The sequence below is a fragment of the Malaya genurostris genome, chromosome 2 (genome assembly GCF_030247185.1).
Source record: "Malaya genurostris strain Urasoe2022 chromosome 2, Malgen_1.1, whole genome shotgun sequence".
NCBI lineage: Eukaryota > Metazoa > Arthropoda > Insecta > Diptera > Culicidae > Malaya > Malaya genurostris.
Window position 1 is genome coordinate 64,582,552 of NC_080571.1, and position 144,179 is coordinate 64,726,730.

The window sequence follows — 144,179 nt, forward strand, 5'->3', positions numbered from 1 at the left end:
CCCCTCAATCCTCGCAGGAGGAAAATGGAAGCTCCCTTCCCCCTAGAAAAAGGGTGACAACGAGATCCAATACAAAAAAAAACTCAGCTAAATCGGCCACGTAAAGCTTGTACGCAAATAGGCCTGAATAAAATATCTTTTAAATAAAAAAAAAATAAAAACTAAACTTGTCATTTTAACCAATAGCAAAACAAAAATCTAGCGTGAAGTGAATGTTGCACCCAAAATCGTGGCTCGGTGAAAGCGGCAAGTGTTCGCCACGCTGATTGATTTTACACACAGTTCATATGTATGTCTGTATATCTGTTATCTGTGACTAAAGAGAATAACACGTGAGAGTTACATGCATGACTACCTTCCGTCACCATTATTTCTCATAGTTACGAACAAATACTCGTTGATTGCATTGAAAATACATGAAATATCTTATTTTTCAAAATCCTTTAAAATTGTCCATTGTAATATAAGCGGGACATGACGCCCGACTGTGGAAAACATGAAAAATATACATTTTTAATTACGCGAAGTCACGGTTATCTGAACGTAGAGGCAAGCAGGACTTGCAAATCGAAGCAAATAATATTAACAAAAGAGTTTCACCCTCTGTGCTATTCACACACATTCGTATGTTAAGTAGAATTCACTGCGCTTCCCAATCAAAGAGAACTGCTTCGTTCGTTCATTAGTTCATGAAGATGTGCGCCAACTGATGAGTGTGCTTCATGAGGTTAGCATTTGATGAACGGTTCTCATATTGAAGATGCCTATGAGAAAACTAGATTCATACACGGAACGACCGAAATTAGCTCTGCGCCTAATTCGTATTACTGTTTTTGAATTAGTTGATTTTAACAACAAAATTTCCAAAATAACTATAAAATTAGATAAAATTGAGAATTTATTTGCTGAAAAAAACTCTTATTTTTAGAGAATGTGTTTAGTTGGCGAATATTCTGGACACAAACCAGCAATATTTCAATCCAACACGAAATTCTCATTGACAACTAATTTTGTTTTTAAAAACAGAAAATTTGTTTCTATTTATCTATCACCAGTTTATTAGCCAAAAATTCATGAGAAGTGTCAAAACAAAACAATCCATTAAAAAGCTAAAAGGGACAGTCTTGTTGAAACTGCTTGCAAATTGTTTAGATGTTTTACGCATGTGTTACGATATATCCAGATATAAATTTCTAAACCGGTTTGTAAAAATGACGTAAACTGCTAGTGGAAAGTGTATTTATTCAGAATTTGTGCGCATTTGAAGCGATTGTGCGTAATAATGTTTTTACGCGGAACAGTGAATTGAGTTTCAAATGTTGCACTCTAATTGTACATGTCAAATGATGTTTTTTGTATCTTCCAACCTTCCGAGCCACGCCGTTCGATGTACTACTTGTATTCGGTTCTTATTTTCCGAGTGCTCAAAGTTTTCAGTGAGAGAGTCGATTTCGCGAAGTCGAATGATGAAAACAGCGATTTAGAAGAAAAATGTTCAAAAAGAAGTTTATGTTTCGCTTATGTCTTTTTCTCCAATACAACATCGTATATACCTGCCAATATAGAAAAGACAACCGCGACTGAATTTTTTTTCGGTAGTAGTGTGCCATCTAGTGGCTAGTAGTCATTACGGTGTTAGCGTTATTTCGGCAATTTGCAGCGCCATATAGCTGCAAATTGCAGAAACAAATTCAACCATTTATGTTGGTTGAAAACAACGTTTTATTTCTCTAATTCAACTAAAAAATTAGTTGAATGGATATGAAGTGTGCCTTAGCTAAGAAATGACAATTGGTGAATTCGACTAAAAAAATAGCCATTTCAATAAATATTTTATTATTATCAAGGAAAATAGAATTAAAAACTCTAAATTAGCAAAAGTAAGATTTTTTTAGTTGTCTCAAAAAATAACTAACTAAAATCAGAAAATCAACTAATTTTTTCGCCAAAATGCTGATATCGGTCTTTCCGTGTAGGATCTAGTTCCGATCAATATTAATTGAGTAAACATTTGCTTTTTGTGTTTCTAGGATATATACACAGTATAAACTTACAAGAAACAAATTGATCGTTTTGAAAACGGGCCCAAATGCAAAATTTATGCTATACAAATATTTTTGAAATGTTATCAAATTGGGTATTGGAGTACAAACTTTATGTTCAAAAATGATTTCTGTAAACCAACACTAAAAAACACCGTAAATATTGCCTGTGTGACCTTGCTTCGCATCTTGTAGCACGCCATAAAGCAAAGTTCTTCATTTTCGTACAGTTCTAACGAAAATGAACCCTTCATTTGATTGCATTGCCATGGATTGCTTAGTTCATGTGTTAACTGAGACTGACAGCACAGGCAATTTACCAAGCAAGCAAAGTTTTCACAGCGGGTGTTTTTTTGGATGTTACGTTCGTTTGAGATCCACAATCAGTGCGGTAAAATTTAATTTTCATTCGAGTGATATCAGATGAAAATGAAATTTATGGACACTGACCGTCAGCATATCGATACAAATTTATATGACTTTTGCTGCCATTTTCAAGTGAAGCTTCTAGAGTTCATCGTCAGTTGAATAATCGTACCAAGTCATTGGAAGTTTTGCTTGCACAGTTTCTAGTGCCAAGTAATCTAACTGCTTCATTGTCTTCGCTGTTGGTAGTGAACAAGTTCGAAGTTTGAAAACTGAATGAGGAAACTATTAATTTATGTGTACTCTGCACGGAACCACCCGCGATCTCATTTCAACCAAAATATTAGTTGATTTTCTGAATTCGATTGGTTAAAATTTGGTACAACTAATCGATTATTGTTTTAACTAAACTGTCATTTTTGTTTTTCGATTAGCAGAAACCATGGTTGAAATAACTAATTTAACTGTTTGAAAAAAAAAATGCTGTCAATTAGTGAAGACACATACCTTTCAATTTTAACAAATATTTTAGTTGAAATAACTGGTGTTGTTATTGCAACAAAATTCTGTTAGTTGAAAAATAAATTGGTTTTATTTGTTTTAGACATTGCAAATAGTTGAATCAACTCGAACAATGTTATTGATTTGCGAAAATAATCAAAATATACTTACTGATACACGTCATGATCTATTTGAAATAAGTTCGGTATGGTGAGATTCATGAAATAAATATCGTTGTTAAAATATAAACAGTATTTTATATTGACATGCAATATCATTAGGGCTGGGAAAACCACCGATCACTGTTGATTTCAAGTGATCTTAACCAAGGAATAAGTTATCATTACGAAATCAGAACTGATCTGATCTTTAAGTGATTTTGATTTTTGTATGATCATGATCATGTCAAGTCGAGATCAGTAAAGATCTAAATTCTAAAAAATACTTCTGATTCGATCGGAAATGATTGATGTAGAAAAACGTTTTTAATCAGCAAAAATGCCCGGAGGTTCGAGTAAATTAGCGAAATTATTAAATTTACCTAAAATGAGTATTGAAAGATGATGCCTTCAAACGGTTGAACTATAGTTATGCACTGATAATGTTAGTCAATTTTTATGAGCTTGGGTGCATCAACCGCTGGGAATTGGAATTTTGCGATGGCAATTCAAACGCGCCATTCAATCGAAGCGCGTTCTGTGTGTTTGAAACCCTTCGCTCCTGTTACTTTTATAAATTAAATTCATGTCAAAAAGCGTTTTATTGTTAATGCATGAACATCATCATCGCCCATCGGTATCAAACAGCTAGAAGTAAAACAGTCTGCTGGAAGTAAATGAATGATCGAATTTGAAGCATAAAATTTTTGCGTATACCTGAAAGATTACGAGATGATCATTCATTAACATTTTCTAACTTGTCACCAAATCTTTTTCGTCTTAAACAAGGTTAACTTTATCACAACACCGCTGTTAGATAAACACTTGTTATGGAATCATAAATTTCTCAAATCGAATGAACACAATTTCACCAAACGCTTTAACCATCGATGTTATTTTCATTGACATTTTGAAGCGACGCGAACAGATTTCAACTAAAAAAGTTGTTGATTTTGCATTGCGATTTTTGTTTTGCTTTAAACTGTCTCCGGCATTTGACAGCATTCAAAACAACATATTTTTCAACTACTTCAATAGCAAATCAAAAACCATATTGGTTGAATCGAAAAGAAATTAGTTAAATCAACTATCGCAAAAATCAAAAACAGCGATATCGCAATTTTATGATCGAAGGGTTCTCCGTGTGTAATTGATAATTCAGCCACCTGGTTTGTCTTTCATCTATTATCTTGAACCAATTCGAATGTTTACATAATTCTCATTTGAAGGCTGCTCCTACACTATTAAAAGAGATATTTTGTTACTTCAAGAGATCAACTGACGGTGGTTAAACTGAGTTTTGATTTGAAAAGAATCGATTGAAGAACTGAATGCTGCCGGTTTGGTACGTCAGCAACCGTTGTGTGTGTCAGAGTGCGAAGTTTACTGCAGTAGAGAGATCGTCAGTGCGTTGAACATTCGATTTCAATTGAATTGAATGAAGTTTTATTGCACTGTTCACAATACAAGCCCTGAAGGCAGGACGATCTTAAACAACGGGTGAACATCCATCAAAACAACGGAGCAAAAAGCACCCTCAGTAATGTATTGTCATCACGGACTCTCAGTTTCATTTAAATTTCAATGGAAAAAATGGTACCTTCTGAGAAAAGCAAGAGATGCATTTTGTCTCGAGGGTACGTTTCACCCCATCTTCCCCTACATATCATTATTCCGTTAACTACTGAACGCAAAACATTTTGCTAGTGCGAAAACATAATTTTTATAAACTGAATGCAAATGAAATGTCTTATGATCCTATCAGGTGGTGTTAAATTTTATCCGAATATGTGAATTATACAAAAGACGAAATATCATTATTCCGATAACTACTGAACACAAAAGTACTTAGTTTGTGAGGGAGAAACCATAAAATAGAGCTTAAAATCAACTTCGAAATTATCAATCTAATCTTCAATCAAACTATCCTAGTTTAAAATAATTTCTAAACATTGATTTTAGTAGCTTAAAGTTCTAAACCTTAGATGCTTTGATTATATAATCTCATTACCTAAAACAATCCGTAGTTCCAAAGAAATGTTCTGATGAGAATACCGTGCATCGAAATAGGTACCAACGAAATTCGGAAGGATATGATTTATATCTGATAAACATGCCAAAGTAAACACCCCTACAGTGCACTTATGAGAAGCGTGACGATAAAAATAGGCAAATCGACGATAGCATGGAGCAGTATGAACCGTAACTCCATGTATTGGTTACTATACTGTAAACATCCGAACGCGCGACAACACGCGCACAGTAGCCGCAAGCCCGTACCGTGTGGGGCTACGGCCACCGCAGTATCAAACCACTAGAGTCGATGATCTCACGCGGTACAGCCGTCAAGTGCGCGGATTTGGAGAAACGAGCTGCTGCTCTATTCGCCGCGAGGTACTGCTATTTCGCTGCCGCCGACGCGTTCACCTCGCTTATGTTGCGTGCTGGTGCGAGTGCCCATCGGAACGATGCTTAGTTTTTTTGCAAACGTTGTTTGGGTGTGTATCGCGTGGTAAGAATTGAACCCCCCCAAACTGTTTACGCAAACAGAACTGTATCAACCCAGTTTGCCGTCGACAATGGTGTAATGTTCTCGCGAGTTTTCGATCGAACCTAGGTGAAAATTGGGTTCTTTCCGCGGGATCGACTGGCATAATCAGCAGTGCAATCAGTGTCGGTGTTTGTGGAGTGATTTTCTCACTGATAAGGTGTAAATTGAGATAGCACTCAATTAGAGCGAAGTGATTGAATATGTGTTCGGTACACATTCAATGAAGCTTTCAGAAATGGTGGAACTGACTCATGCCAAACGGTTCAATTACACGGTCGTTCGGATGTCGGATGTTGTATAGGGCTTGTACTGACTCAGTAATAAATTTAAACTGCTGTGTGCGGAACATAGTGAAATAGGTACGTAAATGTTCGAAAAAATGAAGAACTTATTACGACTTAAAACTTTCACGACGCAGCGTTCATTAATTTGCAAGTCATGAAAACCCTCAGCTGAAACAGTCGATACTAGAACAGGTGCTTCACGGAAGATTGCAACCGCAGATGCTACTGCTCTCGTGAAAAAATAATCGTCTAACGTTATGTGATATATTTCACATCTTGTCGAACGGTGTGAGTTCAAATTTATATACCGGAATAATTATACGCTAACAAGCCGAAAATCGAAACGACACGAGCAACAACGAAACATGTAGGTAATGTTCCGAATGAGGGTCAAATGTTGACGTGATGAGGCGTGATTTGGGTTCGTTAATCATTGACAATTCCTTTTAACGAGTACAATTCCGTTATCTGCATTGGATAACTGCTGGAGACCGTATTTTAGAACAGGCTATTTCACTATGGAATGTTGTAAAAAAAAGTTGAAAAAATCTTATAAATCTGCTTATGTGAACTGATGAGTCACAGTTGTTTACCCAGTTATTAAGTGCTTCAATTAACATAAATTAGCCTTGTTTGCAGCGGAGTCTCCAAAAAAATTGATTTCTGTGCAAAATGTCAAAATTGTGAAACAAAGCCATCGCGTGTTCCGTCAAAGCTAGCTCGTTCGAAAATAATTCATTCTTCAGGGAGCGAAGATGAGTAGTACTGTGAAGTTATGTCGTTTTCGCTTGAGAAAACTGACTTGGGTTAGCACTTAGCAACGGAGGTGTGAGCAAACCCGATATAAGAATCAGGTTCGAAATTGACTTGATTTTCTGTTCAATTAGGGGTAGATGGGGTAAAACGCACCCCCTAGGGAAATGTAGCTATATCTTAACTTTAGAGAACAACACGGAAGAGTTGCATGACTATCTTCCGTAATCATTATTTCTCAAAATTTCGTACATATACTCGCTGAATGCGGGGGCAGCCATGGCCACCAGACGGCTACCAAAATTGATTCAGTGACTGTTGTCAAATCCAATTTGACTAAACAAAGTCGCCTGTATCTAAGTTAGCCGGGCGTTTTCATCTTCTCACCTTCGCTGAAAATGTCAAAGATTTCAATGTGGAAAAATCCTGGTCACCAGAATGTCTGCCAGCCATATTTTTCCAGCTGGCAGCGTTTAGTCAGCCACCTGGCAGCCATACGTACGCGGGGATATGCACCCTCATAAAGCTTCTTCTTCTTATTTAAAGAAAGCTTTAGACTTTTCGTTGACGAAATATTTGCCAGGTGGAAGATTGTTCACTATAATTCATTAAATTGATAACTTATGGATAATTTTTGTAAGCGAATTCTTGAGCATTTTGCCTCACACAATTCGGGTCGTTTTGTCCCCAAAAATATGAGACGATAAATTTGACGACTTTTATATGAAATTGCAAATACATCGTCTATATAAGAACTAATTTTAGAAACCCAAATGGTTGGCGAAGAAGTTCATTGGTTACATAATTAAAATCGTCTTCCTCACCCTAGAAAATTACTGTGGAACGAACATAAAACATTACTTATAACAGAGACATAATTGGTTTTTTTTTTAATTTTTCCAATGATTGAACCACCGCTACCAAAATTTTATAGTAATCTGTTGTTATGGCGAACTTTCAGTTTCATCCAAATTTCAGTGAAAAAAATGGGTAACTTTTGAGAAAAGCAAAAGGTGTATTACGCCTCGGGGGTGCGTTTTACCCCATCTTCCCCTATGTTGAAACTAGCCTCAAACAAACGGTTTGACAGCAGTTAGGGTGGAAACTAGTTCATTTAATTTAGTATTTGAAAGCACAGCTAAATTTTTACAAGACTCTGATTCTGGGTACATTTTGACAGCAGATTGTTTGAAAAACTTTACTTTTTTGAGGGTAAAATTTTGCCTGAGTAACTGGGATTTCAAAAAGTTGTGATAGATGGAAGTCAAAAGAAGGAAATTAAGCGTTTCCGACAGCGGACAACTAACGTTAGCAACGATCACAGTAAACGGTATACTGGAACTTACGATCGGTAACTACTTCGGGAGGTATTCAGGGTATTTACAGCAAACCCATGACTCTCAGACGGCCACACAATATAGTTCCGCCCGAAACACCGTCTGCTCACGTAAAGCGATTTGTTGCAGTTAGCAAAAAAAAAACATGTGTTTGTTTCAAATGAATCTACTTGTTCAATGTTCCAGAAAAGTGAAAATATGAAAAAAAAAAAATGTTCTAATCCACCTACTGGTGTAATTATGCCGTCCTCATATCGCACATATTCTAATGAATAAATGTGTGGTATAATAATTTTCTTTGATTCTTGAAAAACAAAAAGGTTTATCCATAAACTAGTATAATCTACAGAGTGAAACAGTACTCAGGTCGGTATGCCATCTCTGATGGAACGAAAAAAAGGTACTTCTGAAACTGGAATCTGGGAACCGGTATAAGCGAAGTTGGTTCGAGAAAAGCGACTGGGATCCATTTTGGAGTCTATGGCTACAATCTTCGGTCGTTCATCAAAAACTCAAGGGCAAGGAAAGCCAAATTAATGTTTGGCCGTCTACTGACAATGACTGGAAAAGTTGTGAGGCAAGTTTGAAAATTATTTTACTTTTTATTTCCGGTGCTTCCGGAATCCGAAAACGAGAACCAGCATAGCCGGAATCGAGTTGTTTGGTTGTCTATTGACAATTGCTGCCGATTGGAATAGTTTCGAGGCAAGTTAAGAATTTTTTTACGTATTTTATTTCGCCGCTTCAAGTAACGGTATCCAATTTTTAATACACGTCACCATATAATTCCGGAACTGGAAGTCGGATCCGGATGAAATTTGGAAGTTTTATATGGGACAATAAGACCTTCCATTTCAATCTAAGTTGAAATCGGTCGCGCCATCTATGAGAAAAGGGAGGAAGTAAATTGAAATAAGAATTTTTTCACTAATCACCCGTAACTCAGGAACCAAAAGTCGGATCAAAATAAAATTCAGGAACTTTGTATCGGACAATTCTACCTTTCATTTCAATCTAAGTTTGTGAGAATTGGTTTGGCCATCCCTGAGAAAAGTAAGTGCACTTATTTTCATTTTTTTGCGCATATCACCCAGTAATTCCGGAACCACAAGACCTTTCATTTGAATCGTAGTTCATAAAAATCGGTTCAGCCATCTCTGAGAATAGTGAGTGCAAAAAATGTTACATACATACATACACACACATACATACACACACATACATACATACATACAGACATTTTGCGTACTCGACGAACTGAGTCGAATGATATATGACACTCGGCCCTCCGGGCCTCGGTTAAAAAGTTAATCACAGTGATTGCATAGCCTTTCTATATGAGAAAGGCAAAACTTGTTTCAATCCACCTTGTGGTTTTACCACAAGAAATGAATAGATTTTCCGTGAACGCAACAAATTTATTAGAATGTGTTAAAATCTCCTAAAAGGATTTCAGATGTAATTAGTTATACCATAAGGAACTGAAACCAACTTACGTTTAGTATTTCTAATCAATTCACACGAGTCTCTTTACCGGGAAATATATTCTTGAGCTGAGCCCTATTAATTAATTCAATCATAATACATAACTCATTTTAATCTTCATTCATGTTCTTCACTTACCAATTCAATTCGTATAAACTAAACTTAACCATCAGCGTGGTTAATTACTATTTGCTATCTGCCAAGCTTAACTGGTCTCAGCCATACAGCCTGAAGGCTTATACTATCTATCCGTTTGATCGGCACTGGATACGGAAACAAATTTCTGTTCTAAACTATGCAACCGACATTTGACACTTTTACTACCAAGATTAATTTACAACATTTGTTATGTTAGCGTTGTCGAGGGGTCTTCCGAAGGATTACAATACTCCCCCTTAGTATGACGTGAATCAGTGCACGGATTGCTATCATTTGTCCCGATATCAAGAACTGCTAACTTAACCGCAGGCCGCTCGTATATTCCTTTTAAGGTATGCACCGTCGCTGATCTCACTTGCCCGTCCGTTGCAAGTTTAGTATCGATCACTCTTCCCATTGGCCAACAATTTCTTGGTAAATCTGGGTCCACAACTATCGCGACATCTCCAACCGCAATGGGTTTAACTTTCGTAAACCATTTTGACCTCCGGGTAATTTCTGGAAGGTACGACCGCACCCAATGTTTCCAGAATTCGTTGGCGCAGATCTGAGACATTTTCCAATTGCGAATTAAAACAGATGGGGTATCATCAAACATTGTTAGTGGTTTGCATCCATTAGATGAACCCAAAAGCAAGTGGTTTGGTGTCAGTACTACGCCGTCTTCCAGTGCTGGTACATGTGTCAAAGGACGACTATTAATGATATTCTCAATTTCGATTAAGGCATTTCGCAGTACTTCGTCGGTAAGCCTTTTCGATCCCAAAACTTGTTTAAGATTTTTTTTTACTGATTGCACTAGTCGCTCCCAGCATCCACCCATATGAGGGGAAGCAGGAGGAAGGAACGACCAACGACTATTGGTGGTAATGAACTCTTTCATAATACGCTTCTGATCCACGTTCTGAAAGGCAATTCTTAATTCCTTGTCCGCTCCCTTAAAATTGGTTCCTTGGTCACTGTATATCTCCAACGGTACGCCACGTCTTGCCATGAAGTTACGTAGTGCAAGTATACACGAGTCAGTTGTTAATGTGTGAGCAGTCTCTAAATGAATTGCGCGCAGTGTTAGGCAGGTTATCAATACCCCCCAACGTTTTTCACTCCTGCGTCCTATGGACACCGTGAACGGGTCGAAATAGTCCACCCCTACGTAGGAGAATGGACGGGAGAATGCCGCCAGTCTAGCTGAAGGGAGATCTGCCATAAGCGGTGGTTTAGGTTGAGCATTTCGAATTTTACATACGATGCAATTGCGTTTGACTTTTCCATATTCGATTCTAATTTTTGGTATATAAAAATACTGTTGAACTTCATTAATTGTAGTCTCGTGGTTTTGATGATGGAAGCGCTCATGAAAATCGCGTAGAATTAATACGGTCAGTCGATGAGCCCTTGGTAGCAAAATAGGGTTCTTTGCATGTGCAGAGACAAATTTACAGTTTCCTATTCTACCACGAACTCGCATTAGCCCGTGCACGTCTAGAATTGGGGACAGCTTGAACAGTGAACTACTCTTTGGCATAGTTACCAGTGATAAAGGTTCCGCCGCTGCCATCAGTGAAAACTCAGCTGGGAATACTTGACGTTGAGCTATACAAATCAGATAATTCTGCGCCTTGTTTAGGATATCTTGATTTACTGGTCCTACAGCAAAGGGCAAATGTTTTATTTTTGAGGCCAGAATATTGATATATTGGAAGATCCACCCTACAACTCTCAATAGCCTCTTCCAGCTAGAATACTTATTCGGGTCCACGATTTCAGTTATTGCAACTCGATGAGATAAAAGAAACGACGCTCTTAATTCTTCCTGTGTGTCGTATGGAACAAGTTTATTTGACTGCCATGAGTTTTCTCGTGACCAAATAACATTTGGACCAGAAAACCAGCGACTGGAAGGGGACAGATCAGGTACACCATGCCATTTGGTACCATCATCCGCAACGTTGTCCTTTGTAGAGATCCACAGCCATTCATTAAGCTCCGACAACTCCAAAATTTCGCCCACTCGATAGGCAACATACTGAGAGTAACGTCGATGGTCGGAACTCAGCCATCCCAATACGTTTTTAGAGTCTGTCCAGTAAGTACGTCTGCTAATTCGAAGAGTAAGAGATGATTCAATTGCTCTGGCGAATCGTACACCGATGAGTGCTGCCTGTAATTCTAGCCGAGGAATGGAAACAAATCTAATCGGAGCTACCCTAGTTTTAGAGCCGACGAGTGAGCATTCAATTTTTCCTTGTTCTTCAAACCTAAGGTATACTGCAGCTGCATATCCGGACTCACTAGCATCTACGAAAGTGTGAATTTGTATGTTACAAGTAGGGCTTAATGAAATGTGCAATCGGTAGCATCGGGGTATCTGCACCTTCTCTAAGTTCGGTAAAACACGTAACCAACGCAGCCATTTTTCTTGCTGTGCTTCTAAAATCGGTTCATCCCAATCGATGTTTGTTCTCCAAACCTCCTGAAGGAGGACTTTCAAAAACATAAGAAAATGTCCAATCAGTCCGAGAGGGTCAAAAATCATCATGAGAATTCTCAACAACTCGCGTTTTGTAGGTGGTCGCATGCCACTTAATATATCTTGATCGAAGCGGGCTGACATTTTGTACGTTATGGTATCTGTGGATGTGTTCCACCACATGCCCAGTACCTTTTCAGTCGTATTTTCTAAACCAATGTTCAGGTCTTTCTGTGTAGGTGACACATTTTGTAACGCAGTGACGACTTCATTCGAATTAGAAATCCACTGGTGCATGTCAAATCCAGCATGGCCGTGTATGATCTGAACTTCTTTCGCCAAACGAATTGCATCTTCCTGCGTCTCGATGCTTACGAGAAGATCGTCAACATAGTGGCCTTTTATAATGGCAGCTGCGGCATCAGGAAAACGTCCTGCGAATTGAAGTGCGTTGTGATTTTTTACATATTGCGCACAGCTTGGTGAGCAACTGGCACCGAAAGTCATAACCCTCATGACATAAACGTCCGGTTCACTGTTTGTCCCATCACGCCACAGGAAACGTTGACTGCATTGATCCTCTTCCTTAATTAAAACTTGATGGAACATTTCACGCAAGTCGCCACCGATTGCCACTCGATGTTCCCGAAATCGAAAGAGAACAGATGTTAAAGAGGCTAGCTGATCGGGTCCCGTCATTAGCACCGAGTTTAGAGACACACCCTGGACGGATGCGGCCGCGTCCCAAACTATTCGTAGTTTTCCCGGTTTATTGGGATTAAAAACGGGGAAGATTGGTAAGTACCATGTGCGTGGGTGTTTTAATGAGCATTCTTCTAGAGATAATTTGCGTATGTAACCTTTTTTCGTATAGTCTCGAATTTTATTTTGCATTGCTTCAGCTAGTACAGAGTTTTGACGCATTCTTTTTTCTAAGCACATTAAACGTCGTATAGCAGCTGGTTTGCTATTTGGAAGACGAATGTCGTCATACCGCCAAAGAAGACCAGTTTCATACCGATCGCCTTTACGGTGAGTATTTTTCCGTAACAAGGTCATTGCCCGCTGGTCAACTGACGATAGCAGCGGAGTTTTCGGTAGAGTAATCCCTATACCTTCAAGAGAAAAATACTCTTTCACCAAACGATTGAGCTCCGTAGCATCCGGTTGTTCACAACGCGAAATATGCATACTGTGATGGAGTGACTCGCTATCCTCAGCAAAGGCGCTATCGGAACAATTTCCAAAGACAACCCAGCCAAGACGTGTTTTCGATGCAACTGGACCCTTAACGCCTTCCTTGCTAATCAAAGGATGCCCTAGGCGACAGTTGTTCATCCCGATCAACAGTCGGGGACGAGCGTTGTGAAAGGAATCGGCAGGAATACCTTGTAAATGTTTGTATTTTGATACCAAATTCTCCATGTTCAACGTTTGACTAGGTAAGTTTAATGTTTTTACTGTGTGAACGTTAGATAAACGGTAACGTTTCGCTGCGGTCCCGATACCAGAAATTTCAAAGGATACTCGGGCTGAGTTATCTTCATGCCTACATGTGTCTCCTGTCCATTTCAACCATAATGGGTGTGGTTCCCCGGTTAGTTGCAACGTATCAGCTAATTCCTCGTCTAATAACGTGAGTGACGATCCATCGTCGAATAAGGCATAGGTTTTTACCGTAGTGCTTGAGCTATGAAGGACGACAGGCACTATTCGAAACAAGATCGAGTCGATGGACCCGCTATGAGGGTTGCACGGTTCGGCACGGTCAGGGTTACTACCGCCATTTTTATTTTTTTCAGTATTATGCAGCATGCTATGATGCTTGTAACTGCAGCCATTCACCCCGCACTCTTTCCTAGAGCGACATAGTCCCTTATGATTACGCAAGCACCTTCGACACAAACCGCGCTCACGTATTATTGCCCATTTCGCATCGATATTTAGACTGGTAAACTTTGGACAGAAATCTGCTGAAGGGCATTTTCCGTTACAGACGAGACATGCTTTGAAACCAGTAGCAGGCAAAGTTTCGCATTCATCAGCTTGATCAGTATCTTCAGAGTGTGTGTTAATAAATCCATCGTTTTTTCGATTCTTACGTTGAAGAGTAACATCATAATTTATACCGGTGATGGGAGACGTTACCGAACAGGCTGCTTCGACTAGAGTGTAAAGCCAAGAGCTAAATGCACTCAAATTGACATTGTTCAAGCTTCGTTTGTGTGTAGCCCAGTTAAGTTTAACCATTGGGGGAAGTTTTTCAACTAACTCGTGCAGGAATGAAATATTGCAGAGATATTCATTCAGTTCACACACCTGAGAGTAGCTGTCAAGAGTGCAACAAACCCGACAACGACGAAATGGTGCAATGCGATTTATGTCAAAAATGGTCACACTTTGCGTGTGCCGCTGTTACTGGTGCTGTCGAAGATATCGACTGGTGTTGTAAACGGTGCACTAAAATGATGTTGGATAAGGTGAAACAAAATGACAAGAAGAAACTTTCGTCTCCCGAAGAATCCAAACATTCAACTCCGTCACGCCGCTCAAATGCGTCAATCTATCTAAATCTATTCATTTCTTGTGGTAAAACCACAAATTAAACGAGATTTTAATTTGTGGTTTTACCACAAGAAATGAATAGATTTTCCGTGATCGCAACAAATTTATTAGAATGTGTTAAAATCTCCTAAAAGGATTTCAGATGTAATTAGTTATACCATAAGGAACTGAAACCAACTTACGTTTAGTATTTCTAATCAATTCACACGAGTCTCTTTACCGGGAAATATATTCTTGAGCTGAGCCCTATTAATTAATTCAATCATAATACATAACTCATTTTAATCTTCATTAATGTTCTTCACTTACCAATTCAATTCGTATAAACTAAACTTAACCATCAGCGTGGTTAATTACTATTTGCTATCTGCCAAGCTTAACTGGTCTCAGCCATACAGCCTGAAGGCTTATACTATCTATCCGTTTGATCGGCACTGGATACGGAAACAAATTTCTGTTCTAAACTATGCAACCGACATTTGACACTTTTACTACCAAGATTAATTTACAACATTTGTTATGTTAGCGTTGTCGAGGGGTCTTCCGAAGGATTACAATACACCTAGTGATGTAATGATATTTTACGCGAAAGCATAAGTATCTTTTCTGAATTTTCGATCGCTATTTCCGGAACCGAAGACCGAAACGAGTATAGCCGAAGCCAGTTTGTATGGCCGCCAACTCACTAGACCAAAAAATAAATACATATTTTTTTACGTATTTTGCATCGCGGACGGTTTGAAATTTATAGTATTACCCTAAAATTCAGGAATTGGAAGTCGGATCCAGATTGAATTGAACAATAGCTTATGAGATTGCAAAACCTTTTTAGCATTTAGCATTTAGATTTACTCTTCACTAATACGATAATATTTCAGTCATTTGTTGAAGGATTTATGTAATATCAATCGATTCGGAAACATTTAACTTAAAAGTGTATGGCAACGTCGTTTTAGTATTTCAATAGCATACCATTGAAAAATTGGTTAGAATCGACCTATGTTTTCAAGAACCATTCACAGCAGGCCATAATGACGTCATCCGTTTTCAGCAGTACGAAGTCAAGTCCTGGCATTACGGGACTTGAACATACGACCGCTGACACTTTTTTTTGCATAAATCTGTTTATCAATCTTATTTTAGTGTATTACATCAACGATTTACAGTACAAGTGTTTTGACCCTTTGGCCTTTCATCTTTATTGTTCATACGATTCGTTATTAATAACAAGTGTTTTAGCTACTCTTGTTTTACATACTAATGTTGAATCATAATATTTATGTTAATTATTAATAAAATAACTACCTACTTATAACAATCCCTAACCTAATACGTACAAATTTCGAATTATTTGTATCAAAGATATTGAGCACCTCTCTTCAAATTTCGTGCAGTATTGTTAGAATTTTTGTTCTAGTATTTCCAGGGAGGCCATCTCATGTACTTCACTAGTCCTTGTCCAAGGGCGCAGATTTAGAATCATCTTTAAGATCTTACTTTGGATGCGCTGAAGCTTTAGTTTGTGCATTCGTGCACAGCCCCACCAAACAAGGACCGCGTATTCAATTGCGGGGTAGATGATTTGTTTATAGACAGCCATCTGATTCTTCAGGCACAGTTTAGATGTTCTACAAATCAGCGGATATGGAGACCTAATGAGTATGGTGCATTTTTGAACGATTTTGTCAACATGTGACCTGAATATCAGATGTCTGTCAAAAGTGAGTCCTGATAGATAACTACGTCGGACCATTGGATGACCTTATCACCGAATTGTATTCGGGATTCGTCTGATGGAACAAGTTTTGGAGATATTGATTGTGGAAACAAGATGACCTGAGTTTTTGCTACATTGACCACAATTTTCCAGCTTGTAAAATATTCAGTCAAAGCGTCCAGACCCGTCTGTGTTTATTTTGCAGAGCATTAATGACACAACCTTTGTAAAGAATGGCAGTATCATCAGCAAATTGTGACAGAACACCACCACCCGGACGAGATGGGATATCTGATGAAAAAAGGTTGTATAGGATGGGACCTAGGATACTATGCATTGAACTGCCAATCCGGACTTTTAAGCAGTACGAACTATCGCACAAAACGAAAAGTGAAAATATATGCTCCCGCACATTTTTCACTAAATTATTACCTGGTTGTGAGCAAGGCAGGGTGTTTGACTAACGAGAGGATGACAAAACTGAAAGTTACGTATTTTTTGCTTTATGCCAACGGAAATATGATCAGCAATTTTTCATATATTGTTTTTTTTTTATTATTAGATAGCCACAAATAACTAAAAATTCGAGTTTGATAAAACGAGCATACAAAAGGAAAATTCATGACGCCTGTGTTTGAGTTTTTTTTCACAATTTTGAGCACGTACAACCGAGTTATTTATTGCTGGATTTTTTTTTTAATTTAACTACCAATCAATTCGAAAACATTCAACTTAAACTCATACTGCAAGGTCGTTTTAGTATTTCAATAGTTCACACTTGAAAAATCTGTTCAAATCGACCCATGTTTTCACGAACCAATTACAGCATGCCGAAATGATGTCATCCTCTTGAAATCTTTAACACGGCCGACGGTTTTGATCGTTGCTTTACACCTCAAATTTCGTTCGGTAGCAGTTCTGCTTCGGTCAGCATAGGGAGGCTTTGCGTCATACATAAAAATACCGTATCGTTTTGCGTAGCATGAAGTTTCTAACAAAGAGGAATCTATAAATATATGCTGTGTAACATTTTTACCTTTATCATATAGAAAGATTATGCAACCTCTGTGAAAATTAACTTTACACATTTGTTTACACTCACTTTTCTTTAAGATAGCTGAACCGATTTTTATAAACTTAGATTCAAATGAAAGGTCTTTGAGTCCCATATAAAGTTCCTTAATTTTATTCGAATCTGACTACCGGTTCCAAATTCACAGGGTGATATATACAAAAAAATTAAAATAAGTGCACTAATTTTTCTCAGAGAGGGCTGAACCGATTTCTACAAACTTAGATTCAAATGAAAGGTATGATTGTTTCACACAAATTTCCTGAATTTTATTTCGATCCGACTTCTTATTCCGGTGTGTAAAAATTCAAATTTCAAATTACTTCCTCACTTTTCTCAGAAATGGATATTTTAACAACTTCAAGTTCAACTGAAAGGTCTTATGGTCTTATACAAAACTTACGAATTTTATCCGGATCCGACCTCCGGTTCCGGAATTCTAGGGTAAAGTGTGTTAAAAATTTTCTACCGTCACTTTAAGCGGCGAAACAAAAACCGTAAAAATTTTCTACTGGCCTCAAAACTACACCAAACGATAACTATTTTCAGTAAGCAATCAAACAATCCAATTCTGGTAATTCTGGTTCCCGTTTCCGGTTCCGAAAGCACCGGAATTAGTGGTCAAATAATTTATAATGGATCTAACTTACTTTTCTCAGCGATGGTTTGACCGATTTGCACAAACTTAGATTTGAATGAAAGGTCTCGTGATTGCGTTTGCCTTTGATAACGGCGAAATTTCCTCCCTTCAAATTTTAGAAATCATCCAATGAAGCGCTCTAGCAAGTGCCCCTTTTACACATTTGAGCAACTTACCTGGCAATTGGTTGTTGCCAGCGGCTTTATTGATCCTCAGCTTACCGATCTCGTCACTTATTTCTGATAGGTGCAGGGAATCTGTTGACGACTATACTTGCACCCAGAACGATCTCTTTATCGTTCTCTGTATCTGGTGTTTCGCCATTCAAATACATACCGTAGCACTGCTTTCACTTGTCGATCACCTCACGTTCGTTCGTGAGAAAGTTACCGCTGATATCACTGCACATTTCAGCCAGTGATGTGGCTTCTACTTGAGAGGTTTCCCTAAAACCGAATTCTGTCTGTTGCGTACCTGTCCGTATCGTTCCTCGTTCGTTGCTGCATCATCCTCACCCTTGTTACATTCCTCTCTGCTGGTAAACCAGTCGTTTCCTCGATGCAATGCCCTAATATTTAGTATGGTTGTTATCGTAGGTCCACTCCAGCATCGCGTATAATACTTCCGTTTCTTCACCGAGTCTCGTTTCATGTAGCCAATGCACATTGATAATGCTGTAATTGAAGTAGCGACCTTTGATCTTCAATACGTACTTGCTGACACTGATTGGTTGCCACGCAATCACGTTCAAAACGCATGAAAAGCTTTACGCTGAGCTCATTCCTTCTACGCTAGAGGTCTTATTCAGAACTTATTCGGACTTTGGCACATCCTGCTTTCAAAATAATCCCTCACCAACCAATCTGTAAAATTTTTGTGTAGATCAACGCCAGATTTGGAACTTATAATTATCTTATCTATCAAAACTCTTAAGCCCTACGAGATTATTTTCTAAAATCAAAAAAAGATTAGACCCGGTGTTGGTATAATCAAATTCAAAATCAGTTTTCCTCTTCTTTCAGACCAAAGCACCACAATGGAGACAACGTTGTCAACGGATGAAGAGAACGCCCTAACGCTGTTCGAAGAACTGGAAAGAACAGACATCAATACGCTTAACCTGAACGTGGACTGTTGCTGTGGTTTGATGCGGACATCACCGTTTCACCAGACCAAAGCTAAGTCAAGTTCCCGAGAACGGATACGGAAAGATTCCGGAGTGTCCAGTGACGACGAGAAACACGTCGATAATTGTTTCCATACCTCAGAGCACAACATAGACTGCCATAGAAAAATACACGAGCCCCTCGAGCCCAGTGATACGGAAGGACACTGCAGTGTCGCTGGAGTGAGCCATCCGTCCAGATCTCACCGACGAAAAGATCGGTATCGACGATTCGGTTTGGTGGAATCAAACATCCTGAACAGTTTCCAGCTGCAAAACTGCAAACGGAAAGCTGGTCACGCTTACGATTCTGCCAATTCATCGGGACAAACCAGCTTCAGTTCGACGGCGTCCAGTATGATTGAGGATATCTCGGATAAAATTGAGGATATAGGAAAACTGGACACAAATATTCACTCTCTTATGTTCAAATCCGTCGAGCTGCATAATGACATTTTGGTAAGATGAAATTTTTTAACCTGATTAAATCTGACATTTGACATTTTACTTCTCTACAGTCTCTTGAAGCAACAACGAACCGACTCATAGCGGACAACCGTAGGTTCTGTGATGAACTGGATGACGTCCGTTATTTGGACGATCTAATTACGACCCTGAACGGAGACATCGGTCCCGTGATACACCGGGAATGGCCATACGAAATTCTGTTCGACACACCGATAGAAGAGGGAACGGCAGTTACGTGATTGTTTTTCCCGTTTGGACAACCGAAGTGCAAAACATGCTGGCAGAACGGTGATTGCTGGCGAAACATGGAAGCAATGTAGTGTTACCAATTTACCATTACTAATTACCAGTGGCAATCTGCAGGTGCCAAAGAATGTTGTGACTACAATAAAAAATAATAATATGAAGGTAAAACTAACCGTGACTGTTTCTAATTGGATTATATCGGACAAGTCGCAACTTTTTTTTTTCTCCCTCGTTCTCCTTCTAACTACAAGGAAGGCATGGAAATCGACGGCTTTGCGTAGAGCTACCTCTATAACACAAGCTCGTTAAAATCTTGAATGATAAGCAGTGCGATTATTGCTTTCTTTAAGATATTAGCTTTCTCGTAGATAAGCTACACTTGATAACCGATAAAACTGATGGTGACTATCTGCGTTTTGCATCGTCCTTCGCCTTCCAACTGACGACCGTCTGGATGACATCAGCTTTCATTGACATAGGATGCCCATATGTGATGACAATTTTTTCTTGAATTTTGAAATTCTTTCGTAAAAATCAAAAACAAAATGCTAAGAAACAGTTCACAAGAAAGACAACAATTGTTGAGACATCCTATTTTTCGTCAACAATTGTTGAGAAGAGTGTACAATTTTTTTCGGAACTGTAAAGTGGTTAAGTGAATCTTCATAAAAAAAACAACTTCATCTTATCTACAACAACGTACAGTCTCTGGCCATATTGTTAGACCCGTGTTAAAAAAATCTCTGAAATATTGTTGCTACTTCCAACGATGCAAAAAAGGCTTAAAAATCACGGGGCACCCTGTCACTGTTTTTTGAAACGATTTTCAACGTATTCAGAAAAGTAAAGTCACCTTTCTTGGCTGACCGGAAGATACGACGGACATGAATGAATGTTTGAGACTTTATGAAATGCGAAGTTACTAAGCATGCTCTTACAATCAAACAGAATCTGATTCATATTTACAATAAAACCAGAGAAAAGAAGAGTTAAGGAAAAATCTATTTCAATCCACCTAGTGGTGCGATGAAACCTGTCTCATGTGATGTGTGTTCTCAGCAATATTACTGTGGTATTCTTGAAAAATCTTCTGGTAGAATAGAAACACGGAAGTTTGTTCGGGTGCAAACTAGCAAAGCCTAAAAATCGAAATATGTTCGAGCAAACATTATAAAAGTTTTTTTTTTGTATTCTGCAGCTTCGGTCCAAGTGACGGTTTGTAATTTTAAACACACTTCTCCCTGTAATTTCGAATTACCTTTTATTTGGGCTTTTTGTTTGTGAAAATCGGTTGAGCCGTCGCGAAGAAAAGTGAGTGAGTTCCATTTTGTAGATTTTTACCACTGTTTGCGGTACTTCCGGCAACGGATAGCGGGAACCGGTACATCCGATGTGAGTTTTTGTGGTCTTCAACTTATAAGACCTGTAAACTAGAGGAAATAATTTAATATTTTTGAAAAATCAGATCATCTTTTTAGATCTAATTCTATGAAAGTATCAGGTGTACAACTTTGCTTCAGCCGTTTTCCGATAGGTGGCTGTACCGGCTGAGGCAGGTCAAAATCCATCGATGATGATGCCTTTAAAGTGAATGTGTACAGTGCCTAACGAATTGTCATCGCCGTTTCAGTGACAGTTGTTCTTGTTTTCGTAGAGCGACATGACAAAGTCATTCTCCAACACGTCGCAAAAGTGGTCAAAAAGTATCTGGAAACGCTGAAATGGGAAGTCTTGCCCCACCCACCGTATTCCCCAGATGTCGTTCCTTCTGACTTCCACTTATTCCGTTCGATGGCACACGGCCTGGCAGATCAACATTTTCAATCCTTTGAAGTGTTGGAAAAATGGATTTCTTCATGGATAGCGTCAAAATAGGACTGCTTTTTTCGAGCCGGGATCCGAAAATTGCCGGAAAGATGGAAGAAAGTTGTCGATAGCGACGGACAATACTTTGAATTATACATCTGTAAGCACTTTTTCGCAATAAAGCTTTTATTTTTGGAAAAAATGGCGGAAGCAAAGTTGAACACCTGATAAATTTTTTAATTTGCAATTTTTTTACTCATCGCCCTGTAAGTCAGATCTATACCAAATTTAAATTTTTTTTTATGGGACCATTGTACCTTTCATTTGAGCTTAAGTTTGCTAAAAGTTAAGCCACTATGGAGAAAAGTGAGGGCATATTATGTTCGCACATTTATCATTGTAATTCCTGAATCGAAGTCAGATCTATACCAAATCTACAAATTTCTTTAGAACATTAATACCTTTTTGTTTGTAAATATCAACTCAGCCATCTCGGAGAAAAATGAATGCATATTTTTCTCAAACACACATATATGTTACACACAGACATTTTGCGCACTCGATGAACTGAGTTATATAGTATACGACACTCTGCTCTCAGGGCCTAGACTCAAAAGTCGTTTTTCACAAAGAAATTTATAGCCTTTCTATATGAGAAAGGCAAAAGTTTGAGAATTGTATTGGCTGCTAAAGATGGCCAAGAAAAGAGCTAATGTGGGCTTTCTCATCATTTAATTAACACCTACTATAATGAGCATTATATATTTAAGCTGGCAAACAGGTTATTTTCCAGCATAGGTCTAATAATATGGCCAGGGGCTGTAAGTTCAGAATTTTTGTTGGTCACTGCTATACGACGAGGCATATTGTCAATGCAATTCTCAAACTTTTTACTTACCAAGCGGGATCTGATTCGAATACACAATAAAACCTGAAAAAACTAGCGAAGAGAACTTTTTCAGGGTTTATTGTGTATTCGAATCAGATCCTGCTTGGTTGTACGAGCATGCTTAGAAACTTTACAATTCTTAGAGTCCCAAAAATTCTCTATAGGATTCATCTTCCGACCAGTCAATAACGGGGCCTTTTTTCTTTTGATTAAACTATTTTCTCATCGTTGGAAGAAACAACATTATTTCAAAGAAATATTCGCTTTTCCGCATGAGTCTAACGACGAATACTTGCAGATGTTACCGTAATCAAAACTATTTTGGGCGCAGTACTTACTATCTTGATCAAAAAGTTCCCGGAATTTATTCAGAAAATTTAAAATAAAAGATTTTTGAGACCTTTTGTGCACGAGGACTTCGAACGAGTAAAGTTGTGAATGTGCAGTTGAGATGACCGGGTTTCGGGTATCTGTACCCGAAACACGACCTGATCCCGAACCCGACAGGTACGGATAAAGATTTCAATTTTTAACGGGTACGAGTCAGGTTCGGGTTTAAGAAATTGCATACCCGACTCAGTCGAAACAGAAAAAGACGGTGCTTCGGTGATCGGATCGGTAGAATCGCCCCAACTTGTTTTCTTAAATGTATTATTTATTGCAATATGAGTTAAATTATTGTTAAGATTTAAGATAGATTTTCAGTCACAAGTAGTGACTTTTCAGTTCTATTATATATATGATTTGGTTATTAAGATTAGGGTTATGTGATTTTTTATAGGTAAAATTGTAAACCTACTTGTAATGTGTAATGGGGAAAAGGAACGTATATACTACTATATGGAATGAGCGGACCCGGGCCTAACAAAGAAAAAGGTTGATTTTTACCGTGAAAATTTTTTTATTCTTCAGTATGAGATGGAGGGCGATACACTTGACCCATCGGTCCTCAAACATTTTGATGCCAATAGGCATCCGTTTCTGCAAAGATCTCAGCATACGACGAAAATTTTCTTCTCTGGAGAAAGTTTTTCAGGTTTCGCAATAGATAATAGTCGCTGGGAGCCAGGTCTGTAGAATACGGGTGGATCAATCTGTACAGCAAATCATTTAATTACACCGTTGCTTTTATGCATGAATGCGCTTTTTCCATAGCTCGTCTGACACGATCAGCTGCTATACAAACACTATACACTATACAAAGTGTTAGAACACATCGACTGAAAAGTCCCGGGCCTAACAAAGAGAACACTTTTTTTGTTCAAAATTAACTTTATTCATCAACGTAACCTCCATAAAGAACAACGCATTCATTCTAGTGTCGCTCTAATATTTCAATACCACTTCTGTATAACGATTAATCTTTTGCCTCAAAATAGGCCTTAGTTTCAGCGATAACCTCTTCATTCGTGCGAAATTTCTTTACGACGAGTAGTTTTATCAGGTCTGCGCACAGCCAGTAGTCGCTGGGAGCCAATTCTGGTGAATACGGTGGATGTGGGACCAATTGGAAGTTCAATTCATGTAGTTTTGCCATTGTTTTAATTTTGATTGTGACACGTTGCGTTGTCTTGATGAAACCAAATTTATTTCTTTGCCTTTGCGGTCGTTTCTTTGCAATTTCAGCCTTCAGCGCTCCAATAACGCTATATAATATTCACAATTTATGGTATTGCCTTTCTCAAGATAGTCGATAAAGATTACACCATGCACATACCAAAATACCGAGGCCATAACCTTTCCAGCGATTGTTGTGCTTTCGGGCGCTTTGGACGAGATTCACCAATTGCTGTCCACTCAGATGACGATCGTTTTGATTCCGGAGTGAAATGATGAATCCATGTTTCATCCATTGTCACATATCGACGCAAAAAGTTCGGGTTTGTTACGTTTAAACATGGTCACTACTCAGAATCATCAACACGTGCTCGGTTTTGGTCAACAGTGAGCAAACGCGGCACCCACTTTGAACAGAGCTTTCTCATAGTCAAAAGTTCATACAATATAAATCCAACACGTTCTTTTGATATCTTTACAATGTGAGCTAACTCACTCAACTTCACTTTTCGATCATTCAAAACGATTTTGTGGATTTTTTTATGTTTTCTGGTGTTATCGCCTTATTTGGACGTCCACTGCGTTCTGCATCATCGGTGCCTCTACGACCACGTTTGAAGGCAGCAAACCAACGTTTTATTGTTGTTTCTAATGGAGCGGAGTCTTCGCGACACTTTCAAAGCCATTGCTTTGCTTGAACGGTATTTTTTCCCATCAAGAAGCAATGTGGAATTAAAACACGAAATTGATTTCTTTTTTCTAAAAATAACAAAGCTAGCGTCACTCTTAGAAAAATAACTCACAAACTAATGAATAGAATATCATGAAATTTTAACAGCTACCTTTTACAGGTTAGTATCAACTGAAAAAAGGTGACTACAATAAAAAATATAAAAAAATACAGAAAACGAGATATTATTTGCATTAGAAATTATTGGCATAATCAACTAATTTTAATCGGGGAGCAAGATTTTCGATCCTCCCAATGCTACATTCAAAGACGGCTTTTATCGTATCAAAGAACGCTCTCTAGCAACTCTTCACACGATTTAATCAGTGCCAGCAAAGATAGACGGATATCATTTCAGCAAAAAAAACAGGTATGGTTCATGCAACATAGAATGAACACCAGTGCAAGAGCGAATGTCTCTCGATAACCTGTCTGAGCATCACAGGTTAACATGCTGCTATGGGGATTCGCTCTGAAGCATTAAACGGTCGCTCATTCTCGTTTCGCGATCCGATTCTATACGGGCAGTGGATAATTACGATAGAATCAATGTGATAGGTTGCCGCTTATTCTAACTATGTGCATATAACCTTTGTATAAGTTGTGACTACGAAAATGTCTGTGAATGCTCCACACAAGAGTTTTGAAATATTGCAACCTAGTATGAGAACCACCAAGTCGAATCATCGATTCGATCTTCTGCGATAATTGTCAACTTGCGATTCTGTCTTGGTAAACTCCACACTACGCCGATCGTAGAAATCCTGTATCTATTTTGTTAAGGGCCGTGAAATACAAAAAGTATGAGGTGGAAAGAAGAATTGTAGAAAAATTCTCTCACGGTTCATGCATTAAGAGGCAACGACTTCTTGTAGCACCATTTATTAGTTTGACGATGTTGTATACAATGTAGAGAAATATCGAGCTGCTCTCTGGCAAATTATCGGCAATCACCAACTTTTTCTACATTTTAATTTAATAATCATTATAAATCTTTAAAATGATTATCATTTTCAGTCTCGTTAAAACGTAGAGCCGCCTTGAGCTAGTTTTAAATTTGATCAATATTTAACGAGAAAAATCGAATAGAAAATATAATGCGCATACAACTCTGCAATGAAAACCGCGTTAAGGTTACCGCAGAGACGGCACTGGAACCCGTAGCTACACACCAATAAATTCTGAAATTTACCGGTGACGTAACCACATATACCTCAAATCATAAGAACATTGTTCGGGTAAACAAGAGGATTCTTTTTCTGTTAGCAGACAAGTTTATTTTGTCAGCTCAAGCTGAAAAATGGTATACATTATTTCCAGGTTATAATGCAACTTCAATGCTTACAATTTAGTGTTCTTCTCTCAATATTCATACAAAGGCTATAGCAGGATAAGCATGTGAAATCTGCCCCCAAAGGGAATTCATATTGTTATATCACATTCGAAAGGTTATAGACTTGAAACAATTTTCTCAAAGTTTCAACCCTTTAACTGCCATATTGACGGAGCTAGGGTGGTTCCATTGATTTTTATTTTATTTGATTTTTGAAGAAACTACTCCTCCGAAAAATTTGAAAAAAATCAGGCATATTTAAGACATTATGGGGATGCTTTACAATTTTTTTCAAAATTTTTGAAGATGTATTTCTTTCATTAAAAAATACTGGAAAATTTTGAAACATATTTTTTCCCTCTTCCAGTTTTTGCACCACCCTGGATTTTTTAGTGATAAATAAAGAATTTTTGGACATGTTAAAATGGTATGTTTTCATATTTTTTTAAAAATGTGGACGACCAAAATATTTGATTTTTTCTAAAAAATCAATAACAGTCGACCATGCGTTCCCATCAAATTCTGAGAGAAGGAAACGCATGGTGCTTTATCTTAGCAGTTTCTAGTAGTAGTCGACCATGCGTTCCCATAAAGTTCTCTTAAAAGGGAAACGCATGGTGCTTTGTTCTAGTAGTTTATGATGCAACTCAAGCGCAGGGCTTAGAAATCAAACTAACGAAAAGAAGGAAATGAGTATCAACCTTTGCATAATACATACACGATCATACTTCGGGTACAACCTAGAAAGCTACAAAGCAAGAACTTACTGGTATGTGGTTTATATATGAATGGTAGTAATATATGAACGTTGCGAGTATCACACATATGCAGTTCGTTTACGGTAGTCAAGAACTAGAGCGGGTGACTGTATATAATTCGATGATTCGATAATGTTTCATGAAATGGTCAAATCGTTTTGCACTGTTGGGTCTCGTACAACGCGGTTTTCTTTTTGCCAGCTCTGTACATTTCACTAAATATATAGCGAGTTGAAACAGCAGTGAATTTAATTTTTTCTTTTTTTATATTGGTGTCAAACAAAAGTGGCCACTGATGAAGGTTGGAATCGATTTCTTATAATTATTTTTCCATAAATACGTTTATTTCTTAAGGCAATTTACATAAGTTGTTCTTCGCCGTAGCATCACTTTTACATAGAATTCTTATCCTAATATAATACTAATATAGTCACAACAATTTGAGTTTAATAAAGCATATTCCTCTTATTTTTTAAATATCATATTATTTGAACCAAACGATGAACTGCTATAAATTATAAAATAAGCTGAAATTTTTATACATTTTGTTGTTGATTGTTGTTGGAGTTTTTTATCAGCACATCATTTTTAATAAAATTTTGCTATTGGATGAACTAATGGGCGCAGTAGGAGTCAGAACTAAGACTCAAAAGGGTCAATTATTAAATTGAAACTTCAATTGTCTTTATGAAATGATTAAGAAGTTCCATGTAAGAAAGGTCACGAAAAAATTTCTGAAAATTATTGACTGTATTATTCATTTAAATAGGAAATGGGATAAAAATGTTATAAAAATACATTGCTGTTTCAATGCACACATTTTCTCTCTGATTCTTTTCGTTTATTCTATAGAATTATCATCGTCACTTGGTAGCTGTTCTGATTTAAGCATTTCTGACAATATTTTCGCCGGTCTCACAATTCTGGATAAAAACCGAGCATAAGGAAAGGTAGTGAATAATGGTGACCTCATGTGAACAGCAACCAACAGTTCTATTGCCAATAACGCATTCACAGCAACGGCGCTGGATTCCCAAATATCCAGTCGAATTTGTAGTGTACTCGATATAGTACTTGTAAGCTTTTAAAAATGAGACTGCGTTCCCTTCTCTCAGAATTTGATGGGAACGCATGGTCGACTGTTATTTATTTTTTTGAAAAAAATTAAATATTTTGATTTTTAAAAAATATGAAAATATACCATTTTAACATGTCCAAAAATTCTTTATTTATCACTAAAAAATCCAGGGTGGTGCAAAAATTGGAAGAGGGAAAAAATATGCTTCAAAATTTTCTAGTATTTTTTAATGAAAGAAATACATCTTCAAAAATTTTGAAAAAAATTGTAAAGCATCCCCATAATGCCTTAAATATGCCTGATTTTTTACAAATTTTTCGGAGGAGTAGTTTCTTCAAAAATCAAATAAAACAAAAATCAATAGAACCACCCTTGCTCCGTCAATATGTCAGTTAAAGGGTTGAAACTTTGAGAAATTTGTTTACAGTCTATGACCTTTCGAATGTGGTATAACGATATGAATTCCCTTTGGGGGCAGATTTTACATGCTTATCCTGCTATAGCCTTTGGTTATCAACTCGGAGTGTATCAAATATCTGAAATATCAGGTTTTATAATCAACGCGGTACAACTATTGTGATATCACTCACGCAAATGAAAGGTATTGTCCTAAACGGCAATCGGCTCCTGATCAGAAGCAGTACAATGTGGTTTCACCTACCAAATTCAACAACGGTTAATTAACCACTTAATGTATAAATAATTCAATCACTTACTATTTCAGAAGAGCTATTAAACTTCAATTGAATGCTATATAGGTTAAGTTTTAGTTCACTATGCTTAATTATAATAATATTGCTTTAAATAAGTTCCCGTGCTAGTTCACCTGCGGTTTTAGATTTAATTGGTTGACATTAGGCATGACACATCGACTATTTATCAATACACCATCAGTGACAAACAAACGCGTAGATTCGTAAAGGGCTAGAGTGCTGGTATTTCACGTGTAATAACAAACATAATTCGTAAAATGACTGAATTTTATAATTACATGCTTCAATACTTAAAAATATGTCAGTATGCATTCAATATGTGTTAGATCTACTGTAAAAATAAGTCATTTGTGACGCTCGTATATGTCGGTGTCAGAAGACGTAAATTTACACGATTATTTCTAGGTATGTAGCTCCTATCTGGGGAAATTTTTTTTTCCCAATTAAACTACCCTGAATATGAAAACCCATGGAGAGACAGCCCAATTGACTAGAAGAACTGAGCATGCTTCACTGTTCTCGGACGCCACAGCATTCATTTATAGTCCTATTTTTATTGAAGGACAAATCAAACATTTATTAACTTTCAATGATTTGTTTTAGTTTGGTTAAGACGTAGAGCCGCCTTGAACTATTTTTCAATTTGATCAGTATCTAACGAGGAAAACACTGTACTCGGGTGTCAACCAAGAGTGCGAAAATTTGACATTTTTTTAAACTGTCGCCAAATATATGACAGTCACTGCCAACGATACGCGCGACTGCTACATTCAACAGTAGCCAACACGCAATCACACGAGAGTTTGATGCAATCATAAGAGCCACGACATACGACAGCAATATTGAGAGCAGTTAATTTTGTCGCACTCTCTCACCTTAGTCAAAGCCACAGCGTTCGTTTTGTGGTAGTGTACGTTCATGCTGGATAGGTAGCTGATGTATTCATTTTCAGTCATGGTTTTCGAGAATTTTTCATAACTGAACTGTCCTATCCGCTGTGACCGCTCGGTGGCAATAAATTAAGTGTGAGCGACAGTGTTTCCATTACCGATTCAATTTCGGTTTTGAGCAGCGTTAAGTAATCCTCATGCGTAAATATATTATCATGATATTTATAACTGCTTTGAAAATTGAGATAAAAATTGGTATGGTAAAAATTCAATCCCAAAATTATTACAACTATTTACTTAAATTTCATACACGAAGAAGCAGGAGCACAGTCTTTCTGGTATTACGCAAATACTAGAAATCTTACCGCAGAGACTGCGCTCCTGTTACTTCTACAATTCTAGTTCGTTAAATTGTTTGATCGAAAAAGTGCATTGGAGTAAATCAACCAGCTGGAAATTATACCAAAATTACACGAACTGCAAAAACAAACCCAACATCAAAATTCTAAAAGTTAAAGCATGCTGTCATTTGTACGGTTTGACTGTCTGCTGTTTCGTGTCATTCTCCAGTACCGTTTGCAATCCTGGTCACAACATTCAATTATAGTCATATTTCTATGGCAACCCCTTCATAAGTAATCAACTATTAGTCGCATCACCATGCTTGCTCGGTTCTACTCGTTAATTGAAGCTTGCTTCATTTAGAATTGGAACAAACTTTTGCTCATATTGTGGCGCTCCTGGTGAACGGATTTGAAAGTTCTTTGCGCCCACGTGTCGGGAATTTGGTCAGCTTCACGTATGATTTTTGACATTCCGCAAATCGACTGTACTTTGTAAACAATCAACATGGAAGCCGAAAGAAGGGAAAAAAAATTTACACAGTTATTTGGAAAATCCTTTGTGGTCTGCATCTAGGCTAGCTAAACAGCTGAAACTGCCCAAAAATACCGGTATAAGGAACCATTGACGACGATTCGGAAGCCTTAAGCCAATCGTCGAAGTGGAACTGTCGACCGGAAACTGCGTGGTAAGATTTTGAAGACTATTAAGAGGAATCCTAATCTGTCGGACCGTGATTTGACCAGAAAATTCCAAAAAATTCCAATTCCATTTGACCATAGTACCGTGAGGAGAACTCGACTCCGGGAAGGAATCAAGTCGTATCGAGCTAGCAAACAGCCAAATCGGACCATAAAAAAGAATAGTGTGGTCAAAATTCGTGCTCGGAAACTATATGACCAGGCTGACCAAGTTCGACGGGTGTCTTCTCATGGACGATGAAACCTATGTCAAGGCTGACTTCGGGCAAATTCCAGGTCAAAATTTTACTTGGCAACGACTCGGGGGGATGTTCCAGCCAAATTTAAATTTGTTTTTGTCTACAAATTTGCAAGAAAATTTATGATTTGGCAGGGCATTTGCAGCTGTGGCAAAAAAACGAAAGTTTTCGTTACAAATAAGACAATGACATCGGAACTATACCAAAAGGAGTGTTTCCAAAAACGAATTTTGCCGTTTATTCGATCCCACGACCATCCCGTATTGTTTTGGCCAGATTTAGCAAGCTGTCATTACAGCAAAGGCGTTCAAGAATGGTATGCAGAGAAAGGGGTCTAGTTTGTTCCGAAAAACCTTAACCCACCCAACTGCCCCCAGTTCTGCCCTATTGAGAAATACTGGGCAATCGTGAAGAGGAGACTCAAGGCAAAAGGAAAGGTTGTCAAAGACATCAATCAGATGATTACCTGTTGGAATAAGATAGCTAAAACGATGGACGCAGAAGGTGTGCGCCGCCTAATGAGCCGTGTTACAGGAAAAATTTGAGAATTCCTTCGAAACCGTGACGAATAATTTTATCTGTATTTTTTCTTAAAAGTATGAAGAAGACGCTACATTTGTATAAAAAATATCTTGAATTCAATAATAAATAACTGAAATACAGGCAATTGTCTTTGTTCCAATTCTATCTGAAGCAATCTTTAGACTGTTTTTTCATGTGTTTTTTGACATGCAGGGTAGTTTAATTGGTAAAACAATTTCCCAAAATAGAAGCTAGCTACAGATTCGAGTCCCGTCTCTGTGGTCATGTGCATGCCATTTTTCTAACCTATTTTCCTCTTTAGATCAGAAAAAAATCTATAAAATATTATTTTAAATCGAAGCATACTGCTGAATCGATGGTGGGGAATAATGTCCGAACAGATACATTATATATAAAATATATAAAATATATGGCTTTGTTTCAGCGCATGTTTAAACCATAAATAGAGATATTAACACTGCCAATAGTTAGTTGCTTATCGGCAACCGTTTACTAGGTGTTTTAGATGGATAAAACGTTTATTTAGTCGACGCAAAATCTTACATCGAAAAGCTTCCTAATAATATTTTCAGTTTATTCATATTTTCCAGCAAACGACAACCTTCTAACTTGCATAGCAGAAAGATCCTACGAAAAGATAGTGTTAGTGATAAAACTATTGTTTGGGAAAGTCTTGGATACTTAAAAAAGGAATAGGGGCATTTTAGCCAGCAGAAGTGCTTTATGATACTTTCCCCTAGATGACATATTGTTCTCATCCTACGCTGAAAAAGTAATACCAATCAAACTAGCAGTCACAAAGCGGCCAGCTCAAACAAGTCCAATGCAATAAATTAACCTAGAAAGACAGTCACGAAACTTTGATACAACTGCGGGCACCGTGTCAAAAGTAACTTATTATGTCATTACAACAGGAAGACTTCAGACTGCATCAACCTAATGAATCACTTCCGACCGGAAGAAAACAACTTAAAGTGAAATAATGAAAAGTAGTTAAAAGCTAACGTATTCGTAATAGACTTGTTCTCTTCTGCGCACACACACGATAGAGTAAGTTTTTTTTTTCCTGAAAAGGTTAACGCCATAGTGGCCCACCAGACAGCAGGCACCAATGTCACGCTATTATTATTCCATGCCCCAAACAGTTTGGGATTTTTGAGTCGCCCCGAAATAGCGCTACATAAAATTTGTTGAACTCATATACACAAACAGTGTTTTATCCTGGGCATCCATTGTGCTAGGCTTCGATGCACTGTGGAGGTCCTTCAACTCACCCATGTAGGGTGTGAGTCCTAGAACAATTGGGACAGTTTCAATGGCAACTTTCCAAATGCAAATTCCCTCGGTTACTGATCGAATGTTACTCTGAAGTAAAACTCACCTGGGAATGTATTATGCCATCACGAAGCCCAAATCGACCCTCGGTATAACTAGCGTGACAAATATCAAATGGGTTTCCACTATCGACATACACCGAATAATTGTTGTTGTGAAGCAAAACCGATAGCAACTTTTCTGTAATGACAAATGCGTGTTTTGCAGCGGAGTTATAGTTCAGTTTCAGGATTAAGTATGCGAACTTTCAATTTCGAATGAAATCGACAACATTTTGTGCGTTGATTGCACAGCTTACTAAGATTTTTTTCCCCACCAATGAGCTATCGTTAGTTGTGTCTGTTTGTCTGTGATTACAAGTCGCGAAAAATTGTTACTTTTAATACTAACTTTTGAGAAACGATTCCCCCGAGACATGGAAGATTGAAAGGTACCACCTACACACATAGATAGCTTGTGTTCGAAGGTCTTACAAGGGGCCAAATACTACTACTATTACGAGGTATTTTTTTTTCACAAGAACGGAATAGAAAGTTAGTGAATAAAATCAGTTGTCTAAAATTTTAGAATCTTAAAACGAATCATAATTTGAATTCGAAGACCCCCCGAAAACCAATGCCAAAAAAGATATTATGGATTCAATAGCACATTTTCAACCATCATTATGCCAGCGAGTATGTTTCCGAATGGTTCCGTCGTCGTCGTCCATAAGAGCAATGGAAAGTTACGATCTAATCATAACATCACCTAGCAGATATTTGCACTGAAAGTAGAGACAAACAGCACCGATACCAATACCTTTTCCAAACAACAGAACGGCGTTGCCTGGTGCACGCGAACGGACATAAACATCGCGGAACAATTTACCTTAACAACATACACCAAATTGCTAGGGTATTTTGTTTATATCTAACCTCAATAAGCCGCACATACTCGTGCTCGTTCAGGACCACGAGACTCACACATTCACTCACGCCCCGCAGGATCCAGAATAGAACGGGTCACCGGAGCCAACCGCCGTAGCAGCATGAGCATAACTCAGTTCGTGGCACGACAACACCAACAGCACACGCGAATCGCTGACGTTCCTTCGCCAATTTCTTCAGAGTGTAATACATGAAGTTTTGCTCAAGACAAGTAAAAGTTCCGGAAAGTAGGCAAAGTGCACAGCGAAGCTTTAATGTGTCACACGTAAAGCCCAAAAGGCAAAGGCGGTATCCGACGGAAAAGAAAACTGTGTGTTCAAAAGATGTGACTAACAATGTTGCTCAAGTGCATGTAGATTAAAATGTCGATTAATTCCAGTTGCATATCGCCAGTTAGTAATGGGTTCATGAACATTGGCAGCACTTTGTTATTGGACCAAAGAAAAACACGAAACTAGGTAGGCGTGTGAGCGCAATGAAATAAACGAAACACGACTACCAGTGCAGTTTCGAGAATGAGTGCAAAGTACTAAAATCAACTGAATTGGCCAAAAATTACTAGAAGTAACGGTGCAAGTGCAATAAATTCAAATGAGTACATCCAAACTTCGGGGAAAATCGGCAATACATATTAACGATAGTGTAATTAGTACCAATTCCAATAACTCACATAACACTTTGCTCAAAATTGAATCTGTTGTGCCAAAGCTAACCAATCGCATCAATAACACTACAAACTCGAACCATTCGAGTAGGCTAAAAACGTTTCATCGATCACACAGTACACTAAGCTCAAGCTATCTGAAAAAAGTCAACGAAAAACGACCTGTCGCACCGCGTGAAACAGTAGGCGATAAAACAGGTGAATCAGTGAGGGACCAACCACTTTGCAACCACAACGAACCACAACCGGACGGATCGATCGTGATACACAATGGAATTACGACGATTAAGCGTTCCGAAAAAGATCGCGAAAAGCATCCCGATCGTGTTAATCTGGATCGAAAGGGCCTCGGTTCGATTCCTATCATCGATGACGAGCCAAATCTACGGTTACTTTCGCTACAGCACAACCTCATCAACACATTCCACTTACCTGCCGAAACGGACTCGAACAACAACGAATCAAAACAGTCACTTCAATGCCACGCGTCGAGTACTCAAAATTCGACCAAACCCTCACCTACACGGCCTCCGAACAATTCAACCAATGTCACCCATACGGCGGCGAAAGATGGTTCCACAGCTGCACCCACTGCTGTCTCCGCTGTCGTCAATAACTCCTACGCAATAGGCCGGAATGCCAAACAGTTCCTGCGTCAGAAATCCATTTCCCGGAATCAGTTGTTCTTGAACAACAACCATATCAACTATCTAGCAAATAAAGTTACCTTAGGCGCCAAGCCACTCAATGGCCTGGCCAACGTCAGTATCGGTCAATCTCCAACAAGTGCCACAAGTCCGACCAGCACGTTCCTCCAAAAGCCTCCAGCGTCAATCCTTCTGAGTGCTAAAAACCGACACATACTGAAAAAATCCAACAGCTTTATCAGTAATGCAGCTTTGTTCCCTGCCACACCAGCACACCAACAGCCGACCAACAACAACACCCTCAAACTGAAAAATAAACTACTACGAACTCCTTCGTTCAGCATCGACAACCTTTGCAACGTAGGCGAAACACACACAGTTACACACGAAAGTAACAGCACCGGAAACAGCGGCAAATCAACTCCAACAAACACGGTGGCCAACTTGATCAATCCTTTCGTCAACCCCCAAAACCACATCTCTCCGATACTGTCGGCTGCCGAGCCCCGCTACAATCTGCAAAATCTCGTATTCCTAGATCTGTACGATAACCAAATTGAAAAAATCTCCTGCCTTGATGGTTTGAAGTGTCTAACGGTACTGCTGTTGGGTAAAAACCGCATTACTGACATCACGGGATTAGTCTCACTGCGTCAGACGTTGCGGGTTCTCGATCTCCATGGTAACAAAATATCCAACATTACGTCCAAGGTCAACCAGCTGCAGGAGCTCAAATCGCTGAATTTGGCCGGGAATCAGTTGCGACAGATCTACGCTCAGGATTTTAGCGGTTTGGTCAATTTGAAGGAACTAAATTTGAAACGAAATCGAATCAAGAAAATGCACGGATTTGACGATTTGCGAAATCTGGAACGACTGTGGTTGTGTCACAATGACCTACAGTGCGTCGAGGACATGTCTGCGATCGCCAAAGCTATCAACTTGAAAGAGGTTACCATTGAGAATAATCCCGTATCGCTGGCAGGCGACTGCGTTTCGTTTCTGGTCAGTTATCTGCCCGGACTGGTGTCGCTCAGTCAAATGCAGATCACCGAACAAGTCCGCCGAGCTGCTTCCGCTTGGCGCAAGAACAAGGAACTGTCCGATCTGAACTACACCAACCTCACCACCGACGTCTGCCAGAGCATACGACGAGAGGAGATAATTTCCAACGCTAGAACAAACTGGGAATTGCTGAGGTCACAACAGACAATCGCATGCCGAAATGTTCAGCGCACAACGAACAATAGCAGTGTTCAAATCAACAAAACCATTACTGTCGAATCGAATGGTAAACCGGTAGATGCAGTTAAAACTAAAGGTAAACATAAGAAAACTTCTAGCCATGTGAATGGCATTGGTGCCACGAACAACCAACGACCATCTCGACCGGTTAAAAAACCTCCAAACCGGAAACTCGTACGATCATCATCCCAAGATAACTCCGGATCACAAATTTCAGAACAGGGCGGCGAAGACTACTTTAGACTTCCACCCATTCTGGCACCATTTATCGATCAGAACCCGAACACTGCTGCCTCGGATAACAAAATAGAGTCATCCGAGTCCAGTACATGTCAACAGCTAGACTCCAGTGTTTCCAGTGCCTTCAGTTCCGACAACGAAGAGTTGAACGTAAATGAACTCGAAAACGATGCGGAGAAAGAAATCCTGCTAACGTCAACACCAGTGAAATTATTCCCTTCTCCACTGATGAAAATTCCCATCGGTGATGATATAAAAATTGACGATAATCCTTCGGAAGTGACCAACTCTGGACATCCTACGAACGCCATTCATCCTGATGAACCAAACAACGACAAACACTCTACACTTTCCACCATTTCTATCAAAACAGCATCCGATTCAAATGTTACCACATCTTCAAACTCGAATGATGATCGAATAGCTTCGACACAGAAAATGAGGACCACCGTACCTGTCAAAAGATACGGCATCGGTACCTTAGTACGAACAAATACAGCACGCAGTTCAATCATGAATAATACCAACAGTTTGGCGAACTCATCCAACCTAGCGAACCCGAGCATCCCAACGCCAATCTCTTCCACTGCCGGGCCGAGTGTTTCCGGGAATGCCATCACTAACAGTACCTACGTGCCACCCGCCAAATCCAAAGTGACGGAGCGAGAAAGAGAGCAAGGTGGGGACTATCTCATCGAAATCTGTGGACGCTACTTGAACGTCTACGGGATGGGTGCTTTGCGGTTCATCGATAAACAATGGAACATGTCCAAGGCCAGCGATGTCCACACGGTCAAGTTCAGTTACATCAACTTCAATAACATCACTGCGGTTCTCTGCCGAATCAAAATACGCTTCGTGAATGCAGAGAACTTCATCTTTCGTGAGACGAACATTACTTGTCTGGGTCAGATCAACGCACTTGCCGAAAGTCAAGGGATCGCTTCGTTGACCATCGACCCAGAGGGTAATCCGATAGCGACCAAGAACTGGCATAGCTATGCAATCTACCGACTCTCGCACTGGGGTCTCAAACAAATCAACGGAACGGAGATAACCGAAGAAGAAGTTCGTAGCGCTGAAAACATGTATTCCGGTCTCTCCGATCTAGTTCTTTGGTCACTACCGGAGGGACTGTTGCAGCCACTTCTACAGCGGCTGCGATTGGAGGAAACTGCTCATGCTACCAAAATGACCGCCAAGGAATGGTTGATGCAAGCTGATTCATCCTTGAAGAACATCGTCGGCAAGGAAGCACTTCAATGGAAGAAACACCACAGCACCGGCCAGGATGATACGGTAATGCGTTCCAAAGGCAAAGCCTACTTTGCGCGGATGCTCGACAACACCTGCAATGCCGTCGACAAACTGCAGCAACTGGAAAGCATGTGGCCAACCCTGCTGGTGGAAATGATACGTGGCACTTTGATTGACTATTCACAGATCGACGTCTACGTACGAAGCATGCTACAGGATTTACTTAAATGACTCGCTTTGATTATACCTAACTTATTTGAATTGCCGTAAACGAGTTCTGTTAAACCCAGCATCGAGCATTTTGTTAGGAAATGAAAATTTCATCGCTCAAATGTGTTCAAATATATTCAATTTAAGAAAGTGCGTATAAGTTCTACTCTACATTGACAATAACTGTGGCTCTTTTGTATACGGAAACTATAACATCGAGCATCTAAACGAGCAGATCTCTGTTAGTCTGAAAGTAATTAAAATGATCAAACAAAACCGACAGCCTTGTTAACAGTCAATGCAAAAACATACATAGAAAAACTGATTAAATCAATTATTTTGTTTTGTTGTAAGTTATATTGCAAATATTTCTAACTTAACATAAACTAATTCAAGAACTGTTTATTCGTTTGTACAAAAATAACGAAATACAGATTTAAGTCACATAACAAATAGAATTCCAATCCATTTTATTTTTTATGTGAAAGAAAGTTCTATTAACATATAATCCGAACTCATATTTCATTTGAATGTGCGAATTTGTTCATCCATCTTTTCACTAATATTTCCGATACTTGCGAAACCTTAGACCAGAAATGCGGAAGTCGGTTCGGTTGACCATCAACTAACATAATCTACATACAGAACGAAATAGTTTTATTCAAAATTAAGAGGATTCTTCATAGTCTTATCAAATCGCGCTCATCACCCTGTAATTCTGAAACCGGTAATGGGATCCAGATGAAATTCAAAAAAATAATATCCAAAATCAAATGTTTTGTCCATCATCTAAGAAGATTCGAAGCTCGAAAACATTCGTTCGTTTTCACTTCGTCGTTTAAAAACAGAAGAGAGAGACATTTTAAGATTTTCTTCTCTTCAACAAAATTGTGACAAATTAAATTTGTTACCTGAATTTTCGAACTGATTTCTGAGCCAGAACTTAATTCCTAAGTTCAGTTTCAGAATTCAATTTCCAGAATTCATAAACTGCAAGATGGAGCTAAGTTCAGAACTTGAGTTCAGTGTCAGATCCTGAACCCTGATTCAAAATGTCGTTCATAAATTTCGCTTGTTTATACCCGGTTTTAACCTTTTCGGTCGTTCGCCGTACCTAATTCAGAAATTTTTGGTTCTGGTGTAAAGCGATTCCGTACGAAATCGAAGGTTGATTTTTTTTGTATTATTTCAATTTGGTTCAAACATTGCATTTGCGTTCTTTATGATATAAAGAGAAAATTTGCAACATAAGTTTGCTATTTTTACTCTTGCCTTACTTTTGAGAAGGGACTAAGAAAAAATCGCTTATTCAATAATAATAAAAATTCAATAATATATATACCAGAAACGGTGGGTCTCAAGGCGCTGGTCTTACAAGCCAATTGTCGTATGTTCGAGTCCTGGAAGGATTCCTAACGTCAATAGGATCGTAGTACTAGCCATGCAGTGACTCTGTACTCTGAGAATCGGCTGCGAAGTTTGTTGAAACAGAAAGGCCAAATTGCACAAAAGGAATGTAATGCCAGGACTTTGCTTTGGGTCCGATCGATTTGGCATCTTCGGCAATATTTTAGGATTAGGACTATGTAAAAAAATCAGTGTTGCTGGAAAAAATATTTATATAACTCAAATAACACTTAAAACTCAAATATCTCGGAATACGTATTTTTGATTATTCTATTTTTTTTATATGTTGTAGCTGAAGTTCAAAATAAAATACCGTCAAATTTTTAGAATGGAAAATTATATTTGAAAAAGTTACATATTTTCATAATAACGTAAATGTTTATGGTATATATTTTTCTTTCAACAAAATTTTATGAAAGAACGATAAATTTCCAACAAATAAAAAATGTTAATCAAAATTTTGCTATTTTTTCCATAAATACGTTCATTTCTTAAGGCAATTTACATAAGTTTTTCTTCGCCGTAGCATCACTTTTACATAGAATTCTTATCCTAATATAATACTAATATAGTCCCAACGATTTGAGTTTAATAAAACATATTCTTCTTATTTTTTAAATGTCATAATAGGTATTTCGTTATTTATTATTAAATCTACTTAAGAACATTATTTGAACCAACTGATTAACTGCCTTTAAATTAAAAAAAAAAGCTGAGCTTTTTATACATTTTGTTGTTAATTTCGTAACTTATTCTGGGTTTGTTTTTATCAGCACATCATTTTTATTAAAATTTTGCTATTGGATGAACTAATGGACGCAGTAGGAGTCGGAACTAACCCTCAAAAGGGTCAATTATTAAATTGAGACTTCAATTGTCTTTATGAAATGAACAAGAAGTTTCATGTAAGAAAGGTCACGACAAGCAAGAATGTCTAGAACTGGGACATTGGATAATCTACCTTGGGTACGCAAGGAATTTAATAGTTGAGATCTGACATCACGATACTCCACGCATGTCCAAACGACATGATCAATATTGCGATAACCTTCGCCACAAGCACAATGATTAGTCTCGGAAAGTCCAATTCGAAGGAGATGTGCATCTAACGTGTAGTGATTGGACATGAGTCTGGACACCACACGAATGAAATCCCTACTCACATCCAGTCCCCTGAACCATGCCTTTGTCGATATTTTAGGAATAATTGAGTGCATCCACCGTCCCAGATCGTCTCTATCCCAAGAAGCTTGCCAGCTGGCAAGTGTTCTTTGGTGAGTCGCGCTATAGAATTCGTTGAAAGCAATCGGTCGCTCATAAATTTCACCCTCAATAGCACCACATTTGGCTAATATATCGGCTCTTTCATTGTCTGGAATGGAACAATGAGCCGGAACCCAAACTATTGTGATTTGATAATTATTGTTCAATATATCGTTCAGGCACTGTTTTATTTTGCCTAAGAAAAACGGTTCATTTTTGCCAGCAGTGTTTGAGCGAATGGCTTGAATTGCGCTCAGACTATCTGTGAAGAGAAAATAATGGCTGGGATATAATGTGACGATTACACTCAAACTATAATGAACTGCTGCTAACTCTGCTATATAAACAGATGCAGATTCTTGAAGCCTAAATCAATCCGAAACATTATTGTTGAATATACCAAACCCAGTAGCCTCTTCAATTCGTGATCCGTCCGTGAAAAACATTTTCTCAGAGTCAATATGCCTGAACTTACTTGAAAATATTTTTGGGATTTCCATCGAGCGTAGGTGTTTCGGGATTCCACGCACTTCGCGCTGCATGGATGTGTCGAAAAATAACGTTGAGTCAGGAACATATAGGAGGCTGACACTGATAGGAATATATCTTAAAGGGTTGATTTCCTGTGACATATGGTTAGAATATACTGTCATGAATCTTGTTTGAGATTAAAGCTCAACTAGCCTATCGAAGTTATTTATTACTAGGGGATTCAATACCTCACATCTAATCAGCAGTCGCGACGAAAGCTCCCAAAAACGATCCTTCAAAGGAAGAACTCCCGCCAGAACTTCAAGACTCATTGTATGTGTCGAGTGCATGCAGCCTAAAGCAATTCGCAAACAACGATACTGAATTCGCTCCAGTTTGAAAATATGAGAGTTTGCAGCGGAACGAAAGCAAACGCATCCATATTCCATCACTGAAAGTATCGTTGTCTGATACAGTTTTATTAGATCTTCCGGATGAGCACCCCACCAAGATCCTGTTATTGTTCGAAGAAAATTTACTCTTTGTTGGCATTTTGTTATCAGATACCTAATGTGTCCTCCCCACGTGCATTTGGAATCAAACCACACCCCGAGGTATTTGAAAGTCAAAACCTGCGCGATCATTCTTCCCATCATATGGAGCTGGAGTTGAGCAGGATCATGCTTCCTTGAAAAGACGACCTGCTCTGTTTTCTCCGCAGAGAATTCGATACCAAGATGAACAGCCCAAACGGACAATTTATCTAAGGTATCTTGCAATGGTTTTTGCAGATCAATATCTTTGGGTCCAGTAACTGAAACCACGCCATCATCTGCCAATTGTCTTAGTGTACATGGGGTTACGAGACAGCTGTCAATGTCGTTTACATAGAAATTATACAGGAGCGAACTGAGGCATGAGCCTTGCGGGAGACCCATGTAGCTAATTCTGATTGTTGCCAAATCGCCTTGTGAAAAATACATGCACTTCTCTGACAAAAGGTTGTGCAAATAATTATTTATTATCGCTGGAAGTCCATATTGATGGAGCTTGTCTGAAAGAACATCAATGGAAACTGAATCAAATGCTCCTTTAATGTCTAAAAATACAGAGGCCATTTGTTGTTTTTGAGCGAAGGCAATTTGGATGTCAGACGAAAGTAATGCAAGGCAATCATTCGTTCCTTTATTTCTTCGGAAACCAAACTGAGTATCTGATAACAAACCGTTCGTCTCGACCCAAGTGTCGAGACGTCGTAGAATAATTTTTTCGAACAATTTTCTGATGCAGGACAACATTGCAATGGGTCTATATGAGTTGTGATTGGAAGCTGGTTTCCCCGGCTTTTGAATGGCGATAACTTTCACTTGCCTCCAGTCAGGTGGAACAATATTTTGCTCAAGAAACTTGTTGAACAATTCCAACAAGCGTCTTTTTGCGAGGTCGGGCAGATTCTTCACCAAGTTCAATTTAATTCTGTCCAACCCAGGAGCGTTATTGTTACAAGACATGAGTGCTATGGAAAATTCCATCATTGAAAAGGAGCTATCAATGATACCATTGTTTGGAGAAGACTCCCTAATAATGCTATGCGTAGGAACAGAATCTGGACAAACTTTCCTCGCAAAATTAAATATCCACCGATTCGAGTATTCCTCACTCTCATTTCCTACGTTACGATTTCTCATTCGTCTGGCCGTATTCCAAAGAGTGCTCATTGAGGTTTCTCTTGACAAAATGTCTCCAATAGCTGCATTTATTGACCCGAAGTAAGTTCTTGTACTTGGTTTCTAAAACCAAGAATTTTTCAAAATTCTAAAACCAAGAATTTTTCAGAGTTCCTCCTCCTCGTTTTATAAACGTTTTGAAAGCATTTTGTTTCGCGTGTTTAGCATCTGAGCACTCTTTGTCCCACCAAGGGTTTGGAAGCCCTCTGTTAGACGATGGACCTAGAAATCGTTTGGTTTGTGTGGGGGGGGGGGTTGTTCTCTCTTTCGCTTTTGAACTCAATTGAATAATTCTTTTGTATGTTTAATGGGATATTCAGGTTCCTTAGCCAGACTTGCCCTTGTAGCCAACGTTGAATTGTCCCCTCCTTAGGCATCACATGGTCCCGTACCATGCGATGTTCTATATCATACACTGAGGATACTGCACTTAAGAATATCATAAGTCAAATCTTATGATTGTGTCAATTTTCAATTTTTGACCATTTCATTGCTGTCATATGGGATTCATTACAATGAAATAGATTTCTTTTAACAGCTTTATGATCTGTATACGATACACGTGTACATTTCATACGTCAGCGCAATGAAATTCATAGTTGCATCTTGTGTGAAAAAAATCATTGTTGGCGCGTATGATACTCGATCAAATATAGTGCAAACATGGCTTCCGCTGATGATTTACTTCAGGATCTTCCGATTCCGGCTAGTGCGTTGCAAGTATTTACGGGTAATTTTAACAAGTCTATTTAATGCTCTGTGACTTGATTGATCTTTTTATGTTCAGAGTGCGGAGTGGATATAACCGCCCTAATAAAGCGGAAATTATTGATGCTATTTCTTCTGCCCAAGTAAATTGGAATAATAATTTGATTCGGAAATGGATTTCAAGCTGGCGGAGCCGTAATGTAAACCATTGTATTTTGTTTCGCACTAAGCCTAATTTTCTTGCGTTTTTATTCTAGAATCTGGATGGAGCGATTATTGTAAGTGAAAGTTAGAATCTCCAATCTAACGAACGATCAAAAAGTGAAGAGAAACTTGAAGTTTACTCCGACTTTAAAGGAGCCATAATTTCCGATCACAAGACAAGTGAGCATCCAGAAGAAGGTATTCATTTAAGAAAATTAGATAGTAAGTAAATGTAAATGAATTTATTATAAAAACGTGCTTAATCCACCTAGCAGTGAGATGATACCTTTTTTTATCAATCCGCATGTGTTTTTTGCATGAATATTCTTCGGTGCTTTAGTTCTCATGACTTTTTTTAATGACCGCCGTTTCAAGCCGCAATTTAAAGTTCTATTCACTTATTACTCTGCAATGTCGAAACTGCAAATCGAATCGAATTTAAAATCTAAACGTGTAACAATCGATTGAATATTCCATGAGATGTCGAAATAAGTTCCACTTTAGAGTTTACGGTTGTTTACGGTACTACCAGAACCGGTATTCAGGAACCAGCAAAACCGAAAATGGCCATAAAATAATCACCCTTATTTTGAATAACGACGTATTGATTTTGGGATTGAATGTGTTTCGGTCGAATCCTAGCTACTTTTGATTTCGCTAGCGTTATTGGGAATACAAATGTAATACGATCGAAAAATCAATACGTCGTTATTCGGAATAAGGGTGAATATGACCAATGAATTGCCATAATTTTGAGTTCAACTTTGAAGCTTTTTTGGATTGTCATCTTCTATATCGGTATGAATATCACCCTGTGATTCCAGAATCGGATAAAATTCATTAATTTTGTATTGGCAATTTGAATTTTTGTTTTTGAAATTTGATTTGGCCTTTTTTGAGAAATCGATTGAGCTTTGAGAAACGATTCGATACTGGAACTGGAATTCGAAAATCGGTGTAGCAAATGTAGTTTATTTGGTTATCGACTATCCAAATCTACAAACCCGATATACCTGTGAAATGAACATTTCTATACTAATCATCCTGCATCCCCTAAACCGGAAGTTGAATCTGACTAAAAAGCAAGATGTTAAGACCTTTCATTTGAATCTTAAGACCTTTCATTTGAATCTTAGATCGGTTTAGCCATCTACGAGAAAAATGAGTAACACTATTTTAATTTCGTTTCACATATCATCCTGTAGTTCCGGAACCAGAAGTCGGATCCAAACGTAATTCAGAAACCTTGTTAGGGCGCATACGACTTTTCATATGATTCTGAATTTGTAGAACACGGTTGAGCCGTCTCCGAGAAAATATTTTGTCGCACACGCATTTGTTGAACTCTACGAACTGTTTCAAATGGTATTTGGGTGTTATGTTCTTCCAGCAGTAAGCTGTAAGTAGTTTAAATCGGTATAATTATGGAATTGCTTTCAACTCGAAAATTCTGTCATAATCTGGTTTAAATGTGTCATATTCGAACAATTATGTTGCCAAAAACGAACCGTGCTAAAATCGGTCCGAAGCAAAATTTCACGAAAAAGTATGCTGTATACAGTCTTTTTGGTACTTCGAAGCAATTGTATAAAAATCCTACTACTGGAATAAGGCAAAAAGTCACTTACACAAAAATATCGATATCTCCGTTAAAAATGGATGGATTCTAACAATCTATGGATGGATTCTTGTTGGATAGCTATTACCTTGCGGAATCTAAGTCTAAAAACATATTCCGTGTTCAAGGTCAATTGTGACAGATATTGTCAAAAAACTGAAATTGCATTCTTATTACTATATTATTTATGTCATACACAATACTTATGAATTTTCTAAGAAAACTTCTATGACTTTCACTGTAAAATAGTATGATGTTCATACGAGGCACGTTTGATTATTATATGTCACTAGAAATTTTCATACATGAATCGTTATGAAATTCGTAGATTTGTGGGTTGATATTCATAGCTTGCTCTTTAATAGAAAAAATTCCATACATAGTTCAAAACTATGATATTCAATAGAAAAACTTATGACGAAAAATCAAAATACATTCGTATGATTTTCAGTGTAGTTATTCTTATATTGGCAAAGACTAGAAAAGTTCTTTCTATGTTGATATTGTGGTGCAGCTACATCGGACATGAAATGAATTTTGTTCACATGTAACTGTTTTTATTTTGTCGCATAAAATCAATTAGTTTTGAGATAAAAACGTTTACGGATATAGAATCGCGACGAAAATCTTCAGAAACAACAACAAAACTTGAACGACATCGCTTAAGATAAATCGCATATCGAATTTCAGGGGTGACTTTGAACTTCATTTTGCAGTACAAAAGTGTAGTTTTCTGAAAATTATAAACAACTAAAAATTCTCCTTGCTGCAATTTTTTTGTATTTTTCTAAAAAGTATATGCTCTCTTCTAACTTATATGCAATTTTTCTAACTTTCAATTAAAATAGGAAACAAACTCTTCCTTCTGTTTATGAACGCAAATTGTGACGCATTGTTCAAAAATAATTTCATCAAATTATTGTTCATACATTTCATCAAATAAACTTTTTTTCAAATGAAGCTTAATCTATGCATTTTTCGCATTGCCGTTAAAAACATTCAACTGTTACATTTTCACATGTCAAACTAGTTTGCAGTTCTTAGGCCGAAATTGAGCAAAGAATGAAAATTCGGTTTGTATTTCAGTGTTCACTTCTTTAAATCAGTTGTAGGCTTCTTTTGGTCATTGGCCTTTTTTAACAGTTGGCGTTTCCCGACCTTCCTAATTGTTACACAATCACGTTGACCAGGCATTGGTCGGTTGGTTTCATCATCCTCGTTAAATTTCATAACGGTGTCCTTGATGTTTTTATCTAGTCCACTGGCTGCCATCGATCCAATAGTATAATGCACACCGCTCTCATTCAGTAATCTTTTTGGTAACGTTGCCGTACATATTATCGTATTAATTGTTATCTTTATTTTCTCGGCTGTCCATGACTTAGGCAGTTCAGTTCAGAGTTGAAATTGTTCAGTCCAGGTCGTCACACAATGCCATCGTTACCCGTGAACATTTAGCTAAAAACAAAACAAATGCCATTCAGTAACCACCGAATTCACCTGATTTGGCTCCCTGTGACATTTTCTTATTCGGTCGACTCAAGAAACCGCTCCTTGGAACGCGTTTTAGGACTCGATTAACGAGTTTATGGAAAAATCGCAGATGGCTCTGATGGCCATACCGAAAACTGAATATAAAAAATGTTTCAAGGATTAGATCAAACGCTGGCTTAACTGTGTTGCAGTCGATGGGGGATACTTTCAACACTCAAACATTCATATTTCAGTGACTTTCCCTGGTATGTTTGATTTATAATTGTGGAGAAATCGTAAAATAATTCGAAGATGTGAGGTTGGGTGCTGTTTTCAAATCAGGGAAAACTGATTTTATCACCAGTATCAAATTTGTACATGAACTGATAATCACTCTCATTCTGGTTTACGGCCGTATGCGATACGTTCGACAGTATGTCAGATTCGTATTACTGTTTACGTTCGAATCAATCGTACTTCCATACATCGTACATAACATAAGAACAACGCCAATCTAACTTTAAGTTGTAATGAAAAATGTTTTATCTCATTTGTTATTTGGCTTGTTTTTTCGCTGATTTGGTATCATCATTCTTGTTTACGTCCGTATCAACCGACAAACACATACTTTCGAATACGAACAAACCATTCTTGTTTTTACCAGAATGTGCAGCATTTGTTCAAACTCAAGTGAATTGAAAAATCGTTCAAATGTTTACAAAATACATGGGATATATCAACGAAACAGCATCACTCAAAGTGCAAGGAGGAAGTATAGTGACCAAGACAATAAATGAAGTCGATTTAAGTGTGCATTCACCGGATTTCAAAGGGAATAGCAACAATTATATAAACAAAAATTTACTGACATCACTTTTATTGAAAATCACTTTGGCCCTTATTACCGGTGTCACTTCACGGTGAAAACCAAGTGAAGTGACTGGGACCCTTATTATGGGTATCACTTCATGGTGGAAATCAAGTGAAGTGAATGTAGGTCCTTATTACGGCAGTCGCTTGAGAGACAAAAGTTATTACTTGGATGAACTTGCTGCCATCATGAACATCACGCCACCAACATTTTGTTAAAAAAAATAGTTTTTTTCACCACAGTGATCACTTCACTATGCGTGATACCGGTAATAGGAAAAATCAAGTGAAGTATGTAAGTGAAGTGAACGTGAAAGTGGAAGTGAGAACGGTAATAAGGGCATTTATATTTTCAAGCACTACTGTTCAGCTGCTCGTTTCAATTTTTTCTTTTTCTTTTTATCTTTTTTGCCATTCTTCAGAACTGGACCCTCCTGCGGTTCTTCGTCCTTTGCCTTTGTTCCCTGTTCTAAATTAATGCTAAGAATTGCATCACAACTGGGATACAGTACGAACTCAGTACCGGAAACCTTCCGCTGACCAATGTATTTCAGAACCGCCTGTTGCTGAAATGCGAGATCTAACGATTGCTGATGAGATAGCAAATTAAGTTCTTTGGTCGGTATCTTTAGAATACAACACTCGTATCCGTTAACCTGCAATTATTTATAAAAAAAATCAGATCTCAGTGCGACTTCTATCCCCCATTTCAGGAACTTACTTTGAACGTCAGATCCAGTGCATAATCTTCGTCGACAACAGGCCAATTCTGCTCAAACAACCCACCCTCCCAGTTGATTTCGTCCGAGCTAGGATTCAAACGATGAGGCAACGCCAAAAACTGTTCCCACAATTCGGAAGCAAAATGCGGTGCCATCGGAGCGAGCATAATGATCTGTGCTGCTATTGCTCGCTCATATTGCCGACTAAATGCAACCACCTCCGGTGAAGATCGCCGAATAGCATTCGTTAGACCTTGCATTTTGGAAATGCCTACACTTAACTGATGCGAATGCTTATAATTGAATGTAGCACCGGCTACAAAGTAGTTTCGTGAGTCCCACAGTTTGGAGTCCTGTTCGTGAAACTCGTCTGAGAATGAAGCGCTGTGATCTAACGGGATATCCGTTCGATGTAATCGGTAGTCGTACATTGTCATCCATATGCGCCTCAGCCAGTTCAGGATTCCCGGGAAAGCTGAAAACGGTCGCGAAAGATTAAATTATATTATTAATTCAGATAAAGCCATCAAAGTCGTATTCCACTCACTCGCTTCTGACCAATTTCTGTGCGAAGTGGGAGCAACATCACCTAGCAAAATTAGTCTCAAAGTATCACATCCATGCTCTTTCAGCACATCCAAAGGATCAACTCCGTTCAGTTTAGATTTGGACATTTTCTCCCAGAGCGTAACAACGGGTAGACCAGTAGACGTTTCAATTGCTTTGTTCTTTTTTTCATCCACAATGGTAACCTGGTCAACGGGTAGATATTTTCCGCTTTCTTTTAACCGAAACGAACGACCCATAACCATGCCCTGAATCAGCAGACGCTTGAATGGTTCCGGAGATGGTACTAACCCTTTGCTGTACAAATAATGGTTCATGAACCGGGCATAATACATGTGCAGAACAGCGTGTTCTTTCCCACCAACATACAAATCAACTGGCATAAATTGGTGGGAATAGTTCTCATTGAAGGGACTCTGCTGATTTTTTGGATCCAAGAAACGCAAAAAATACCATGAACTATCAACGAAGGTGTCCATTGTGTCCGTTTCACGTGTTGCTTCTTCCGATTGACAATTGGGGCAGGTCGTTTTCATCCAGCCAGTGTTCTGAGAAAGTGGGATCCCTACAGAATCCAATGGCAGTTCAACCGGTAACTGCGATTCAGGTACTGGTACGGTTCCACAGCTTGGACAATGTATTATTGGGATTGGTGTTCCCCAGAAACGTTGGCGAGAAATCAACCAGTCGCGAAGTTTTGAACTTGACGAATAACACTGCGATTCTATCCGGGAAGCGTTTTCGGAATCAATATCCGTTATGTGTTCAACTGGGCATTGATGTATTGAAGCTAGTTGGCGGTCTCCATCAACCGATGCCACTCCCAAATAAAAGTCATTACCCTCAGGATAAATAACTTGTTCCGTAACAATAACAGGGATCGGTTTTCCCGTAACTGGATGTTCAAGCTTTATGTTCATTTTTTGTTCTTTTGCATTACTTCTATTGAGTAAATTGGTCGGATTTACTGCAACAAACAGTGCTTCTCTTAGCAACTGAGGATTGCTGACCCAAAGTGGAATAACTCCGTTTTCACCAATTATCTTTAGGTCGAATACGTACCCATCGCACTCACCAATCCAGTGCTTTTGCAATTTAATAATATCTTTCCAATCTTTCAAAATCGAATCCGACAAACCATCATACAATGACTTAGCAAATTTGGTGGTCTTGATGAACCATTGTCGCAGTATCTTTTTCTCGACCTTAGCCCCCGAACGCCAAGAGCACCCATTGTCATCAACCTGCTCATCAGCTAACACCGTCTCATCAACTGGGTCCCAGTTCACCAATGCTTCCTTCTGGTAAGCCAAACCATCATTATACAGCATCAAAAACAACTTTTGTGTCCAACGGTAATACTCTGGGTCGCAAGTCGCCAACTCCCTTTCCCAATCAAAACTGAACTGCAGTTTCAGAAACTGGTCCCTCATCTGTTGAATGTTTTGTTTTGTCCAACGGTCAGCCGGGATGTGCCTTTGTATAGCGGCATTTTCCGCCGGAAGCCCGAATGCATCCCAACCCATCGGGTGTAGAACGTTGTCACCATTCATACGATAGAACCGTGCCATGGCATCACTTATGGTGTAAACCCGAACATGGCCCATATGTAAATTACCAGAAGGGTACGGAAACATTGAGAGCACGTAACGTTTCGGTTTCGGACTGGTAGTATCGAACCTATAGTCGCCCAAATTATTATGCCACTTTTTCTCGATTTCCAATTTCATTGCGGATGTTAAATCTCGAGTATTCTGAAAAACATAGACATATTCAAATTTACGTTCGTTTTAGATCTACAAGCACAAACAACCAATGTTGAAGCCGATGACGAAGAGAATTTCCGGAGCCATCGAATATCAGATTTAGCCGTCCTCAATGGTATCGATTGCAGGACACCTACTCGTAACAAGCTCATCAGAACCTGATTCGAAAATACCTAACAATAGCAGCGAAATAAGCACACTACAATAAAAAAAAAAACCATTACACAACAAACGAGTTGGATAACTGTCAGAACGGACAGATCAAAACAAACTCGAACAAAAACAGTATCGTACGCATGCGCAGAAACACCGCAACCACGTGCGTTGAAACAGCTGATCACCGAGAAAACGAAAAAAAACATCACTTTCGTCGATTGTTTTCAAACCAAATTTGCCGGTTCACGAGAACTTCCACCACAACCCTATCTAAAATCGACCAAAAATGGACACGCTAAAAATTATTTCTTAAAAATCTGCACAGAAAAATATACTTACTTATATTTATAATATAAATTGTATTCGAAATACGTATATGTGATGTGACGTTTATTATACATGATTTATAGTGTTGTAAGATACACAGTGAATTTGTATAGTGACGTGATATACTTATAACAGAATTAAATGGTAATATTAAAAAAATTATCCTTGTAAAATCATTCTGTTCAAACACTCAAACGAAAAGTTAATGTATTGTTGTGTTTTAAATCAAAAGCAAACATAACCATTGAGAAAACAAAAGATGAATTTCTATGTACAAACATGGACAAACAGATTGTTCATGAGTTAATTTTTACTTTATGTTTTTTTTTCTCTAAAATCTAATTCATGAATCGGATTTTTTTTCTAAACAGTGTTGCGAACCACAGTGTATTCAAAATGAGCAAATACGATCTACAAGATGAGATTCAATTCAACAAGACTTCTAACTCTGTATACGCTATGTTCAAACGTGAACGAGATACAATTCCATTCGCTTCGGTTAGCAACGATATGCACGGTATCGAGTATGGCAACGGAAAAACGACGACATGACGACGATTCAACGATTCACCGACAGTTACCAAAAATATAGCGACCCCTTGAGAATGATAAAAATAATCTTCTCGAGCAGCACTGTTTAAGTTACTAAGAACAAGTCACCAAGGCACCCAAGAATAAATAAACAAACAATTTTAGAACTTATAGCAAATGCGTGAAAGCGTAACAGGAATGAAATGAGAATCAATAAAATAGTTTTAAAAAAATTGACTACAGTTTCAATAACAGATCTAATGGCTCCCAATGAAGGTTAACTATCGCGAGTAATATTTCATTACTCTAACTAGTAAATACGCCCTTGTGGTGGTGGAGTCTCGAAGGCGGTAGATGCGAATTGTTTGATAAAAAATAAATTCATGGTTAAGGAATAAAACCAAACCAATCTGCAAGATATATTTGTGTGTTTTCTAATGTCCTATTTTTTATGATGTAGGATATATATGAGATATAAAAAAACTGCCATGTCGTATTACAGCATATTGTTCAAAACCAAGTCGCGGGTTGGTGGTTCAATGCATAGGACGCTGGTCTTTTACAAGCCAGTTATTGTATGTTCGAACCCCGACTTGAAAGGATTCTTAGCGTCAGTAGGATCCATAGTACTAACCATGCAATGATTCTGTACGCTAATGAATCGGCTGCAAAGTCTGTTGAAACAGAAAGGCCAAATTCCACAAAAGGAATGTAATGCCAAGACTTTACTTTGCTTCAAAACCAATCCGTTTGTCGTTGAAAAACAAGTAGGTATTTATTTTTTCAATTGGAAATGCCGTCCAAAAAATCAAGCCTTTATTAATTGATTCTACTTGAATTAATCGTCTCCAGTTTTATAAAACTTTTCAGATATGTTTCCGTTGTATTGGAATCTTCGTTGATTGTTGATACGTCATGTTTCGTGTTTGGTAACGGTCCGAAAAACTGGTCGCTTATATGGAGTACTCGGTTTCTGTGGTGATCTAGGGTAACGGTTTCCTCCATACATTTATTTCGAATATGAAAGGAGAGAACACAGCGAGTGATTCAAGAACAGTTGCATAAAATTGAGACAATTTACAAAGGATGTGAGAGAGTCGTTACTATAGTTTTAAATACTGTGCCCTCTGTGCCACTTCGGTGAATGAGAGGGCACTAATGAATATGGATCAACCAATTGCCAGCCATTTTCACTGCAAGCTATAATAAAGAACAGTAATGAATTACATATTTTCCTTTTTAATATACTATATACTATATTTTTTGGTTCTTTATTTTTTACTTACCTCATCAACCCCACCTTCAACGAGTTCTTCTAGCGAGCGAATAAATCATAGAGAGTAACCACAAACCAGTTCCATTTCCACCGATAAGTTCCCAAAACTACCGAGTGACCAATCGATCTACTGCTCAGACACTTATGTCGTTTTCGCTTGATGCAAAACCTAACCCAGTTTCCACTCTAACTGCTGTCAAACTGTTTGTTTGAAGCCAGTTTCGAACCTAGTTTCAACGTTATTGAACTGAAAATCGTGTCAGTTTCGAACCTGATTTTTATATCAGGTTTGTTCACTCCTCCGTTGCTAAGTGCGAGCCAAACACAATTTCGTGAAAAGCGTTTGTTTGATGAAACTACCCTGGGTTAGTTTCAGTTTTCTCAAGCGAAAACGACATTAATGATGCTGGAGCACTTTTACAATGATTCGGAATTTATTTTGTTTACATTCATTCGGTCTTTGATACACAGTAACCAAGGTTATAGTAACTATTATTTAAAATCAATAATTTATCAACTTGTGTTGCCAGTTTCCGACATTTTTCACTCAATTTCGTTTTGACATTACCAGTTACTGAGGGGTAGTTAAATTTGCGATACAGTTTTGAATAGTGAGTGGCAGGTCTTGTCGTCGGTTAAAACTTTGGTGATTACAATGAAATGATTAAGAATATGTAACAGGAACTGATACAAATACAGAAGATATAGAAACATTACAGATTTTATTTTTATGACTGACTCTCAGTTAGCAACTAATCACTACAGAATTTTTCTTCAAAGTGATTGTTGACAATGGTTTACTGATCGTAAAAACATTTTAGTATTTGGGGTATTATTTTCAAATAAATTTAAGTGTGTAAGAAAATCGACGAACTAACATTCCAACGCAACCCTGCCCTGAATTAGCGCTGCCAACTATACCGATTTTTGTTTTCGATACAGATATACAGATATGATCGTTCAAAATACCGATAATATAATTTTCATTCTGATAAATACCGATTTTCAGTTTTTGTGTGTAATTTCATAGGATAAAACCAAGTGGAGTGCCTTTTTTTGTTCGCAAAACCAGTCCTAAACAGATTTTTCTAGATAGATATTTACAGATTGATTTTTCCACCTAAATAGACTTTTGAAAAAATAGTTGGCAGCTCTGCCCTGAATTATCCTTCAGAAAACTGTCAAACCCACCAAAATTATTGATCACTTGTCAAAAATTTTCTTCGGAGTGCAGACGTGTCTGGCTTCGTGTGTGAAAATTATTTTTCAAACTTGGTGAAACCTACTGTGTATTGGAATTTTCGTAATCCTGTTGGTGTTCCGTGATGGGGGATTCATTGGAAACTACTGTCATGGGCAGCATGGGAAGTGATCCACCCCAATCGGTGGTGGATGCCGAATCAGTCGCCATTATAGACTACGATGGCTTCACTAATTACATTCGTAAAGCGGTGACCATTCTACTGCCGGAGGAGGATGTGGTTCCGATGCCGCTAAATGCGGCTCTCGATGATTCCGGCAATCAGGAATGTATCCGGAAGTTCCTGTCCGATCCGCAAACGCAGGCACTGTTTATCCAGCGGTCCTGTTTTAAAGGTAAGTTGCGTTTTCGATTTTGCAAGATGGCGATGTAATACAGTTATGGGCCGAAGATGAGTCATCGGTATGACTTCGATCGATCGTGGGGCTTGTGGAGTAGCGGTAGACAGCAGGTGGAGTAGTTTTGTTTTGCTTTCTGCTGTGTGCCGCCGGCTTCCTAGTTTTCTCTCGATGAGTTTATAGTTGGATTTTTCGCTTTGCTTTTCTAATTGAATGAAATTGCAGATGATGAAAATGAGCCTCCTACGGAAGGTGAGGAAGAGAAAGATGCCGTATCGTACTACATTAGCAACGACGTTCATTTCACTAACCAACGGATGGCATCATTGGTATGCGTTAAACGTGGTGCTGTGATCGAGGCGGACAAATCGATCTTGTCGCAGATTCGTTTGATCAATTTTTCCGAAGGATCGCCGTACGAAACGCTACACTCATACATCAGCAAAACTTTGGCACCGTTCTTCAAAAGTTACGTTAAGGAGTCGGGTCGTGCAGATCGCGACGGCGATAAGATGGCTCCCTCGGTAGAGAAAAAACTTACCGAGCTTGAGATGGGACTGTTGCATTTGCAGCAAAACATAGACATTCCGGAAGTTACATTAAATATCAATGGCACCGTGGCACAAGTTGTCAAGAAATGTGCCGACGAAAGTAGAAAAGCTAAAATCACCGATTTCGGAGATAAGGTCGAAGATTCTACTTTTTTGAATACGCTACAGAACGGAGTAAATCGTTGGATTAAGGAGATTCAAAAGGTGACGAAGCTGGACCGTGATCCTTCTTCGGGAACTGCGCTGCAGGAAATTTCTTTCTGGTTAAACTTGGAGCGGGCCCTGCATCGCATTCAGGAGAAACGCGAATCTCCGGAAGTAGCTCTTACACTGAACATTCTGAAACATGGCAAACGTTTTCACGCAACTGTTTCCTTTGACACTGATACCGGACTGAAACAAACCCTAGCAATGGTGGCTGATTATAATCCACTGATGAAGGATTTTCCTATCAATGACTTACTGTCGGCTACGGAACTGGACAAAATACGCCAAGCGGTTCAATCAATATTCAATCATCTTCGCAAGATACGCAGCACAAAGTATCCGATTCAACGTTGTTTGCGTCTGATCGAAGCAATTTCTAGAGATCTCAGTCAGCAACTATTGAATGTGCTCGGAACTCGTCGTCTAATGCACATTCCTTTCGACGAATTTGAACGAGTAATGAACCAGTGCTTTGAAGTTTTCAGCTGTTGGGATGACGAATATGATAAGCTACAAGGTATTTTGAGAGATATCGTCAAAAAGAAGCGAGACGAACACATCAAGATGGTTTGGCGCATTGCTCCAGCCCACAAAAAATTACAGCAACGGATGGAACACATGCGAAAGTTCCGTCGCCAGCATGAACAATTGCGTACAGTGATTGTTCGGGTCCTACGTCCTGCTCGACAGGCTTCCGGGATAACCGGTGGTGGAGACGCTGGTAGTGTGGATACTAAACAACCCTATAGTCTTGATAGCGCCGATGCAAATGCGAACGAAGAAGTTAATCTTGCCTACGAGAATGTTAAGGAGATCGAGTGTCTCGATATCTCCAAGGAAGGATCGGAAGCATGGGATGCGGCGATTAAGCGTTACGAGGAAAGAATCGATCGCGTGGAAACTCGCATCACAGCACATTTACGTGATCAGCTAGGAACAGCGAAAAATGCCAACGAAATGTTCCGTATCTTTTCGCGCTTCAATGCACTCTTCGTTCGGCCGCATATCCGCGGGGCTATCCGGGAATATCAAACACAACTGATCCAGCGCGTGAAAGATGATATCGAAGCGTTGCATGAGAAGTTTAAGGTTCGATATGTCTACATTTTTTTCTAAATACCCTTTAATCTCAAAAATTAATGTTCTACAGGTTCAGTATCCGCAGAGCAAAAGTTGCCGATTGTCGGTAGTACGAGATCTTCCGCCGGTGGCCGGATCCATCATATGGGCCCGCCAAATTGACAACCAACTTACGATGTATCTGAAACGCGTCGAAGACGTGCTCGGCAAAGGCTGGGAGTCGCACATAGACGGACAGAAGCTGAAGGCCGACGGTGACAGTTTCCGGGCCAAGCTTTCGACGGCCGAAGTGTTTCAGGAATGGGCCAGGAAAGTCCAGGAACGTAACACCGGCATAACGGGCAGAATTTTCCTGATTGAGTCGACACGTTCCCGCACGGGCCGTGGCAACACGTTGAGATTGAGAGTAAACTTCCTGCCTGAGATCATTACACTGTACAAGGAAGTTCGTAACCTAAAAAGCTTGGGATTCCGCGTTCCGTTGGCAATTGTAAACAAGGCACACCAGGCCAATCAGCTGTACCCGTTCGCCATCTCGTTAATTGAGAGCGTCCGAACTTATGAACGAACACTGGAAAAGGTAAGATGATGTTCGTTCAATTGATTCTGTTTCACAACACTACAAAATGGATTTTAACACCAATCATTAACATTTGGCAAACAATTATCACATTCATTTAGTATTGAAAATTTTCTCTACACGTAATATGCATCACACCATAAAGTTTTGAACACCGTACATATTGTCCTAAAACAAAACAAAAACGTATTGTACAACGATGTTGTTTTTCCATGCAGCTAACAAATAGGAGTTTAGCACAAAATTCAGTATTCAAGGTAGAAATAGCTAATTTAGCTTGAGTTTTTCTCAAATTATTTATTTTTCGGCGGATGGGGTAAATGCTTATTCGCTTGAACATTTATTCGTTTGTTGTTCCATTGCTTTTTCTCTTATGATTTTCGTAATTCATGTTTCTGGCTTTTTTTCTTCGTTACATGATGGCTTTTCAGCATTATCGTTTGCTATCGAATGCTGTAACATTCATTGCTTATGATTCATATTGTCAGTTTGCTCATGTATACTGAACAAATGAGGATAAACTTTTGGAAAGAATTTGCGTTACATCTTTGCTGTCCAATATGAGCAGTTCAATTTTGAAAAAGTACCATGACTTTACACCACTCTGCGTAGATTAACAATTGCCGTTGAAGGAAGGCTGCATCTTATTGGTTGCGCCAGAAAATAATAGACTAGGGTCTTCCAAAGAAAAGTTGACGTAGTTGAAATACAGCAAAAATATCATAGACCCGAGGTGGCTTCCTTGTTAATAAAAAATGATCTCCGATTTAGACTGCAAAACGGCTTAAAAGACGGTTGAACCGAATTTCACCACTTTAGATTCAAATGAAAGATTTCAAGATCCACTGAAAAATTCCTGATTTTTTCAGGTCCAACTTCCGGTTCCCGAGATACAGGATGATTAATTTCAAGAGTGTTTTTTTTAAGCTGACTAACAAACTTCTCTAGTTTACGGATTTTTTTTTAAAGTTATGTGTTTTTAAAGCAATATCCCAAGTTATGCGTTTTTTTTTTGTTTCTTCATAGAAATGCAGGAAACGTTGCGATCTAATGTTATCTCGAAAATTAATTTCTAAGTGGAATCTCTGGGACAAGAAGTGTTTTTTTTTTTCGAGATAGCACCAGAGCCTTGGTTGGCGGTTCAATGCGTAGGACGCTGGTCTTACAAGCCAGTTGTCGTATGTTCGAGCCCCGACCTGGAAGGATACTTAGTGTCAGTAGGATCCATAGTACTAGCCATGCAATGATTCTGTACACTAAGACTCGGCTGCGAAGTCTGTTGAAACAGAAAGGCCAAATTCCACAAAAGAAATGACCAGGACAAAAAAAACAGATCTCGACGTTTCAACATTTGCCATCAGAAAAAATCCCAAAGCCGATATTTAAAAAAAAATTCTGTATGTTTCATCAATTTTTAAGATTTCTGGCTATAACAAAAATCTGATCGGAAATGGTTGTATTGTTTTTCAAAATATGTCCCTAGATGATCAATACACTGAATACACTACAACAGTTTCTTCAGGAGTATTGAATTGCTCTCCACGCAGTTTTTTTTTTCACGGAACTGAATAATAGAAGTTGTTAAGTGCCAAGTCAGGACTATACGGCGGGTGGCCCATTCATTCGACGTCTTTGGTGCTTAAATATTCGGTTGTTTGAGCCGATGTGTGAGAGCTTGCATTATCGTGATGAAGAATGATTTTACGTCTTGCGTTTGTTTTCCTTATTTGACAAAAAAAAAACTGGCAAACAAATGGTGTGTACCAACCAGAATTAACACATAAGTAACAACCTACGTATTTGCTACAATCTTTCTCTATGAAAAATATTATTAGATCTGTATTGCCTTTCTCACATAGAAAGGTTATGCAATCACTGTGAAAACCGACTTTTGAACCGAGGCTCTGAGGGCCGAGTTTCATATACCATTCGACTCAGTTCGTCGAGTACGCAAAATGTATGTATGTGTGTGTGTGTGTGTAACTTTTTTTTGCACTAACTTTTCTCGTAGATGGCTGAACCGATTTTCACAAACTTAGATTCAAATGAAAGGTCTTGTGGTCCCATACAAAATTCCTGAATATTATTTGGATCCTACTTCCGGTTTCGGAGCTATGGGGTAAAATGTGCAAAAAAAATCAAAATATGTGTTCCAACTTTTCTCATAGATGGTGCGACCGATTTTCACAAACTTAGGTTCAAATGAAAGGTTCTATGGTGCCATACGTTTTTTTTATTAACTATTCAATGGAATATGAGTTAAAATTAAATTATTAAGATTAAAATTGGGTGTTCAGCCACAAGTGGTGACTTTTCAGCCCTATTATATATATGATTTGGTTATTACCATGAGGACATCATTTCCTTCCGCAATTCTGAGATTTTTGTGTAGGGAAAATTCTAAAAAAAAATTGCATAGCTAGTACTACAATCCTACTAACACTAGGAATCCATCCAGGTCGCCGCTCGAACGTACGACAACTGGTGCCCTACGCATTGAACCACCAACCATAACCATGGATTGGCATAAAACTACCACATTTAAATACTACATTTTAGAATTTAATAACTTAAATATTTGAGAAAAGCTGCATTTTAAAGATTTTTATCACTATTTTCGAAACCGAAAACCGGAATTTTATATCATTAAACCACGATAAAATATTAACTGTAAACCGAAACAGCTTAAAGTCCAAGAATTTCCAAAATTTTTTGCACCTTCGATTTAAAGAACAATTTTAAATAAATGACCGGTCTAGTATAACTAAAAACAGTTCGAATTTAGAAAATATTTTACGATTTTCGATGACGGTTACGACGGTACGATTTAATTTTGAAAACTTTTCACCTTCTAGTGCTAGAACCAGAAGTCGGACTTGGATATTTTTAGGGAACTATCAGACTTATTCCGTAGTGTCAGTAGGATCGTAGCACCAGCCATGCAATGGTTCTGTACATTCTGAATCGGCTGCGAAGTCTGTTGAAACAGAAGGTCAAATTCCACTACAGGAATGTAATACCAAGGCTTTGCTTTTGCAGACTTATTAATTTGAGTTTTATTTTATAAAAATCTCATGAGTTTATTTGGCCCTAGACTATCTTGATCTGCAAACTGGAGAAATTTATTAGTCAATTTAAAGAAATCGCTATTCATTACATGATTACTTAAAAACACTCTTGAAATTAACATATTTACTTCAGGCACCCTATCTCCGAATCCAGAAGTTGGATCTGAAAAAAAATCGGGATATTCTTATGGTACTCTCTGATGAATCTAAGATGGTAAAAATCGATTCAGTCATCTTCGAGAAAATTGAGTGACAATATTTGTCACTCACACAGACATTTGCTCAGTTTGTTGAACTGGATCGAATAGTATATGATATGCACCACCGGGCCTTGGTAGAAAAGTCGGTTTTCACAGTGATTGCATAACCCCTTAAAAAATCAACTTTTGAACCACTGAACCAATTTTTGGATATGTTGCGTATAAATGTTAAATGTTTAGCAAACTGAAAAAAAACTTAGTATGTCATGTCAGAGACATAACCGCGAGATTGACATAGGACTGCATTCGAGATGTGTATGAAGATTAATTGATTTGGTACCGCTTGACCGTTTAAGATTTTGTAGTCCAAAAAGGACTATTTGCTTTTAAAGGATTACGTTTATATTCTAGGAAGTAGAACGGCGATTTAAGACAGTTTAATAAATAAGTTCTTTACCTTACATTTAGGCCGTGAAAAGGACTGTTCGTGGCTTTGTAGTCCTTGAAAAGATTATTTGGTTACGGATGATTATGTTTGTATTCCAGGAAGTAGGGCGCCATTCCAAGCCATTTGTAAGTTTGAGCCTTGACCTAGAAGAAATCTTTAGATAAATACAATCGTAACACAATATTTGAGTGGAAGAAACTACCAAAATGCTGCACGGGATTCATTTCTGGCATCCAGAAAAGCCAAATTGTAAAAATTCTCTACGATATTGAACACTGTTCGAAACAGTTTTCTCGAACGAATTTTGCACATTGAAAAGTGCACAAAACTAATCAAATTATTCTAGATTTGCACTAAACTTATGATTTTTACTAATTTGCAAAGAAGTAATCTTAATAGGTCTTTAGATAACATCTAGAGCCATTAGAACGGCAGCTTGTATAATGTTCACCATCGTTGCCTATTTTTCGTTTTCTTTTTCTTCAATGCAAACGACCAGCAGCTGGATGACGCAATCGCTCTTGTTTGAAGCAAAACTCACACTGCGAACGTCTAACAGCAGATATGCTCACAGAAGAACTAGTTGTTGTTTTTCCGCGTTTAGGTTTGAGTATCGAAGTCTCATATTCACCATTGACTGATGCACCAGTTGAAGAATGCCATTGTCTTAACGTAGATGGAGGTATGTGCTCTCGATGTGTCTCCGGTCATGGATTATCATAGACTGAAGATAGAAAACGTGCAACAGGGTCTGCGCTTTTTTCAATCGGATCAGCTTCTGAGAAGTATTCCATTAAAATAATTCAATTGTTGAACTGAAAATCGAGTCAGTTTCGAACCTGGTATTTATACCAGGTTTTCTCAAACCCTCGTTGCGAGTGCGAAATCAACATAGTTTCGTGATAAGTGTTTGTTTGATGAAACTACCCAGGGTCAGTTTTAGTTTTCTCAAGCGAAAACGACATAAATAACATTCTGGAACAAACTAAACGCAACAGTTTCTCGGATACTTCCGTTTGTCTTCCGCTCAAAATCGGCGCTCGTATGATGTAACGCAAATTCTGTGTAATTCGAATTTAGTTTCCTATATTTTAGGTCATGTATCTGTATCCAAAATTTACATAGAATATACAAAATCTTAAATGCACAGCACAGTACTATAGGACATAAAGATATCTCAAATACTACTACTACCACTCGTTTTTAGGTTTAAATTCATACCGCTTATGCCCAATACTTTACGCTTATACGTGCTTCCCACATCTATAGACCAATAGCGGACGTTCCATTCGTGCACGAATTGTTAATCGTTTCCAGCTTATTCTAAACCGGTCACCTACGTACTTTCTAATGCTGTTTTTATTTTTATTTCCAAATTCCATTCAACTCGGAACAAACAAACAAATGGCCCAAACCAAACCAACAGATCGAGGACCGTGCCAGCATTATTCCGCTGGTGGCTGGACTGCGCAAGGAAGTACTGGCACTGATTTCCGAAGGTATCGCACTGGTCTGGGAAAGCTACAAACTCGATCCGTACGTTCAGCGGTTGTCGGAGAATGTTACCTCCTTCCAGGAGAAGGTAGAAGACCTGCTCGTCGTCGAAGAGCAGCTGGATGTCGATGTTCGATCGTTGGAAACATGCCCGTATAGTGCGGCCACCTTCGCTGATATCCTGTCCAAGATTCAGCATGCAGTCGATGATCTTTCGCTGAAGCAGTACTCCAATCTGCATGTTTGGGTTGCCCGTTTGGATGAGGAAGTTGAGAAAAAGTTGGCGGCCCGGCTGCAGGCAGGTATTCAAGCTTGGACCGATGCGTTGACCGGCAACAAGAAGGAACTGGATTTATCCATGGATACGGATGCCCCAGCACAGCCAACCATCAAACCGGGTGGCGATCCACACATTCAGAAGGCAATTCATGAAATTCGTATCACGAATCAACAGATGTATCTGTATCCTTCCATTGAGGAAGCTCGATTCCAAATCATGCAGCAACTGTTCGCTTGGGAGGCAATCGTAACATCACAGACGCGTCTACAGAGCTCACGCTATCAGGTGGGACTCGATAAGCCCGTGTCGCAAACATACAGAAATCTCCTGACCAAGTTGCCGGGTGGATCCGATCCACTAGAGGGCAGCTATGCAGCGATCGAGAATCAAATTTCTGAAGTGCGTAATTATGTGGATGAATGGCTCCGCTATCAGAGCTTGTGGGATCTTCAAGCGGATACTTTATACGGTCGATTGGGCGAAGACATCAATCTGTGGATCAAATGTTTGAACGATATCAAGAAATCACGAACCACATTTGACACATCGGATACTCGCCGTGCTTATGGGCCGATTGTCATCGATTACGCCAAAGTGCAGGCCAAGGTTACTCTCAAGTACGACTCGTGGCACAAGGAAGCCCTAAGCAAGTTCGGTCAGCTGTTGGGCAATGAAATGTCAACCTTCCATGCCAAGGTTTCCAAAAGCCGCAGTGATCTGGAACAGCAGAGTATCGAAGCTGCCAGTACGTCGGATGCGGTTTGTTTCATAACCTACGTACAGTCGTTGAAGAAGGAAATGCTCGTTTGGGACAAACAGGTCGAAGTGTACCGTGAAGCGCAAAGAATACTGGAACGGCAACGTTTCCAGTTCCCGAACAGCTGGTTGCACGTTGATAATATCGAAGGTGAATGGTCTGCTTTCAACGAGATTATGAAGCGCAAGGATTCCGCCATTCAAACACAAGTGGCCAGCCTGCAAACTAAGATTGTCGCCGAAGACAAAGCCGTAGAGTCTAGAACTTTGGACTTCTTGAACGACTGGGAAAAGAATAAGCCAACGGGTGGACGCACTCGCCCGGATGATGCATTACAACAACTGCACATTTTCGAAACGAAATTCTCGCGTCTAAAGGAAGAGCGTGACAATGTGGCTAAGGCCAAAGAAGCCCTGGAACTGCAGGAGTCGGCCATTCCAAACAACAGTACCGAGCGAATGTCTGTTGTTCTTGAAGAATTGCAAGATCTGCGAGGAGTTTGGAGTGAACTATCTAAAATTTGGACACAAATTGATGAGACACGTGAGAAGCCCTGGCTTTCGGTACAACCGAGAAAACTTCGTCAATCGCTGGAAGCGATGATGAACCAATTGAAAGAGCTACCTGCTCGCCTGAGAATGTATGAAAGCTATGAGTATGTGAAAAAGTTACTGCAGAGTTACATCAAGGTGAACATGATGATTGTGGAACTAAAATCGGATGCCCTGAAGGAACGTCACTGGAAGCAGTTGACCAAACAACTACGCGTCAGCTGGGTGCTGTCCGATTTGACTCTGGGGCAAGTTTGGGATGTCAATCTGCTGAAGAATGAATTGATCGTGAAAGACATCATCCTTGTTGCTCAAGGTGAGATGGCTTTGGAGGAGTTCTTGAAGCAAGTCCGCGAGAGTTGGCAAAACTACGAGCTGGATCTGATCAATTATCAGAACAAATGTCGAATCATTCGCGGATGGGATGACCTCTTCAATAAAGTCAAAGAGCACATCAATTCCGTTGCGGCTATGAAGCTGTCGCCGTACTACAAAGTGTTCGAGGAAGAAGCTCTCACCTGGGAAGAAAAATTGAATCGCATCAATTCTCTGTTCGACGTCTGGATCGATGTGCAGCGTCGTTGGGTCTACTTGGAAGGTATCTTTTCGGGAAGTGCTGACATCAAGACTTTACTCCCGGTAGAGACTTCCCGTTTCCAAAGTATCAGCTCGGAGTTCCTTGGGCTTATGAAAAAAGTAGCCAAATCTCCGAAGGTTATTGATGTACTGAACATTCCCGCAGTTCAACGTTCACTGGAAAGATTGGCCGATTTGTTGGGAAAGATCCAGAAAGCTCTGGGAGAATACTTGGAACGGGAAAGAACCTCATTCCCGCGGTTCTACTTTGTTGGTGATGAAGATTTACTCGAAATCATTGGTAACAGCAAGAATGTGGCCCGTTTGCAGAAACATTTCAAAAAGATGTTTGCGGGAGTTGCTTCCATACTGCTGAATGAGGACAATACCATCATTTTGGGAATTGCTTCGCGTGAAGGAGAAGAGGTCAAGTTTACGAAGCCCGTATCAACGGTGGATCATCCGAAGATCAACGAATGGTTGACTCTGGTGGAGAAAGAAATGAGATTCACGCTGGCCTCGTACTTGGCTCAAGCTGTGCAGGATATCAAGCAGTTCAAAGATGAAATCGATACACAAAAATATATGGAGTGGTGCGATAAGTATCAAGCTCAGATAGTGGTTTTGGCGGCGCAAATTCTCTGGTCTGAGGATGTGGAAGCAGCTTTACAACAAGCTTCGGACAATCCGAGTAACAAATCCCCGTTGAACCGCGTTCTGGCCACTGTCGAAACCACACTGAACGTGTTGGCTGATTCTGTTTTGCAAGAGCAACCTCCCCTGCGCCGTAAAAAGCTCGAACATCTGATCAACGAGTTCGTCCACAAGCGTACCGTGACCCGTCGTCTAATCGCTCACGGTGTCAATAATCCCAAATCGTTCCACTGGTTGTGCGAAATGCGATTCTACTTCGATCCTCGTCAAACCGAGGTTCTGCAGCAGCTTACGATCCACATGGCGAACGCACGTTTCTACTATGGCTTTGAATATCTCGGTGTTCAAGATCGTCTGGTTCAGACGCCACTTACCGATCGTTGCTACTTGACGATGACTCAAGCACTGGAATCTCGACTCGGTGGATCACCGTTCGGTCCAGCCGGTACAGGTAAAACCGAATCGGTCAAAGCACTCGGAAATCAACTGGGCCGTTTCGTGCTCGTATTCAACTGCGACGAAACGTTCGACTTCCAAGCCATGGGACGTATCTTCGTTGGACTGTGTCAGGTCGGTGCGTGGGGTTGTTTCGACGAGTTCAACCGATTGGAGGAGCGAATGCTTTCGGCTGTTTCGCAACAAATACAAACCATTCAGGAAGCTCTCAAATCACAGCAGGATAGTCTGAAGGATGCTCAAACAATCACAGTGGAACTGGTGGGCAAACAGGTTCGTGTTTCCACCGATATGGCAATCTTCATCACGATGAATCCGGGCTATGCTGGCCGTTCCAATCTACCGGATAATTTGAAAAAACTGTTCCGATCACTTGCTATGACAACTCCAGATCGCCAACTGATTGCCGAAGTTATGTTGTTCAGTCAAGGTTTCCGCACAGCAGAAAAGCTGGCCTGCAAAATTGTTCCGTTCTTCAAACTGTGCGATGAACAACTCTCCAACCAATCGCACTACGACTTTGGACTTCGTGCGCTAAAGTCCGTGCTCGTGTCGGCCGGTAATGTGAAACGTGATCGCATCATGAGAATTAAGGAACTGAAAAAACAAAACGGCGAAGAGAACATCGACGAAGCATCGATCGCCGAGAATCTACCGGAGCAGGAAATTTTGATTCAATCGGTCTGTGAAACCATGGTACCGAAACTGGTGGCGGAGGACATTCCGCTGCTGTTCTCGCTGTTGAGCGATGTCTTCCCGAACGTTGGCTACACCCGGGCTGAAATGAAAGGTCTGAAGGATGAGATCCGGAAGGTGTGCGCAGAGGAGTATCTGGTGTGCGGCGAAGGTGATGAGCAAGGTGGCGCCTGGATGGAAAAGGTAAGTTCCGCCTTTAACTTTAAGTAAATTCATACAGAAGGTAATTCTACACGAACGCACCCAATGTTCGCTTGATTCGTGTAGAATTGCGCCGTTATCAGTACATCTAACCCCTTGTTCACCAGCGATATGTTCTCTCTTCCAAATTAACCAACCTACTATCAAAATTGAAACTAACAAAAAAAGGGATTCGGAGAAACTTGGGTCGACAAAGTGAGTTTAAGCACTATTCCTAGCTGCATTTATGTGCCAAATTTTGTTCTGTTCGTTTGTTTGCGTCCTACGTCTGATTCCGACTCATATTTACGACGTATACGACTCTAATCTATTCATCTATTTTCCCGATAGGTGCTACAACTGTATCAAATTTCCAACCTAAACCACGGTCTGATGATGGTCGGTCCGTCCGGTTCCGGAAAGTCGACAGCGTGGCGAGTACTGTTGAAAGCTTTGGAACGCTACGAAGGCACCGAAGGGGTGGCCCATGTCATCGATCCGAAGGCTATCTCGAAGGAAGCACTGTATGGTGTTTTGGATCCGAACACACGCGAATGGACGGACGGTTTGTTCACGCATATCCTACGTAAGATCATAGACAATGTTCGTGGTGAGATCAACAAGCGACAATGGATTATTTTCGACGGTGACGTAGATCCCGAGTGGGTCGAAAATCTGAACTCCGTGTTGGACGACAATAAGCTACTGACGCTGCCCAACGGTGAACGATTGTCCTTGCCACCGAATGTAAGAATCATGTTTGAAGTTCAGGACTTGAAATATGCCACACTGGCTACGGTATCACGTTGTGGTATGGTTTGGTTCTCGGAGGATGTTCTTTCAACGGAAATGATCTTCGAAAATTACATGGCTCGATTGAAGAATATCCCGTTGGAAGACGGCGAGGAAGAAAGTTTTACCCAGACAAAGGCGAACGATAAAGATGATGAACTGACTCCAGCTCTGCAAACACAGAGGGAAATCGCGACAATGCTACAGCCATACTTCAGCTCGGATGGTCTCGTTGTTCGCTGCCTTGAGTATGCAATGTCCCAAGAACACATCATGGACTTCACTCGCTTGCGTGCGCTCAGTTCGTTGTTTTCAATGCTAAATCAGGGTGCGCGGAATGTGTTGAATTTCAACCAACAACATCCAGATTTCCCTGTTCCTCCGGAACAACTAGAGCAATACATTCCAAAACTGCTGATCTACTCACTGCTGTGGTCGTTTGCTGGTGATGCCAAACTGAAGGTTCGTTCTGATTTGGGTGATTTCTTGAGAAGTGTTACTACGGTCGCTTTGCCTGCCCAATCGGGCAGTCCAATCATTGATTACGAGGTTAATATTCAAGGTGATTGGGTTCCGTGGTCCAACAAAGTGCCGGTGATTGAAGTCGAGACTCACAAGGTAGCCGCTCCAGATGTCGTCGTACCAACGTTGGACACCGTTCGCCATGAATCGTTGCTGTACACTTGGCTGGCTGAACACAAACCGTTGGTTCTTTGCGGTCCACCAGGGTCTGGTAAAACCATGACTCTTTTCTCGGCACTCAGAGCTCTTCCGGATATGGAAGTTGTTGGTTTGAATTTTTCATCTGCTACCACTCCAGAGCTACTGCTGAAAACATTCGATCACTACTGCGAGTATCGCAAAACACCGAACGGAGTTATCTTAGCACCGGTCCAGTTGGGCAAGTGGCTTGTTCTATTCTGCGACGAAATCAATTTACCCGATATGGACTGTTATGGAACCCAACGCGTAATCTCATTCCTCCGGCAGTTAGTGGAACACAGAGGATTCTACCGTGCCGGAGATCAGTCTTGGGTTACGTTGGAGCGTATCCAGTTTGTCGGAGCTTGTAATCCTCCTACCGATCCGGGTCGAAAACCACTGTCTCATCGTTTCCTGCGTCACGTGCCAATAATCTACGTTGACTATCCCGGCGAAACGTCACTCAAACAAATCTACGGAACATTCAGTCGTGCGATGTTACGTCTCATGCCGAATCTACGAGGCTACGCGGAACCTCTGACGAACGCAATGGTGGAATTCTACTTGGCTTCTCAGGATCGTTTCACTCAAGACATGCAACCGCATTACGTGTATTCGCCACGTGAAATGACCCGTTGGGTACGAGGTATCTGCGAAGCTATCCGTCCTCTGGACAATCTACCCGTGGAAGGACTGGTTCGATTGTGGGCTCACGAGGCTCTTCGCCTGTTCCAAGATCGTTTGGTAGAAGAATCCGAACGTCGTTGGACTAATGAAAACATCGATCTTGTTGCAATGAAACACTTCCCAAGCGTCGATCGCGAGAAGGCACTGGAGCGACCTATTCTCTACAGTAACTGGTTATCAAAGGACTACACACCGGTCAAGAGAACGGAGCTACGGGATTACGTCAAGGCCCGACTCAAGGTGTTCTACGAGGAAGAACTGGATGTTCCGTTGGTGCTGTTCGATGAAGTATTGGAGCATGTTTTGCGGATTGATCGTATTTTCCGTCAACCGCAGGGACATCTGCTACTGATTGGTGTTTCGGGTGCTGGCAAAACAACCCTATCCCGCTTTGTCGCCTGGATGAACGGACTTTCGATTTTCCAAATTAAAGTCCATAACAAATACACGAGCGAGGACTTTGACGAAGATCTGCGTTGCGTGCTGAGACGGTCCGGATGTAAGGATGAAAAAATTGCCTTCATATTGGATGAATCGAATGTTTTGGATTCCGGATTTTTGGAACGTATGAATACACTTCTGGCGAACGGTGAAGTGCCTGGACTGTTCGAGGGTGATGAATATACCACTCTGATGACCCAATGTAAGGAAGGTGCTCAACGGGAAGGTCTCATGCTGGATTCCAGTGATGAATTGTACAAATGGTTCACGCAGCAGGTTATGCGCAATCTGCACGTGGTATTTACCATGAATCCTTCTACGGACGGGCTAAAAGATCGAGCCGCTACTTCCCCCGCCTTGTTCAATCGCTGCGTGCTGAATTGGTTTGGTGATTGGTCGGATTCGGCTCTGTTCCAAGTTGGCAAAGAATTCACGGTTCGAGTAGATCTCGATAAACCCACTTGGACCGCGTCGGACTTCTTCCCGGCGGTTTGTCCGTTGATCAGCAACACACCGTCGCACCGCGAAGCTGTCATCAATGCTTGCGTATACGTTCATCAAACATTGCACAAAGCCAACGCACGGCTTGCGAAGCGCGGTGGTCGTACGATGGCCATCACCCCGCGACACTATCTCGATTTTATCCATCATTTCGTGAAGCTATACTCGGAGAAACGGAGCGATCTGGAAGAACAGCAGCTACATTTGAATGTCGGTCTGAACAAAATTGCAGAAACAGTGGAACAGGTATGTCGCGGTTCAGTTCTTATTACAAACGGTCTGTCTCACGTGGTCACTATTTTTAGGTTGAGGAAATGCAAAAATCTTTGGCGGTGAAGTCCCAAGAACTGCAGGCAAAGAATGAGGCCGCTAACGCGAAACTCAAGCAAATGTTCAAGGATCAGCAGGAAGCGGAAAAGAAGAAGGTTCAATCGCAGGAAATTCAACAACAACTGGCAGAACAAACGATTAAAATCGAAGAGAAGCGCAAGGATGTAATGGCAGATTTGGCACAAGTTGAACCGGCAGTTATTGACGCTCAGGCCGGTAAGTATTTCTCGGTCCTTCAGAATGTTTGTAATCATTTTCAGGGTATCAACCAACGAATCCGAGCAAATGAGTTAAACCGTACATTTTCGAACAATAGCCGTTAGCAATATAAAAAAGAAGCAGCTCGCCGAGGTTCGTACGATGGCCAATCCACCGGCTCCGGTCAAGCTTGCTCTGGAATCGGTTTGTTTACTGCTCGGGGAAGACGATCGCGGCGGTGATTGGAAAGCGATTCGGCAAATATTGGTCAAAGACAGTTTCATCACATCGATTGTGAAGTTCGACACGTCACAAATTACGTAATTATCGTTCACTCCTAGATGCACTATCCGTATAATCAAATCAATCAATTAAGTGTACGATAAATGTTCGCAAATAACGCTGGACAAACTAAAACTCAACATGCAGTGTGGCTTCCAGTGATGTTACCAATATACTCTTACTATAAATATATCATGCGCAAATATTTAACGTTGGCACGAATGCGGAATGTGGAGCGAGCGTCCATAACTGTGCTCATGGAACGGAAGTTACTACTATAACCTTTAACATCATATTTAAACATATTATCTCATTCTATATATGCTCACAACCGACCGACTAAACTATATTTTCTTTCTTTTTGTTTTTTTTTCTATCACCGTTGTCTTCACATGTCTAACACCAAAACAAAAAATCTGCCTATCATGTATCAAATATCTGTCCGCTAACCTAACCACAACCATGCCTACATATATTTGTCTACCGAACCTCAACTTACTCAACTAAACTGTAACCAACACCACCACTACCTACCACCGGACACACTTCCTCCGATAGCGGTCAAATCGATCAAAAAGCAACACCTAGTGGAGGTCCGTTCCATGGCCAATCCACCGGCCGTCGTCAAGCTGGCCCTGGAATCCATCTGTCTGCTGCTGGGAGAAAACGCCTCCGACTGGAAATCGATCCGCGCCGTCATTATGCGGGAGAACTTTATCAATTCTATTGTGTCTAATTTCAGTACTGAAGATATAACGTAAGCATGATTCTGTTTCTATCATTGTGTGTTTGCTAGAACTTCTGTATTGTGTTAAGTTTTATGCCAACAAACTATTGAGTAGAACGTCCACAACTTGGAAGTGATTATTGGTCATTTCAAGCATGTTCAACGGAAGCATGTACTTTTATAATGTTAAATGATGTAGAAAAAAATGTCATTGTACATAATAACATACAAAGCTATCGGGTTCATCGTTTGGTTTTCTTGTTTTCTGGTGATAGGTGTCTAACTGAGTTTTCTGTTGTTATTGTTTCGTTTAAAATTTTCTGGTTTGCATGTGTTTTGTAGTGTTATAGTCTTGTATTGTAAGAAAGAGCGATTATGTTTGCACTCAAATTCTAGAAAGTGTATTCGGTGTAGCGCCGATACTACAATGATAAACGCTTCTAAGTATGTTCATTAATTCAACCAAGTTATCGAGAGATACAAAATTTTGAACACATCTAGAATCTAGACATTGAAAACTCCTAATTGAAATTAATCGGGCGTAAGAAGATTGCAGTAAAAAATTTTGTGGATTCTACCGATATGTAGTCGATGGGGTCTTGCAGAATCGGAAAACAGTTTGATTACAATTTTATTCAACCTTGGTTTCAACCTTCGTGGTCTTACACCTGGGGGGTTTAAGGGTTACTACAATTCATTCCTGTTTGTTAAGCATAAACAAAAACACTTAAGTACTTTTGCTGGATCTGTTCGATGCTCTTTTTCTTGGAGGAGAAGCAGTGTCTAATAGGGTTTGGGGTTCGCCATTCGTGCCTTCGTTCATTGATAATCGCTGTTGCTATTTTTGTTATTTAGATTGTCGCCCCGGTGAATGACCGATAGGTTAAAACCGGGCTAAAATAAACAACTAACTAGTTAGATTGTTCGTGTCGTTGACAACCGTATTAGATGCAGAGCTTAAAATTGTCATGTATTTTCAATGATAGAATACAATCCAACAGCCTATTTTCTTTTCTTACAGTCTCAATTGTAAATAATCCCATTCAAAACAAACGAAGAGTGGAAACATTTTCGTCGCTCATTCAACTAAAAGAGAGTATCAATGTCGATGTCACTCATTCCCGTACGCCTTTCTTTCTTCAGTATACTAAAAACCTGTGAAGTTGGCCTATAACAAGAGTCTAAAATATGACAAATCAAACCCGTCTTGAGTTTTAAAAAACCTTCAATTTTCATTGAAATCTGGAAATATAATTCTTATATGTAGTGAACCGGTGTTCACAAACAAAAACAGTGTGCGATAAACGAAATCGAATAATACTTGATCACGCCACCGCATCACCCGTGCGAACTCTTATATTCAAGGTAGAACAGCAGAGCATGTAAAAAGCATTCGGTCTGTTTCATGGTATAGCATTTCATAAGGCTTATATAAACCAATGAGAGTTTGTCCTTGTTTACTTTCTCTTCTGTTGAAAACTCCTTCATTTTCACGTTTACTTACAAAATGTTCGTGTAGAATGAAAGACAATATTTACATTTTTCTAACAGTACCGGATATTTAATGAACGTTTGAATAATAACGCAGATATTGTCGAAGGAGAAAGTAAACAAAGAGGATCTGTCAATTTGTTTTAGGCCCTTCTGAAATGTTTACATCGAACTGAACTAGAACATTTGTATGGATTTGATAGCTGAATGATCTACCTAGTTCACAAGCAGGTACTAACTGAACTAAATAGTTAGACCGAGAATATGTTTATAGATTCCGTCTTGTGCGAAAGTTTGTACTATGCAGAACGGTGTGGGATGTTTTCATACATGACGCATAGACTATCTATATCGACCGAAGCAGAACTGCTACTGAATGAAATACGAGGTGTGAAGCAACGATCAAAACCGTCGGCCATGTTGAAGGAACCAATTGAATGACAAAATTACGACATGCTGTGATTGGCTCGTGAAAACATGGATTGATTCGTACAGATTTTTAAATGGTGAATTATTGTAATAATAAAACAATAAATGTTTAAGTTGAATGTTTTCGAATTGCTTGGTAGTTAAATTAAATAAATTCATCAACAAATCACTGAGTTGTACGCGCTCAAAATTATGACAGGAAAAGGCAATCACAGGCGTCATGAATTGATGCTCGTTTATACCGAATATTTTAGCAACACGCAGCCCCCTTGGGTTCGATTCCCATCCCTGCACATAGAGTCAGAAAAATTTTCTGGCCCGAAGAGGCGAATGATCTTAAGGTTAAAACCTCTATAATCGAAACAAAAAAAAAATATTTTAACAAACTTAAATTTTGAGTTATTTGTGGTTATCTAATACCGTTTTCGTTTTTGAACCTACACGCGGGCGACTTTGACTCCGAGTAAAACGTAGTACGCGCCATAAACAACTCATAAGTAGTACGCGCTATAAACAACAACTCAGAAAAAAATAAACAAACTCGCGTGGATGTCGTGTGCGACCCGAGAAAATTTTCAGAGCGAAACTACGCGATTGGAGTCCGATCTAGAGCGACCCCAGGTTGCTAAAACAAACATCTTAAATGTTGTTTGGGCGACTCTCGAGCTGCTCTGATCAATAAACGAAAACGGTATAATATTACAAACATATTTAAAGCGTCATTCGATCGAAATACAGAATACACATTTTCAAATTCGATGGAAAAAATCCGATTCAATCGAAATACAGAATAAAGTAATATCTTCATGTTACAACTTTGAGCTGTATCCATTTGCGAGCCACCGTTTCGCTCGTAAATGGAGATTCCTGTATGCACACGACCCCGTCCACAATTTCACTCCATTGAAGTAATACTTTCAAATCAAGTTAAATGTGGCAAATCCATCCACAAATCAGCGAGATTACAAGTGCTTCAAATAAGGCCCGAAAAATCTATCACCGATAGTTATAAATTTACCGGTGAATCAAAATCAACAGCTAATTGGTATTCAATATACTCAAGTGAACACGGTGTGGAGCAGATGGAAAATAGCATCCGCATACCGCACACAGTACTGCATAGCCCGAGTTAGCGGTTCAATGCATAGAACGCTGGCCTTACAATCCAATTGTCGTATGTTCGAGTCCCGCCCTGGAAGGTTTTATTGGGTCAGTAGGGTCGTAGTACTAGCCTTGCAATGATTCTGTATGCTATGAATCGGCTGCGAAGTCTGTCAAAACAGAAAGGCCAAATTTCACAAAAGAATGTAATGCCAAGACTTTGCTTTTTATACCGCACAGTGACTATTCAGCGAGCGAATGGATTCAATTTTAAGTTTTGTCATCCACTTGCTAGTCAAACTGCATGCCTCGCTCACAGCTAGGTGTTGACTTAGTGAAAAATGTGCGGGAGCATATATTTTTAGATTCCGTTTTGTGCGATAGCATATAAAGGGTGATTTTTTAAGAGCTTGAGAACTTTTTTAAACAATAAAACGCATAAAATTTGCAAAATCTCATCGGTTCTTTATTTTAAACGTTAGATTGGTACATGACATTTACTTTTTGAAGATAATTTCATTTAAATGTTGACCGCGGCTGCGTCTTAGGTGGTCCATTCGGAAAATCCGCTTTTTTATCGACAAATTTTGTTCAGCGATGAGGCTCATTTCTGGTTGAATGGCTACGTAAATAAGCAAAATTGCCGCATTTGGAGTGAAGAGCAACCAGAAGCCGTTCAAGAACTGCCCATGCATCCCGAAAAATGCACTGTTTGGTGTGGTCTGTACGCTGGTGGAATCATTGGACCGTATTTTTTCAAAGATGCTGTTGGACGCAACGTTACAGTGAATGGCGATCGCTATCGTTCGATGCTAACAAACTTTTTGTTGCCAAAAATGGAAGAACTGAACTTGGTTGACATGTGGTTTCAACAAGATGGCGCTACATGCCACACAGCTCGCGATTCTATGGCCATTTTGAGGGAAAACTTCGGAGAACAATTCATCTCAAGAAATGGACCGGTAAGTTGGCCACCAAGATCATGCGATTTGACGCCTTTAGACTATTTTTTGTGGGGCTACGTCAAGTCTAAAGTCTACAGAAATAAGCCAGTAACTATTCCAGCTTTGGAAGACAACATTTCCGAAGAAATTCGGGCTATTCCGGCCGAAATGCTCGAAAAAGTTGCCCAAAATTGGACTTTCCGAATGGACCACCTAAGACGCAGCCGCGGTCAACATTTAAATGAAATTATCTTCAAAAAGTAAATGTCATGTACCAATCTAACGTTTAAAATAAAGAACCGATGAGATTTTGCAAATTTTATGCGTTTTATTGTTTAAAAAAGTTCTCAAGCTCTTAAAAAATCACCCTTTATTTTTAGATTCCGTTTTGTGCGATAGTTCGTACTGCGTAAAACGGTCGAGAGGATAACATCACTATGGCAAGCTGTGTTTGACTCATTTCTCTTATTATTACGCATCTTTGGGCTTACTATCACTGTCGCCCTTTTTCGTTTAGAGTTGTGATACTATCTAAGGTTTGCGCACAGCAAAATCTAGGCAAAGAAAAAAATGCAGTATGGGCGATTTACACCCTCATTCTACATAATTGAAAATTGAGCGACACACCGCTCAAATTCACAAAAAGTGCACGCACTCTAAACTTGAGTTACCTCATATCTACTCATTTTTGAGTTTAGAGACGAAGCTTTCAAAATTTGAGTATTTTTTACTAAATATTTTTTTTGAAAATTTGAGTGAGTTTAACTCAAAACTTGAAAGCCTTGCAGTCAAATTAAAAACATTCTTATTCGTAAATGATGATATACAAAGTCATTCTTTTTTTTAAATAGAAAGCCCAGAAAAGTGTTTCAAACCCGTTTCCTTTTGACCGGTTTTTAGTCAAAATTGAACGATGTTGATATCCTTATGTTGTACTTCTCACTTAGCATAATGAAAACCACAAACTTTCTATTGAAAACATCTATGATTGATGATTTATGGTTTCAAAAACCAGATCTAGGAACGACAATGAAAAACGACGTATTCTTGCATCCTTAGATTCGATAAGAATATTCCGATAAAGAAAACGCACTGAACTGCTAGAAGCTTTTTTTTCACTCAAATGTTTGAAAACTCAACGCTTACTCTATTGTATGAATAAATGCGAGAGAACTAATGGCCTGAGCAAATTTTACTCAAATCCATACTCAAATATTGACATATTGTTCCAGTTTATTAATTTGAGTAGTCGCAACTCAAACCCTGAGTTAAGTTCAACGAGCGTGTAACGTTCTATCTATTGGCGTTCTAACAACAATGCGACATGTAGATGGCACTGTGGTTCAAACGATTATGTTTGCGAATGAAGCTGTCAAAATACATAGAAATGTTCATTCTTTAGTGAATTTTTATTTATTTGTAGTTGAAATTCGAATAATCAAAGAATATTCTTTTGTTACCGGGGAAAAACATTGAATTCTATAAATTAAAATTTCAATCAATTTTTTAATATTTCGCTTGAGAATAAATAAGTTTTTTGCTTTCGGAATCGCCTACAGATTAGCGGCCCTTACACGAGTCATTAAAAATGTCATTCCTAAAAAATAATATAATTTAAATGAACGTGTAATGGTGCAGTAATGACGAGATTTCTAACAAATTTGAAATACATCATTACTTAGTCATCATTTAAAATGACATTTTTAATGCTCGTGTAAGGGCCGCTATTGATAAGGTTGACATACCCAGTAGTGGTTTAAACCTCTATTTTCGATTACGAAAACTGAAGACCTAACTTCACTTAGCATCAATATCTAAACATAGTTCAGTATTGAAGAAAATAAAGTTTTACTTTTCATGCGAATGCAAAAGTTTTACCTATCGCGTAGGTTTGTTTAAGGAAATATTACTATGTTAGTAACTATTTCCGCATTTAATACTCGATTCCTGTTGCTCTATGTGATAATCATCATCGTTTTCTTGATCCATAAAGTGAAACATAGAAGCCTGCTACCCTATGCTTCACCATTATGGCAAGATGCCAAATTAGATCAAAACAACACATGACTCTTGTGATTTGGGATAAGAGGTAGTAATCGTTTGTGGAGATACTCGTAGACGTAAACTTGATTAACTGTAGTTACGGAGGCTTTTCTCTCCAAACCACAACAATGAATATCCGATAAAAATTCATTCAGTTTTAGCGAAATTTGACAACTTTTTCGGCCTAAGATGATCATCGACCTAATAATACGGTATGAGCTTTAAGATCAGGAAGCAACGTGCAGTTGCTTTGAAATTTTTCATAATCATCCATAAACACGCATCCAAATGTTGTCAGTGATTTTTCGATTAATTACCGACCTATATCCTGTCGCTTTCTTCGCTTTTTGAACGGAAAAAGCTCGACGTTTAGACTTTTTTAACCACGTCTCGGATGGAAAGGTATTCCGCTGAGATTTGAAGTTGTTGTTTCGTAGCGAAATTTTGCTGTGCGATTATTTTTTCGATTTCTTCGCGTTTCGCCTTCGGCTCATCAGTGCTTAAAGCAGTTCAAATTGAACTGCCATCTCAGCCTAACAGTTCAATTTGAACCGCTAAGCAGAAGCAAAGTCCACACTATTTATGTGACCCTTTAATTTTTTTTGTTGACTTCTGTCAATATGTACAAACAAACGCATGACTGTTTCAATTAGTTGGGTGCTGGTTTGTGTAAATATGCTTTTACTAAACCTGTAGTTAACGAAAGTTCTACTAACACTTCGCTACATAGAATATGCCTCTAGTCTATGATCTTAATGTTTTTTTTTAATTTTTCTTTAAATCACACCATCCACAGCGACGATGTCCGTGAAAAGATGAAATCACGTTATCTCAGCAATCCGGACTACAACTTCGAGAAAGTCAATCGCGCCTCGATGGCTTGTGGCCCCATGGTCAAGTGGGCTATCGCTCAGGTACTGTAGTCGTACTTCCGTAGTTGGAGTCTAATTTACTTAACATTTGACAAAAGATCATTTGGCAAACATCTCACTGTATTTTTTTTTTCATACCCAGGTTGAGTATGCGGATATGTTGAAACGTGTAGAGCCGCTGCGCGACGAGTTGGGATCCCTGGAACATCGAGCTGAGACCAACATCAAGCACGGTCAGGAGGTGAAAGAACTGATTGCTCAGCTCGAGCAAAGCATTGCTTCGTACAAGGAGGAATACGCACAGCTCATCTCGCAGGCACAAGCCATCAAAACCGATCTGGAGAATGTGCAGGCCAAGGTTGACCGTTCGATCGCTCTGCTGAAAAGTTTAGTGATCGAACGAGAACGGTGGGAGGCGACCAGTGAAACTTTCCGCTCGCAAATGTCTACCATCATCGGAGACGTGCTGCTGTCGGCTGCCTTCATCGCTTACGGTGGATACTTCGATCAACACTACCGAAGCAATCTGTTCGCTACCTGGTGTCAACATTTGCAGGCAGCGAATATTCAATTCAGAGCCGATATCGCTCGAACTGAGTATTTGTCCAATCCGGATGAACGGCTGCGCTGGCAGGCGAATGCTTTGCCGACTGACGATCTTTGCACTGAAAACGCAATCATGCTGAAACGCTTCAACCGATACCCGCTAATAATCGATCCATCGGGACAGGCTACTGAGTTCATCTTGAACGAGTTTAAGGATAAGAAAATTACCAAAACTAGCTTCCTGGATGATTCGTTCCGTAAAAATCTTGAATCTGCTTTGCGTTTCGGTAACCCACTTCTGGTACAGGATGTTGAAAACTATGATCCTATACTGAATCCGGTACTGAATCGTGAGCTGCGTCGTACGGGTGGGCGTGTTTTAATTACCCTCGGAGACCAGGATATCGATTTGTCACCTTCGTTTGTGATCTTCTTATCTACGCGAGACCCAACCGTCGAGTTCCCGCCAGATATATGCTCTCGCGTTACTTTCGTGAACTTTACCGTCACGAGAAGCTCACTGCAGTCGCAATGTTTGAACCAGGTGTTGAAGGCCGAGAGACCAGATATCGATGAGAAACGATCCGATCTGTTGAAACTGCAAGGTGAATTCCATTTGCGTCTAAGACAATTGGAGAAGAGCTTGCTGCAAGCGCTTAATGATGCCAAGGGTAAAATTCTGGACGATGACTCAGTTATTACAACTTTGGAAACATTGAAGAAGGAAGCTGCAGATATTGGTCAGAAGGTTGAGGAAACCGACAAGGTTATTGCCGAGATTGAAACTGTTTCACAGCAGTACCTATCGTTGTCGCAAGCCTGTAGTAACATCTATTTCACTATGGACAGCTTGAACCAGGTTCACTTCCTGTATCAATACTCACTGAAAATGTTCCTGAACATTTTCAGCACCGTACTACATAACAATCCACGACTGGAGGGTAAAACTGATCACACCGGACGTCTGTCCATCATCACGTCTGACCTTTATCGGGTGTGTTACGAACGCGTAGCACGTGGTATGCTTCATGCTGACCGGCTGACATTTGCCATTCTGTTGTGTCGAATTCATCTGAAGGGAACAAGTGAAGCAAACTTGGATCAGGAATTCAGTTTCTTCCTGCGCAACAAGGAAGGCTTAGTAAGCTCTCCCCACCATATCGATGGCGTCAGTGCTGAGCAGTTGGAGTCAGTTACACGTTTAGCAAATCGTCTCCTCAATTTCCGGAAACTGTTTGAAAAGATTCAATCTATGCCGGAACTGACGGCATGGTTACAGCAGGGATCGCCGGAACAAAACGTTCCTGTACTGTGGGATGAATCGAAGGCACTTTCCGCCATCTCAGCTGCTATGCATCAACTTTTACTGATTCAAGCGTTCCGACCAGACCGTGTCATTGCTGCCGCACATCTGTTTGTTGCTACCGTACTAGGAGAAGACTTTATGCCACAGGCTGAAAAGGAACTCGATTTCGGAACTTGCGTGGAAAAGGAACTTACCAGCAATACACCGGCATTACTTTGCTCCGTCACCGGATACGATGCATCTTCGCGGGTGGATGATTTGGCAGCTGAACTCAATAAGCAGATCTCAAGCATTGCTATCGGATCGGCTGAAGGTTTTAATCAAGCCGAACGCGTTATTAATATGGCTTGTAAATCTGGACGATGGGTTCTCCTCAAGAACGTTCATCTTGCTCCACAGTGGCTCGTTCAGTTGGAGAAAAAGTTACACTCTTTACAGCCACACTCTGGATTCCGGCTGTTCCTTACTATGGAAATCAATCCGAAAGTACCGGTCAACCTTCTACGAGCCGGACGTATCTTCGTATATGAACCTCCTCCAGGCATTCGAGCAAATCTTCTACGAACCTTCTCTACAGTCCCAGCAGCTCGTATGATGAAACAACCCAGTGAACGTGCTCGTCTCTATTTCCTGCTTTCTTGGTTCCATGCTATTGTACAGGAACGCTTGCGTTACGTACCGCTTGGCTGGGCCAAGAAGTATGAGTTCAACGAGTCCGATTTGCGCGTTGCCTGTGATACATTGGACACTTGGATCGACGCTACTGCTATGGGCCGTACGAATCTCCCACCAGAGAAAGTTCCATGGGACGCTTTGGTAACGTTACTCTCTCAAAGCATCTACGGTGGTAAAATTGATAACGATTTCGATCAGCGCTTGCTATCATCGTTCTTGTCCAAATTGTTCACGGCTCATAGTTTCGAAGCTGAATTCGCCCTGGTAGCCAATGTGGATGGTGTTGCTGGTGGACCAAACGGACAGCGACACATTACAATGCCGGATGGAACCCGTCGAGATCATTTCCTCAAGTGGATTGAATCGTTGGCAGATCGCCAAACTCCTTCGTGGTTAGGATTACCCAATAACGCGGAGAAGGTACTTTTGACTACACGTGGAACCGATTTAATCTGTAAGCTACTCAAAATGCAACAACTTGAAGATGATGATGAGCTAGCCTACAGCAATGATGAGAGTTTAGCTACGGTGCAAACTCGCCAGGAGGATGGACGTCCATCATGGATGAAAACATTGCATAACAGTGCCCTGACTTGGTTAGAACTACTACCGAAGCAGTTAGCCACGTTGAAACGAACTGTTGAAAACATCAAAGATCCGTTGTATCGCTACTTCGAACGGGAAGTTTCATCTGGTGCGAAACTGCTGCAAACGGTAGTTAGCGATCTGCAGGATGTGGTATTAATATGTCAAGGAGAAAAGAAACAAACCAACTATCATCGCACAATGTTGAGTGAACTAGTTCGTGGTATTCTTCCGGCAGGCTGGAGACGATACACAGTACCTGCGGGTTGTACTGTCATCCAGTGGGTAACCGATTTCAGTCATCGAATTCATCAACTGCAGAAAGTATCAACCTTAGTTTCGCAGGCCGGAGCTAAGGAATTACAGGTAATAACGTTGCTTCATCACTTAGTTTTAAAAATATTATCCTTTTTCTTTATTTTTTCCGCAGAGCTTCCCCGTCTGGCTTGGTGGTCTGTTCAATCCAGAGGCATATATTACTGCGACCCGCCAATGTGTAGCACAGGCGAACAGTTGGTCTTTGGAGGAGCTTACATTGAATGTTACCATCACCGAAAACGGATCCGATGGGTTTGACAACCTTAAGGATAGTAGCTTCGGCATATCGGGTTTGAAATTACAGGGCGCACAGTGTAAAAACAACCAGCTGCTGCTGACATCAGCAATTATGACGGAGCTCCCGTTGACATTGCTCAAATGGACAAGGATCGATTCGGAGGGCGCCCGAGCGACCAAACTAACGCTTCCAGTATACTTGAATTCAACCAGAACCGAGCTACTCTTCACAGTTGATATGACGGTTGCTCCCGGACAAGATCCGCACAGTTTCTACGAACGAGGCGTTGCAGTATTGTCTTCTACTGCTTTGAACTAAACTTCAATAGAAAACAAACAATAATCGAATAATTATTATACTCACAATATTTCATGGTTTTTGAATAACAGATAGTATACCAACTATATCAGCATACACACATTAATAAATATATTACTCATTCAGCATATTCTATCTTTTATTAACATTGGGAAATTTCTCGTCGGAAAAAATCGTTATTTAGCAAGCTGGACATAAGGGCCCATATTACCGTTCTCATTTCCACTTTCACATTCACTTCACTTACATGTCACTTAACTTAATTTTTACTATTACCAGTATCACGCACAGTGAAGTAATCACTGTAGTGAAAAAATCATTTTCGGCAACAAAATTTTAGTGATAATATGCTCATAATAACCACAAGCTCGTTTAAGTAATTACTTTTTTCTCTGGAGCGATTTCCGTAAAAAGAACCTACATCCTTTTCACTTGGTTTCCACCGTGAAGTGATGCCTATAATAAGGGTCACAATCACTACTCTTGATTTTACGCATTTTCAATGGATCTTGTGAACACGTGGTTCACAAATCACGTTTTCGTCCATTAGTCGTTGATTATCTTTAAAAATGTTTGTGGAGTTTTTCTTGTTTTTCTCGAATGCTACACTCAGAAAAATATTACAGTAACCGCAACCTGTTCCTCATGGTCATTTCAACTATGCACTCAAATAATAGTAACGACCATGATATCAGATTATTCACCATCTGTATTGTAATAAGCACTAGGACAAAAACTCTACTACTTGACTATACCTATTTGTCTTTATGACTTTTCTGGCGTGGTAATTCTGGCAATCATTAAAATAAGAACGAAAAGTTCCAATGACAATTACAAGTAAGGTGAAATTGAACTTTCGGTCACCATAAAGTTGAGAAGTGATATAGTTATGACTACCATGTGAGTAAGTTCTTCTTCAGAATATAATAATGTTGTCATGAATAAACATATAGTTGGATAGAGATTGTCAAGTTTGAAAGCACTATACATATTGTTCATATCAACATAATTTATATGTTTTTCGACCGACTATGTATTCTCTTAGTGCGACTATACAAATTGTCAATCAACGCGTCTGCTTTTTTTAGTGTCACATCTCAGCTTCATTACAGTGGCAGATTTCATATTCCAACGATGAAATTGCGATATCTTGAATTAGTGTTTAATTTTGTAATAGTGCGTAGTTGTACCAAATACAAATAATTTGTTTTTGGTTGTACTTCAGTATTGGTATTGCATGTGAGTAAATTTCATAAGAAATAATGATAAAGAAAAAAATGTTATAAATTGTTTCAAAACACAGAGAGCTCGATTCGGAGCATCGTAAACACTCGGCACATGAATATCTCTAACGGATATGGAAGGTTTTTTCGGAAATAATATCCGAAAAATTTGCTGAGTTTTCCGTTAAGCTTCTGTGTAAATACTTTTTTAGAAATTTTTATATAACGTTTTTTCTACACCTTTATAGGAACAGTATTATTCCCCAAGAAATTTGTGGTAAAAAACCCGAACGATTTCATAACGGAAACATTAAAATGTTAAAGAGAGCAACGCGTTGATAATTTTGAATGCCTACAAGCGTTAAAAAACAACCTCTTACTATGAATATTTTTTTTAAATTTTATAGATAATGTTAATATATCATGTTAAATCAGTGAAAAATGTATTAGAAAAATAAAGCAGGTTTTAATGTATTCTTGATATCTTTGTATCGAAATTTCAATTAATATAACTTTTGAACATTTTTGCATGTTCGAATGATCTTCACCATTGTCAAATTAACCAGATTTTCGTGTTTCGAAAGAATCATAAGTGAAATGTAAAAAATACCATGGCACTAGTTAAAACAATAAGTACAATGTAAAAATAAGATGCTTTTACGGTTATGCTAAACATTCCAATTGTAGTGGTTATTCATAACATATACAGTTCAATATTACTATTCTAGAGCTAAAACCATTCATAGTAAAAGTGAGCTTGCATATTGTTAACATCATCTGATTTTATTGTGTGCTGAAACCCACTATACTCGTATGGTTAAACTAACCTCCCATATGGTAGCTATTACCATTTTATTTTTCTGAGTGTACTATTCTAATTTATTAAACGTAATTCGATTGTTTCTTCTATTTTTCTGTTGATGATTGTATTGAACAATTAAATATCAGATTTATACGTGCATTATGACGCGATATACATAGTTAAAGTATGCTAACGAACAGAGATATTGTAGACCTCAAAGGTGACGTACAATTATTTTAATAGTTCAACAATAAAAACGGCGAAAGAGTAATATCAGATAACGGTTGTTAATAACAGTTATTAATTAGATTAGGAAATCCTCCAGTCAGTGGCCTAGACTGCACAAGGTGCGAAAGAAATCAATACTGACATTAGTAACTCATTGTAAATTTTTTTTTGTTTCGATTATAGAGGTTTTAACCTTAAAGTCATTCGGCTCCTCGGGCCAGAAAAACTTTCTGACCCTATGTGCGGGGTTGGGAATCGAACCCAGGCGGGCAGCGTGAAAGACATCGACTTACCCATCACACTTTACCCGTCCCCATTTTGTAAAATTGTTCTTTGTTTAGAAGAATCAAATTCAAGAGCATTTTCGGTGAATGTAAAACTTTTAATGTCGAAAATAATTGCCATTGATTCGGTACGAACGACGCTCAATAATAGTTCAACCGGTCCTTTCGCCATTATCTGGCGAACACAACGACATCGACAACAGAATCATTGAATCAATACTGACGCTAACTGTCAACGAGTCATCACACGTTCACAGTCAATAAGGAGGAACTAACGAGAGTAAAAAGAATGCCCATTGCGATTTATGAATGGATTCCGATTCAATTCCCAAAACCGATTGTTACTAGAAATTGGTTGTTACTTTCGAATACGAATCCATTAATTTTAATTTAATCCAAACAGGCTCGGTTTTACGAACAGTTTTTCGTCAATCTGGGTTGATAAATAAATGTACCTAATTAAATCACAGACTAACAGACATGACAGTATGAGTAAATTCTTATAAAAATAATTTTTCGTGATGCGCTAGTTCCACCTATATTGTACTGCGCGAACTATTTACTATCGATACACCCCTTGTGTTATGTAAGTTTTTTTATTAGTTGGTTTCCCCTCGTTTGTCAACACCGATCAGCTGCTTGCAGTGATGCTTGATTTCATCATAATAGTTGAAAATGAATCGTCACAATAAATTATTGGATTACGTTGATAATATATTTAACTTTTTCACGATGTTGGAATGTAACCATTTCTGCCTATGAAATTAACGTATTTATGAAAAAAATGTAACCATTTATTTTTTTCAACGTTGTTCATCTAGACTATTTATTATTGTGTTGGTAATTTTCACCCGAAATTAAGTGGCGGCAGACCAGAAGTAAAAATTGTAACAAAACGGGTTCGATTTTGTATCTCGTTGGAGGATGAGAAGTAGGCACAATTCTATATATAGTTTTGGTATATTAAATTGAGTGAGTCTGTATCACTACAGCCGTAACAGCAAGTGACAGTATCTCTTTGTTTACTTTCTCTTCTATTAATTACCAAGCGGTTTACACGTTTATCACTTAACTCTTTGCATAGAATGATGCTCGAAACGTTCGACTTCCAAACAGAACTGTGAAATCCAAGAAAATCTTTTTAGATCACATCACAATAATCGAAAGAGAGAGTGAACAAAGAGAAACTGTCACTTGCTGTTACGGCCTTCTGGAAAATCAACCGAGATATCTTCAGATAGGGTTGGAAAAGTCTGTATATCCGAAAAAACTACAGTCAGCATATGTCTTGCTGGCAGCCATTTCTCTATAAAGTATGATACGTAAAACTGATTTGACGATCGAAAAAAAAGGTCGCGACAATTTCAAAAGTCTGTAAATTTTGACGAAAGTCTGCGAAAAACTCGGTTTTCGAAAGTCTGCAAAAGTCTAAAGTCTGCACAAAAAAATGTCTGCAGCACTATGTATGAAATCTGCAAATTTACAGACAAATCTGCAGATCTGGCTTCTCTGATCATGGGCAGCAAGAACAATGAGTGGAATGAATGAAAAGCGAGTTCTAAACCAGAAGAAATGTCCGCACCAAGTTTCGTTAGTTCTTCCAAGCGTGCATCTATCCTTTTTTAACAAATTGAATGAGACTTACCTCTCACGCCACAAGAAAAACGGGTCACAAAATTATCCATCAGTTCAATCTAAATGAGCTGATACATCGATACGATTCATTTTGGTGAGCTGATCGGTTCGGAGCTGCTCACCAAGATGAGATGTTTCCGCACACCTCTAGTGGAAACAAAATGATGTTTCATTAAAAATTGAGTAAAATCCTATCAAATTGATTGATAAAATGTCAGTTGAATTTGTCAGTGACATTAAGTGACACCCGTCGAAAATCGGCCACACTATCCGTCGTACATCGGTCATATTCTCGTTGCAGTTGAAAACTGGAAAATAATTCCAGCGACAATCATTACTATCACGTTCGACGTGGAATATATGATGTCGCAAGTACCGTATTTTATTTATGTAGTGATGCACTAGTATGCGCACTAGTAGCGACGTTATGGATTTACCAATGAACGTGAAAAAACAATTATCGCTGGTTGCGTTTTTGAGACCTCCATTGCAGCGACAATACCTACCCAAAAATTGAGTATTTGTATAAAAAAAAAGTTGACCGATGAGCGACAGATATCACTTAAAGTCAGTGACAATTTCATCAGACATCGTATCAATCAAATTGATAGTTTTAGGTAAAATATCATCATGTACCAATGAGTGGCCACAAGTAAACGTGCAATAAAAAAGTAGACAGTTTTCAAAATGCGCACTCTCCCGAAGATCAACGTTGTTGTAGAATCAATTTTATACACCGAAAGATCAAATAATGAAATCCAGTTTCGTCGATAGATAGTGAGACATTACGATGATCGATTTTGTCGGTTGTCGCGTCGATAGTTGTTCATGTTAAATCCAAATAAGAGTACGTGCAACAATTCTAAAATTCGTATATTTTAAAGTCAGTAGATTCACCATAATAAATTCGGTCTTAAGTCTGAGTGATAATCGGAATTTAGAAAAGTTTAACAGGGAAGGGATTAAAAACGAACCGTGCGGGATTAGGTGAGATTATTTCGGAATAGATGAGTTTATTTATCTGAGTTAGTCTAGAGCTTAGAGTGATTTGACTCATTTATTTCTAAAACAATCGGCTCGAAAAAAATCGACTTCGGTAATCCCGATATTTTTCAAAAATTTCTATTGTTTAGGGGTTTGAGCCTCCTAAGGAATTTTTTTTAAACGGTAACACCACACACTTAGATTGGTTTACCGATGTCAGCTGTTCCATCCTCGTTAGCTGATTTTCCAGTAAAATTAACATTTCATCACAGCGGTAGGGTAACAGAGGTATTTTGGCCACCATATATTTTGGCCCACCTAACAATCTTTATGGGTTTAACAGATGTTAGTTGAAACATGTTCCAACAGTTTGAAGCTAATTACACTAAATTATCTAATGCGGAAGGGGTTTTCAAAAATAATACAACATTTGGTGGATATTTTACAAAGTGGGCCAAAATAAAATAAATCCGAATGAAGTTTAGTGTGCAGATTTTTAAAACATCTGGAAACCATCTTTACCTCAATTTTGCGGTTTCTTATGCGAATTCGCAAAGTTTTCCAACTTTTCACGGTGATTAGGCGAATTTTCGAAGTTATACGGTTGTTTTATGAGACTTTTTGTACGGTACGTGTTCCTGCAAAAAAAATATTTGTATTGTTAAAAAAATACTCAACCGGTGCTACTTCCTCTTCTAGAAATTCTATATTTTGCGTGTTTCTGACACTTGATATTCGTTCTAATGAGCCAATCCCGCCGCATACGCATGGCTGCCAGATGGCTGACTAAACGCTGCCAGCTGGAAAAATATGGCTGGCAGACATTCTGGTGACCGACTGCCTCACCGCTGCCAGATATATAACTCAAACGATACAACCGTATCCACCAGGATTTTTCCACATTGAAATCTTTGACATTTTCAACGAAGGTGAGAAGATGAAAACGCTCGGCTAACTTAGATACAGGCGACTTTGTTTTGTCAAATTGGATTTGACAACCGTCACTGAATCAATTTTGGTAGCCGTCTGGTGGCCATGGCTGTCCAGGTAGCCAAAACGCTATGCGGGCGCTACAGAAAAACATCGCAGTCTCTTATCAGGTTTGTTTTGATTCCTGGTTCTGTGGTGTGTTGGCGATTTCAATTTTATTTGCTATCAGTTTTAGCTGGAGAGACCAAATCACCATTCGGTTCGGACTTTTGAGTGCGCCATATTGGTTTTTTTTTTAAAGGAGCGAAAAAATCTAGAAAAATCAGTGAATTAGACGTTAAATTAGAAGCGACAATAGAATAACTTATTTAAACTTGTGTTATCTTTTTTCGGAAAGTTGAATTTCATCAGGAAATACAGTTTTCACCGTAAAATACAGTATGGCGAAGCCGCCGGACAGGGGGCGCGCTTACCAAGAATACGAATACAATGATTCGGACAGCGCACCGTACAGAGTCATAGTACAACTGCTGGACAATAAAAATGACAACCTACGCATAAATAAATTGACATTTGGATATTTGATGACGAAATCAGAATATTACCGACAGAATATAATTAACATCCGGCCACTTGGAAAATACAAGCTCATTGTTTTCATGTCAACGCGTCAGTCGGCAAATCTGTTGCAAAAAGATGAAGCACTCAAGGAAAATAATTATAAAGCATACATTCCACGGAGTTTCATTTCCGTTTCCGGCGTGGTTGCTGGAGTTCCGGTAGAAATGACCATGGACGAGATCAGAGAGAACATCAAAAGCGAGCTCCCGATTATCAACATCAACAGACTACATCGTTACAATAACGGGGAAAAAATTCCAACCAACCGAATTGGTATTATATTCCGCGCAAGCAAGCTGCCAAAAGATATTCGCATGTTCTGTTGTGTCAATACAGTCCGTCCTTTTATAAATAAACCCATCTTATGTCATAACTGCTTAAGATATAACCATCGTACGGAAAACTGCAAGTCTAAGAAACGTTGCTCGACCTGCTCGCTGGTGCACGAAAATACTGAAACAGAATGCCATACGAAATGTTTTTACTGCAAAACCGATCATCTCACATCGCACATGGAATGCCCAGAACGAATCCGACAGCGAAACATCAAAACAATTATGGCACGAACAACTCTAACATATATGGAAGCTAAGGAACAGCATCCTATCTACACATATAACAGATATGATGTATTAGAAAACGAAGAAGATTATCCTGCACTGCCGCAATCATACGCGGACATGGTAGCCGGCCAATTTACTTCAAAACCAAGCTACAAGAAGAAACAGCAAGGAGAAAAACGATCTATTACTGCCGAGATGGAGATGGAATCGACCGAAATATGTGCAGACAAAAAAAAGAAAGACCACAAAGAGCTTGGAGATGGAATAGCACTCTTCAACAAATTTCGAGTCACTGACTACGAAAGATGGGCTAAGAAAATTGACGAACAACGATCGCAGGAGATAATACAACAATTAAGTGTCAACACAAACACTTCCCAGGATAGCCTAAATACCTACACAGTTTTAGGTGCCGTTCCCCGAACAGGAAAGAACGAATCGAGTAGCAGACACAGATCACGAAGCAGAAATAATCAGAAAGATAAATTGAACGAGTCAAATCGTAAGTAAATGTCAGACAATATTAGAATATTCCAGGTTAACATTCAAAGTTTAGAGAAACACAAGGAAGAATTAACACGTGTGTTATTCGGACAAAAATACGATGTCTGTTTTATATCAGAGAGCTGGAGTAAAATCGAGTTTGAACACTCCAAATACAAAATACCAGGGTACTTGACATTTCTCAATTCTAGAAGTGACGGTTACGGTGGCGCGGGAATAATAATAAACAAAAAATTAAAACCAGAGAAGTCCAAATACCTTATTCTAGCAAAATACAGACAGTGGGTCGATATCTTATCGCTGAAGATATTCTGGCAGTATCGCTGTACGTGTCGCCATGCATACTAGTATCAGATTTTGAAAATGAGTTGAAGATGATATTTAAAGCAACAGCCAAATTTAGAAAGATAATAATTGGAGGTGATTTCAACTCACATCATCACTCTTGGGATAACTGCCATTCAGATGGAAAAGGCTCCATTCTTAACGATCTAACGAATGAAGAAAATCTAATCATCATGAATAATGGTCAACCTACATACTTTCCTTTGGATATAAGCAAAACCCCCTCAGCCATCGATTTAGTTATGGTATCAACATCACTTCTACTCGATACGTTTACGAATATCTTGGACTACGGTATCGGAAGCCATCATGTAGCCCTAGAAACAGTTGTGCAACTGTCAGCTCGCCAAAAACCACAATATTTCATCAATAAGAAAAAAATCTTCGAGCAAGTCAAAAATATAGATACAGACCGCGTTACTTCCATAAACGACCTCCAGAAAGCTGCTAAATCTATTATAAAACTCTCTAGGCAAAAGAATAAATATTCGCCGAAATTCTGGTGGTCTGACGACGTTGAACGAGCATGGAAAGAAAAAAGAGTCGCAAGGTCCCTTTTCAACAAAAACGGAGGAATTAAGGAGCTTCTAGATTTCAAAAAGAAGGAGGCGATTTTCGTCAAATTGAAGAGAGAATCATCGAAGGCAAATTTTCACAAGTTTGTTTCCAGTATCGATCCTCAAACACCTACTACTATAATTTGGGATAAACTAAGAAAGCTAACAGGTGGCAGAAGGAAGAACGAAAACGTACTAGTACACACAGACAAAAGCTTAGCATATGAATTCCTTGATAAACACTTTCCGTCTGAACCCTACAAGGATGACAATCCTGCGCGCTTTGCAGATTATGATGTGATCACAGAGGATATATGGGAAAAACACCTAGCAAAGAAAACACAAGGAAAAAGCAAAATCTCTTCTCCAGGATCCGATGGCATCTCCTACGAGATGCTGAAAATATTAAAACCAAACGTAAGAGATAACATAATACGGGATTTAAACACTATTTGGAGGACTAAGAGAATCCCAACTGAATTAAAAACTATCAAAGTCGTTGCAATACCTAAACCAGGGAAAAATCCAGAAACGCTAGATGGCACACGTCCGATCTCACTTGTGAACTGCGGGATTAAGTTGTTGAATTCGGCAATCCTCGATAAGTTAGAAACCGTTTTGGAAAACAGAAAAGTTCTTCCCGAATTATCTTTCGGCTTTAGAAAACGAACGTCGACAATTACTTGCCTCGAATTTGTCACGAACAAAATCGGTCAAATAAAAAGTAAAAACTGTGTCGCTGCTATAATTTTTGTTGACCTCACAAACGCTTTCAACTGTGTTAAGGTAGAAAAAATGGAAGAAATATTACTTAACTGCAGTATTCCCCCGGAGATGGTTAGCTGGTTTGTAACCTTCCTAACCAACAGGAAAATCCTACTTCAGGTATCGGGCGAAACGCTGTCTCGTTTCGTCAGTCAAGGATTACCACAAGGAGACGTATGTTCACCTACACTATTTAATATCTACACATCAGAGTTCCATAACATCTTTGTTGAAGGTGTAACACTTGTGCAATTTGCCGACGACTTTGCAGTTATCATCGAAGGAGCAAGTAAAGAGCAAGTAGAAGAAAGAGGAGAGAAGTTCATAAGAAAGTTCAAATCTAAAGCCGAGGAATTAAATCTCAAAATGAACCTACAAAAAACTAAAGCGATGCTGTTCAACAGCAGCCCCAAAGACTTGGACATCAGCATAGACGATACAAAATTGGAAACCGTTCGCACGCACAGGTACCTCGGTTTAGTCATAGATAAACTGCTTCGGTATGGTGCTCACATAAGAAATTTAGTATATCGTCTGACAGAACGGCTAAATCTGATTAAGGTCATAAGCGGGCTCAAGTATGGCGCCCATCCCCAGACAATGCGTATGGTCTACAACGCTTTATTTAAAAGCTGCTTGGATTATGGCTCTACGTTGTACGGATCTGCCTGCAAAACAAATTTAGAAAAAATAGACGTCCTGAACAATCAGTGTCTGCGAAAAGTAACTGGTTGCACGAAAACTACACCGATCAATACACTGTACGCAATAGCTGGACAATCCCCACTAGAGTTCAGAAGATTAGCGAATACTGGTAAGCAGTTGGCAAAACACTACTACCGAAACTCCGTTGTCAAGCAACAAATCGACACTGTAACTGAACAAAGAAAAAATCATAGTTTCATTCAACAAATTGCCTTGAAATACTTACCGATCCTCGATTTGACAACTTCATCCATTATAAGTCGAAAACAATGGGAAAATATCAAGATTGAAACAGAACTACCCGAGGGACTATGGAGAAAAAAAGAAACTAATACAAGAACATTGAGACAAATAACGCTATCGTTAATTCATGGCAAATACACATCACGACGTATTATTTTTACTGATGCATCCCGAATTTGGGATTCGTGCGGAATTGGTATTTACGACGATTTGACAAATTTCCACCTTAGCTTAAAATTAAAAAACTCTGTGTGCATTATGTCGGCCGAGATAGAGGCTATCTGGGTCGCTCTACAATATTTATCACGTTCCGGAATCAACAACGCTGTTATAATGACCGATTCTAAATCAGGCCTTGAATTCATTAAGTCGAACATTAGGGCTCGTCACCGAGACGAAACTATTGAGAGACTGTTGGCGATGGCTTCCACGACCGGCACAACATTGCAATGGATACCCGGCCACACGGGAACAACTGGCAATGAAATAGCAGATCGATTAGCGAAATCAGCCCTAACTCAACAAAACATCTGCAAAAACAAAATGTTTTATCACGATGTAGAAAATTTTTTTCGTCACGAAACAGAGGTAAATACACAACAATGGTACCTTGAATATGCTGCCATCCATGGCAAAGGCAGAAAGTTCTTTCAGTTCCAGAATGTAATACCTAACAAACCCTGGTACACCGGATTAAAACTCTCCAACATAGAAACTCGTACTCTGAATCGGCTGGTAGCTGGTCACGATTATTCCGCTTACTGGTTGGAAAAAATGAAAATACAAGAGGATCCCTTTTGCGTAAACTGCAATGTAATAGAAACCGCAGAACACATAATATTTGCCTGTAACAAATACGTACAAAGCAGAAACAAATTTATGCTAAACAACTTTAGCAACATCTACCAAGTATTTGCCACCAAAAATACAACACTTCTCCGCAATGTGGTTGCATTCCTCGAAGAAATAAATAAACCAATCTAACATATGCATGTCATTTGACAGTAAAGTCGACGAGACTATAAACAAAACAAACTGGCAATATAGCGACAGCTGTGCCATCCCCCACCATCGCTCACTGTCAATGATTGTCACTGAGCAAACCAGAAGAAGAAGAAGAAGAGACCAAATCACAGATCTTTTATTGATCATTGTTAAAGGTTTTATTGAATGTTCTACTTACTCTATAATGGCGCAAGCAACGAATTTACTGAATATAAATGTGGATAAACTTTTTGAGCAGCATAGCGTTGCCGAGATTGATCAAATTCATAAACAACTCCAAGCAGAAGTTGAACTGAAACGTGAAGAACTTCGGACCATGGTTGGGTGGGTATTTTTCAAATCAATTCGATTCAATCATTCCTATTTTTATGTTAAATTAAACAGAGAACGTTATCGGGATCTACTTAAGGCTGCGGACACTATCGGTGATATGAAAACTACGGCCAATTCCATCATAGGCAACATTGATAACATCACTGCTGCTTGTCGACAGCTTAATGAACACCAATTGATTGGATTTCGATCGGAAATTCAAAAGAAAAATATTAATAACAAATTTTATGGAATTGTTGTTCAAATCAAACTACTCACAAGCCTACCGGAGATGATATGGAGTGCCATCGACAACGAAGATTACTTTGTCGCGACACAACTGTTTATTTTTTCAAGGCATATCTCTACGGGACTGCAGTTGGATTCAAATAGTGAAATAATGACCAAGTTTGCAGTTGCCAAAAAACAATGGATAGTATTGAGCCAATTCTTTTTCACCATCAAACAGAACTGCACCAACTGTCTCGAACGGGAAGACTTGACGCCGGAAGTTGCGGCCAAATGCTTGGCTAGCTTACTATTACTAGAAAATTGTCAGTTAGACCAAGTTTTGACGGGATTTGTTCAGATGCGCTTGAAAGCATTCTCAGGCGTTCTTTCTGATAGTTCAAGACACGAAAAAGTCAAAGATAAAATTGTAGCCAGTTTGAGGTTACTCATGAACACGGTCGAATTGATTTATAGATGTTTCATAGACACTGAACAAGAACCAGGACTTCTCAAAGTGGAATTAACTTCTGTGACAGATGAGAGCTCGGTCCCAACAATCAGCCTAATAAGAACGGAAGACCCGAAAATAATCCAAACGTTGCCGGACATAATCTGCAAATTTAGACCAAGGCTACAATTGCACCCGTTGAGCTCGGAGTTGGTACGAGATAGGTCTCAATTTTGGTTACAAAGTGTCGAAAAAATAACTTCAAGCCAGTTGGTTTCATTTATGAACTTAGTTCCTTCTATAAAGACTCTGAATGACATTAGAAGGCTTTGTCAAGAGGCGGCCAAAAAACCGGAGCAGTGGAATGAAACTTGTAAGACATTATCTCTTCCGGAATCATTAGATTTTTACAATCGTTTCTATCAACCGCTGATTGACGCTCGAGCAAAATCTATTATTGAAGCGAGTTGGTCAGAGACTGTCCAAACCAATTGTAATGACATTCTTGAACTAGTAAGGTCCACGACTACCGACAAATCCTTCAAGAGTATGAAATCGTTCGTGTGGACTGAGTCAGCCAGCGATGACCCTATGAACTTGAAAGACGCACTCGATCGCTCAAAACTGACCTCCCATCAGTTGCTGATGAAAACAAAAGCATTTCCTCCCGCGCTTGTGAAACATACTGAATTGCTAGATCAACGCGTTCAAACTTTGTCTAAGGATGTATCTTTCTTCCTGGAAACTTGCAATGCTTCGGAATCGGATCAGTTTACTGCTTTCTATAGTGAGATAAGTGTTGACAGCATTTCGCAACTGATAACGTCAATTAAATCAGCCAAATATGAGTACTCGTTGGATAGTTTGATTTTACTCGCACGGTTGTTAGTCGCTTTCAAAGAACTTTGTCCTTCTCTGAAGCAATGTGTTATTCCTGCAAAGTCTACGGAAAGTATCTCGTGGCAAGATGACGATCACTCCCTGAGTAGCTTCGTGGACTCGCGAACAGATAATTGGACTAAAATTGCTGGTTTGCTTGATGAAGAGAGTTTAAGACTTTGGAAACTCTGGGTGGAAGAGTTTGAGAAGCAATGGCCACAATTGGAGAAACATGTCGGTTACCAAACAGTTCTTGTGGACTTCCCTGTAAGTAATCGTATGTTATATCGACTTATCCATAACTCATTCCTAATTTTCAATAACCAGCTATGGGACACCGTTTCCATCGAAGAGAAAGATGAACAAAACCAATCGGTGCAATCTACTATTCGAGTGCCCGCGCTTCCAAGCTTTGCGCTGCAAAAACTGCTTCATACGATAGCCACTAATCTAAGTACGTTCATACCGCATACCATACCGAAGAGCATCTTGATTGAAATTGTAGAGAGAATTGTCACTCGTTTGAGCAACCATTACCGAAACCTGTCGACTCTTGAGTTTGTCCAGAAAAATCAAAATTCGGCTTTACAGTACTATTTTGATTTAAAATTCGTTCAGCTTTTGTTCACCAGTCGCGAGAAGAAGCAGCACACGGAGGAACACAACCAGCTGATCGACGTTTTCAAGGGTTACATCGATCCGTTCGACTTTGACGTTTTCCATATGCATGTGACTGCAAACGTGAAGCGCGCAGTTCAAAGGATGCAACACTTTTTCGGTGTACTGATAGTAAACAGGGATCACTTAAGCACAACGCTGAGTAGCAGCAGCACCGCCGGTGTATCGGATGCTGCTGCTGGTGGCAAATTTAGTCAAGATAAAAATCCCAACATTTTGGCTGTAAGCTCAAATAGTTCCAGTGAGATCTGGTTTCCGCTTTTGCCCATTGTCACCAAGGAAACTTCCACGGTCAGAACAGCTGGGATGGAACCGGTCGGCTTTGCCGAAACGTCAACTGCTAAGGTACGACTGTTTTCTGTTCACTTCTTATCGTAATTATAGTTCATATTTCCAAATTTTATGTGCATTATTTCAGAGGATAAATTTCTTAAATTCTGATTGATGAATGCCTACTAGACAAGATCGGTATGATAGAATCTAACGTTCTAATCAGTGTTATGTGATTGTTTTACTAAATTCTCTAACACTTCAGAATGTTTGGACAAATTCAATTTTTATGTGAATTTGAACAGTGCAACTAATCAATTATGCTTTTTTTTCAAATAATTGTTCGTTTGAAATGAGTGTACTTGCGTTTCAAAGTGAACTACTAAGCTGCAATAGCTGTTCAATTTGAATTGCTATGCCCTGAAAAGTCGAAGATGAAACGTTTAGTAATATTTTATTCGTGCAAAATTTCAGCAAATAATTATAAAACAGGATCTATAATCCTGTGAGCATGAAAGTTTTTGTGCATTGCGTGTTCCAATATCATTGTTGTTTATAACTAATAGGCCATTCCCTATGCAATTTGCTGAAAATGCTTCCATTCGTAGATTAAAAGCTACAGAATCATAATCAGTTACTGCAATATTTCAATACATTGATGATATGAAATTTAAGTGTAAAATTGCTTCGACTTGAGATTTTTTTCAACTTTAGTAAATTCTCATTAAGTGAGCTATGGTGGACCGCCTAGACCGTTTACATGATCTGTAACTGGATTCAATATATAATTGAATCCTTTGTCCTCTATTGCTGTTTTTCACTTCTCTCTGCGCTCCTCTTCTTCTTGTACCAGTCGGATAAGATTCAAGAACCATTTTCACTGGGCTGTCGTCCGACATCCTTATGACATGCCCAGCCCATCGTAGACATCCGATTTTAGCTGTCCGTACGATAGGTGGTTCTCCTAGCAGCTGTTGCAATTCGTGATTTATACGCCGTCTTCACGTTCCGTCTTCCATCTGCACTCCGCCATAGATGGTCCTCAGTATCTTTCTTTCGAAAACACTGAGGGCGCGTTGGTCCTCTGCCAACATAGTCCAGGTCTCATGGCCATAGAGAACAACCGGTCTAATGAGCGTTTGGTAGATGGTCAATTTCGTGCGCTGGCGTACTTTTCTCGATCGAAGGGTTTTTCTGAGTCCTAAGTACGCACGATTTCCTGCCAAAATACGTCTTCGAATTTCTCTGCTGGTGTCATTATCGGCGGTCACCAGTGAGCCCAAATACACGAACTCGTCAACCACCTCGATATCGTCACCGTCTATCAATATTCGTGGTGGGAGGCGTAGTGCTTCTTCTATAGAGCCTCTTCCTCTCATTTATTTTGTTTTTGACGCATTTATGGCCAGTCCGATACGCCTAGCTTCAGCTTTCAGTCCGATGTAGGTTTCCGTCATTTTCCCAAGGTTACGTGTCACAATATCAAAATCGTCAGCGAAGCCAAAAAGTTGTACGGACTTTCGGAAGATCTTGCCACTCGTGTCGATTCTCGCTCTTCGAATCTCACCTTCCAAGGCAATATTGAACAAGATACAAGATACGTATGCCGCTTTGAAGTCAATGAATAGGTGATGCGTGGGTACGTTGTATTCACGACACTTCTGGAGTATTAACAACAATCTAGCTTATCGACCTTTTTGTAGACGGGACAAATCATTCCATCCATCCATTCCTGTGGTAGAATTTCCTCATCCCAAATCCTAGAAATCATCCAGTGCAGCGCTCTAGCCAGTGCCTCTCCTCCATGTTTGCGCAGCTCGCCTGGCAACTGGTCATTGTCCGCGGCTTTGTTGTTCCTCAGCTTGCCGATCTCCTCACTTATCTCCGTGCGTGCACCCAGATCGATTACTGTGTTGTTCTCTGTATCTTGTGCTTCGCCATTCAGCTGCTCGTCATAGCACTGCTTCCACCTGTCGATCAACTCACGTTCGTTCGTGAGAAGGTTACCACTGGTATCTCTCCACATTTCGGCCTGTGGCGTGTAGCCTCTACGTGAGCGGTTCACCTTCTCATAGAACTTCCGTGTGTCATTTGCGCGGTAAAGCTGTTCCATCGCTTCGCGATCTTGGTCTTTCTGGTGGTGCTTTTTCCTCCGGAAAACCGTGTTCTGTCTGTTCCGCGCCTGTCTGTATCGTTCCTCGTTCGCTCTCCTGCGGTGTTGCAGCATCCTCGTCCTTGCTGCATTCTTCTCTTCGATCAACTGCTGACATTCGCCGTCAAACCAGTCATTTCCTCAATTTGATAACCTCGTACCTATCACGGTTGCAGCAGTGCTACTCACGGCGGACCTTACGTTCCTCTAGCCGTCTTCAAGAGTCGCCGCACCATGCTGCTCTTCCGTTGGTAGCACTAGCTCAAGTTGTTGCACGTATTCCTCTGCAGTACGAACGCTACGTAGTTGCTCGAGATTGAGTCCCGGCGTTCCTGTGCGACAAGTGTTGTACACCGTCGATAGTTTTGAGCACATACAAACCGCGACAAGGTAGTGGTCAGAATCAATGTTGCGGTAAGTGCGGATATTGATGACGTCAGAGAAGAATCGTCCGTCGATGAGAACGATGTCGATTTGATTTTCTGTATGTTGATCAAGTGATCTCTTTGTGGCTTTGTGGATATATTTGTGGAGAAAGAAGGTGCTTCGAACTACCATTCCGCGGGAGGCTGCAAAGTTTACGCATCGTTGACCGTTGTCGTTTGTTATCGCGTTCAGGCTCTCCAGCCCGATCACGGGCCTGTACATTGCCTCTCGGCCTACCTGAGCATTCATGTCGCCGATGACGAGTTTTACATTATATCACTGATTGGCTGCCACACAATCACGCGCTGGCGCATCTTGCCCAACACTACAAATCCCGTTCCTAGAACTATGGTTGTGCCACAGCTCTGGTAGAAGGTAGCCGCTCGATGTCCACTTTTCCACGCCTTCTGTCCCGTCCAACAAAGTTCCTGCAGTGCTACGACATCGAAGCCGCTGATTTGAAGCTCATCATGCAGCATTCGGTCGTATCCTGGGAAGCCAAGCGATTTGCAGTTCCATGTGCCAAGCTTCCAATCGTAGTCCTTTGTTCGTTGCGTAGGTCTTTGCCGATTATTACGAGTCGTATTTCTTACTTGATTTTTCGTAACATGTGTTTTCCGGGCGGCTTGTTAGGCCTGCACCAACCTCCTGTCTCGCCGGAGGGCCATCGTGTCAGCACTGTTTAGAGTCCCACACTGCCACAAGGACGGTAATCAGCCGCTCCTAACATAATTAGCAGACGTTGTTTCGAGACGCCCCAACAATAAGAACAGACGCTCGAGTAGGCTTGCTCTCTGTAAAGAGAAGGCAGCCCCCCCCCCCCCCCCCCCTTTCCCTGTCAGCATACGACCAAGGTCCCACCGGGGTTGGTTACTCGATCTTTCCTATGGTTACTGGTACCCCAGCCGGCACCGCGGGGAGGTAGGGATAGGAGTTACTAGACAAGAGGCTAAGAACCACATTGGGGCCTGAATTGCGCATTGTCCAGTCGTTTACCAGCCTTTTTATCCATACACTCACGATAAACATAAAAGCGCATGAAGTTTCTACGTTCGGCAAAAGCCTAAAACTCGTAAATAAAATCTAATATATTCTTACTGATTGCATTCAAAGCAGACATGACACACACATAGAAAAATATCATCATAACGACAGTTTATTCATAGCGGATTTCATTCCATCCATCAATAAATTTAATGTTGATCGTGAAGCTGGTTTCAAAATTTTCTTGAATTTGGAGTTTTAACTCAGGTTTATGCTGATTCCTCACTTTGCTTTATAAACCTTATGAAGAATGGTCCACTTTGCAGAAACATGCTCTTACAGAGGTTTTCAGTAGGCTTTCGTGGAGTTTAAAGTTTTAATGCAAGATTTCTTATGTAGCATTGAAGACAGCTACAAAGCCAAGCAAAGCCTTGGTATTACATTCCTGTAGTGGAAATTTGACCTTCTGTTTCAACAGACTTCGCAACCGATTCAGAGTGTACAGAACCAGTGCATGGCTGGTGCTACGATTCAACAGACACTACGAATCCTTCCAGGTCGTGGCTCGAACATACGACAACTAGTTTGTGCCCTATGCCCTATGCATTGAACCGACAACCCGGGACAGCTACAAGTATTTATTATTATATTAAAAATGTTACTTGGGTTATGATACTGAACATATTTATACAAAACTGACGATGAATCACAAAAAGTCATTTGTATAAATGATGGAGACTTTCGTAAAAACCGCATTTATTTCAAGGCGATTAGTTATAATTCTTATTTTTATCCATACATTCACGATAAAAACAAAAGCGCATGAAGTTTCTACGTTCGGATAAAGCTTCAAACTCGTAATTAAAATCTAAGATAATCTCCAAATATCAAGGGGAACGTGCCATTTGAGCCAATTTGTTCTGATTCCTGAGATAATCTTACTGATTGCATTTAAAACCGACATGACAAACACATACACTAAGGTCTTTTTAGCGCGAATTTTCGAAGTTACGCGAATTTTCGAAGGAAAGCGTTTTTTTTGCACGGTTTTCCGAAGTAACGCGGATTTCCGAAGTTACGCGGTTTTTTACGCAGATCTGGATGATTCTAAGATATTTGGCATGAAAAACTGTTTCTTTAGTTTTGCGTTTTTTTGCGCAGATCTTCGAAGTTACTCGATTTTTTACGCGGTAAGTATACCCTGCGTAAAAAAACTCAGTATATTCAAGGCAAATAATATCAAAATGACAGTTTATTCATTGCGGAGTTCATTCTATCCGATACATACAACAGATTTATTAAAGTAATTTTGTAAAATGGCAATATTTAAGCGAAATATAAACAACTGGTGTTATTACACATAGATATTTCTCTATGCATCGCGTGCATTGCTTCAATTATCGCAATTGGCATCGGAATGTTGTTATTTTGGCTCTATACTTAACAATTTTTGTAACAAAAGAAAAAAAAACCTTCCAACAATGCTTGGATTTGTCAACCCTAACATTCCCTGCTTAATAGGATTAGCGTGGTTAGCAATTATTTTAAAAGTGTTTCATTAAACCGACAATATATTGACCAACTAATCGTGCCAATTTATCCCCTCTACGCAGTTTAGTTCATGATCTAATTAGAGAAACATGACGCAATAACATTATTTTAATTGAATCTGTTTTGTTTATCCACAGCCATTGAAACTCCCACCTAAGGAAACCAACACAACCAGCAAACCGAAGGAACCGTTACCATCAACATCATCAGCATCAGCATCATCGTCGTCTGCCACCGCACAAAACTACGCTAAAGGAGCCGCTGCCTTCTTTGGCCTTGATAAGGATTGGTTCCGATAAATACAATAAACTAGATCGCAATATGTTTATCATTAGCAAAACATCAGTTGTTTCGTAAATTTGTTCAACTAATTTATTGAGTCTTAAAATTATTACACGAACTGTTGAAACACATTTATATACAAAAATAAATACTTGTATAGTAGAAAATAATTTTGTTTATCTCACAATGTTTGCAGTCACGAATTTCACCAAGGAATTTAATTTATCTCTTCCTGAACGGCGTCGGGTATGGATGTTCGCCAGGGAACGGGTTGAAGCTGCCGATGCTTCCATCCTTATTTCTTATTGCCACCCTTTTTTCCTCCCTTGTCGGCTCCCTTACCTCCAGCAGCACCTTTATTGTCATTTCCACCTTTTGATTTTCCTGCACCACCTTTTTGCTGAAACCAGGCTCAAATAGAATAATCGAAATTTTCACTACGCGTCGGAATCAGAACCCTTGAGGGAGCGAAAACCAAAAAAACCGTCAGGGCTTTGATTCCATCATTTGATAATTACATTGCCACCTTGATTAGCACCGGATCCTCCACCACCGCCACCACCTCCTTTTCCTTTGCCCATTATCACTTTTTATCGAAAATCACCGAAGTGGAAAAAATTCTTTTGAAACCGTCACCTAATATTTGAAATACTCCTACCAGGGCCCAGATTTGCTACTCGACTGACTAAATTCTACGATGACCGTCCCTGTATATGCTTAACTGATTCGGTTCTTAATCCCACCGGTCGGTTTCATGGTCAGTCGTTTTTATGAATGTAATAGTAGAAACAAATTTGAAGTAATTTAAAAAAAAAAGTTCTTTGCTAGTGAGTGCTAGTAAGCAAACGACCAATCCCCATGTACGTAAAACCACATCTCAGTATATCTCGGAGATGGGGGAACTTAAAACCAAAACAAGTACAAAGCTGCCCGTTATAAATAGCCCTTCGATGTAGATAATTAAAAAACAAAGAATAAATTGTCAGGCGAAAAAAAACAATGATTCAATCCGTTGGGACCGGCTCAAATTGATGCACGGGAATATTACTCAGTTCATCAGAGGCTTCGGGTATGAACAGACAGACGCGTTGGATCAAGGTATGACAGAAGAGTTTCACAAAGACCAAATCAGGCTTTGACTATTGGAAACTAATGAATCCATGTGATTGGATCCAAACAGTTGCGCAATTGAAGATCATCCATTACTACTGAAGGCGCTTCCCAAACTATCGGAAAATTCTGACCACAAAAGCAAAGTAAAAAATAAACCAGAAAATTTTCCCTTTCATCGTCATCCATAACTTATCGCATTCGTAGTATCCTTGGACTTGAGTACGTTTTTCACGCTGACACTCACTCCTGCATCTAAGAAAAGACGAGTTTGAAGCGTGTCACATCATAACAGCATGTGTCTCGAAAGGGTGCCAAGAAAAACAGCGAAACTCACGTCTACTGGTAACAGCTGACGATATCACTTTTACTTCCTGGGGTCAACCGTGCGTTCAAAACAAACTGTGAAGGTCGTCCTTACTATGCTTCTTCTATAAATGATTTGATAGGAAAAGATCCGCGATCATTTATATATTTGGGTGAGGAGTGCTAAGAGAGTTCTCAGGCCGAGTGTCGTATGCTAGAAAATAGATGATCAGCCTTTTTCATATAAACAAAAGATTATGCAATGTTTTTCATTTTTATATCGATATAAATCTTTCGACACAGTTCATCGAAATCAAAAAAATATACGTAGAACTGAATTCGAGTAATGTAAAAGATTGACGGATTTGAGACTATTCATGTTCCAGTTCTACAAATAAGCTAAATGAGTAATGATTTAAGGAAAAGAGTAAATTTTCATGCTTTGATAATACACCATGATGAAAAATTCTCGGATCATGAATCATTTTAACTAATTTCGTTGAAATTCAAGCATAACGCTTTAAGATGCGTATAAACGAGCGTTTTTCTGCTACGATTATGTGTATTGCATGTGACATGCAGAGATGCCAAATTGTGACATGCAGAGATGCCAAATTTGTCTGTAAATTATCAAATTTCGTAGTTAACCTGCAAACGTTTTTTCGTCTGAAGACTTTATACAGACTTTTGAAACTTCGATTGTTTGCTGACATTCGTCAGAATTTACAGACCATTCAAAATTCGCCCGATTGTTTAGCTGGCATCGCTGGTGATATGCAACACGTGGACAAATCGACAGCTTCAATACATCCGTCATATAAGTAAGTGGTTCTGTTCGCAATGGCGAATCCAAACAAATCATCAAAGTCCAGGAAAATGAACTTCAACACACTGATTAATGCCATTAAACGTTGCTTAGTGGATGAGAAGCCAATAAATTCTACTGCAGTAACCAGTCACGTACCCAGAGGAGGGGGCCAAGAGGCCCTGGCCCCTCCCGAAATCAAAAACATATAATTATTTAGAATGTCTCAGACATGTGTTACAGAAATAACAAGACAGTAAACGTAATGAAATATAATAGAATATCAGCACAGAGTAACAGACAGGACACTTTAGACTGTGTTTATTTTTTTCATTTACCAACATAGTTGCCATTCATACAGAATTACCTGTAGTGTATTGATTTGTATACGTCCATGCGAATGTCTTGCAGGATACAGATTTAATACATATTGCCAAAACTAGAGTGACTATAGTCAGAGTGGCGACAGCTGTTCGTTTGGAATGACAGCTCCCAGGTCCAAACGAGCAAACGACCTGTCAATACAATGTAAAGCTAATGGAATGTTTTGAATTGTTGCCAAAATTACGGATGAGATGTCGTCACTCTGGTTATAGGCACTCTAGCCAAAACTATATACAGAATTGTGCCTACTTCTCATGCTTCAACGGAATACAAAATCGAACCCGTTTTGTTACAATATCTACTTACTTCTGGTCTGCCGCCACTTAATTTCGGGTGAAAATTACCAACACAATCAAAAATAGTCTAGATGAACAACGTTGAGAAAAATAAATGGTTACCTTCCAACATCGCTAAAAATGTTAAATATATCAGATGTACAACTTTGCCTTCGCCTTTTTTTTCCAAAATTAAAGCTTTATTGTGCTTACAGGTGTATTATTCAAAGTATTGTACATCGCTAGCAACAACTTTCTCCCATCTTTCCGGCAATTTTCGGATCCCGGCTCTAAAAAAGGAGTCCTCTTTTGACGCTATCCATGAAGCAATCCGTTTTACCAACTCTTTGAAGGATTGAAAATGTTGATCTGTCAGGCCGTGTGCCATCGAACGGAATAAGTGGAAGTCAGAAAGGGCGACATCTGGGAAATACGGCGTGTGGGGCAAGACTTCCCGTTTCAGCGTTTCCAGGTACTTTTTGACCACTTTTGCGATGTGAGGCCGAGCATTGTCGTGTTGGAGGATGACTTTGTAATATCGCTCTTGATATTGTGGCCGCTTTTCTTTTAGCGCGCGACTAAGGCGCATCAGTTGCGTTCGGTAGCGATCTCCTGTGATGGTTTCACCCGGTTTTAAGAGCTCTTCATCAAGCAATGCTTCTAGTTGTTCATCTTTGAAGGTTTTTTTCTCCTCCACCACCATGTTTGTCTTCGACATCGAAATCACTATTTTTAAAACGTTGAAACCACTCCCGACATGTTCTTTTACTCAGAGCACCATCACCGTAAGTTTCTGAGAGCATTCAATGCGCTTCAGCTGCATTTTTTGCGAATTGTAACAGAAAAATAAAATTTCTCGCAAATGGCCAGAATTGGGCACATAAACAGACACGAATACGAAAACAAGAACAACTGTCACTGAAACGGCGATGACAATTCGTTAGACACTGTACACACTCACTTTAAAGGCATTATCATCTATGTATTTTGACCAGCCTCAGCCGGTACAGCCACCTATCGGAAAACGGCGGGAGCAAAGTTGTACATAACACAAAAGGTGTACCGATAGTAAATAGTTCGCACAGTACAATATAGGTGGAACTAGTGCATCACGAAAAATTACTAATTGTTTTGACGGATGCAGCATCAGAGATGCCAGGTCTGCAGATTTGTCTGTAAATCTGCAGATTTGGGGTATAGTGCTGCAGACATTTTTTGTTGTGCAGACTTTTACAGACTTTTGAAATTCTCGCAGACTTTTGCAGATTTTTTAAATTCTCACAGACTTTCGTCTATATTTACAGACTTTTGAAATTTCCGGACCTTTTTTTTTTTTTTTTGCTCGCCAAGACAGATATTTGAAATTTTTACCTGGCATCTCTGTGCAGCAGCATCCAGCAGGTTATCGGTTTACTTCAATTGGCTTCAAACTTGGATCACCTCAAACGACGAGACATTTTTTTTTGGAAAAGGAATTCGAAAATTGCCTGAGAGGTAGGAAAAACTAGTAACTAACGATACTTTGATTAAACTTCAAATTCTTTTTATTTTGAAATAAATGCATTTTTGTCCGCAAAAAACGGAGCAAATTAATTTGTACTTCTAATAGAACAGGAATAAAAAATATTTTAACTTATTTTGGAGAGTTTCTTTCCTAATGCAGTTTTCCACAAACTATTTTTTACTTGCAATATTCTCAAAATAAGTAGAATGATCTTTTCCAATGACACAGTGACAGAAAAGTGCTGCTTGATAGTTTATGTTGTACACTGAGGTCTCTTTTTACGCGGGGGATACGTACCGCGTAAAGAACCGCGTAACTTCGGAAATACGCGTGAAAAAAAATCCTTCAAACTAAAGAAAAAAAATTTTGATGCCAAATATCTTAGAAATACATGAAACGTCCAGATCTGGTATAATCTCAAAAAAAATTTTTTTGTGGAAATCAACTTTGGGACATAGAAAAATTTTGAGGCTTCCAAAATTGAAAATTAACTTTGGAAATCCGCGTAAGAAAAACCGCGTAACTTCGGAAATCCGCGTAAAAAGAAACCGTATTAAAAAAAACCGCGTAAAAAGAAACCCAGTATATTGCTAAGAGCACCAGTTACCAGTGATGAATCGAAGACGAAACGTGAAAAATTAAAAACGGATAACGTGCACCTTAGTACAAAATGGTTAGTAGTAGCCAAACCCCAGAATATAAACTTTTCCGACCAAAAATCTTCATAATCCAGGAACAATATTCTTATTCTTTCTTCTAATATTACTATTTCAACGCAATCAGTGTTGATCGGATCGATAGATGAATTGATATAGACTGAAAAAAACAAACGCACAAAAAACGTTTCGCCGTGACATACGAGATAAAATCCAACTAGTAAATCTGGCTCATTCATGAAAACATCACTACCATGAAGTTAGTGAGATGTTCTAATTTTACGTCAAGAAAATAATACGACTGGCTACCGTTACCCTACGTAGCAGTAAATCACATAAAAAGCGAGAAAATATAGGTCATCACATGTCGAGATATGTTTCGAGGGGAAGCGAAAGAAGGAAAATGATTCACCAAATTTATAGTCATGTTTTTCGGGGGTACTAGATCTTGCTGCAAATAGGTTAAAATAACGTTTATTTTTGAGTTCAATGTATGTACACAAGCTTCGGTGCTAAGATCGTAAGCTAACTTAACCATTAGTCTTATCTAAATCACAAATATTTCGCAGCATATTCACTAGATATAAGGCATGTTCCCTTACAACATTGCTGGATGAATCACCACCCGCACTGGTTTCGTCTTCCACTGCGTTGCCGGATGTTCTTTTTTGCAGTGTCAGTCCGAACATGGCTTTGTACTGCGTTGCCAGCCGATCGGAGTCGCCTTTTTTGCTGCCCGCCGATAGCAAACAAAGTTTAGCCAGCGTTTTCAGTATCACCTGTAGACGTTTTTCGAATAGTTCAAGAAGTTTCTGAATTTCTTCACAGTTTAAGTTGCTGTTTGCAGCGTTGACCAGTGATTTGGCGGTACAAAGATACTCGATCATTGCTTGACTTTGCATGCAGAGCAGCAGGGCTTGCTGCAAAATTCTCAGCTTGGCCGGAATGGTTTGGATCAACTCGCATTGGTATTCCTGCAGTGCGATTCGTTCCATTTGAATCTGTAGGAATTCCTGCGGTTCGTTGAGACTTTCGAAAATTTTCACTGCCTTCTCGTAGTGTAGCTTGCACAACTGCAGGATGGTTTTGCGACGATGCTCTTCACTAGCATTGCGGAATGAGAAATGATAGTAGGAAGCGATTCTGTAAATGGATTTAGAAAACAAAAAGATTTAGTATTTTTAACTTGAACAGTTACTGCACAACTGCGGTTACCTATGGTGAATCAACGCCGCTCGGAAGGAGTACAACACCTGCCTCGGTCCGTTCAGTTCCTGATCACATAGTTTCAGTGCCTTCTGAAGCATCTCGACTACCTCTTGCTCTACTTCCTCCACACTTTGCGAATCGTCGTGATCCACGTCGCTACAGTCTTGCAATTGCTTGGCCAGGTTGAAAGTGGCTGTGGACAGTTCCCACGTTACCAACGACCAAAGATCTGGATTTTCCTTTTTCGAGCCTAGTACTCCAAGTGCCCGTTGGTAGTGTGTGAACGCTTCTTTGTAGAATTTTTTCTGCAGATGAACGTTATTCGGACTACCGAGGAAAATTGTATTTTATGAGACAGCATTAGAAATTAATGGGAATTCATAAAGTGCTTACCTTTCTCCGACAAAATGAATGTGTGCCCGAAAGCGCATAAACCGGCCCATGTTGCACAACAAAAACGCTAAATTTGTAGAATCATTCACGGCTTCAAACAGGGAGACTCCCCGGTACAGTGAATCGTAAGCCTTCTTGGCAAGTATTTGATAGATCGGTTCGCTTGCGCTATCCAGTTCTTTGGCAGCTTTCCCGAACGCCTCACGTTTCTCCACGGGAAGATCCCAAAACTTATGGTACTCGTCTTGAGCCCAATGCATGTACTTAACACCCAACTCGTTCCGTACACTTCCCAATCTGCGATTGAGTTCCGCCTTCGCATCCTTCGAAGCACAAGCAATGGCAGCTTCGTAACAACCGCAGCTGGTAATCATGAGCTGTTCGATGTTGTCCATCGGAAGCGGCAACGATTGTTCCACCTCACTGCCAATGTCTTTGACCAATTCATCCATAATCAGCTGATCAATGCGAGTTTCCTGATCGAATTCCTTTAAATACTGTTTGATGTTGTCCCATTTCTTGGCCAGCTGGAAAAAACAATCGCCTATTCTACCAAGCAGTAAACCACGCTGCGAAGATACGCATGAAATGTACTTGGTTACGACTTGTTGACATCGAACAGCGGAATAGATGTACCGAAGGGACCTCCCATACTCTTCCAGCGCATAACAATGCTCAGCGAGTGTTGCGTAGGTCAGGCAAGCTTTCTCGAAAAGCAATATTTTCAAGTGAACATTCCACGATTTTATTACACCGGTTGCACCTTTCAGCAGCAGGGATCGGGCATCAGTTTCCGATGTGGTCTCTTCTTCTGGGATTCGTTTCTTTTCAATTTTCTTCTTTGTCTTTTTCTTTGACGTTTTCCTACAAGAATCGTTCGATTGCCCAACGTCTGAATCTGGCTTCCATCCCATTGCAATCGGTTCGTTGGGTTTTGCCATCACTGGCTCTGGATGCAATGGACTGTACGGTAACGGAATCGGATCGTCCGACTTTGCCATATTAGGATGGGTCTCTTCGTGGTAAATTTTCCGCTTTTCTTCCGCCTGTTCCTTCTCTCTACATTTCTGTTCTTCGCTACTATCGAAATATTGCAAACAACTTAACCCATCGGCTATATGTTGCAGTGCAATCGTACAACGTTCCTCAATATTGCCGACCAAAGGCGGCGGCCTAGAATTATATCTCCAACCATCGCTTCCATTGTACTCCTGCAACGTCTCCTCGATGCTTTTAATAGCCGCTTGCACCCGATTACTGCCGGCATGTCGGTCATCAACGTACTCATCTGACTGCGGCGAATCACTGTTCGTTATGTGTTCACCGAAAATCGACTGGAATTCGTCATCATCATCGTCAGCATCATCTTCGTCATCGAGCATCGTGTTAAATTTCGGTGATCCAGGATCGGTGTCCACCGGGATATACAAATCCGATAGAATGTAGTGTGATGAGGTCACAATCTGCGGATATTTCTCCTTTGGTAACAATTTAATGCAATTATCCAGCAGCATTTTGATGGCTCCTGCTTTAGTGGCGGATACTCCTTCCCTTGCGTTTTTCATATTTCTAGCCACGGTGTACAGCAGCATGGCCACCGGAATAGTAAAAGGATTTTCATTTTTCAGGCTTTCGTCTTCAGTTTCTGCTTCACTTTCGGGTTGGCAATCGCTGTGCTTTTGACACAAGGTTGTCAGATCATACAGCTTCACCACATCATCGTTTTTTGCCTTGAACAACCAGTACGTGTGACCAGCTTTAGTGGCATTCGCCTTCAGGAACACTAGAATATTTTGAGCAACATTTCTGATAACTTTTGGTGAAAACTTCGAGTCTTCTAAATGTGGTAAATCTTCTGTTTTAATTAATTCGTACCTAAAATAAATAATCTCACAAATGATGCCATCCTATTGCTAGAAAATGACTAACCTTTGAACGATACCATCCAAATGGTAACACATCACAACTTCCGGAACGTTGCACATCAAATTATCCAACCAATAATCGATTCCAGTTAAAACATTAATAGGTTTAGATTCGTCTCTCAAACGTAAACTTATGCAAGGTCGATTGGTACCACCGAATATAGGCATATCCGTACCAATCAACATTCGTATATCTTCAAACGTCCACACCACGTTACGGTTAAAAACATGACTTGTCTGCCGTGGATCGGGAAAGTTTTCTTCCTCATCAGGTTCCGGGAGAACCGGTCCGGCTAGTGGCAGTGGCTTAAACTGCTGACAGTTGTCGCCATTATCGTCGACCGAATCGGTATCTTCTTCGCCAAGCTCTATGTCGGATTTTAAGCTATAGTATAAAAATTTCGATGTCAAATATTTCTGAGCAAGAGCTTCCCTTGATTTCGTATGAATAAATAACTTCTTCTCGCTGTCACTTAAACTATTGAGAATATTCTCATAAATGAACGACCGCAACCAATGCCAATCGCTATCTTCCTGCCGAAGAAGATAACGGGCCACATCAAACTCATCAATCAACAAGGTATTCTCGATGCGATGGACAATCATGGAGACTACACTTTTCCTCGAGTAGGGCAGTTTTAGCAGACGCTTGATATTCTCTGCATCCGATACAACATCAACACCGCCCACACAGTCGGGAAACATGTTTGCCATACGGAAACTACTGAATCCCCTCTGGTGCGAGAGTGACTGGCCCAGTCCATACGAGTTTGCCGAATTGCTCAACCAATTTGACGGTGGCAAGTTCAGATCGGTGTTACATTTTAGTCTGGCAAATGGAGCAACGCTTTGGACGTTCAAAAAGCGCACAATGGCGTTCGATTTGACTTGTTCCTTCTCCAACGACTCGGCCAGTTGAGACTGCTCCGGAAGATCAGACAACGATAAGCATGCTCCGCCAGTTTCATCCATCTGGTTATCAAAATTCAATTTACAATTCTCAACATAGGAAAAATTAAAAATATCTCACCTCACAATCCACCTCGTAATCAGTAAATTGTTTACCGTGTTTTTCTCTGCAATAATTAACATGAACCTATATATCCGAACTTGAACAATACGATTATTCTGGAAAATTTGAGAATCTGATCGAGAGATGACTGAAAAAATCATATAAATACTGATATATACAAACAATTGTATTTGACAGATGAAAGACCGAAACATCGCAGAATTTAACCAATCTCATGGGTATCAGGATGATGGATAGAAGGTGGAGCCTTTAGTATTTTAGTAATTTAGTGCATAATTCATGGCTAATCATTAGGTGTGTCTAAATACTCATTTTAAAAAACTTCGAAAAATGTCAAAAACAGAGTATGAATTGAAATACTCACTAGTGAATGTAAACAAAAGTAAATAATTTCTAATTAAATGTTAGGGAAAGCATGTTTAAGGGGCGGGTAGGGTCTAACACTTTTGGAAAATCATTTAATATTTTGTTTGTATTTACTTATAGTAAAACCAAAGGTAAACTCAAGATTACCATGTCCCATACGATCCATTGAAAAATATTAGGTCAGTAATCGTGAACCAGTTGGCTCAGTAATAATGTAGTTTTGTTGACCCCTCGTTAATAAGCGTCGACTAGGTCCGGTAAAATGCAATGGAAACAATACAAATTAAAAAGGAAGCAAACATATGTTTCCATTCAGCATATAATATCTTATTTCAAATGACTTTAATGCTTGATGGGATGAGGCATTAACAAACTGAATAAATTCTAAGCAATTGTTCTATTTATTTGAAGAATCACTATATATGAAGCAAATATCGTTCATACTGTAACTTGACATTATTCCAAACCTGAACAATCGTCGTCATAGTTACGACGCATCTAGCGATCAGACGCTTGTTGTTTTGGTTCAAAAGACTGAAACTGACAATGAACCGAGCTCATCGAGGGGTCCTAATCAAATGATACATAAGATATCACAGACCACTCTATCTTTAGTTTATCTTTGGTAAAACCTTTCAAGAATATTCTGTGAAATTTTTAAGCCTTTCGGAACAAAACTCTGGAAGCTATGGATCTTTATCTTTTCTTATCTCATACTGCGAAGAGGCAAAGTCTCTGCTTCGATTGATTTGAAAACTTGACAAAATATTCTTGAAATGTTTTATTATGACAAAATAGAAAAAAATATGATTTTTTCGAAAGTGTTAGATCCTGTGCGCTGATTGGATTCTTCAATCGTTCCGAATAGAACCTCGATGAACATTAGAAAAGGTCCCAAGTGTAACTGACAGATTCTCTTTGTTTAATTGCTCTTTCAGTTATTACGGCATACCCCTGTATTTTCCAACAATTTCTCTACTACAGATTGAAAGTCGATGGGTTTAGTCGTTATTCTATGTAAACAGTTAGAGAGAAGGATAGGACCGTAATAATCGAAAGAGAAAGTAAACAAAGAGAAACTCTCATTTGCACTTAGGACCTTTTCTCTTGTTTGTCTTGAAACAGCAGAAAACATCAGCGCCCTGCTATGACGTCATGAAACTGTGGCCAGCATCATTCTGCAAAAACCAAAACAATGAAGAAGAATGGCTAACAAAAAATTGGATATTACAAACTACTTGTTTATTCAGTACCCTTTACCGCACTTCCCCGCAAATTATCGATCAGAATATCATCACTACGATAAGGAAATTAAGATTTTACTCGATTTGAAATGCTCGAATGTTTGTTTACCATACTCTGAGCGCTCTGATTGCCCACCAAATGCCCCAGATGTTGGCTACGATAGCACTTGCTGCAGGGTCCTATCTTTACCACCGGGCAGGAAAACATAGATCAATGTGACCACCCGCACTACTGCATCGTGAATAATATTATCATTTCAACTGTAGAATTTGACAGTCTAGTCGTTCAAGCCAGTAATTGTTTTGATACATGGAATTTCATTAGAAAATCAACTATGTCTACTACTTCCAAAGTTGTTTTCCTAACGGCTTGCATAGGTTCGATTGGTATCATAGGATACGTACATTACAAGCAAAATTACGACAGGTTTGTAATCCTTTTTAGAATAATCAATTTTTGTTTGAATACTCATTTCACGGATTTCTATTTCGTGTTTCTTTTGCAGGGCTAAACTACGCGAAGGGGTTATCCGAGATGTTCAAAGGCAGCAACAAAGGAAAATTGAAAACACGTATAATCTTCAACAACAAATTGAACTTACCAAACAACTTAGACAGCAGATGGATCAAGAAGAACATTAAGGAATGGATGAACATTTGTGATCCTATGAAATTGTAGGATTAGTTTGTAATTTATTGTAGCACTGATTATATTTTTGAATGAACATGTTTGATAATAGTAATTCAAATGAATTTATAACTAACAAATTATAAAAACGTAACGAAAAATAACTTCACAAAGAATTCATATACCTCCAGTATACAAATTATTCATTATTTTGTGGTGTAAAACATCGGCCCATTTCCTGCAAACGCTGACGTTCTGCCTCTTTGAATGCTTTTCTCTCTGACGGTGCCATTCCATTGCATCTTCTGATCACGTTCGAACGGCGAGCATAAGCTGTCGGATTATAGGCTCTGACTTTACAATCCTTATCAAAATAATGAACATTTTCGTCAAAACTATTGCAATTTAGAAAATTCTAAACTATCTTACCCCGTCCCATGATTCGTCTCCCGCATCAAACCCGGAATATAATGCTTGCTCCGTTACTGGTTGAGCATCGCCACCGATTTCGGGGGCGAACGTTGCAGCCGAAGTGGAAATGCAATATTTGTATCGATCGAATGACTCTCGATCCGGACAAATACTGGAGTGATACTAAAATGTCGAATCATTTAAAATAAATAAATAAGATAATCAATTAAACCCTAGTACTTTGAGTTCTTGTTGTGGCATATCATGGGTCTCGTTGAAAGGACACTTAACATACTTCAAATCCTTGTGATTTTTTCGGCACTTGTAGAGATGAGTTTGCATTCGAAAAGACATAATCTGATGAGCTCGATTGTAAGGACACTCAACGATATCCTCATAGCCTAGCAAGCTCAAATCGCTATGATCAGCACTAAATGGAAAAAAAATATAGTAACGATTATCAACTTCCACATAAAATTAACCTTAATAATTGACGATGCATTGTGACAATTTCCACTGAAAGCAATGTAGCAAGATCACTTTGCTTCAAATAGCTGATAACAAAAAACGTGAACTCGAGCTCGCCAGAAATTAAAATGGCGCAAAAAAAACTAGTGATCAAGGATGCCAGCTCATTTTTTAAAAAAATCTGTGTTCTACACTCAAATAAAAATTTACGTTCAATTCACTTGAAAAATCACGTAGAATGGTTTCAAATGTCAAATTGAATATTTTACGTGACGAAAATGAATGTTATGCGAACATTCCCTAAAATGAATAGAATCATCACATAAGGTTTACGTGAATTGACCAAACGTCAAGCAATCTACGTGGATTTCCAGTGTGAAAAACTCGATTTTGAAAGTGGCGAGCAGTGGCCCTCGAAGTGTAAGTAGTATAAATATTTGCGAGAAAAGTTATTTAATTACAATTTTTTACTCCATCGACCGGACCATTCCAGTATGAAAGTTTCCATGTGTTCAACTGGACCGAGTGCCTGCGTGAGTCCGGAAGTTTACCCGCTCCTGCCGAATGCTTCAAACAGGCCGTCGGTATGAAGCTAGAGACACTGGAACCATGTAATGCGACTTCAACCTGCATCGGTAGTGTTGTGGGAGTTCTTGGATCTCGACTTCGGCTTCGGTTGGATGGCAGTGACAACATAAACGATTTCTGGAGGCTTATCGATTTGAGATACCACGACGTTATTAGTTGCTTTTTAAGCCATTGGAATTATATGACAATATTCTGAAATAAATGTTTTATATTTCATGGCATTTTTCATTTCATAGATTTATATCAAAATCTGAAATCTCCCTTTTGACTTCAACCAATATATAAAATAGTAATTTTCTGGTATCTAAATTTGATATGAACTGATAGATAAATGTGATATGAACAGTACATTACATTTTACCTATGAAACACGTAACTTTTACTGGATTATGCATTAAACAGCTTTTAAATAACGATTTATTAATTTTTAGTTTGACGTAAAGCCGCCATGACTAAGTTCAGTTTTTGCAATGACTGAGCGGAAATATATATTGGAGAAGCCAAGTGAAAGAAAAACTAACAGAAAAGATGAATTTTTGGAAAAAGATACGCTCAGAGACAGGACTCGAACCTGCGTTCTTATGCATTCCGTCTTTTCAGTAATGGCACTTTTAATGATCGTGTAAGAGCCGCTATTTAAATGAACGTCTAATGTGCAGTAATGACGAATAAATCGGAACCGTATCTTTACGTCTACAGGAATGGTATTTCGAGGATAAATTATTGTTCCGGTTCCTTTTCTCTTATTGTTTAGAAAACAATAAATTGACGTTTCGGATAATCTTATTTACTATATCTCTTGTGGTCAGACAGCGCTGCCAACTATAACGATTTCTCGGTATTTATACCGATTTCTCGGTATTTATACCGATTTTTGGACTCGATACAGGAATACAGATATGCTATCTCAAAATACCGATATTTCAATTTTCATACAGATAAATACCGATTTTCAGTTTTTGTGTTGAATTCCATAGGGGTAAACCAGGTCGAGCGACCTTTTTTTTTTTGGTCGCAAAATCAGTTTCCGCACTAAATCGTTTGATTTTTCGAGTAAGATATTCTACAGATAGATTTTTCCGCCAAATACAGATTTTTGGAAAAACAGTTGACAGCCCGATTTTACAATATACACGTAGAGAAAAAAATTGTAAATATAACCAAATTTGGGTTTTACGCAACGATTTTTTGTCGTGAATACGACTTACTTTACTATGGGGTGCCTTTTCAAAATTTACCCTCTGAGAGAGTGATAAGTTTTTGATCGTGAATATCTCTTGTTGTATCTAACGAATCAACATAATTTTTGCTACATGCCATCGGAAATATGATCACAATTTTATGATAAAATTTTCAGTTGTGTGACATAATCTCAAATAGTTCAAAATTAAACTTTTCTGAAATGTTTGGTATAAACGAGTATCAAAGAGGATAATTCATATGGCGCGTTTGCCTTTCTCGTATTTTGAAAGCTCATAGCTCAGTGATCTGTGGAAGGATTTATATAATCTAACTACCAATAGAATCGAAATTTTTCAACTTAAACGTGTATAGCAAGAGCATTGAAGTATTTCAATAGTACACTATTGAAAAACCTATCTCATTTGACCCATGTCAACACCAGCCAATCAGAACGCGTTCTGAGGAAGAGAAGAAAATAGCTGCTGCTGTACAACAAATCGTTCAAGAAAAATGTTTCCAAAAGTGGTGAATATCGTAGTGAGTTCCTCAATTTGGTCCTTCTGAATGCTAGAAACGAATCCCTACAGCATATTGATAGTCTCTTTCAATAAATTATGCAAATCCGAAATGAAATAATCGACATTGAAATTCTATATGCGGCTATTTTTATAGCCGTTAGGACCGCCCATTAGTGAAAAAGCTACAAACGAAATCACATAAAAGGAAATCTCTTAACAAAAATTGAATCAGTTTGGATTCTATCGCCACTGCGAGCAGATGTGTTTTGTGTCGTCTGCACAGCTAGTTTCGCTTTCGACAAGAGCGATTACGTCACAGCTGCCAGTCATTTCGATGGATGAAAAAGCAACGTTGGAGAGCATTATAAAAAATCAGCCGTTCTAATGGCTCTAAAATTTTTCTAAAGAACTATTAGGATTTGTTTTTCGCAAATCGCAGGTAATTATCCTCAGTTTAGTGCAAATCAAGAACAATTTGGTTAGATTTGTGCACTTTTCGCTGTGTGAAATTCACAGTAATCGAGATCAAGTGAAGCCTTTTTTTGAGAAAAATGTTCCGAGTTTAATATCGTAGAGAATTCCGCAATTTGACCCTTCTGAATGCTGGAAATTAATCCCTACAGCATATTGATAGTTTTTTTCAAAAAATTTTGCAAATCCGAAATGAAATAATCGACATAAAAATTCTGTATGCGGCTATTTTTATAGCCGTTAGGACCGCCCATTAGTGGAAAAGCTACAAACGAAATCAAATAAAAGGAAATCTCTTAACAAAAATTGAATCAGTTTGGATTCTATCGCCACTGCGAGCAGATGTGTTTTGTGTCGTCTGCACAGCCAGTTTCGCTTTCGACAAGAGCGATTACGTCACAGCTGCCAGTCATTTCGATGGATGAAAAAGCAACGTTGGAGAGCATTATAAAAAATCAGCCGTTCTAATGGCTCTAAAATTTTCCTAAAGAACTATTAGGATTTGTTTTTCGCAAACCGCAGGTAATTATCCTCAGTTTAGTGCAAATCAAGAACAATTTGGTTAGATTTGTGCACTTTTCGCTGTGTGAAATTCACAGTAATCGAGATCAAGTGAAGCTTTTTTTTGCGAAAAATGTTCCGAGTTTAATATCGTAGAGAATTACGCAATTTGTCCCTTCTGAATGCTGGAAATGAATCCCTACAGCATATTGATAGTTTTTTTTTTCAATAAATTTGCAAATGCGAAATAAAATAATCGACATTAATATTCTGTATGCGACTATTTTTATAGCCGTTAGGACCGCCCATTAGTGAAAATGCTACAAACGAAATCACGTAAAAGAAAGCTCCTAACAAAAATCTAATCAGTTTGGATTCTATCGCCAATGCGAGCAGATGTATTTTGTGCCGTTTGCAAAGCTAGTTTCGCTTCCGATAAGAGTGATTACGTCACAGCTGCCAGTCATTTCGATGGATGAATAAGCATCGTTGGAAAGCATTATAAAAAATCAGCCGTTCTAATGGCTCTAAAAGTTTTCTGAAGAACTATTAGGATGTGTTGTTCGCAAATCGAAAGAAAATATCCTCAGTTTAGTGCAAATGTAGAACAGTTTGGTTAGATTCTTGCACTTTTCGCTGTGTGAAATTCACAGTAATCGAGATCAAGTGAAGCCTTCTTTGTTTTTGCGAAAAATGTGGAAAAGGGGAATGCTTGCATAATTCATACAATTGATCAACTATTTGATATTCGGAAGTGTTAAGGAACATGTCATTTGTTTTCGTATTCACGACATCCAGTTATGTCTCTGACATTACCCACCCGCCTTTTTTTAAAGTGACAAAAGAAAATATGGTTTGATATAGAAAACATTGCTGCTTGAAACTACAAAACATGATAATCAATCTTACTCAGTGTGTTAGTTTGTTTCAAACGATATTTTGATAATAACAACAAATATTTCACTTGTGCGTTCCTGTCAATTTCTTGACAAACAATTTCACAGTGAATTCAATTTGAAAAATTTGTTGTGAATGAACGAACTTTAGATAAAGTTAAGAATTCTTGTGCTTTAAAATCACAAACATTCCAGTTGAAATAAATTACCTAAAATTTAGCTATTTCAACTAACGCTATTGTTTGTTGAAATCATACATTTTTATTTGTTTTGCCTTTCTCATATAGAAAGGCTATGCAATCACTGTGAAAATCGACTTTTTAACCGAGGCCCGGAGGGCCGAATGTCATATACCATTCGACTCAGCTCGACGAACTGAGCAAATGTCTGTGTGTGTGTGTGTGTGTATGTGTGTGTGTATGTAACAAAAATATGCACTCACTTTTCTCAGAGATGGCCAAACCGATTTTCACAAACAAAGATTCAAATGAAAGGTCTCATAGTCCCATAGCCTGCTATTGAATTTCATTCCGATCCGACTTCCGGTTCCGGAGATATAGGATAATATGTACCAAAAAAGTGAAAAAAATATGCACTCACTTTTTTCAGAGATGGCTGAACCGATTTTCACAAACTAAGATTCAAATAAAAGGTATTATAGTCCCATAGCTTGCTATTGAATTTCGTTCGAATGTGACTTCCGGTTCCGGAGTTATATGGTAATATGTGAAAATTTGAGAAAAAGTTTACACTCAATTATCTCTGGAACAACTCAACCGATTTTCGCAAACTTAGATTCAAATGAAAGGTCTTATAATATCCTAAAAATTTGTGGAACATTTCATCTGGATCCGGTTCCGGAACTAAAGCGTGATAAGTGGAAAATTACCAATTTTATTAGTATTTTTCCACGAACGATGGTTTTTTTTTCAAATAAAATTTTTATTAGGCTCATTTGCTTTAGCTTAACGTGGCCGATTGTCTTGTTGTTAGGGAGAGAGAAAGGGATGCCGTATTACGGGGCGGCATACTCCCCAGTTAGTAAGGGGACATAGGGAGGGTGGGACCTACACAGTATTGAATTGAAATTTGAATACATCATTGGTTTGTGGCATACATCTTTTAGACACATTTTGCGTTCGATGAATCTTCATGTTTTTCAGCTTGTAGCAATGAAGAGATTATTCTGGATTGGGATGCTTCGTTGGTGTGTTCTGACGTTGATGTGACGTTTTTGGGTAGCTTCCAGCAACTCAGTCAGTTCAAGGTAGGTGCATGCTCCGAAGCATCGTTTACACAGGCCATACTTCCAGCAACGTAAAGAAGAGTGCGGTAGAGCTGTAGACGAGAAAGAGATAGGGAGAGCACTAAATTTGAGCATTGATAGTTTTCAAGAAGTTATAGATGAGAGTCATATAAGGAAGATTTCGAGTTGCCAAGACGTCGCGGACTGGTACGAAGGGTGGTATACCTCGGGCCCGAAGGGAACCTATGAGTTGGGACCTGGCATCACAATACTCGACACATGTCCAAACAACATGTTCGATGTCATGATAACCCTCACCGCAAACGCAGACACCACTCTCAGCGAGCCCCACACGACGGAGATGCGCGCTGAACATATAATGATTAGACATGAGCCTTGACATTACACGAATAAAGTCTCGGCTCACGTCTAACCCCCGGAACCAAGCTTTCGTCGATACCTGTGGGATTATTGAGTGTAACCATCGTCCCAGAGTTCCACTATTCCATGTATTCTGCCAGCTAGCTAGAGTTTTCTGACGACAGCAACTGAAAAATTCATTGAAGCAGATTGGTCTTTCATAGATATCACCTTCTAGTGCGCCCACCTTGGCTAACGAGTCCGCCCTCTCATTGCCCCGTATGGAACAATGTGAGGGGACCCAAACCAAGGTAATCTGGTATGATTTTGCAGATAAAGCACTCAATTGTTCCCGTATTTTCCCCAGGAAATACGGTGAGTGCTTTCCAGGCTTCACTGAACGGAGAGCCTCAATGGAACTGAGACTGTCCGATAAAATGAAGTAGTGATCTGTGGGCAGAGTGTCAATGATCTCAAGGGTATACTGAATTGCAGCTAGTTCTGCGACGTAAACTGAAGCTGGATCACTGAGTTTATAGGAAGCGGTGAAATTTACATTGAATATACCGAAGCCAGTGGACCCGTCTAGATATGATCCGTCAGTGTAAAACATTTTATTACAGTCGACTTCTTTAAATTTATTATTAAAAATTTTTGGGATCTCTTGAGGGCGTACAGGATCCGGGATTCCACGAATTTCTTCTTTCATGGATGTGTCGAAAAACACAGTAGAATTAGAAGTATCCACAAAATGAACACGATTAGGAACAAACGAAGAAGGATTTATATTCTGAGCCATGTAGTCAAAATACAAGGACATAAAACGGGTTTGTGAATTAAGCTCGACGAGCTTTTCAAAGTTTTCTATCACCATCGGATTCAAAATGTCGCATCGGATTAGCAGTCGATATGAGAGATCCCAGAACCTGTTTTTCAACGGTAAGACGCCCGCCAGCACTTCAAGACTCATCGTATGGGTTGATTGCATGCAACCCAAGGCAATACGTAAACAACGATACTGAATTCTTTCCAGTTTAATGAAATGAATATTCGTAGCGGAGCGGAAACAGAAACATCCATATTCCATTACTGACAATATCGTCGTTTTGTACAACCTGATCAGGTCTCCTGGGTGAGAGCCCCACCAAGTTCCGGTTATTGTACGAAGGAAATTGATTCTCTGTAGGCATTTTCGTTTCAAATACCTAATGTGACATCCCCAGGTACCTTTGGAATCGAACCAGACCCCGAGATATTTAAATGTGAAAACCTGAGCTATGGTTTCACCCCCTAGTTGAAGCTGTAGTTGCGCAGGTTCTCGCTTCCTTGAAAATACAACCAGCTCAGTTTTCTCCGTAGAGAACTCGATACCCATTTGAAAAGCCCATGTCGACAAGTTGTCGAGGGTATCTTGCAATGGTCCTTGGAGATCGGCAGCTTTGGGTCCTATAATAGACACAACACTGTCGTCGGCAAGTTGTCTTAGCGTGCAAGATGTGTTGATACATTCATCAATGTTATTTACGTAAAAGTTGTATAAAAGGGGGCTTAAGCATGAGCCCTGAGGAAGACCCATGTAACTGAATCGCTTTGTCGTCAAATCACTATGCTCAAAATGCATGTGTTTCTCGGACAATAGATTATATAAAAAGTTGTTCAAAACTGGTGAAAGACCATGCTGATGCAACTTCTCAGATAGAACGTTAATGGAAACTGAATCGAATGCCCCCTTGATGTCGAGGAAAACTGATGCCATTTGTTCTTTACGAGCAAATGCCATTTGAATTTCTGTTGAGAGCAACGCTAGACAATCGTTCGTTCCTTTGCCCCTGCGGAACCCAAATTGTGTACCTGAAAGCAATCCATTTGTTTCGACCCAATTGTCTAGACGGAAGAGAATCATTTTCTCCAACAATTTCCGAATACAGGAAAGCATAGCAATCGGCCGATACGAATTGTGATCGGAGGCTGGTTTTCCAGGTTTTTGAATAGTAATAACTCTCACTTTTCTCCATTCGTGTGGGACAATATTACCCTCGAGGAACTTGTTGAATAAATTCAACAAGCGCCTTTTGGCAGAGTCGGGCAGATTTTTCAACAAGTTGAATTTAATTCTGTCTAACCCCGGGGCTCTATTGTTACACGACAAGAGCGCAAGTGAGAACTCTACCATCGAAAACGGTGTTTCGTTTGTATTCAATGTCGCGACGCGGGATATCTTCTGTTCCGGAACAGAATCAGGACATACTTTCTTAGCGAAATCAAATATCCAGCGGTTAGAATATTCCTCGCTTTCGTTCGCGTGATTTCGATTGCGCATGCGACGGGCCGTATTCCAAAGAGTGCTCATTGCTGTTTCTCTCGTTAATCCGTCAACAAACCTTCGCCAGTAACCGCGTTTCTTAGCTTTAATCAGACTTTTCATTTGAAATTCTAACGCCGCGTATTTCCGATAATTATCTGGAGTTCCGTTCCTTCTAAACGAGATGAAGGCTGAAGCTTTTTTCGTTTTCAGCTCTGAGCACTCTTTGTCCCACCATGGGTTGGGAGAACGCATACTAGTTTGCGCGCTAGGTACTCGTTTCGTCTGAGCTTGAATTGCGGTGTCAAGAATCAAGCCAGCCAAAAATGTATACTCTTCCTCCGGAGGAAGCTCCTGTGATGTTTCTAGTTTCTCAGATATCGAGCTCGCGTAACGTTTCCAATCAATGTTTCGTGTGAAATCGTACGAAACATTGATTGTTTCCGATGGTCTTCCACGGTTGGTGATAGAAACTATGATCGGCAAGTGATCGCTACCGTGAGGATCACAGATTACCTTCCACTTGCAATCTAACTGTAGCGAAGTCGAGCAAAGGGATAAATCCAGCGCACTTGGTTGTGCTGGCGGTCTAGGGTTCCGTGTCATTTCTCCCGTGTTTAGAATTGTCAAATTGAAGTTGTCACACAGATCTTGGATTAACGAAGAACGATTATCATCATATAAGCAGCCCCATCCTGTACCATGCGAGTTAAAGTCCCCTAAAACCAGCCGCGGTGAAGGAAGAAGTTCTATGATGTCTGAAAGCCGTCGATGCCCTATCGAGACTCTGGGAGGAATGTAGATAGAAGCTATACATAGATCTTTGCCTTTAATATTAATTTGGCAAGCAACAACTTCAATTCCCGGTGTCGAGGGGAGGTTAATACGATAAAATGAATAGCACTTTTTAATCCCTAAAAGTACCCCTCCATAAGAATCTTCTCGGTCCAGGCGAATTATGTTAAAATTATGGAAGTCGAGGTTGATGTTAGAAGTAAGCCAAGTTTCACTCAAGGAGAATACATCGCAATTATGAGTATGTATTAAGTGTTTGAAAGAATCAAGTTTTGGGATGATACTTCTGCAATTCCACTGAAGCACAATGATCATATCTTCGATTCTCAGTGGTAAATTATCCATCAAAAGATACGATCGCTGCAAGGAGGGGCCATTGTTCAGTCAACTGTTTTAAAAATGTCCTTACTGTTGGCAGTAGAGCAGTTAGGAAGCTTTTCAGAGGATCAGTAATATTGAAGGCTGTTAATATCCAGTCCACGATATCAGAAAATTTCAATAATCCAGCGTTTGTTGGATTTTCTGGTTGTGCTTTGGGGTCATTCGGGTTTTTTGATGCCCCAGGAAGTGCTGGGTACTCCTTATCATCCCTAAGTTTTTTGAACCCAGGAGGTGTTTGCTTCGGTTTTGAGTCAGCACTTTTTGTTTCCGTTTGGTTCTTTTGTGACGAAGAGGACAGTCTGAGGCCTTTACGAGGAAGCTTGGGAGAAGCCAGATTTTGTCTTTTCCTGCTTCCTTCAACCTGTGTGTAGGAAGGTCCTTCGCCTGGGTCGTCAGAGGTATCCTCTTCAACTGGCAAGATTGCAAACGGGTTCTCAGGGGTCGATGGAGTGGTTCTTTTTAAGATTTCCGCATAAGAACGTTTGGAACGTTCTTTCACGGATCGCTTCAATTTCTCCGCACGCTGTATGTACGTAGGGCACACCGAAAGATCATGAGGATTCTCCCCGCAGTAGCAACACTTTTCCACTGCTCTTCTGCAGAGATCGTCCTCATGGGCCTCTCCGCATTTGCCGCATCGCAGTTTGTTGCAACAATAGGTTGCCGTATGACCTAGCTGTTTGCAGCTTGTACAATGCATTACCCGCGGTACATACAGCCGAACAGGTAGACGAACTCCACTCACTACCAAATAATTTGGAAGTGCAGATCCGGCAAAAGTCACGCGAAATGAGTCCGATTGGTAAAATTTACCATCTATCGATTTGGAGTGCAATTGCTTGCACTCCAAAATTTTCACTGGTTGAAGGTCGGGGTTTTTGAAACGGCCTACCCCGTCCTTCATCAGATCTTCGATTGTCAGACTTTCGTCACGGACCACACCGTCGATCTCCACCACATGAGACGGGACGTACACGCGGTACTCCTTCGTGAACAACTCGCTGGTAGCAATCTCGTTTGCTTGCTTCAGGTCGGACACAACAACGCGTAACTTGTTTGGCGAAACCTTATCTATTGTTTTTATTGCCGAGAAATGTTTTTCCAGGTCCCGAGCAATATTTAAAACTCTGAGAGACTTTAATTTGGGCCGGAAGTATACCACCCACGGACCCCCCGAGCCATCGTCTTGGTAAACTTTTTGGCGAGCAGGCAATATCTTAGAGGGAGATGGAGGCATCGGAGAGGGAGATGGAGGCATCGGAGAGGGAGATGGCATTGGAGAGGGAGATGGTATCGGAGGGGGAGATGGTATAGGAGGGGTAGATGGCATCTCGGAAGCAAACTCAGCCTCTAAATGTTCTTCGTTCATTCGTTCAGCTTCGCCCTCCTCCGAGACACCCCCACTGTCATCAATATTCATATTTAAAGTGCGGGAGTAAAGAAGTCTCCCGCACTTGAAACGAGAAAGAAAGAAATAAAATGAAAAGAAAATATATGAATAGTAAAAGTTGAAAGAAAAAGTTTGAGAAAATACTTAACAGTATGTCACGGTAAGCTGTTAGGTGAGTTGCTCCTTCACTCCTTCGTTGTGCTTCAGCGTGACCTTGACTCAGGATTTGGCTGCTGCGATGCGGGTAGCAAACAATAGAAATAACTGCTGCCCGAGGATAGCACAATAGCGTCTACTGTCGATACCGATACAAAACCGGTGCACAGACAGAACTCACTTGCGGGGATGCTACTTTTTATCACTTTTATTTAATGCCTATACTACAGCCTCTGCTGTGATAGGCACCTTCGTCTTACCGATGTCGATTGTTAAAAAAACGCGTGTGCTCACTTCGAACATTCGGTTACGAATGATATACCGAGATGATATGCATATCATGTCGAAGTGTTCACATATGATCGAAGTGATATCGTTTGACAATCAAGTTGTCATATTGAATGTTCCCATTAGGAGTATGATAAATAATATTGCTTTTCTCTCCTAAAATTTAATCAATAATTGAGGTCTCGCATTTATCGGTCTCCGAACGCCAATATTCGTTGATAAAATCAAAATTATAATGATTGTTTATTGTCACTCTCAAAGTGACGTTCATAAATGAGTGCGTTCAATGCCATTATCCGTGTTGCTAGCTGCGATTTTTGACAACTCGACATGATATCGTACATGATATCCCGGATATCGTGCCAAAATGGTGATACGCGTTGACATCAAATTGTATGGGATATCAAGTGATATCGCACATGATATCATCGGATATCAAGTATATCCGTATATCACTTGATATCAGCGCTAATGTGAACATACTATAAGTTCACTGTTTATATGAACCATGTTAGTTTTATTTCATATAAACCAGAACAATTTATTCTCGCGCGTATAAACCACAGCATTTTTGTCTCCCGCGGAAAAAGTTTGTACGCGTTTCATGAATAAAATTTGATCGGCTTCTTTCATTTCCTAGGGGGGGGTTTCAACAATTCAAGTGTATTGATAATTAAGTATATTTTAGAAATTTGCATAACATTATATATGATAACACATTTTCTTTACAAAAAATATTTGATACAGGTTCTCTATTTTGACCGGACTGATGGAGCACCGAATCATTTGGATGTTAAAAAATAAAAAAAAGGGCTTGACTGCGGTATGTAAATAACTCGATCGTGTAGCAACGGGAATGACAAAACGATCAAATGTTTCAAAATTAAAGATAATCGTTTTTTAGAAATTTTTCAACCAATTTAAATCGAAAGTAGTATAAAATATAACCTTGTAAATTAGTTTGAAAAAAAAAAATCATTTTATTCTGAAAAACCTATTTTAATCCACCTAGTGGTGTAATGATGCCTTTCTCATATTACTCATTACATCATAAATATAACCGTGAAATTCGCAAAAACAACTGTTTATTGAATAGGAATAGGATAATTTGTTCGGATCTAATCTCACAAACTCTATAAATCCTGTTTACCCTGTAGTTCCGGAACCGAAAGTAGTATCCACAACAAATTAAGGAATTCCGTATGAAACTGTAAGACTTTTCTTTTGAACCTATAAGTTTGTGAAAATCTATTCGGCCATCTCCAAGAAAAGTGAGTGAGATCCTTTTTGCAGTTTCTAATCACAATTTCCAATTCTCTCGAAACCGGATTCAGATGAACGGAATAGCCGAAGTTGGTTCGTTTGCTACCAACAAATATGACCTACAAATTGGAACAGTTTTTGAACGTAGTTAAACTTATACTTACTATCTATATGCTCTATTTCGTTAAAACCAATTAAACTAAATCTAACGAAACGAACCTGCGTTTCTGTTACTACTGCGTGCTAAATAGCATGAATCAGCAGCATGAAACATGTAGTAGGATTGTTATTATTATTATTGACATCACTACACAACGAGTACGTAAGCACGCCTTGTTCGTTTTGTGTTTTCTTCTTCTTTCGGTGTTGTACATATTGTCACTCTATATGACGATTTGAAAACTTTGACACTCATCGCCCTGTAACTGCGGAACCGGAAGTCGGATCCGGATGAAATTTCACAGTAGGTTTAAAGACAGTATGAACTTTAATTCAAATCAAGATTTGTGAAAATCGGTTCAAGCATAGCAGAGAAATCGAAGTGAATTTAGTTTTAGGAGTTTTTCTTCTCCACTTTCGGTGCTCTCGGAACAGGAAAAGAGGGGACCAGTAGTGCCGAATTAAGTTTTTATGCCCACAAACTAACAAGCTCTGCAAACTAGAAGAATTTATTAGACAGTTTTATGGGATTTGTACCTGTTTTTAACCATCGTTCGTCATTCGTAACCGAATGTTCGAAGTGAGCACACGCGTTTTTTTAACAATCGACATCGGTAAGACGAAGGTGCCTATCACAGCAGAGGCTGTAGTATAGGCATTAAATAAAAGTGATAAAAAGTAGCATCCCCGCAAGTGAGTTCTGTCTGTGCACCGGTTTTGTATCGGTATCGACAGTAGACGCTATTGTGCTATCCTCGGGCAGCAGTTATTTCTATTGTTTGCTACCCGCATCGCAGCAGCCAAATCCTGAGTCAAGGTCACGCTGAAGCACAACGAAGGAGTGAAAGAGCAACTCACCTAACAGCTTACCGTGACATACTGTTAAGTATTTTCTCAAACTTTTTCTTTCAACTTTTACTATTCATATATTTTCTTTTCATTTTATTTCTTTCTTTCTCATTTCAAGTGCGGGAGACTTCTTTACTCCCGCACTTTAAATATGAATATTGATGACAGTGGGGGTGTCTCGGAGGAGGGCGAAGCTGAACGAATGAACGAAGAACATTTAGAGGCTGAGTTTGCTTCCGAGATGCCATCTACCCCTCCTATACCATCTCCCCCTCCGATACCATCTCCCTCTCCAATGCCATCTCCCTCTCCGATGCCTCCATCTCCCTCTAAGATATTGCCTGCTCGCCAAAAAGTTTACCAAGACGATGGCTCGGGGGGTCCGTGGGTGGTATACTTCCGGCCCAAATTAAAGTCTCTCAGAGTTTTAAATATTGCTCGGGACCTGGAAAAACATTTCTCGGCAATAAAAACAATAGATAAGGTTTCGCCAAACAAGTTACGCGTTGTTGTGTCCGACCTGAAGCAAGCAAACGAGATTGCTACCAGCGAGTTGTTCACGAAGGAGTACCGCGTGTACGTCCCGTCTCATGTGGTGGAGATCGACGGTGTGGTCCGTGACGAAAGTCTGACAATCGAAGATCTGATGAAGGACGGGGTAGGCCGTTTCAAAAACCCCGACCTTCAACCAGTGAAAATTTTGGAGTGCAAGCAATTGCACTCCAAATCGATAGATGGTAAATTTTACCAATCGGACTCATTTCGCGTGACTTTTGCCGGATCTGCACTTCCAAATTATTTGGTAGTGAGTGGAGTTCGTCTACCTGTTCGGCTGTATGTACCGCGGGTAATGCATTGTACAAGCTGCAAACAGCTAGGTCATACGGCAACCTATTGTTGCAACAAACTGCGATGCGGCAAAAGCGGAGAGGCCCATGAGGACGATCTCTGCAGAAGAGCAGTGGAAAAGTGTTGCTACTGCGGGGAGAATCCTCATGATCTTTCGGTGTGCCCTACGTACATACAGCGTGCGGAGAAATTGAAGCGATCCGTGAAAGAACGTTCCAAACGTTCTTATGCGGAAATCTTAAAAAGAACCACTCCATCGACCCCTGAGAACCCGTTTGCAATCTTGCCAGTTGAAGAGGATACCTCTGACGACCCAGGCGAAGGACCTTCCTACACACAGGTTGAAGGAAGCAGGAAAAGACAAAATCTGGCTTCTCCCAAGCTTCCTCGTAAAGGCCTCAGACTGTCCTCTTCGTCACAAAAGAACCAAACGGAAACAAAAAGTGCTGACTCAAAACCGAAGCAAACACCTCCTGGGTTCAAAAAACTTAGGGATGATAAGGAGTACCCAGCACTTCCTGGGGCATCAAAAAACCCGAATGACCCCAAAGCACAACCAGAAAATCCAACAAACGCTGGATTATTGAAATTTTCTGATATCGTGGACTGGATATTAACAGCCTTCAATATTACTGATCCTCTGAAAAGCTTCCTAACTGCTCTACTGCCAACAGTAAGGACATTTTTAAAACAGTTGACTGAACAATGGCCCCTCCTTGCAGCGATCGTATCTTTTGATGGATAATTTACCACTGAGAATCGAAGATATGATCATTGTGCTTCAGTGGAATTGCAGAAGTATCATCCCAAAACTTGATTCTTTCAAACACTTAATACATACTCATAATTGCGATGTATTCTCCTTGAGTGAAACTTGGCTTACTTCTAACATCAACCTCGACTTCCATAATTTTAACATAATTCGCCTGGACCGAGAAGATTCTTATGGAGGGGTACTTTTAGGGATTAAAAAGTGCTATTCATTTTATCGTATTAACCTCCCCTCGACACCGGGAATTGAAGTTGTTGCTTGCCAAATTAATATTAAAGGCAAAGATCTATGTATAGCTTCTATCTACATTCCTCCCAGAGTCTCGATAGGGCATCGACGGCTTTCAGACATCATAGAACTTCTTCCTTCACCGCGGCTGGTTTTAGGGGACTTTAACTCGCATGGTACAGGATGGGGCTGCTTATATGATGATAATCGTTCTTCGTTAATCCAAGATCTGTGTGACAACTTCAATTTGACAATTCTAAACACGGGAGAAATGACACGGAACCCTAGACCGCCAGCACAACCAAGTGCGCTGGATTTATCCCTTTGCTCGACTTCGCTACAGTTAGATTGCAAGTGGAAGGTAATCTGTGATCCTCACGGTAGCGATCACTTGCCGATCATAGTTTCTATCACCAACCGTGGAAGACCATCGGAAACAATCAATGTTTCGTACGATTTCACACGAAACATTGATTGGAAACGTTACGCGAGCTCGATATCTGAGAAACTAGAAACATCACAGGAGCTTCCTCCGGAGGAAGAGTATACATTTTTGGCTGGCTTGATTCTTGACACCGCAATTCAAGCTCAGACGAAACGAGTACCTAGCGCGCAAACTAGTATGCGTTCTCCCAACCCATGGTGGGACAAAGAGTGCTCAGAGCTGAAAACGAAAAAAGGCGGGTGAGTAATGTCAGAGACATAACTGGATGTCGTGAATACGAAAAAACTGACACGCTCCCATCACTTTTCCGAATATCAGTTAGTTGATTGATTGTATGAATTGTGCAAGCTTTCCTCTTTTTCACTAATAGAATTTGAAGCGATATACCTACATTAAAGTACAGTTTAGTTACATTAAACAGCTACTATTCTACAACTATATATCACAAACTTGAAACAATTCCTTTTTAATTTGCTAATATAGGAAGCTAGGTACGACAAATTTGTAGTTTATTTTTATTGAAGCTATGAAGTTCGAAGATATCTGATTTTTCTCGAAATTTCAGTACGAGACAATTGCAATGGCCTGGTCTGAAATGTATCTACGATCTTCGGTATGCAAGAGTGATTCTAATAATAATAATAATAATGATAATAATAATAATAATAATGATAATACAGATTAATCTGTATATATGGCAACCCTGTTTCGCAAGGCATATTTTCACACGACCCCATACTAGTATAAAGATGTGTTCAACATCATCATTTTCGCTTTCGCATTGCCGTTCGTAATTGAATGTGTTAGTGACGGTACAAATCTGTTTTTCTACCTGTCTTCGGAGCCATCGTTCTGACGGTGTCTCGTACGTACAGAGTAGCTGCTTTAACTTAAATGACGCTATTTCTCACATCACATTTCCTTTTATACGTGCTAGTGGTAGCACGGTAGGACGTCCCCTTTGTTAGAATTCCTTTCCTATACGCAGAACGGGAAACAGTGAAACGATATAAAAGAGAGTGTTAGCAGAGCGGCAGCCAGTAATACTGATTCTGAATGGGTCGTCGAGCTGTGGAGGAACAATTAAGGGCAAGGCAAAGTCCCGCTCAAACCGTGCTGGTCTGAAGTGCCCAGTTGGCGGCAGAATCCATCGTTTGCCTCGGAAGGGGAACTACGCCGAGCGTGTCAGTGCTGGTGCATCGGTCTATCTGGCGGCAGTGATGGAGTACTTGGTTGCCGAAGTGTTGGAATTGGCCGGTAACGCTGCCCATGACAACGAAAACGAAAATCTTCCCTCGTCATCTGCAGCTGGCCATCCGTTGAAAACCCCGTCCTTTTCAGGATGACCACATCACTGTGATAAAGAAATATTTAGAATTGCTTTAAGTTTAGCCAGTTCTGATACGCCTGGAAAGTAGAATGCGCAAATCAAGTGGAAACATTTGTTCTAACAATTTTTGTTTTCGGCCGCATACTAAAGTACTCGCGACAAAAATACATATTGATCTGTGGCAACTCTGTTTCACACGGCATATTTGTAAACTAGTATAAAGATGTGTTCAAAATCATCACTTTCGCTTTCGCATTGCCGTTCGTAATTGAATGTGTTAGTGACGGTGCAAATTATTTTAACTCCCATCTTGATGAATCTTTTGGTAGGAAATATTGAGATCTGAGATGGTTCTCGTGTGTGTCTTGTTTCGGCAATGGGCCTTGCTGGACTTTTTGGCTGCCTTTTTCGGTTTCATTGTGCTGACGGTGTCTCGTGCATTCATATCGGGAAACAATGAGACGACAGGTCCTCGATGTTGCTGTCGTGTGTCTTGTTTCGGGGAGAGTTGCTCAGCAAATGATAGGAAAAGTGAACCATTCAACTTTTATATGGATGCTCTTGTATAGATACAGACATCTCGCGTTCTGATTGGCTGGTGCTGTCATGGGTTAAATCAAACAGGTTTTTCAATAGTGTACTATTGAAAAACTTCAATATTGTTGTAATACACGTTCAAGTTGAATATTTTCGATTCTATTGGTAGTTAGATTATATAAATCCTTCTACAGATCACTGAGCTATGAGCTTTCAAAATACGAGAAAGGCAAACGCGCCATATGAATTATCCTCTTTGATACTCGTTTATACCAAACATTTCAGAAAAGTTTAATTGTGAACTATTTAAGAATATGTCACACAACTGAAAGTTTTAGCATAAAATTGTGATCATATTTCCGATGGCATGTAGCAAGAATTATGTTGATTCGTTAGATATAACAGGAGATATTCACGATCAAAAACTTATCACTCTCTCAGAGGGTAAATTTTGAAAAGGCGCCCCATAGTAAAGTAAGTCGTATTCACGACAAAAGCTTCAGCCTTCATCTCGTTTAGAAGGAACGGAACTCCAGATAATTATCGGAAATACGCGGCGTTAGAATTTCAAATGAAAAGTCTGATTAAAGCTAAGAAACGCGGTTACTGGCGAAGGTTTGTTGACGGATTAACGAGAGAAACAGCAACGAGCACTCTTTGGAATACGGCCCGCCGCATGCGCAATCGAAATCACGCGAACGAAAGCGAGGAATATTCTAACCGCTGGATATTTGATTTCGCTAAGAAAGTATGTCCTGATTCTGTTCCGGAACAGAAGATATCCCGCGTCGCGACATTGAATACAAACGAAACACCGTTTTCGATGGTAGAGTTCTCACTTGCGCTCTTGTCGTGTAACAATAGAGCCCCGGGGTTAGACAGAATTAAATTCAACTTGTTGAAAAATCTGCCCGACTCTGCCAAAAGGCGCTTGTTGAATTTATTCAACAAGTTCCTCGAGGGTAATATTGTCCCACACGAATGGAGAAAAGTGAGAGTTATTACTATTCAAAAACCTGGAAAACCAGCCTCCGATCACAATTCGTATCGGCCGATTGCTATGCTTTCCTGTATTCGGAAATTGTTGGAGAAAATGATTCTCTTCCGTCTAGACAATTGGGTCGAAACAAATGGATTGCTTTCAGGTACACAATTTGGGTTCCGCAGGGGCAAAGGAACGAACGATTGTCTAGCGTTGCTCTCAACAGAAATTCAAATGGCATTTGCTCGTAAAGAACAAATGGCATCAGTTTTCCTCGACATCAAGGGGGCATTCGATTCAGTTTCCATTAACGTTCTATCTGAGAAGTTGCATCAGCATGGTCTTTCACCAGTTTTGAACAACTTTTTATATAATCTATTGTCCGAGAAACACATGCATTTTGAGCATGGTGATTTGACGACAAAGCGATTCAGTTACATGGGTCTTCCTCAGGGCTCATGCTTAAGCCCCCTTTTATACAACTTTTACGTAAATAACATTGATGAATGTATCAACACATCTTGCACGCTAAGACAACTTGCCGACGACAGTGTTGTGTCTATTATAGGACCCAAAGCTGCCGATCTCCAAGGACCATTGCAAGATACCCTCGACAACTTGTCGACATGGGCTTTTCAAATGGGTATCGAGTTCTCTACGGAGAAAACTGAGCTGGTTGTATTTTCAAGGAAGCGAGAACCTGCGCAATTACAGCTTCAACTAGGGGGTGAAACAATAGCTCAGGTTTTCACATTTAAATATCTCGGGGTCTGGTTCGATTCCAAAGGTACCTGGGGATGTCACATTAGGTATTTGAAACGAAAATGCCTACAGAGAATCAATTTCCTTCGTACAATAACCGGAACTTGGTGGGGCTCTCACCCAGGAGACCTGATCAGGTTGTACAAAACGACGATATTGTCAGTAATGGAATATGGATGTTTCTGTTTCCGCTCCGCTACGAATATTCATTTCATTAAACTGGAAAGAATTCAGTATCGTTGTTTACGTATTGCCTTGGGTTGCATGCAATCAACCCATACGATGAGTCTTGAAGTGCTGGCGGGCGTCTTACCGTTGAAAAACAGGTTCTGGGATCTCTCATATCGACTGCTAATCCGATGCGACATTTTGAATCCGATGGTGATAGAAAACTTTGAAAAGCTCGTCGAGCTTAATTCACAAACCCGTTTTATGTCCTTGTATTTTGACTACATGGCTCAGAATATAAATCCTTCTTCGTTTGTTCCTAATCGTGTTCATTTTGTGGATACTTCTAATTCTACTGTGTTTTTCGACACATCCATGAAAGAAGAAATTCGTGGAATCCCGGATCCTGTACGCCCTCAAGAGATCCCAAAAATTTTTAATAATAAATTTAAAGAAGTCGACTGTAATAAAATGTTTTACACTGACGGATCATATCTAGACGGGTCCACTGGCTTCGGTATATTCAATGTAAATTTCACCGCTTCCTATAAACTCAGTGATCCAGCTTCAGTTTACGTCGCAGAACTAGCTGCAATTCAGTATACCCTTGAGATCATTGACACTCTGCCCACAGATCACTACTTCATTGTATCGGACAGTCTCAGTTCCATTGAGGCTCTCCGTTCAGTGAAGCCTGGAAAGCACTCACCGTATTTCCTGGGGAAAATACGGGAACAATTGAGTGCTTTATCTGCAAAATCATACCAGATTACCTTGGTTTGGGTCCCCTCACATTGTTCCATACGGGGCAATGAGAGGGCGGACTCGTTAGCCAAGGTGGGCGCACTAGAAGGTGATATCTATGAAAGACCAATCTGCTTCAATGAATTTTTCAGTTGCTGTCGTCAGAAAACTCTAGCTAGCTGGCAGAATACATGGAATAGTGGAACTCTGGGACGATGGTTACACTCAATAATCCCACAGGTATCGACGAAAGCTTGGTTCCGGGGGTTAGACGTGAGCCGAGACTTTATTCGTGTAATGTCAAGGCTCATGTCTAATCATTATATGTTCAGCGCACATCTCCGTCGTGTGGGGCTCGCTGAGAGTGGTGTCTGCGTTTGCGGTGAGGGTTATCATGACATCGAACATGTTGTTTGGACATGTGTCGAGTATTGTGATGCCAGGTCCCAACTCATAGGTTCCCTTCGGGCCCGAGGTATACCAACCTTCGTACTAGTCCGCGACGTCTTGGCAACTCGAAATCTTCCTTATATGACTCTCATCTATAACTTCTTGAAAACTATCAATGCTCAAATTTAGTGCTCTCCCTATCTCTTTCTCGTCTACAGCTCTACCGCACTCTTCTTTACGTTGCTAGAAGTATGGCCTGTGTAAACGATGCTTCGGAGCATGCACCTGCCTTGAACTGACTGAGTTGCTGGAAGCTACCCAAAAACGTCACATTAACGTCAGAACACACCAACGAAGCATCCCAATCCAGAATAATCTCTTCATTGCTACAAGCTGAAAAACATGAAGATTCATCGAACGCAAAATGTGTCTAAAAGATGTATGCCACAAACCAATGATGTATTCAAATTTCAATTCAATACCGTGTAGGTCCCACCCTCCCTATGTCCCCTTACTAACTGGGGAGTATGCCGCCCCGTAATACGGCATCCCTTTCTCTCTCCCTAACAACAAGACAATCGGCCACGTTAAGCTAAAGCAAATGAGCCTAATAAAAATTTTATTTGGAAAAAAAAAAATCTCGGTATATCAAGTGATATCAGCGCTAATGTGAACATGGTATTAGTTGTATCATTACACAATTAATATCGTAGATAAATTGAACCAAGTTTTTTCTTGATATAAAGATATAGCAGAATTGAGTCAACGAGGACATTGCCGATAACATTAACTCATCTTTGGTTGACATGTAAAAAATAGTCAGTTTATTTCAACAATAAACTCAGCCGGAACAAATATATTTTTGGTTTTGGTTAGACTAAAATTTTTATTCAAATCAAACAGAGATCATTGATTTTGTTGAAGGGAGTAATTGGCTCGTAACAATCATATTCCAGCTTGAAATAAATATGAGTCAAATTTAAAAATCTAGTGACAGTTTTGTTATTTTAAACATGCTCAATTTCTCTGCGTGTACCAAATAGGCTGTTAAGTAACGTTACCATACAAAAATGACAATTTTCTTGAACAATTTTTAGCAAAAACGATAAAAGAAATGGTTTGTTTATAATCCATTTTAGTATAACTCTCGCTCAGTGAAACATCCCCACAGTTTCAATACCACAATATATATACACGTTTCCATACACTCTGATTTACAATTACCACTCGAACCGTTTGTAGTATTGTTCTGTTATAGTTTTGCAGCAAAATACTGTTTAAAATTATTTGAGCGTGCTCACCCAACTGTTTTATCGACAGTGTCAAAAGAGATAGAAAAAAACATTATAAATGTTTGGCGTTGCTCTCGTTTCATTAGCGGCCCTTACACGAGCATTAAAAATGTCATTTTAAATGATGACTAAGTATCCCAAGTAACAATTCGACTGCCTTATGGTTTTGATTGTAATTTATAGGAGTTTTGTAATTGATTTTTCAATCACTACCTGTTTTATGACAACTATAATAAGTGTCTCTTTTAACCAGTAATATCATAGTTTTCAAAGCTTCTATAAAACCCTTTACCTACACTAAAAATAAAACAATTTGCACTAGAATAAAACCATGCAAACACTCTTAATATTGCTTTCAAACATTTTCTTTAAAACATTATTATCATTATTATCAGTTAAATTCTTTCATAAATCTAGTTTTGTGTGTGTGCGTGTTCATTCTATGACAATTTCACTCAGAGTAAATTTGAGGATTCTAAAGTACATTTATGACACATTAGTTGTAGGCTGTTTGATTTATTGCTTCTTAGGTTAAGTGTAATTTGCATTAAAAGAAATTTCATGACCGCCATTATGATGTTCTATACCGTAGCATTTATTGACATCTAATAAACTTCGAAATGCAAAAACGAGGAAATATGTTGGACTTTCATGATTCATTTTCAGATCGTATGCACAAGTTTTATCGTCACAGAATAGTTTTATACAAAAATGACGATGAATCACAAAAAATAATTTTCATTAATCATGGAGACTATCGCAAAAGCCGCATTTATTTCAAGGCGATTAGTTATAATTCTTATTTTTATCCTTACATTCACGATAAAAATAAAAGCGCATTAAGTTTTTACGTTCGGAAAAGGTCTCAAACTCGTAATTAAAATATAATATATTCTTACTGATTGCATTCAAAGTAGACATGACACACAAAGTCAAGAAAAATATCATCAAAACGACAGTTTATTCACAGCGGTATTCATTCCATCCAAAGAAATTTAATGTTGATCGTAAAGCTGGTTTCAAAATTTTCTTGAATTTGGAGTTTTAAAGCAAGTTTATGCTGATTCTTCATTTTGATTTATAAACCTTATGAAGAATGGTCCACTTTGCAGGAACATGCTCTTATGGAGGTTTTCAGTAGGCTTTCGTGGAGTTTAAAGTTTTATTGCAAGATTTATTATGTAGCATTGAAGACAGCTACAAGTATTTAATAATATTAAAAATGTTACTTGGGAATGATGTATTTCAAATTTGTTAGAAATCTCGTCATTAGTGCACCATTACACGTTCATTAAAATGATAATGACATTTTTAATGACTCGTGTAAGGGCCGCTATTCATTTAACGTTGATTTGAACTCTATTGATGAATGTAAATCTAATGGATTTGAGTCTATCCTAGAGCAGACCAGCCGCTTTATCCAATTGAGCTACAGCTGTATTCGAGTTATTCATGCATATTTCCTCATAATATATTCCACATTTGTGCCACTTTACAGAAATTACAAACCTTAGAAGTTTATTCTAACGGTTTTTAGCAAGCTGTAATCCAAAAATCCGAATTGATCAGGACTATTCATAAATTCAATATACAAATGAAGCAATGAGTGTAATATTTACATTTAACAATGTATATTAATGATGATCACCATGTATTACTGTTATATTAAGTATAAAAAATTGATGTTATGTTCCATAGAAGGTATTAGCTACTCTAAATGTGGTTTAGAATAATCCAGTTGGGCTGACGGGAAATAAAACTTTTGAATTCGCTCATTTATTACAGCAGGTGGTTGGAGCATTATTAAAAAAGCCATATAAAACTATACCACAACAGTAATAGCCATAGTGAATTCATATCATATGGTTCAGCAGAAGTTCTTAATCATTATTTTAATCACATGCTATTTTTTGTTACTACAGCATATTATAAAATAACCATGTCATATGCGTACAATACTTTGTAGTTGAACAAAACCCGTGCTTTTCGTTAAATCAAACACATACCATAACAAATGAGGTTACCACAGCACAAAAGATTTTTATATAGTTTGAACTATAGCAGTTGCTATTTTTAATTATGCGGGCTAGGTCAAGGATCAAAATAAAATTAAATTTTTTAAAAACAAACAGCAGATTTAACACACAAAGAAGTTGCGTTGTGCAGTTTACCTGTTTTTGTTATCATGAAGCTGTTGGGTAGTGCAGTTCCACAGTAAACATTTTTTGAAAAATATATATTTCTGCGTATGAAATATCATACGCTAGGATTTTTCAAAGACTTTCAAAAATAAAGTTTGTCGTTTCTATAAGCACAATATTATTTTTTTGTGTAGGTTTCAATGTGATTTGATTTGAACAAGATTTGAAGTGATTTACACTTGCAATTGAAGTGTCAAATCAAATGCGGCAATATTAAGTGTAAAACACTTTAATCTAGAGATGGGCAAAACAGTTCATTTCAAAGAACCGTTCAGTGATGCAGAGTTCTGTTAAAAGAACTAGTTCTCCAGAGCCGTTTGTTCGTTCTATTCATAGTTGGTTTGTTTGTTCAAAGACTAAACGAGAACTTACTTTTGTAAGCTTAAGCGAGCAAAAAAAAAGGTCCCTCGAAGTAGAACTGCGGTTTCGTGATGAAACTTTCTTATTAGTATCGTTCTTGAAAAAAGCGGACTTTGAACTGAAGAATTACCGTTCTCGAAAGAAGAACTATAGCTCGTTCATTCTTTCAAACGAACTAGTTCTTTTGAACTGTTCGCGAACGAATTGCCCATCTCTACTTTAATCCAACCCTTCGAATTTTATCAGTGTATACAGATTTTACACTGATAAAAATCGACAAGTTAAGCGGCCCTTACATCCCACATTATCGAAAATTTCAATGACGGAATGAGCAGAGATGCCATTTATACAGATTTATCTGTATTATACAGATTTTTACATGCTCATACAGATTTAATACAGAGTATAGATTTTATACAGATTTCCTCAACTTAATACAGATTTTTACAGATCTCACAGAAAGTAAGAATAAAAAACATTAATTTTTTACTTTTGCTTTATTAACGACTATGTATAGTAGTTCATATTTCTTTTTTCTTTTTGCGATACTCACCTAACCAGATACCATCTTTGTAGAAACAGAAATTGAAAATTATAGAATGATAGTACACAAGGGAGAGCAAGGATGTGAATATATATAGCGGAAAGGTGAGACGTGACAGAGGGTCATTGAAGCAAGCAGAAATCGATTTGGTTACTTAAATTTTTCCTTCTACCAGAGGAGTCGGTCTTAGGCATCTGAACAATGCGAATCGCTCGAGTCACTGGTATGTCGGAAAGTAGTGATAAAGGTATTTACCATTTACTATCCGAACCAGTAAAAGACCCTCTGTCACGTCTCACCATCCCGTTTTATATTTTCACATCCATACTCTGCCTTGGTACTATCATTCTATAATTTTCATTTTCTGTTTTTACAAGAATGGTCTCTGGTTAGGTGAATATAGCAAAAAGAAAAAAATTAAACTTTTCTGTCTGAGCAATCTTTTAGTATTTGATTCCAGTGACGAGATAAAAGTCTATCAATCAACGGACAAATCACAATATCAAAATCTGTTGTGAAATCCATTTATATTATAATTTGAAACCAATTTGAACTGATATCCAAGGAAGTAATGGCATCATGATACTTTACTGTCAAACTGAGAGTTGTATGACCCGACTTGACGTTGCAGTTTAGGCGTTGAAATTCCATGTCAAATTATGAAGTCTACATTTTCAAACTAGATAAATATATGGAATTACAATTCAATTGTTGTGGATAAAATAAATAAAAAAAACTATGAAATTTCGTCGTTGTATATGCTTGTGAGCGCGGCAATGACTGATTGAATCTACCATCCTACAAGCACAATCTATTGGAATAACATCTTTTAACGTCATTTTGTTGTGAGAATTTCATTTTATTAGTGAATACAGATTAATGAATGAATGATTATGAAAATATCTGGCATCTCTGGGAATGAGCAATGAATTCTTACTCGACTGCATGATTTTTTAGTGCTCGATCGGTTCAGTGCTAGAATTTTCGCCTGAGTTGGCTGCTCGATCAACCTGTTTGACAGTGACATTATAAATGTCATTGAATATTCGCTCATTTTATGAATGTGTTAGTGTGAAATTTAGGCGACTTAAGCCATTTCACTACACTCCAGCTAGAGGAAATGGATGATGCTGACTAAGGTAGGCCGTTTTGTTAATTTCCAGCGAATTTCAATAGTTTATGTTGGATTCTAAGAAGAACTGGTTATTTACTAGTTCTGTATATCCGAAAAACATGAAGATTTAAATTTGTATATTGAGTTATATAGTTTTCGTTTAAAAATAAACTGAAAATCAGTACGAAAACGTGCAAAATCAGGAAAGAAGAAGAAGAAGACGAATTGACAATTCAGTCCGCATCTTCTCACTCAATTCCGAATGATTTCCGAATCAACCGGTTGTAGGCGAACCGGTTCATTCGGAATCGGTTGTTGCACTGGAGTTGGAATTGATTCGGAATCCATTATGATTTCCACATGAAATTCCGAATGAAAATTTCTCGCTGATTCGGAATTGATTCGGAATCCATTCGGATCTGATAATGTGGGCACGAGAATTCTCAATTAATTTTTCAAAAGGGCGTATAAGCAAGTGACAGTTCCTCCTTGTTTACTTTCTCTTCTATTAATTACCAAGCGGTTTCCACGTTTATCACTCAACTCTTTGCATGAAATGATACCCGAAACTTTCGACTTTCAAACAGAATAGTGATATCAAAGAAAATCTTTTTCATCACACCACAATAATCGAAAGAAAGAGTGATTAAAGAGAAACTGTCACTTGCTTATACGCCCTAATGAAAAATCAACCGAGAATTATAAATCTGCATAAAATGTTCAAACGACGAATGTAACAATGATAGATTCTCTTTGTTTACTTTCTCTTTCGATTATAGCAAAACATTCCTGCTTTTTTCGGTAATTTCATCAGTGCAGATTCAAAGATGGTACCTTTAGTTATTACTATCGGTAAATAATTGGAGTGAAGGATTGCTAAGAGTACCGTAATAATCGAAAGAGAAAGTAAACAAAGAGAATCTCTCATTATTACATTCGTCGTTTTGAACATTTCATACAGAAATGTCATTTCTCGGTTAATTTTTCAAAAGGGCGTATAAGCAAGTGACAGTTTCTCTTTGTTTACTTTCTCTTCTGTTAATTAATTACCAAGCGGTTTCCACGTTACTCTTTGCATGAAATGATACCCGAAACTTTCGACTTTCAAACAGAATAGTGATATCAAAGAAAATCTTTTGTCGTGAATACGACTTACTTTACTATAGGGTGCCTTTTCAAAATTTACCCTATGAGAGAGTGATAAGTTTTTGATCGTGAATATCTCTTGTTATATCTAACGAAGCAACATAATTTTTGCTACACGCCATCGGAAATATGATCACAATTTAAAAAACTGATAAAATTATCAGTTGTGTGACATAATCTCAAATAATTCAAAATTAAACTTTTCTGAAATGTTTGGTGTAAACGAGTATCAAAGAGGATAATTCATAAGGCGCGTTTACCATAGCTCAGTGATCTGTGAAAGGATTTATATAATCTAACTACCAATAGAATCGAAATTTTTCAACTTAAACGTGTATAGGAACAGCATTGAAGTATTTCAATAGTACACCATTGAAAAACCTGTCTCATTTGACCCATGTCAACACCAGCCAATCAGAACGCGTTCTGAGGAAGAGAACAAAATATCTGCTGCTGTACAACAAATCGTTCGAGAAAAATGTTCCGAAAAGTGTTGAATATCGTAGTGAGTTCCACAATATGGTCCTTCTGAAAGGCAAAAATGTCCCGTACAGTATACTGATAGTTTCTTTCAATGAAATGCAAATCCGAAATGAAATAATCGATATTAAAATTCTGTATGTGGCTATTTTTATAGCCGTTAGGACCGCCCATTAGTGAAAAAGCTTCAAACGAAATCAGGTAAAAACAAGCCTCTCAACAAAAATTGGATCAGTTTGGATTCTATTGCCACTGCGAGCAGATGTATTATGTGTCGTTTGCAAAGCTAATTTCGCCTCCGACAAGAGCGATTACGTCTCAGCTGCGAGTCAATTGCATTGGTGATAAAGCAACTGTGGAGAGCATTACACAAAATCAGCTGTTCCAATGGCTCTAAAAGTTTTCTAAAGAACTATTAGGATTTCTTGCTCGCAAATCGAAGGGAAATATCCTCAGTTTAGTGCAAATCTAGAACTGTTTGATTTGATTTTTGCAATTTTCGCTGTGTGAAATTCACAGTGAAGCCTTCTTTGTTTTTGCGAAAAATTTGGAAAAGGGGAATGTTTGCATAATTAATACAATTGATCAACTAATTGATATTCGGAAGTGTTAAAGAACATGTCAGTTGTTTTCGTATTCACGACATCCATTTATGTCTCTGACATTACCAACCCACCTTTTTAATCATATCACAATAATCGAAAGAGAGAGTGATTAAAGAGAAACTGTCACTTGCTTATACGCCCTAATGAAAAATCAACCGAGATTTTTAATGATTACTAAGTAACATTCCAAATGTATATGGAGAATTCATCATTACCTTACACGTTCATTAAAAATCTGTATTTCATTCGAATAAGATTATTTCTATCGGAAACGAGATTTTGCATTCTGTATCTAGGGATGTCGGATTTTTTTTACGTATTCGATTAGCTCAATAATCGAATATTAATTTTAAAATTGTCGATTAAATATTACTCGATTACCTGGGTTATTATTCGATTACTCGATTAATCGTTTCAATGACATATTCTCATGATAGAAGAGAAGAGGTATTTTTCATAAGATTAAGACACAGAGAACAGACATCCATGTAGAGATTTAAATTTGTGTAAGCAATCACCAAGTAGCAATTCGACGTGAACATTTTAAAAGGGCCTTAAAACAATTGAGATTCTCTTTGTTTACTTTCTCTTTCGATTATATATGCGTTATTACGCAATTGTTCGTTACATGTATAATACTATGACAAAGCTGGAGATATTTTCTTTCATTCTATATACAAATTTGGTAAGTGAACGTCAAAATTTAGGTGTTATTAACAGAAGAGAAAGTAAACAAAGAGAATCTCTCATTGGTTTATGTGCCCTTATGAAATGTTCACGTCGAATTCTCCTTAAGAGCCCTTTCGAGCAGCCCAATAATCCCCTATGGGCTCTTGCGTTTGAACTTTCATACAATGGTAATTTATGCGTGCAAAGTCGTTAGCAACGGTGAATTTTAACGGATTTTTACTTGTATGCTTTACACAGCTTTTTTGAAATAGTTCATACTAGAGTGACTATAATCAGAGTGGCGACAGCTGTTCGTTTGGAATGACAGCTACCAGTTCCAAACGAGCAAACGACCTGTCAATTCAATGTAAAGCTAATGGAATGTTTTTAATTGTTGCCAGCATTACGGATGAGATGTCGTCACTCTGGTTATAGGCACTCTTGTTCGTACTAGCTTGGATGTCTACACGCAGAGAAATGGAGCTTGTTTAAAATGACAAATCAGTTAGTAGATTTTTAAATCTGATTCATGTTAATTTCAAGCTAGAATATGATTGTTCTAAACCATTTTCTCCCTTCAACATCAACGAAGATCTCTGTTCAATGTGAATAAATATTTTGGTCTTGCAAAACGAAAAAAAAAATTGTTCCAGCTGATTTTATTGTTGAAATAATTCATCAATATATTGCGTATCAACAAAAGCAGAATTGATTTAATTGGCAATATCTATGTTGATTCAATTCTGCTTTATCTTTATGTTAAGAACAAAATTTATTCATTTTATCTGTTGTCTTATTTGTGTAATGATACAGCAAAGTTT

At 39.2% G+C, this 144,179-nt stretch overlaps 7 protein-coding genes and 1 long non-coding RNA gene across 17 annotated transcripts in view; 4 read left to right on the top strand and 4 right to left on the bottom strand.

The window, feature by feature from the left end:
- Window positions 1–20,151, top strand: part of LOC131428499 (uncharacterized) — a 23,911-nt gene extending 3,760 nt beyond the window's left edge. The window contains exons 1-3 of one of the 5 annotated variants that reach the window (XM_058592485.1): window positions 5,305–5,977; window positions 19,123–19,724; window positions 19,784–20,151. In XM_058592485.1, coding sequence (XP_058448468.1) covers window positions 19,137–19,724; window positions 19,784–19,972 — 777 coding nt within the window. In that variant the 5' untranslated portion in view covers window positions 5,305–5,977; window positions 19,123–19,136 and the 3' untranslated portion in view covers window positions 19,973–20,151. The other 4 variants (XM_058592487.1, XM_058592488.1, XM_058592486.1 and 1 more) reach the window with 4 other exon arrangements.
- A 14,259-nt stretch (window positions 20,152–34,410) lies between these two features.
- On the top strand, window positions 34,411–38,132 carry LOC131432028 (uncharacterized). The gene has a single exon (XM_058598067.1). It carries the CDS (start codon window positions 34,411–34,413, stop codon window positions 38,101–38,103), a length of 3,693 nt encoding a protein of 1,230 aa, XP_058454050.1. The 3' UTR covers window positions 38,104–38,132.
- A 9,681-nt stretch (window positions 38,133–47,813) lies between these two features.
- LOC131430268 (leucine--tRNA ligase, mitochondrial) lies at window positions 47,814–51,119 on the bottom strand. Of its 2 annotated transcripts, none has more exons than XM_058595096.1 (4): window positions 50,926–51,119; window positions 49,093–50,866; window positions 48,545–49,020; window positions 47,814–48,479 (listed from the first exon to the last, which is right to left on the bottom strand). In XM_058595096.1, exons 1-4 carry the CDS (start codon window positions 51,028–51,030, stop codon window positions 48,183–48,185), a joined length of 2,652 nt encoding a protein of 883 aa, XP_058451079.1. In that variant the 5' UTR covers window positions 51,031–51,119; the 3' UTR covers window positions 47,814–48,182. The 2 variants fall into 2 exon arrangements, with proteins under 2 accessions (XP_058451079.1, XP_058451078.1); XM_058595095.1 differs by having other exon boundaries at window positions 50,923–51,119.
- Window positions 51,120–54,375: 3,256 nt separating this feature from the next.
- LOC131430240 (dynein heavy chain, cytoplasmic) lies at window positions 54,376–82,199 on the top strand. 4 transcript variants are annotated; one of them, XM_058595035.1, is made up of 12 exons: window positions 54,376–54,764; window positions 54,993–56,614; window positions 56,676–57,185; window positions 57,404–57,442; window positions 62,328–66,548; window positions 66,735–66,761; window positions 66,897–69,914; window positions 69,974–70,214; window positions 71,037–71,235; window positions 78,010–78,127; window positions 78,228–81,563; window positions 81,628–82,199. In XM_058595035.1, exons 1-12 carry the CDS (start codon window positions 54,494–54,496, stop codon window positions 82,069–82,071), a joined length of 14,046 nt encoding a protein of 4,681 aa, XP_058451018.1. In that variant the 5' UTR covers window positions 54,376–54,493; the 3' UTR covers window positions 82,072–82,199. The 4 variants fall into 4 exon arrangements, with proteins under 4 accessions (XP_058451018.1, XP_058451019.1, XP_058451020.1 ...); XM_058595036.1 differs by lacking the exon at window positions 66,735–66,761; XM_058595037.1 differs by lacking the exon at window positions 57,404–57,442.
- Window positions 82,200–93,580: 11,381 nt separating this feature from the next.
- On the top strand, window positions 93,581–101,813 carry LOC131430242 (conserved oligomeric Golgi complex subunit 1). Of its 2 annotated transcripts, XM_058595041.1 has the most exons (5): window positions 93,581–93,789; window positions 93,850–95,602; window positions 95,663–96,358; window positions 96,432–96,481; window positions 101,534–101,660. In XM_058595041.1, exons 1-4 carry the CDS (start codon window positions 93,650–93,652, stop codon window positions 96,456–96,458), a joined length of 2,616 nt encoding a protein of 871 aa, XP_058451024.1. In that variant the 5' UTR covers window positions 93,581–93,649; the 3' UTR covers window positions 96,459–96,481; window positions 101,534–101,660. The 2 variants fall into 2 exon arrangements, with proteins under 2 accessions (XP_058451024.1, XP_058451023.1); XM_058595040.1 differs by lacking the exon at window positions 96,432–96,481 and having other exon boundaries at window positions 101,534–101,813.
- On the bottom strand, window positions 101,721–103,214 carry LOC131430245 (uncharacterized). Its single transcript, XR_009229502.1, has 2 exons — window positions 102,197–103,214; window positions 101,721–102,078 (listed from the first exon to the last, which is right to left on the bottom strand). It is a non-coding gene; the product is annotated as an uncharacterized LOC131430245 (long non-coding RNA).
- Window positions 103,215–107,176: 3,962 nt separating this feature from the next.
- On the bottom strand, window positions 107,177–111,515 carry LOC131430241 (erythroid differentiation-related factor 1). Its single transcript, XM_058595039.1, has 5 exons — window positions 111,276–111,515; window positions 110,250–111,217; window positions 108,321–110,195; window positions 107,934–108,254; window positions 107,177–107,861 (listed from the first exon to the last, which is right to left on the bottom strand). Exons 2-5 carry the CDS (start codon window positions 111,215–111,217, stop codon window positions 107,249–107,251), a joined length of 3,777 nt encoding a protein of 1,258 aa, XP_058451022.1. The 5' UTR covers window positions 111,276–111,515; the 3' UTR covers window positions 107,177–107,248.
- A 2,066-nt stretch (window positions 111,516–113,581) lies between these two features.
- Window positions 113,582–114,517, bottom strand: LOC131430244 (gametocyte-specific factor 1 homolog). Its single transcript, XM_058595044.1, has 4 exons — window positions 114,410–114,517; window positions 114,168–114,357; window positions 113,946–114,110; window positions 113,582–113,880 (listed from the first exon to the last, which is right to left on the bottom strand). The coding sequence occupies exons 1-4, from the start codon at window positions 114,427–114,429 to the stop codon at window positions 113,716–113,718; spliced, it is 540 nt and encodes a 179-aa protein (XP_058451027.1). The 5' UTR covers window positions 114,430–114,517; the 3' UTR covers window positions 113,582–113,715.
- Window positions 114,518–144,179: the final 29,662 nt, after the last annotated feature.

Bases quoted from the DNA above. Each gene is read 5' to 3' on its own strand.
- LOC131430244 (XM_058595044.1), bottom strand. From the start codon at position 114,429: ATGCATCGTCAATTATTAAG. The intron at 114,111-114,167 runs GTACTAGGGTTT...TCGACATTTTAG, and splicing joins TGCCACAACAAGAACTCAAA to TATCACTCCAGTATTTGTCC. The intron at 113,881-113,945 runs GTAAGATAGTTT...TATTTTGATAAG, and splicing joins GAGACGAATCATGGGACGGG to GATTGTAAAGTCAGAGCCTA.
- LOC131430242 (XM_058595040.1), top strand. From the start codon at position 93,650: ATGGCGCAAGCAACGAATTTACTGAATATAAATGTGGATAAACTTTTT. The intron at 93,790-93,849 runs GTGGGTATTTTT...TAAATTAAACAG, and splicing joins GAACTTCGGACCATGGTTGG to AGAACGTTATCGGGATCTAC. The intron at 95,603-95,662 runs GTAAGTAATCGT...TTCAATAACCAG, and splicing joins CAGTTCTTGTGGACTTCCCT to CTATGGGACACCGTTTCCAT.
- LOC131430241 (XM_058595039.1), bottom strand. From the start codon at position 111,217: ATGGATGAAACTGGCGGAGCATGCTTATCGTTGTCTGATCTTCCGGAG. The intron at 110,196-110,249 runs GTTAGTCATTTT...TATTTATTTTAG, and splicing joins TTGGATGGTATCGTTCAAAG to GTACGAATTAATTAAAACAG. The intron at 107,862-107,933 runs GTAACCGCAGTT...ATCCATTTACAG, and splicing joins GCGGCGTTGATTCACCATAG to AATCGCTTCCTACTATCATT.
- LOC131432028 (XM_058598067.1), top strand. From the start codon at position 34,411: ATGAGTACATCCAAACTTCGGGGAAAATCGGCAATACATATTAACGAT.
- LOC131430240 (XM_058595035.1), top strand. From the start codon at position 54,494: ATGGGGGATTCATTGGAAACTACTGTCATGGGCAGCATGGGAAGTGAT. The intron at 57,186-57,403 runs GTAAGATGATGT...TTTTCCATGCAG, and splicing joins ATGAACGAACACTGGAAAAG to CTAACAAATAGGAGTTTAGC. The intron at 78,128-78,227 runs GTACTGTAGTCG...TTTCATACCCAG, and splicing joins TCAAGTGGGCTATCGCTCAG to GTTGAGTATGCGGATATGTT.
- LOC131430268 (XM_058595095.1), bottom strand. From the start codon at position 51,030: ATGAGCTTGTTACGAGTAGGTGTCCTGCAATCGATACCATTGAGGACG. The intron at 50,867-50,922 runs GTTTGTGCTTGT...TATGTTTTTCAG, and splicing joins CATCGGCTTCAACATTGGTT to AATACTCGAGATTTAACATC. The intron at 49,021-49,092 runs GTGAGTGGAATA...GACCGTTTTCAG, and splicing joins CAGAAATTGGTCAGAAGCGA to CTTTCCCGGGAATCCTGAAC.